The 144179-nt window shown below is 37.1% G+C and overlaps 1 pseudogene; it reads left to right on the top strand.

The window, feature by feature from the left end:
* The first annotated feature begins 143391 nt into the window (after positions 1-143391).
* LOC113925415 overlaps positions 143392-144179 on the top strand; it is a 3942-nt pseudogene continuing 3154 nt past the window's right edge.

Here is a 144179-nt window from a genome sequence, read left to right as displayed (position 1 = left end):
TTCATTGTTATTTATTATTCATTATTATGTTTCCCTTTACATACTGTAGAAAAATAGGAAGTGGATAGAGCAGGTGATGGTTTTTAATCCTGTGGGCACAGATTCCCATCTTGATCTTTAAATCTTCTCTTTTTTCTCCCAGTCTCTAAGCTAAATCCCAGGCTTGGGGCTTTTCAAGTTACTTGACGAATATTACACTTTCAGTGTATTTCAAAATTTTAGGGATTAACAAAGCAGCCCCATCAATATTAGTTAGAGCAAAGCAGTGAATTTCAGTTTGTCTACATCTGCCTGCCTTCTTACTTGCAAATCAACCTGTATCTTACAAAAAGTTCTGTGTTTTGCCACCATTACATTACCACCACACTGAGACAGTCTGTGAAGAAGAACCTGAATATTTGATAATCATGACTAGAAATGCAGGTGTTGTGGAGTGTTCACCATGTGTCAAACTCCATGGTAGTTCTTTGCATGTAATCTCATCTTAAAATGAAATCTTTCATGACATATAGCTCTGAAATTTCAAATTTTGCTATTTCAAAACCTCTTAAGGGTAGAGAATTTATATATAAAATTACAAATTTTATATTTTTCCAGGCTGAGCCATTGTCAGCCTGGAAAACTTGTCAGAAAAAATTAGAAATAGCTTCACAGACCAAATTAAGAATGGAATTTGGCAATATATTTTGGTTGCCTGCCCAATACTTAATATTACTTGAAAGAATGTCTGCTTTTAATGAAAAATAGATTTGTGAAACAAAAGAAAATTTGAATTTTCCCCTTGATCAAAATTAAAGATATAGATAAAGGATAAGGCTGCAGTTTGCATATATATTTTTTTCTCTGAAGTCAACACATTCTGTATCTTGAAAAGGAGTCCCCATATTTTACTCCTTTCCAGCCTATCCAAGACTGGCCCTGAGTGAAACTGTGAAGGCACTGAAGATTATTTTCAACTACTCTACTAAGGACATATAATGCCTCTAGAGTCAGGGAGAGCACTAAATAAATCTTTCTGAGCTCCAGCTCCTCATCTGTAAAATGCAGATAATATTACTTAGGTCCTAGGATTTTTGAGAAGTTTACATGAGATAATATATGCAAAATACCCAATATTGTGCTACTTACCGAGTGGTAGTTCAATAAATGACAGTTTTTATTGTGTTTAACATATTTATTAATAAATGCAAGTTCCCTTACCCCATTTCTTTCCGTTTAGTGTCCAAAAATGTAACTAGAAGAAAGAAGTGAAAGGAAAGGAAAAAGTTTAGGAATAAAGAGACTGGCTATTTAGCTTTAGACTGATGAAAAGGCAGAGGATCCTGGATCTGTGTCTCTGTTAAGCAATTTTCTGTTTCTACACAAAACAAAGCAAAAAACAGCAAACAAACCAACAAACAAAACTACACAGAAACAGCTTTGTAACATGGCAGAATATTTAATGATAGGGGCGCCTGGGTGGCTCAGTTGGTTAAGCCACTGCCTTCGGCTCAGGTCACGATCCTGGAGTCCCTGGATGGAGCCTCGCATCGGGCTCCCTGCTCGGCAGGGAGTCTGCTTCTCCCTCTGACCCTCCCCCCATCTCATGTGCTTTCAATCTCTCTCATTCTCTCTCTCTCAAATAAATAAATAAATAAAAATCTTTAAAAAAAAGAATATTTAATGATAATAACCAGTAACTTTGCATCATAGTCAACATGATAAAATAAATTTCCATGATTCAAAATGGAAAGGGCATCTCAATTTTAATTTTAGAAATTTTGATGACTAGATTTCTTTTTTTTGTTGTTGTTGTCATGGTGGTGGTGGATCTTTATCTATGTGGGGGGCTGAATGCACGCATCAGTTACAGGATGGTCTTTTTAATAGAACTGAACCATTTCCTGAGCACATGCCAGCATGAGGTGCAGGCTAAAGAAAGAGACCAGCTTTTATAAAACTAGTAATTAAATTTGGTTCATTGCATTCCACCCATTTTCTCCATTTTTTGGATTAGAGCTGTAGTTTGGATTGAGTTCAGAGGGAGAGGTTTTTCAGAAGTTGCATTGTTTATATGATTTCAGGAATTTGTGTAAACCCATGTGCTGTTTGCTGCAGCCTCCCTTTATTCACACTCCTTTTAAACTAAAGTCCAAGTCCTTTTAATGTGGCCCATCAGGCCTCTTCTCTGTTTGTAGCGGCATCTCTCACCATCTTCCCCCTTGAGCCATGTGACTTGGCACTTCTCAACTTCTTTCAGTTCTTTGAACCTGTCATATCTTCTTCTCCATCTAGGCCTTCACATGCTCTTCCCTCTGCTGGGAAAACACTTCTACATCCTCTTTGCTTTGCCCACTCATCTTTCTGGTCTCAGCTTACTAGTTCTTTCCTCCAGGAAGCTTTCTCTAACCTCAATCAGGATCTGGTCCCCTTCTCTGTGTGTACACATTTACATTATAAAACATAACAGACTGGGCTACTATTGGTTGTATGTAGTGAGCAAAATGGAATCTCTCATGTCAAATAGGAGCCTGTGTCAAGCAATGACGCAAACAGTTAAAGGTACTGCAGCTAGGAGATATCCCCAGGGACCAATGTGACCTGACACCCCAGAACTGATGAGAAGCAGAACCAGAGGAGGTCTGCGGGGACCAAAAACCAGTTAAATCCCTTCAAGATGGGAAGGATTCTGGCAGCAAACCATCAGACTCTTCAGACCTGATCCCTCTGTCTGACCACTTAGAAAAGGCAACTGTGATTAACTTTGCTTTATTTTTGAATAAAGCTGACATTGTGGAAAGACACAACTTGTGTGTGTGCGTGTGCTTTCATAGTGTGCTGATGGCATTGTAACATCCACTGTTCCTGTATCCCTATGTAAGTGGAAACCATGTTCATTTTTGTATCTTTGTTGCCAAAAAATAGCGCCTTATACGTAGGAGAAACTCAATAAAAGTTTTGTTAAATCAATGCACTTGATCCGTATCTTAATAAACAGGAAGAGTTTGTGAGGGTACTGCTGGCCCAATTATAGGTTTTATTTGCCCCTTAGCTATTCTTAGTCCTTTCTTCCCACACCTCTCGTACATCTTTTTCTGAAAGGTGGGTTTTAAGTGAAATGTTAAGGTCCTTCACAGACAGGTCTGTTTATTGGTATTGTTAGCTTAAATTTATAATGTATATAATGAGAAGGCAAAATAGCTTCAGTGTTAAGTGCCAGATTTGGAGGTGGGTGAAACTGTATTTAAATCTACACTTACAGGTGGTGATTCTCAATAGATTATGCAAGAATTTGTTTCATCGTCTATAAAGTCAGAATGATAATGCATAACTCATGGGATTTCATGACAATTTCATGAAATGCCTTATGTGTAATTGATTTATTGAACATAATAGGCTCAGTAGTGCATGAACACAAAGCCACTTAACTCCTCTTTTTCTTTCCAGCGTTCCTTTAAAATTTTTCTGTTGAGTCCTTCATTTCCCCTGGGTGAACTCTCAAGCAGATAACCACAGGTTTTCTGAGCATTCTTAAGTGTTAATACATACTCTTAGTATTCACGTAAAGTCCAGTCCATTTTAATTTCAAAACTTGCCTTTCTCATTTAATTCTGAGCTTTTTCCTGTGCCCAGCTTGAGGTTGCCTCAGGGTAGAAAACCATGGTCAGGAGGAGGTTCTGGTGAACTTGCTCAATATTGTCCCATGTTTCTCTTTTCCGCCCCTTCCCCTCATTGACCACACTGCTTCTGCTCTTTCAGGGTGGAGCCTGGGCAAGGGAAGACAGTGAAAGGAGAGTTCTTTCTTGCTAGCATGGTTTATCTGGTATTGGTGCCTTGCTGATGTGGCAGAAGAAAATACTGGCCATTTCTTTTTTGGGCTCTTTTGTTTGTTTGTTTGTTTGTTTTTTAGAGGATCTCTGTTCTGGGGATCTTCCATCTGCTATTCCCTGAGTCTTCATGGCTGGCTCTTTAGGAGCTCTCTCAGCCCATTTCTGTCTACTCCAAACACCTTTTTCTGCAGGCACCTTATCCCTCTAAGTCTACATTTGGACAGGATTCCATTTAAGTTAACTCCTGTCTGGGTCCTCCCCTTAGTGCCTACATTTTTCCTTGTCCTTGAAACTCTAGAAATTCTCAGAATGCAAGATGTTCTTTTTTTTTAATGTAATGTTAATCACCATACATTACATCATTAATTTTTGATGTAGTGTTCCATGATTCATTGTTTGTGTATAACTAACCCAGTGCTCCATGCAGAACATGCCCTCCTTAATACCCATCACCAGGCTAACCCATCCTCCCACTCCACTCCCCTCTAGAACCCTCAGTTTGTTTTTCAGAGTCCATCATCTCTCATGGTTCATCTCCCCCTCTGATTTCCCTCCTTAATTCTTCCCCTCCTGCTATCTTCTTCTTCTTCTTTTTTTTTTTTAGCATATAATGTATTATTTGTTTCAGAGGTACAGATCTGTGATTCAACAGTCTTGCACAATTCACAGCACTCACCATAGCACATACCCTCCCCAATGTCTATCACCCAGCCAAACCATCCCTCTCACCCCCCACCACTCCAGCAACCCTCAGTTTCTTTCCTGAGATTAAGAATTCCTCATATCAGTGAGGTCATATGATACGTGTCTTTCTCTGATTGACTTATTTCGCTCAGCATAACACTCTCCAGTTACAACCACGTCGTTGGAAATGGCAAGATTTCATTCCTTTTGATGGCTGCATAATATTCCATTGTATATACATACCACGACTTCCTTATCTATTCATCTGTCGTTGGACATCTTGGCTCTTTCCACAGTTTGGCTATTGTGGACATTTCTGCTATAAACATCGGGGTACCCCTTCAGATCCCTACATTTGTATCTTTGGGGTAAATACCCAGTAGCACAGTTGCTGGATCATAGGATAGCTCTATTTTCAACCTTTTGAGGAATCGCCATTCTGTTTTCCAGAGTGGCTGCACCAGCGTGCATTCCCACTGACAGTGTAGGAGGGTTCCCCTCTCTCTGCATCCCTGCCAACATCTGTCATTTCCTGACTTGTTAATTTTAGCCATTCTGACTGGTGTGAGGTGGTATTATCATTGAGGGCTTGATTTGGATTTCCCTGATGCCGAGCAATGTTGAGCACTTTTTCATGTGTCTTTTGGCCATTTGGATGTCTTCTTTGGAAAAATGTCTGTTCATGTCTTCAGAATGCAAGATGTTCTTAACATGACCTCATCTTTTCTCTGTCATGCCGTGCTTTTCCAAACAAATTCTAGCCCTCAGATTTTTTCGGGGGGTGGTGGATGTAAGTTAGATACCAGACCAATTCTCCCCCAAACTTTAGAGGATACATGTCAAGATTTCTGAAACCTAGTTTATTTAAATGGGGTAAGGGGAGGGAAAATATGGCATCTTGAGATGCTCTTGCTAAAGAAACATGTACTTTCCAGCATCTTCCCTTCAGTCATCAAGCATCCCTGGTTTTTTATGCCCCCTAGGTGGCTCAAGGTTAGCTGAGCCTGTTTGCTGGACCACCTGTTAGATCTTCTGATATCTCTCTTTAGAATTTAAGTACTCATCACCATCTGGTTTCAGGCTTCTGGCTCTAGCCCAAATTAACATGTTGGGAAAATATCCCATTTGATACCCTGTTGCACATGTAAAGTTTAAATGTAATATAGTTAATTAATAAGTGGTTGTAGTAATTATCTTGTTATTAAAGCAAATCAGATGTGTCAGCATCAGTCATACTGAGTCATTCTCCCTTTTAAGGGTAGTGGGAAGATTTAAAAGCTGGACATTAAATAAAATGAAAGATGAAAGAGAACTATGTCTACTATGCCATAAACACCAACCTAGTATCTTCCCACACTTGTTAGAAAAGGAAGTAGCAGGAAAGGATTTCAAAGTATTTCCATGTCCTTCAATATGTTGGGATTTAATTCCACATGCTATTTCTTTGGTCTGGGATCCCTTCCACCTATTTTTTTTTGTCCATTTGCCTAGGAAATTGCTATTTATTTTTTAAGCTATAGCAAATGTTTTGCCATATTTTGGAGCTTTTCCCATTCTACCTCCAGAGTTGGTCTTGCTTCCTACTCATAGTGCTCCATGCAGACCTTTATTTTGACACTTGGCAGGATGTATTATACATTTTTGTCTTTGTGAGATTCTTAAGAATAAGAACCATACCTTATTGTTTCTCAGGTATCTAGTATAGTCAAGAGGACCCAAGTTGGCTTTCAATTAATATTTATAGAATAAAATGTATCCCAACTAGTTTGCTTATGTCAGGTCTCTAAAATCAGAGTGTTAAATACAAGTTGGAATATACAATAGAGTTTTGACTAATGTAATATTGGTGGAAATTTCATGGTTAGACTGAAATCTACTATGAGAGATATTTATTTGGTGTCTCTGATATAACCATACTTTCTACTTTTCTTGTGAAGAAGCATTTAAGCCCATCCCAACCTTAGAAACCACTTCAGGCATGCCAGCAGTGCTTTTTAATAAGCAGAACCAGGATATGAAGACCTTGTTTTACACAACAGATAGCTTAGAGGGAGATATTTTCTACTTTTTTTTAAGTGCTTCCTCTTTTTTTAAAAGATTTTATTTATTCATTTGAGAGAGAGAGAGATAGCGAGAAAGAGCACAAGTGGGAAGGAGAGGGAGAAGCAGGCTCTCCGTGAGCAGTGAGCCCACTGTGGGGCTTGATCCCAGGACCCTGAGATCATGACCTGAGCCAAAGGCAGACGCTTAACCTACTGAGCCACTCAGGTGCTCCTATTTTCTACTTTTGATACAGTATTTGTAACATAGTTTATTTATATTATGACCTTCATTGTTATTTAGATCAATGTAAATAATAAACTTAACATTCACAAAAAATGCTGTTTACAAAAACACTATTATATTCATTACCTATCTTAGTTCTTTCTACTGTATAAGGTAGTGAATTTATCATCCACATTATGGGAAAATTGAAGCCCAGAGAGTTTAATTACTTGCCCAACATCATGTAAGTAACAAGTAATTCTTAGGTTCATTATTCAAATCAAGTTTACTGACTCAAGGTCTCATGTTCTTTTCATTTTCTAAGTCTCAATTTGTATGTTATCCAATTAATAACAATAGAAAGATGTACATGTGATTTAACTGGGACAGACTTACTGCATAAATCTATTTATAGGTACCCTTACCAGGCAACCAAATATCAATACAAGAATTGATGTTAAAATAATTTTTAGATGTCTAATCAAGTTTTCATATTTATATAGTGCTGAGTACTTTTTTACTGACTATATTTCCTATGCTGTACTTTTCATCTCTGTGACTTAGTTATCTTATAACTGGAAACACTTAGTATTTTTTAAAGTGCTTCAGTTTCTCAACTACTTCTCACAATAATCCAAGCTCTCAGGCTTAGTCTTCCTTCATTATTTAATTAACTCATAAATATTCTAAAAAGAGACATAAATTCAAGTATTTTGTGACATTTCATAATACAGAAAATTGATTACAAGGTTCTGAGATCTTGAAATCATAAATTACAATGCCATTTATAGCTTAGAAACAGAGACATTTTTGTGGTAAATCCATCCAATCATTCACTAATTAATTGTGCTTCTTCCATAGTTCAGGAACAGGCTCTAGACCTGCAGAAGACATGAAAATTGACAAAGCTTGTTTGCTTTCCAGTGTCTTATATTTGAGATTAAAATATATATGACATAAACATATATAATGCAAGTATTTAGTAGGAAAAGGTAAAAGACAAGAAGTATTGAAGTTCTGTGGAAAATTCATAATACCACCTCAGGGAATTAAGAAAGACTTTAGAGGAAAGAAGGCATTGGGATGGGACCCTGAATGATAGAGGCAGGTGAAAAGAAAGTGGAAGAATCTCCTACTCTCATTTAATAGTAACATCAAAAGCAAAATAGGAAAGCCCAGGCCGAATTCTGGAAATGATCGGTTGAATTATGGAATGTATTAAAAGGAGTAGAGGGAAATAGGTCTCACAAGGTATTTGAGGCCAGATAGTGAAAAGCCTTGAACATCAAGTAAGGAGGTAGATTTTATTCAGTGTACAGTGGGGAGCTACTGGAGAGTTTTGATTAGGAGAGCATCACAAGTTGGGAGCTGGAATTTGTAAATTTTTGATTTTTAAAATGTGGAAGAGGTATCAATCCAAGTGATCATAATTATAGTTCTGACAATGGCTCTTCTTATGTGTTTCAATGGTTTTCTATAATCTTTGGGAAAAAGTAAAGACTTCTTAGCATTCCTGGGATGATCCCATGTTCTTCGTCTTTGCTACCTTTTCACATGCCCTTCCCTTATTCCAAGATCCCCTGGCTCTCTCACTCAAGACACTTTCACATGCACTATTTTCTCTGCCAGGAAAATGCTTCCTCTGTTTCTTACTTGACCAATTTTAAGAATATGTGTAAACTTTATTACTTTAGGGAGATCTTTTTGTCCTCTGTTAAAATCCCTCTCATATATGTCCCTATAGCATCATGAACTTTTGCTCTGATGTTTACTGCATTTTATTATAATTAGTTGTTTCATTGTGTGTCTTTCCAGTTAGACTACAAGCTCTGTGGGAGCAGAAACTGTCTGTCTTTTTGAATCATGTACCCCTAGCATAGTGCTTGGTCCACAGAGGTTGCTTTAAAACTATTTGTGGAATAATGTGTGTATATATGTATACCACATATGAAAGGCTAAAGATGCTAACAACAACAACAACAACAAAAAAACATTTTACAAGTTACCTGGTATGTTCTTCTTTATATAGATTGAAATTACCAAGATTTTTCGTTGAGCAGAGTCAGAGCATATATTCTTCTGTCCATGGTGCTAAATATTAATATTTTACTCCTGAGAACTCTTATTTCTCTGGGAATTACAGGACAGGAAATGTGCTTTTCTCTTCTGCATGAATTTGCGTATATGTGCCTCCTTTCATCATCACCATCATTACTACCATCACCATCACTATATCATCACCATCATCATCACCACCACCATCATCACTGCTTTCATTTTCTAAGTACCTGCAATATTCCAATCTCTTTGCTAAAAATTTTGTCTCTCTTATTTCACTTAATTTGAACAATATGAGATAGTCTCTGTTTTAGGTAATGTTATAGATGAAAAAATGACACATTACAGAGATTAAGTAGCTTGCTCAAAATCACAGCTAAGTGGCAAAGCTGGAATTGAAACAGGTCCCAGAGATCCCTGAAACTGCTCTTAAACACTGGGTAATATGGCTTCCATCAATGCAGTCATTTATCAGCTCAACACCACAACTCTGCTATTCCTGGTCATTCTAGCTAAGAGCAATATCTTCCTATTCTGAATGCCCACGACATTCTTTACTATGTCTATCAAATTTTACAGTTTATAAATCACTTTCACATACTTGATTTCATGTAATAGCCAATGTGTAAAATTAGTGTGGTTGATGGCCTAATTCACATCTTACATATAAGAAAACAGTAGGTTAGAAGTTAGATGTCCAAGGTCACGCAGTAATTGATAGATAATCCAGATGCCCACATTTTTGGACAGATTTATTTTTTCCACTATGTATTCTACGTGTCTGTTTAAATTTGTTTGCATATAGTTTAATGGATACAAAAATTAGAGGGAGAAGCATGAACATTTTGCTTTTCACCCCACTAATACAACAAAACTGATTTATTTATCTTATATTTCCCTCAGTTTGTATATGAGGCAGCAGCTGCTAATTTCTGACCTAATACCAATTCTACCCTCACCTTTACTAATACAGTTCAGAGTTTTATTGGATGGGGGCAGCATGAAAGCTATAAAGTCCTATACCTAAGCCTCCCTTATAGACAGGGGTGGGCAGCACATGTGAGCTAGCAAATTGGGGGAAATATTGTTTTGTTTAATGTATCACATGGGCTGTGCCAAACAGTGATAATGGCTATTTTTTTTTATGACAAGCTGTATGTGAAATGATTGTTATCTGATTTTGAAATTGTTAAAATTAAGGCTCAGAGAGGTCAGAAGACTTGCTCTAAGGTCACATAGCTTGTAGGGAAACTAGGACTTAGATTATTAACCTTAAATCCATTCCAATTATATTTCCTCTCTTTTTCTGTCTCTCTGTCTATGTCTCCATCTCTTTTTGTCTCTCTGTTTCTGTCTCTCTCTTTACTCTCTTGGTACTTTTAAAGAAAGTTTTAAAATGACTTTGGTTTAGAATTTAATTTTCACAGGGTCTGTAGAATTATTTCTTCAGCACTATTTGTACTCAACTATATGTCTCTATGGACATATCTGTGTATACCAGTGGCTATTAGAAAATGATTTTGGGGGTGCCTGGGTGGCTCAGTCAGCTAAGCATCCAACTCTTGATTTTAGCTCAGGTCATGGTCTCAGGGTTGTGAGAATGGACCCCATGTCGGGCTCCATGCTCAGCATGGAGTCTGCTTGAGATTCTCTTTCACCCTCTGTCCTTCCCCCTGCTCTCCCTCTCTCAAAATGAATAAAAATCTTTAAAAAAGAAAGAAAATAGTTTTGTAATATATTTTCTTCTACAGAAAGATAGAAAAATTTAGTGTTTCCTCTGGCATGATTGATCAAAATTCATTTTTTGTAATTGGTAGTTTAGAAAAGTTCAAGTTAGCTATATAACTGATTATTGGCACAGCCACCTGTACAACTTCCTTCACATTTTCTTACTTAGAGGCAAACCCCGGCAGCACTTCAGCCTGCTTTTTTAAAAATTTATTTATTTTTATTTAAGTTCAATTAACATATAATGTATTGTTGGTTTCAGAGGTAGAGGTCAGTGATTCATCAGTTTTCTATACTACTCAATGTTCATTACATCATGTACCCTCCTTAATGCCCATTACCCAGTTACCCTATCCCCCCACCCTGCTCCCCTCCAGCAACCCAGCTTTTCTGTATCCCTGTGCATGATTCCTGCCACAGAAGCTGGGTTCACACTGTTCATGTCCCTTTCCCTTCCCTCTGCCTGTTTGAAGTCTGTTCTATTGTCAAGGTTCCTATCGATTCCTTCAACAATTCCTTTGAGGGGTAACATAGATGGACTGGTCACTTGGCTGATGTCTAACAGAGACAGCTTGTGGGTGGAAGTAGAGAGGATGTGGGATTGGCACTGGCCCCTGGGAACACTACCAGGGCACAGAGGGTGACCCCCAGCAGCCTTTGGTGCCAAGCTATGACTACTGCTTCCTCCCCATGTCCATGGAATAAAAGAAAGCAAGGCTTGGAAAGGGCTATGCAAGTGGGGCTTTTTTTTTTTTTTTTATCAACTTCAAGGGAAATCCATCTCTATAAGGAATCTAGAAGGGTGACATACTTCATTCTTGTTTAATGGCTCAATTTACCTTTCACAATCCATACAGAGGACATTTTGGACAGGGAATTGGTAGTGTTTCTCTATCCCATCATCTCCTTCCATCTCTTTCTCATTAACAGTTCACTCTTCTTTCCAGAGATGAAGCCGCTCGTGTATGGAATTGCCGTCGTCTTAAGCCACATGTTTCCTTTTATCATCATTCCCACCCGGGTCCAAATTGAGCCTCTTTTCTTCTTGACCTTAGGCCTTGGTGACCTCAGATCAATGAGGCTGGATAAGGATATAAAGAAAAATGATTCTCCTTGATCTGGGGCCAGAATCAAGCATCAGAACTCTTTAAAGTGTTTCTTTTCTCCTCTTTGACTTTTATAAAAACAATGTAAAATGGACAGAAGGTGAAGGTGTAAGTCCATGGATAGCTAGGACTTAGACTCTAGGTTGGCCGGGAGAGTGAGGGAGAACTCGAGTTCATAAGGTGATAGGGGCAGAACCTGGCAGGGACAAGAAAGGACCATGGTCCTCAAATAGGAAAGGGATGAATAGACAGGGATTGGAATAGGGACTTGCAGAGAAGGCTAAAACCAAAGCCTAATTAAGTGAACTGGAGCATGCAGTCATTGTAAATGGCCAGGGAACTGAGGATACTCTGGGAACCAGGGAGAGGCTGAGCTTTATGGTGGAAGGTAGGCATCTTGAGCAGTGAGAAACTGGGTCAACAGCAGAGAGTGAAATCAAGCAAAAGTACTACCTTCATTGAAATAAACTGTGTCTCTCTAACTCCTAATTTGAAATGTTTGGGAGCTTACATTAGATGCTAGATGCAGTGGCAGGGACATTTATGAATATTTTACTTTGTTAGATTCTCAGAACAATTACAGGTGATGCTATTGCCCCCATCCTTTCAGATTAAAAAAAGCACAATTTGGGATTCTTGATTTCAGCCAGAAAGTGCTATGTTAAAGTAATATGAGAAAATATGATGAAGCAGCAATTTCCCTTTTACCCTGATCATTTTAGTTAGGAACACTGTCACTATCTTTCTGAGATTTCATAAGAAACCAGGATTCTTAGAAGAAAAAAAAAATCCAGTCCAGTCACTATCTGATACCTGGAAGTAGTTTTTCCTTAACACCATGCCAAAGAAGATTTTTGTTCAATGAGCTGTTGCTATGCTAGCCTTAGCCCCAGGATCAAACACTTTACACGTGTTGGCCCTGGGAGGGTGCCCATACCCTCAAATGCTTGGTTTAGTAAAAGCTAGTGTTTGAACTCAATGATGGGGTCATCTGCTTGATCATAGTTAAGATTAACATAGGCTGGGGATGAGATCAAGAATTCACAGCTCTCCCTTACATTCTCTGTCTACCCTAAAAATTGAGTATTGAGAGATGAACCTAGGTTGTCCTTAGAATAAATCTATGCAGTGAGTAAAGTTTTTGGTTAGTCTATGGCCTGATCCCTTGTAAAATTATCAAAACTTGAATAACAGAATTGAAACATTTGGAAGACAAAGAAATTATGAAAATATTGAGGTTTCTCATCCATCTGGCTACTTCTTCATAATCATATTATCAGGGAATTGAAAGTCACAAATGTCAAAATTTTTTTTTCTGGGTAGATTTTTTTTTCTCTTGAGCAGAAAATCATTTTGTCAGGTTACCTAGCACTGTGTTGATGAACGCAAGTCGCTAGATTACAGTATACACCTCTATGCAACAAAGTGTATGGCAATATAAAGTTACTCATATAACAAAGGAAAAACTCAATGGAAAATTTGGAACACTAGTAGCTCTGTTCTCAAGCTCTATCAGAAGTTGTTTGCCTCCATCCAGTAATTTGGGGTGTTTAATAGTAAGCAACAAAGGAACTCAATCAGTACACTAACATGTCTTTATCCTTGGACTGTATTTTTCCCCTGCTTAGAAAAATAGCTCCCTCAAGATTAGGATAATGAACCAGAACCATGTGGTAATGTAAAAGGGTCATGGGGTAGGTTGGATCTTTAAAAAAATGTCTCTGAACTTCAAGACTTGGTTTTATAATTTCTAAACTTTGGAAGCAGTGTGTTCAACATATTATGCTATTCAGACCTCCCTGTGACAGATTTTTTTTTTTTTTTAATCTGGGGAGCTAAATGACTACTTTATAGCCAGGGAACATTTTCCCATCACAGTAATAATTATAAAATTATAATGATGTCAGAAGACAGTTGGTGTATATCTGAGATGAGAGAAAGAAGGGATTAGTAGAATGTTACATACATAAATCATCTTAATCTCAAGCTATTCTGGAAGCTTGTTATTGACCAGTGAAAGGAAAAGAAAAAAAAAAGATTAGGTAGAGAAAGGGCAGGGACATTTATAAGGTTACAGGAATGGCCTCTAAAGGTTATCCATCTTTTTCCAATGTAGAGTCAACACAGAATCATGACAAATATGTACTTTTATCCTGGCTGGAGTAGATATCCAAGGTGGCAAAATCTAACCTGAGATATATGACAATAAGACATTTATGGTATTAGTAATACTTTTATTTGGGTAGATGACAGCATTGGTTTCCAGGTACTTAGAAGGTTTGGAGTAGCATCAGAGAGAAGCTAAAAGTTTAGGAAGCAGGGGCCAACTTTCTGGAAAGAGGTACTCATAGGACAGCTTAGTAGAGAGTCTAAGCAATATTCAACCCAGCTGGATATGAAGATAGATCTCCAGGCTCAGCAGGGTTCTTCAGTACGAGGTAGGAATTTTAAAGCCAAAATCTAGTTAGATGCATTGAACCAGCATAGCAAGGAAATGAAAAAGCTTCCACAAGCTACGGAAACTATCCAGTATACTAGGCACACAATGAATTCTTGAATTTCCCTTGCTGCTGAGGCTGACTTTCTAAAAGACTCCTGGATCTGAAAGGAGTCTTGTTTCTGAAAGATTTTAGGACTTAAAATTACTGTTTTTCAAGATTTATTTTAAAGGTCTTGTACCACTGTCTCCTATCCACCTTCTCTTCCCCCTCCTCCCAAAATAAATAAAATAAATAAAAGGGCTTCTTCCCTATATTTTTCTGTAGAAGTTTTATAGTATTTTTTGTTTTATTTTTTTTGTTTTTTCATTTTATTATGTTATGTTAGTCACCATACATTCCATCATTAGTTTTTGATGTAGTGTTCCATGGTTCATTGTTTGTGTATAACACCCAGTGATCCATTCAATGCATACCCTTCTTAATATCCATGCCCCCATGCCCCCCCAAACCCTGTTTGTTTCTCAGAGTCCATAGTCTCTCATGGTTCATCACCCCCTCTGATTTCCCCCTCTTCATTTTTTCCTTCCTACTATCTTTTTTCTTTTAACATATAATGTATTATTTGTTTCAGAGGTACAGGTCTGTGATTCAACAGTCTTACACAATTCACAGCGCTCATCGTAGCACATACCCTCCCCAATGTCCATCACCCAGCCACCCCATCCCTCCCACCCCCCCACCACTCCAGCAACCCTCAGTTTGTTTTTTGAGATTAAGAATTCCTCATATCAGTGAGGTCATATGATACATGTATTTATCTGATTGACTTATTATACCACATCTTCTTTATCCATTCATCTGTTGATGAACATCTTGGCTCTTTCCATAGTTTGGCTATTGAGGACATTGCTCTTATAAACATCAGAGTGCACATACCCCTTCGGATCCCTACATTTGTATCTTTGGGATAAATACCTAGTAGCGCAATTGCTGGGTCATATGGTAGCTCTATTTTCAACTTTTTGAGGAACCTCCATACTGTTTTCCAGAGTGGCTGCACCAGCTTGCATTCCCACCAACAGTGTAGGAGGGTTCCCCTTTCTCCACATCCCCGTCAACATCTGTCGTTTCCCAACTTATTAATTTTAGCCATTCTGATTGGTGTGAGGTGGTATCTCATGGAGGTTTTGATTTGGATTTCCCTGATGCCGAGTGATGTTGAGCACTTTTTCATGGGTCTGCCGGCCATTTGAATGTCTTCTTTGGAAAAATGTCTGTTCGTGATTTCTGCCCATTTATTGATTGGATCACTTGTTCTTCGGGTGTTGAGTTTAATAAGTTTTTTATAGATTTTCGATACCAGCCCTTTATCTGATATGTCATTTGCAAATATCTTCTCCCATTCTTTTGGTTGTCTTTTGGTTTTGTTGACTGTTTCTTTTGCTGTGCAAAAGCTTTTATCTTGATGAAGTCCCAAGAGTTCATTTTTGCCCTTGCTTCCCTTGCCTTTGGCGATGTTTCTAGGGGGAAGTTGCTGTGGCTGAGGTTGAAGAAGTTTCTGCCTGTGTTCTTCTCTAGGATTTTGATGGATTCCTGTCTCACATTTAGGTCTTTCAACAATTTTGTCTATTTTTGTGTGTGGTGTAAGGAAATGGTCCAGTTTCATTATTCTGCATGTGGCTGTCCAATTTTCCCAACACCACATATTGAAGAGAATGTCTTTTTTCATTGGACATTCTTTCCTTCTTTGTCAAAGATGAATTGACCATAGACTTGAGGGTCCATTTCTGGACTTTCTATCCTGTTCCACTGTTCTATGTGTCTGTTTTTGTGCCAGTACCGTACTGTCTTGATGATGACAGCTTTGTAATAGAGCTTGAAGTCCAGAATTGTGATGCTGCCAGCTTTGCTTTTCTTTTTCAGCATTCCTCTAGCTATTCGGGGTCTTTTCTGTTTCCATACAAATTTTAGGATTATTTGTTCCATTTCTTTGAAAAAAGTGGTTGGTATTATGACAGGGATTGCTTTAAATGTGTAGATTGCTCTAGGTAGCGTGGAGCACTGGGTGTTATACGCAAATAATGAATCATGGAACACTGCATCAAAAAGTAATGATATAATGTATGATGATTAACATAACATAAAAAAAGAAGACAGTATGGTACTGGCACAAAAACAAACACCTAGATCAATGGAACAGAATAGAGAGCCCAGAAATGGACCCTCAACTCTATGGTCAACTAATCTTCAACAAAGCAGGAATGAATGTTTAATGGAAAAAATCAGTCTCTTCAACAAACGGTGTTGGGAAAATTGGACAGCCACATGCAGAAGAATGAAACTAGACCATTTCCTTACACCACACACAAAAATAGACTCCAAATGGTTGAAAGACCTAGATGTGAGACAGGAATCCATCAAAATCCTAGAGAAGAACACAGGCAGAAACTTCTTCGACCTCAGCCACAGCAACTTCTTCCTAGAAACATCGCCAAAGGCAAGGGAAGCAAGGGCAAAAATGAACTCTTGGGACTTCATCAAGATAAAAGCTTTTGCACAGCAAAAGAAACAGTCAATAAAACCAAAAGACAACTGACAGAATGGGAGAAGAAATTTGCAAATGACATATCAAATAAAGGGCTAGTATTCATAATCTATAAAGAACTTCTTAAACTCAACACCCAAAGAACAAATGATCCAATCAAGAAATGGGCAGAAGACATGAACAGACATTTTTCCAAAGAAGACAACCAAATGGCCAACAGACACATGAAAAAGTGCTCAACATCACTCGACATCAGCAAAATCCAAATCAAAACCTCAATGAGATTCCACCTCACACCAGTCAGAATGGCTAAAGTTAACAAGGTAGGAAACGACAGATGTTGGCGGGATTGCAGAGAAAGGGAACCGTCCTACACTATTGGTGGGAATGCAAGCTGGTGCAGCCACTCTGGAAAACAGTATGGAGGTTCCTCAAAAAGTTGAAAATAGAGCTACCATATGACCCAGCAATTGTGCTACTGGGTATTTACCCCAAAGATACAAATGTAGGGATCCGAAGGGGTACATGCACCCCGATGTTTATAAGAGCAATATCCACAATAGCCAAACTGTGGAAAGAGCCAAGATGTCCATTGACAGATGAATGGATAAAGAAGATATGATATATATATATATATATATATATATATATGTATATGTATGTGTATATATATATATATATATAATGGAATATTATGCAGCCATTAAAAAGAATGAAATCTTGCCATTTGCAATGACGTGGTTGGAACTGGAAGGTATTATGCTGAGTGAAATAAGTCAATCAGAGAAAGACATGTATCATATGACCTCACTGATATGAGGAATTCTTAATCTCAGGAAACAAACTGAGGGTTGCTGGAATGGTGGGGGGTGAAAGGGATGGGGTGGCTGGGTGATAGACATTGGGGAAGGTATGTGCTATGGTGAGTGCTGTGAATTGTGTAAGACTGTTGAATCACAGACCTGTACCTCTGAAACAAATAATACATTATATGTTAAAAGAAGAAGAAGAAGAAGGAGCAGGAGGAGGAGGAGGAGGAGGAGGAGGAGGAGGAGGAGGAGGAGGAGGAGGAGGAGGAGGAGGAGGAGGAGGAGGAGGAGGAGAAGAAGAAGAAGAAGAAGAAGAAGAAGAAGAAGAAGAAGAAGAAGAAGAAGAAGAAGAAGAAGAAGAAGAAGAAGAAGAAGAAGAAGAAGAAGAAGGAGAAGAAGAAGAAGAAGAAGAAGAGAGCAGGAGGGGAAGAATGAAGAGGGGGAAATTGGAGGGGCAGAAGACCCATGAGAGACTATGGACCCTGTGAAACTAACTGAGGGTTCTAGAGGGGAGTGGAGTGGGGGGATGGGTCATCCTGGTGATGAGTATTAAAGAGGGCACGTTCTGTATGGAGCACTGGGTGTTATACGCAAACAATGAATCATGGAACACTACATTAAAAACTAATGATGTAATGTATGGTGATTAACATAATATAATAATAATAATAATAATAATACTAAAAGAATCTGACGCACTGATTCTTTTGATTGGGGCATTTAGTCCATTTACATTCAGGGTAACTATGGAAAGATATGAATGTAGTGCCATTGTATTTCTTGTAAGGTGACTGTTAGTGTATATTGTCTGTATTCCTTTTTGATCTATGTTACTTTTAGACTCTGTCTTTGCTTAGAGGACCCTTTTCATTATTTCTTGTGGGGTTGGTTTGGTGTTTGCAAATTCTTTTTGTTTTTGTTTGTCCTGGAAGCTTTTTATCTCCCCTTCTATTTTCAATGACAGCCTAGCAGGATATAGTATTTTTGGCTGCATATTTTTCTCATTTAGTGCTCTGAATATATCATGCCAGTCCTTTTTGGCCTTCCAGGTCTCTGTGGATAGGTCTGCTGCCAATCTAATGTTTCTACCATTGTTGGTTACAGACCTCTTGTTCCGAGCTGCTTTCAGGATTTTCTCTTTGTCTCTGAGATTTGTGAGTTTTACTATTAGATGTAGGGGTATTGACCTGTTTTTATTGATTTTGAGGGTGGTTCTCTGTGCCTCCTGGATTTTGATGCTTGTTTCCTTCCCCACATTAGGGCAGTTCTCTGCTTTAATTTGCTCAAATATGCCTTCTGCCCCTCTCTTCTTCTTCTGGGATCCCAATTATTCTAATATTGTTTCATCTTATGGTATCACTTATCTCTCAAATTCCGCCCCCGTGATCCAGTAGTTGTTTATCTCTCTTTTTCTCAGCTTCTTTATTCTCCATCATTTGGTCTTCTGTATCACTAATTCTCTCTTCTGCCTCATTTATCCTAGCAGTTAGAGACTCCATTTTTGATTGCACCTCATTAATCGCCTTTTTGATTTCGACTTAGTTAGATTTTAGTTCTTTTATTTCTCCAGAAAGGGATTCTCTAGTATCTTCCATGCTTTTTTCAAGCCCAGCTAGTATCTTTATAATTGTCATTCTGTACTCTAGTTCTGACACGTTACTAATCCCCATATTGATTAGGTCCCTGGCAGTTGGTACTGCCTCTTGTTCTTTTTTTTGAGGTGAGTTTTTCCATCTTGTCATTTTGTCCAGAGGAGAATAGATGAATGAGAGAACAAAATGGTAACAGGGTAACAATGACACCAGAAAAATATACACTAAACAAATTAGAGGAGACCCAAAACCAGGGGGAAAAGAAAGGGAAAGAAAGAAAAAAAAAGAATATGATCAGGCTGGTGAATAAATCAGTGCCATACACTAGATTTGGGGCTTATTTTGGTCTGTTAGAAGAAAGTGCCACCCAAAATTTTTAAGAAATAAAAACTTATATATGTACAAAATATGGGTAAATAAATGAAGGGATGGAATATGAGTGTAAAGATGAAAATTATAAAATATTTTATTAAAAGGAATTGATAAGACAAGAAGTTGGTTGAAAAGAGAAAGAAGAGAAATTAAAAAAAAAAGGGAGAGAATGTGATCAGGTAGGATACTAAAACAAAGCCATACACTAGAGATTTAGGTTATATTTTGGTCTGTTAGAAGAAACTGTATCCCAAAATTTTAAAGAGAGAACAGATTATATATATGTGTATATATATTTACACAAGAAATAAGGTTAACTACAATGAAGGGATAGAATATGACCCTTCCAGAAAGAGGTCGCTTTTCTGTTCAGAGAGTTGCTGCTATTCTTTTCTTCAATCTCCTGTTGTGTTTCTAGGTGATCAGAATGGTTTGATACCTATCTAGCTGAATTCCTGGGACCAGAAGAAATTTAGGTCTCCTACTCCTTCACCATCTTGCTACTCCTCCAGTTTTATAGTTTTAAATTGTATGTTTAAGCTTAATCCATTTTGAGTTACTTTTTGTGTATGGAGTAAAATAAGACTTCATTTTCTTTCTACTGTGTGTCATTATCCAATTATCCCAACATCATTTGTTAAAGAGATTATCCTTTCACCATTGAGTAGTCTTGGCTCTTTTATCAAATATTAATTGACTGTATATATGTGAGGGTTCTACTTTGGGATCTTGAGTCTGTTAAATTGATTTGTCTTTTTTCTGTCAGTACCACACTATTTTGATTACTGTAGCTTTGTAGTATAGTTTGAAATCAGGAAGTATAACACCTCCAGCTTTGTACTTCTTTCTTAGGATTGCTTTGTTTATTTAGGCTCTTTTATGGTTCCATTGAAACTCTAGGATTGTTTTTCTATTGTTTTTAAAAAGTACCATTGGAATTTTGATAGGGATTTCTTTGAATCTATAGATGGCTTTGTGTGGTATGGACATGTCAAAAATATTAATTCTTCTGATCCATGAATAAGGGATACTTTTCCATTCATTTGTGTCTTCTTTAATTTTTTTCATCAAAGTCTTACAGTTTTTGGTGTACAGATCTTTCACCTCCTTGGTTATATTTATTCCTAATTATTTTATTGTTTTTGAAGTTATTGTGAATAGAGTTGTTTTCTTTATTTTTTAGATACTTTATTGTTAGTGTGTAGAAATGTAACTGATTTCTATATGTCAGTCTTGCATACTGCTAGTTTATTAACTACAATTTATTGTAGTTCTAACAGTTTTTTAGTTTTTTATGGAAACTTTAGGATTTTTCTATAAATAAGATTATCTACAAAGATGATTTTACTTCTTTCTTTATGATTTTGATGCCTTTTTATCTATTTTTCTTGACTAATTCCTTAGGTTAGTATTTCCAATACTATGTTGAACAGGCGTGATGATAGTGAACATCCTTGCCTTGTTCCTGATCTTAGAGAAAAAGCTTTCAACCTTTAATCATTGAGTATAATGTTAGCTATGGTCTTGTCATATACAGACTTTATTATATTGAGGTAGATCCTTCTATACTCAATTTGTTGAGAGGTTTTATCATGAAAAAATGTTGGACAAACTATTGTGAATCATATGATTTTCATCTTTCAATTAATATGATGTATCACATTGATTTGTGTATGGTGAATTATCTTTGCATTCCAGGGATAAATCCAGCCTGATCATGGTGTATGATCTCTTCAGTGTGCTATTAAATTCACTTTGCTAGTATTTTGTTAAAAATTTTTGCATTTATATTTATCAGGGTTATTGGCTTTTAGTTTTCCTTTTTTGTAGTGCCCTTATCTGGATTTGGTATCAAGGTAATGTTGGTCTCATAAGTAAGTTTGGGAGTATCCCTCCTTTTCAATTTTTGGAAGAGGTTGAGAAGGTTTATAGTTCTTTAAATATTTGGTACAATTCAAGGAAATTATCTGTTTCTGGGCTTTTCTTTGTTGCGAGATTTTTGATCACTGATTCAATCTCCTTTCTCATGATGCTTCTGTTTAGGTATTATCTTTCTTTCTGACTCAGTGTTGGTAGGTTATATGTTCTAGGAGTTTATCCATTCCTTCCTGGTTATCCAATTTGTTGGCATAAAATTGGTCTTCGTAGTCTCCTATGAGTCTTTGTTTTTCTGAGGTATTAGTCATAATGTCTTCTCTTTCATTTCTGATTTTGAGTCCTGTCTCTCTCTCTCTCAATTTCGTTAGTCTAGCTAAACATTGGCCTAGTTTGTTATTTCCCCCCACCAAAAACCCCCACAAAACACAAGCTCTTAGTTTTGTTGATGTTGCCTATTGTTTTTCTTATCTCTATTTCATTTATTTCTGCTCTGCTCTTTATTATTTCCTTTCTTCTGCTAACTTAGGGCAGTTCTTTTTTTCCCTTCCACTTCCTTGAGATATAAAGATAGGGTTTTTTGTTTGTTTGTTTATTTTTTAATTTTTTTATTTTCTTTCCCCCTTTTTTCTTTAAGTTTTTTTATTGTTATGTTAATCACCATACATTAAATCATTAGTTTGTGATGTAGTGTTCCATGATTCATTGTTTGTGCATAACACCCAGTGCTTTAGGCAGAACATGCCCTCTTTAATACGCATAACCAGGCTAACCCATACCCCCAACCCCCTCCCCTCTAGAACCCTCAGTTTGTTTTTCAGAGTCCATCGTCTCTCATGGCTCGTCTCCCCCTCCAATTTACCCCCCTTCATTCTTCCCCTCCTGCTATCTTCTTCTTTTTTATTTTCTTCCATATATTGCATTATTTGTTTCAGAGGTACAGATCTGTGATTCAACAGTCTTGCACAATTCACAGAGCTCACCATAGCACATACACTCCCCCATGTCTATCACCCAGCCACCCCATATCTCCCACCCCCCACCACTCCAGACACCCTCAGTTTGTTTCCTGAGATTAAGAATTCCTCATGTCAGTGAGGTCATATGATACATGTCTTTCTATGATTGACTTTTTTCACTCAGCATAACACCCTCCAGTTCCATCCATGTTTTTGCAAATGTCAAGATCTCATTCCTTTTGATGGCTGCATGATATTCCATTGTGTATATATACCACTTCTTCTTTATCCATTCATCTGTCAATGAACATCTTGGCTCTTCCCACAGTTTGGCTATTGTGGAAATTCCTGCTATAAACATTGGGGTGCACATACCCCTTCGGATCCCTACATTCGTATCTTTGTGGTAAATACCTAGTAGCACAATTGCTGGATCGTATGGTAGCTCTATTTTCAACTTTTTGAGGAACCTCCACACTGTTTTCCAGAGTGGTTGCACCAGCTTGCATTCCCAACAACAGTGTAGGAGGTTTTCCCTTTCTCCGCATCCCCGCCAAAATCTGTTGTTTCCTGACTTGTTAATTTTAGCCATTCTGACTGGTGTGAGGTGGAATCTCATTGAGGTTTTGATTTGGATTTTGCTGATGCCGAGCGATGTTGAGCACTTTTTCATGTGTCTGCTGGCCATTTGGAAGTCTTCTTTGGAAAAATGTCTGCTCATGTCTTCTGCCCATTTCTTGATTGGATTATTTGTTCTTTGGGTGTTGAGTTTGATAAGTTCTTTATAGATTTTGGATACTAGCCCTTTATCTGATATGCCATTTGCAAATATCTTCTCCCATGCTTTTGGTTGTCTTTTGGTTTTGTTGACTGTTTCCTTTGCTGTGCAAAAGCTTTTTATCTTGATGAAGTCCCAATAGATCATTTTTGCCCTTGCTTCCCTTGCCTTTGGCGATGTTTCTAGGAAAAAGTTCCTGCGGCTGAGGTTGAAGAGGTTGCTGCCTATGTTCTCCTTTAGGATTTTGATGGATGCCTGTCTCACGATTAGGTCTTTCAACCATTTGGAGTCTATTTTTGTGTGTGGTGTAAGGAAATGGTCCAGTTTCATTCTTCTGCATGTGGCTGTCCAATTTTCCCAACACCATTTGTTGAAGAGACTGTCTTTTTGCCATTGGACATTCTTTCCTGCTTTGTCAAAGATGAGTTGGCCATAGAGTTCAGGGTCCATTTCTGGGCTCTCTATTCTGTTCCATTGAACTATGTGTCTGTTTTTGTGCCAGTACCATACTGTCTTGATGATGACAGCTTTGTAAAAGAGCTGGAAGTCTGGAATTGTGATGCTGCCAGCTTTTCTTTTCTTTTACAACATCCCTCTGGCTACTCGGGGTCTTTTCTGGTTCCATACAAATTTTAGGATTCTTTGTTCCATTTCTTTGAAAAAAGTGGATGGTATTTTGATGGGAATTGCATTAAATGTGTAGATTGCTCTAGAGAGCATTGGCATTTTCACAATATTTGTTCTTCCAATCCATGAGCATGGAACGTTTTCCCATTTCTTTGTGTCTTCTTCAATTTCTTTCATGAGTATTTTATAGTTTTCTGAGTACAGATTCTTTGCCTCTTTGGTTAGATTTATTCCTAGGTATCTTATGGTTTTGGGTGCAATTGTAAATGGGATTGTCTCCTTAATTTCTCTTTCTTCTGTCTTGTTGGTGTATAGGAATGCCACTGATTTCTGTGCATTGATTTTTATATCCTGCCACTTTACTGAATTCCTTTGAGTTCTAGCAGTTTTGGGGTGGAGTCTTTTGGGTTTTCCACATAAAGTATCATATCATCTGCAAAGAGTGAGAGTTTGAATTCCTCTTTACCGGTGTGGATGCCTTTGATTTCTTTTTGTTGTCTGATTGCTGTGGCTAGGACTTCTAATACTATATTGAATAGCAGTGGTGATAGTGGTCATCCCTGACATGTTCCTGACCTTAAGGGGAAAGCTCTCAGTTTTTCCCCCATTGACAATAATACTCGCTGTAGGTTTTTCATAGATGGCTTTTATGATATTGAGGTATGTACCCTCTATCCCTATAGAGTTTTGATCATGAAAGGATGCTGTACTTTGTCAAATGCTTTTTCTGCATCTATTGAGAGGATCATAAGATTTTTGTTCTTTTGTTAATGTATTGTATCACGTTGATTGATTTGCGGATGTTGAACCAAACTTGCAGCCCAGGGGTGAATCCCACTTGGTCATGGTGAATAATCCTTTTAATGTACTGTTGGATCCTATTGGCTAGCATTTTGGTGAGAATTTTTGCGTCCATATTCACCAAGGATATTGGTCTGTAATTCTCCGTTTTGATGGGGTCTTGTCTGGTTTTGGGTTCAAGGTAATGGTGGCCTCATAAAATGAGTTTGGAAGTTTTCCTCCCATTTCTATTTTTTGCAACAGTTTCAGGAGAATAGGTATTAATTCTTCTTAAATGTTTGGTAGAATTCCCCTGGGAAGCCATCTGGCCCTGGGCTTTTGTTTGTTGGGAGAATTTTGATGACTGCTTCAATTTCCTTAGTGATTATAGGTCTGTTTAGGTTTTCTATTTCTTCCTGGTTCAATTTTGGTAGTTGATACATCTCTAGGAATGCATCCATTTCTTCCAGGTTATCTAATTTGCTGGCATATAGTTGCTCACAATATGTTCTTATAATTGTTTGTATGTCTTTGGTGTTGGTTGTGATCTCTCCTCTTTCATTCCTGATTTTGTTGACTTGGGTCCTTTCTCTTTTCTTTTTGATAAGTCTGGCCAGGGGTTTATCAATCTTGTTAATTCTTTCAAAGAACCAGCTCCTAGTTTCGTGGATCTGTTCTACTGCTCTTTTGGTTTCTATTTCATTGATTTCTGCTCTGATCTTTATTATTTCTCTTCTCCTGCTGGGTTTAGGCTTTATTTGCTGGTTTTTCTCCAGCTCCTTTAGGTGTAGGGTTAGTTTGTGTACTTGAGACCTTTCTTGTTTCTTGAGAAGGGCTTGTATTGCTATATACTTTCCTCTTAGGACTGCCTTTGCTGCATCCCAAGGATTTTGAACAGTTGTGTTTTCATTTTCATTGGTTCCCATGAATTTTTTTAATTCTTTTTTTTAATTTTATTAAAATTAAAAAAATTTAATTTTTTTAATTCTAATTTAATTCCTGGTTGACCCATTCATTCTTTAGTAGCATGCTCTTTAGCCTCCATGTATTTGAGTTCTTTCTGACTTTCCTCTTCTGATTGAGTTCTAGTATGAAAGCATTGTGGTCTGAAAATATGCAGGGAATGATCCCAAATTTTGGTACTGGTTGAGACCTGATTTGTGACCTAGGATGTGATCTATTCTGGAGAATGTTCCATGGGCACTTGAGAAGAATGTGTATTCTGTTGCTTTGGGATGGAATGTTCTGAATATGTTTGTGAAGACCATTTGGTCCAGTGTGTCATTTAAAGTCTTTATTTCCTTGTTGATCTTTTGCTTAGATGATCTGTCTATTTCAGTCAGGGGGTGTTAAAGTCCCCCACTATTATTGTATTTTTGGCAATGTGTTTCTTTGCTTGTTATTAATTGCCTTATATAATTGGCTGCTCCCATGTTAGGGGCATAGATATTTACAATTGTTAGATCTTCTTGTTGGATAGACCCTTTAAGTAGGATATAGTGTCCTTCCTCATCTCTTATTTCAGTCTTTGTTTTAAAATCTAATTTGTCTGATATAAGGATTGCCACCCTATCTTTCTTCTGGTATCCATTAGCATGGTAAATTGTTTTCCACCCCCTCACTTTCAATGTGGGGGTGTCTTTGGGTCTAAAATGAGTCTCTTGCAGACAGCATATCGATGGGTCTTGTTTTTTAATGCAGTCTGATAGCCTGTGTCTTTTGATTGGGGCATTTAGCCCATTTACTTTCAGGGTAAGTATTGAAAGATAGGAATTTAGTGCCATTGTATTGCCTGTAAGGTGACTGTTACTGTATATTGTCTGTATTCCTTTCTGGTCTATGCTGCTTTTAGGCTCTCTCTTTGCTTAGAGTTCCCCTTTCAATATTTCTTGTAGGGCTGGTTTTGTGTTTGCAAATTCCTTTAGTTTTTGTTTGTCCTGGAAGTTTTTTTATCTCTCATTCTATTTTCAATTATGGCCTAGCTGGATATAGTATTCTTGTCTGCATATTTTTCTCATTTAGTGCTCTGAAATATCATGCCCGTCCTTTCTGGCCTGTCAGGTCTCTGTGGATAGGTCTGTTGCCAATCTAATATTTCTACCATTATAGGTTACATATCTCTTCTCCGAGCTGCTTTCACAATTTTCTCTTTGTCTCTGAGACTCATAAGTTTTACTATTAGATGTTGGGGTGTTGACCTATTTTATTGATTTTGAGGGTGGTTCTCTGTGCCTCCTGGATTTTGATGCCTGTTTCCTTCCCCACATTAGGGAAGTTCTCTGCTATTATTTGCTCCAATATACCTTCTGCCCCTCTCTCTCTTTCTTCTTCTGGGATCCCAATTATTCTAATGTTATTTCATCTTATCATATTTCTTATCTCTCGAATTCTGCCTTCGTGATCCAGTAGTTTTTTATCTCTCTTTTTTCTCAGCTTCTTTATTTTCCATCATTTGGTCTTCTATATCGCTGATTCTCTCTTCTGCCTCATTTATCCTTGCAGTTAGTGCCCCTATTTTTGATTGTACCTCATTAATAGCCTTTTTGATTTCAACTTGGTTAGATTTTAGTTCTTTTATTTCTCCAGAAATGGTTTCTCTAATAACTTCCATGTTTTTTTCAAGCCCAGCTAGTATCTTTAAAATCATGATTCTGAACTCTAGGTCTGACATCGTACTAATGTCCATATTGAGTAGGTCCCTGGCAGATGGTACTACCTCTTGTTCTTTTCGTTGAGGTGATTTTTTTTCGTCTTGTCATTTTGTCCAGAGGAGAATAGATGAATGAGAGAACAAAATGCTAACAGGTTAACAACGTCCCCAGAAAATATACTCTAAACAATTCAGAAAAGACCTGAAACCATGGGAAAGGAAAGGGAAAGAACAAAAAAAGAGAAAAAAAAAAGAAAAAGAAAAATATAAAAACAAACAAAAACAGAACAAAACAAAAAAACAGAATATGATCAAATATGATCCGGCTGGTGCATAGATCAGTGCCACACACTAGATTTTGGGTGTATTTTGGTCTGTTAGGAGAAAGTGCCTCCTAAAATTTTAAAGAAACACTTAAGTATGTACAAAATAAGGGTTGATATGATGAAGGGATGGAATATGACTGTAAAGATGAAAATTATAAAAAATTTTAAAAAAGGAATTGATAAGAATGTGTCTGAAAAAAGAATGAAGAGGATTAAAAAATAAAAAGAAAGAAAGAAAAAAAGGGGGAGAGAATGTGATCAGGCAGGAGACTAGAACAAAGCCATACACTAGAGACTTAGGGTATATTTTGATATGTTAGAAGAAACTGTATCTCAAAATTTTAAAGAGAGAACAACTTATATATATTTATGCCAAAAATAAGGGTAACTACTATGAAGGAATACAATATGACTCTAAAAATGAAAAATAATTTTTTTTTAAAAAAAGGATTGATAAGATGTTGGTTGAAAAAGGGAAAAAAAATTAAAAAAAAAACAGTTAAAAAAATTAACTTTGAAAGACTAATGAATCATGGTAAAAAAGCCATGAATTCTATGTGCAGTATTCCTCTAGCGCTGGAGTTCTCCCATTCTCATTGATGGGTAAACTTGGTCTTGGCTGGCTGTTTGTGCTGATCTTCTGGGGGAGGGGCCTGTTGCTGTGGTTCCCAAATGTCTTTGCTGGAGGCGGAATTGCCCCGCCCTTGCTGGGCCGGGCTAAGCAATCTGCTCGGGTTTGCTCTCAGGAGCTTTTTTTCTCTGCAAGCTTTCCCTTACAGCTTTGTAGGATGAGAGTGAAAATGGCAGCCTCCCAATCTCTGCCTGGGAGGAGCTGAGAACTCGGGGACCCGCTCCTCAATGCACCCCCAGAGAAAAGCAGTCACTCCCATGTCCCCGGTCTCCGGCAGCACTCCACGCTCACTTGGCCTGTGACCCAGCGTCTCCATCTCTGGCACCCGACCCCGTGTGGAGTCTCCAGACCCAGCAGATCCCCAAGGCGAGCCCCCGCGCCGCTCCTCCCCCAGGGAGAAAGGGGAGTCTCCCGGGATCTGCCGCTTGTTGGGTCCCTGCTGGAGGAGCAGTGGCCCAACTCTCACTGATCACAGTTTTTGGCAACCCCGAGCTGAGAGCCCGCGCCTTGGCTCCGTCTCTGTAGCCGGCTTCCCTGCTCTGATACCCTGGAGCTCTGCCACATTCAGGCACCCCTGGTCTTTCTGTGACCCTGAGGGTCCTGAGACCACACTGTTCCGTGAGGGTTCCACCCCCTGCTTAGCCACTGGAGCGACGTCCCTCAGTGGAGCCGACTTCTAAAAGTCTGATTTTGTGCTCCGCAGCTCTATCACTTGTCAGAAGCGGCCAACGGAGGCCCCCCTCCCCCACCGTCTATCCTCCCGAATATCGCCTCGGATTCACTTCTCCGCATGTCCTACCTTCCAGTAAGTGGTCGCTTCTCTGTTCAGAGAGTTGTTGCTATTCTTTTCTTCGATCTCCTGTTGAGTTAGGTGTTCAGAATGGTTTGATCCCTATTCAGCTGAATTCCTGAGACCAGATGAAATCCAGGTCTCCTACTCCTCTGCCATCTTGCCTCTCTTCCCTACCTTTTTTCTTTTCTGAGTGTAGGCATCTACAGTTATCAACTTCCCTGTTAGAACTGTTTTGATTGCATCATATTTGTTCCGGAATGTTGTGTTCTGTTTTCATTTGTTTTGTAATATTTTTTGATTTTCCTTATGAAAATCTTTGTTGGCTCATTACTTATTCAGGAGTGTGCTTGTTAATCTCTACATATTTGTGAATTTTCCAGCTTTTCTCCTGTTATTCATTTTTAGTGTCATACTATTGTGATTGTAAAAGTTACTTGGCATGACTTCAATTTTCTTATATTTGTGAAGGCTTGTTTCATGAACTAACATATCATCTATCCTGGAGAAATGTGTGCTTAAGAGGAATGTATTCTGCTGCTGTTGAATGGAATGTTCTGCATATGTCTGTTAGTTCCATTTGGTCTAAAGTATAGTTTAAGATTTTCATTTCTATATTGATCTTTTGTCTGGAGGATATATACATTGTTGAAAAAGTGGGGTTTTGAAGTTTCCTACTCTTTTTATATTGTTTTCTATTTCTCCCTTCAGAACTGTTACTCTTTGCTTAATGTATTTAGGTCCTCTGATGTTGGATGTTTATATATTTATAATTGCTATATCTTCATGATGAATTAAACTCTTTATGTTATAATAACCTTCTTTGCTTCTTGTTAGAGTTTTTTTTTTTTACCTTAGTCTATTTTGTTTCATACAAGTATAGCTGCCCCTATTTTCTTTTTTGTTCTCTTTGCATGGAATATCTTTTTTCATTCCTTCCTTTTGAGCCTATGTGGACCCCAAAGCTGAAGTGGGTTCCTTGTGATCCTTGTATCCTTAGTATCTGTGTACTGAGGAAGGGGTTTTGTGTTCCAGCCTTTTTCAATGGCTGGGCGGGGTTGCTGACTTGTGTCTCTGCCTAGTAGGCTGTAAGACATGCTGTGCAGCTACCTACTGTCTCTGGTTAGGCTTCCTGGCTTGGCAACGCTGGAGGATATTACTCAGTATTGAGTGGAGCCAGTGATTTGCTTCCCTGTCCAGGTGGGGCTCTGGAATGGGTTATGTATGGCCAGGATGGCCTGTCAGCTAGAGACCCAAATTGAGCAGTACTAACAATCAAGCTCCATGGTCAGACAGAGCCACAGACTCAGGTCTGCACATGAGCAAAGCTGCTTTTGTGATCTTTATTCAAGTGCCGTTGCCGTTAAGGAACACAGTCTGCCAAGATGTGTGTGTTGGTTGCTGTGAGTCCCATCCCCCTCTCTATCTCTAACAGATTCCCCAGTGATCCCTATGATGCAATATCTATTTGGGCTACTTGTCTCAGAATGCTGGGGAAGCTGTGTATCCACCTTAATTCTCCTTTTCTCACTGGAGAAACTTTAGGCCCAGTGAGACTCCTTAGTGTGGTGCTGTACTGGTCTAGGGGAGGGGTGACATGGTCAAAGTGAATCTGTTCCTCTTTTCCTTCTTCATTTGTTTTCTTGGTTTTTGTGTTCCATGTTGGCATTGTGCCTCACCTCTGGGTTTTAGGATCTTCATAAAGGCAAATGTCTGTGGATAGTTGCTAGTTCTTCTTACTGTGAGGGGGACTGATGTTAGAACCATCTATTTTGCCATCTTGCTGAAGTCAACAATCTCTTGATCATTTTAAATAATTCCTCTAATTAATTATGTAAATTATCAATATTTTATGGATAGATAAAAATATAGAAATGTAAATCATTCAATATAAAACCCAAGGGAATAAATTGTACTTTGTATTAGTTTGTGACCCTCTAGACTGTCCCTCACTATCTGTCATTGGGCCAGAGGTCATACATAGTTTGAGAATCACTAGTAAGACTGTGCAAAGCAGGTGCTGATAGAGTCAGTTCTGCCACTTCCCAAATCAGGAACTTCTGTGGCTATTCTAGGATCCCATGGTGTTAATTAATTTAGAAATATCTTCAAATTTTAATGCAAGATTCTCATTATCAATACTCCCCATTTAATACTTACCTGTCAATACTTAAGATTTCTGTGATAATTATTTACCTTTTATCTCTTAATCCCAAATTTACCCTTCTGTAATACGCTCTTTTGATATTATTGTTGTTGCTGAAAATTACATTTCCTTTATTCCTTTTTTAGCTAACTTGTTACTTTCTGCCCATAAGACACAGCAGAGGAAGATGTTAAGTAGAACTAGGGAAAAGGGACTATCTCTCTATACTTCCGCTGTTCTCATGACTGTAGCCCTAGCAGCAGTACATCTACCCAGCAATAGGCCTGGGCTCCAACCTTCAGCATCTTTAGGAATTTCCAGAACAAGCATCAATGAAACTTTCCAGAGGCACCCACAGCTGTTTGACTGCACGCTTCCTAGTCCACTGATGTCAGGGCACCATCTCAGAGGACGCCTAAGTTCCCAGCTTCTTCCCTTTGTTTCCCCAGCCTTAGGAGTAGGAGTTTGTTCTTGAAGTTGTTATCGCTGTTGTAGTTTATGTTGTTTTGAAAAGGTTGATAAGTTACATTAGCATTTAGTTGACTTGTTTCTAACTACTTCTGGATTAGAGATTTAGGAAGTAAATTTTTGTCAACAAATTATCTCTAGTCCAGGGAGCTGTGGTTCCATGTACCTGGTTTTTACATTACTCTATTTCTCTGCTTTATATGTTTTACTGATTTTCACAAACATGTAACAAATTGTTAGCAACTGTCTCTATAGTAGCAATGTATCCAATTGTACTCAGACCCATGGTAGTTACCTGTAGGAAAAATCTTAGACTTATCTTGTAGCAGTGTTTCAGTGACAAATGAGTTCAGATAATTTACAGTCAGTTATTTCAGTTCTTCAGGAAATTATCCCCATGAATAAGTTCAAAACTCCATTCCATGACACAGTGGATCCTAGTCAGAGACTATGGTTCAGGTTAGGCTGGCCAAAATTCCTTGGAAGTGTTAATAAGGGTCTTTAATTTTAAAAAAGCATCTTTTTTTTCTTAGTTTTATTGAATAAATATGGAGCAAGGTAAACTTTGACGAGATGGACCAACTTGAATAAACTTCAAGAATGCTGTTTCCAACCACCATTAATATCCTGAATAACTAAGAAGCAACGACCACCTACAGAGTCATATAGCTCTGCCACATTCTCATTGCTTGGTTTTCTCTCTACCTGAATTTCCTAAAAATGAATTTCAAACTTCAAAAAGAGTTCTTTTTACCTACTTTGATTCCCTTATGTACTTTTAAAAAACAGCTTGATTGAGGTATAACTGATATCTAATAAACTACATTGTAATTTGACAAATTTCAACATGTTTATATACCCACAATACTATCACCACAGTTAATAAAAAAACCATTTCCATGAACTCCAAAAGAGTGCTCCTTCATAGTTCAACTCTTCCATCAACCCTATCCCCAAACATTCACCTACTTAACATCATTATATATTAACTGGCATTTTTAAGACTTTAACATAAATGGAACCATACATTATATACACTTTTATGGGGGAAAGGGATCTGGCTTCTGTCACTTAGCATAACCATTTGGAGAATTTCCCATGTTATATGTTTCAATTGTTGGCTTTCTTTTTTAAAAAATTACTAAATAATATTCTATTGTGTCATTTATACCATGGCTTATTAATTCACTTGTTGGCTGTCCTCTGGGTTGTTTTGTAGCCTTTAGCTTTTAATAAAAGATCTCAAACAAATAAATCTCCTAAGGACATTTGCAGATAAACAAGTCTTTGCATGGAAATAGGCTTTAATTCCTTAATTTTCCATGTCTCTAGAAATGGAAATGCTATATCATAGCATAGTTCTATGTTTAATTTTGTAAGTTTCTGCTAGACAATTTTACAAAATGGTTGTACTATTTTATGTTACCGCCAGCAGTTGTTCCACACCCTCACAAACTCTTGATATGGTGGGTGTTTTCAATTTTAGCAATTCAAATGGCTATTTTATGGTGGTTTAAATTTGCACCTCACTGTTGATTAATGGTGTTGAATATCTTTTGATATGTTTATTTGCTATCAGCAAATCTTCTTTGGTGAAGTGTCTGTTGAAATATTTTGTCTTTTTAAAAATTGTGATGTGTGCCTTCTTCTTATTATTATTTTAAGTTTTTATTTTAATTCCAGTTAGTTAACATACAGTGCTATATTAGTTTCAGGATCACAAGTGCACTCTCTAATCCCCATCATCTATTTAATGCAGCTCCCCATTCCCCTCCTCTCTGGTAACCATTAGTTTCTTCTCTATAGTTAAGAATCTGTTTCTTGGTTTGTCTCTCTCTCTCTTTTCCCTTTGCTTGTTTTTTTTTAATTTTGTTTCTTAAATTCCACATATAAGTGAAATCATATGGTACTTATCTTTCTCTGACTGACTTATTTCGTTTAGCATGATACTCCCTAGTTCCATCCATGTCATTGCAAATGGAAAGATTTCATTCTTTTTTATAGCTGAATAATATTCCATTGTATGTATACCACATCTTTCTCCATTAATCAATTGATGGACACTTAGGCTGCTTCCATATCTTCACTGTTGTAAATAATGCTGCAATAAACAGGGTGCATGTATCCCTTTTAATTAGTGTTTTTATATTCTTTGGATAAAGATCCAGTAGTATGATTGCTGGATCATAAGCTAATTCTATTTTTAACTTTTTGAGGAACTTCCATACTGTTTTCCACAGTGGCTGCACCAGTTTGTATTCTCACCAACAGTGCAAGAGGGTTCCTTTTTCTCCACATCCTTGCCAACACTGTTGTTTCTTGTGTTGCTGATTTTAACCATTCTGACTGGTGTAAGGTGATATCTCATTGTGGTTTTTGTTTTTTCATTGCAAGCATTTACTCAACTTTTCTTTTTTTTCTTTTTTTAATTTAAATTCAATTAGCCAACATAGAGTACATCATTAGTTTCAGATGTAGTGTTCAATAATGTATCAGTTGCATATAACACCCAGTGCTCATCACATCATGTGCCCTCCTTAATGCCCATCACTTAATTACCCCATCTGCCCCACCCACCTCTCCTCCAGCAACCCTCAGTTTGTTTCCTATAGTTAAAAGTCTCTTACAGTTTGCCTCCTTCTCTGTTTTATAATTGGTTTTGGTTTGCTAATATTTTGTTGAGGACTTTTGCAACATATTCATGAGAGATATTGGCCTGTTGTTCTCTTTTTCAGTGGTGTTTGTGTCTTGTTTTGGTATCAGGGTAATTCTGGCCTCATAGACTGAATTTAGGTTTTTCTTTCTTTTTTATTTTTTGGAATAGTTTAAATGTGTGGTAGAATTTGCCTGGGAAGCTCTCTGGTCCTGGACTTTTTTTGGGGGCGGGGTGGTATTTTGATTATGGATTCAATTTCTTTGCTGGTAGTTTGTTCAAATTTTCAATTTCTTCCTGTTTTAGTTGCAGAAGATTATATGTTTCTAGGAATTTATCCATTTCTTCTAGGTTGTCCAGTTTGTTGACATAGCTTTTCACAATATTCTGTTATAATTATTTGTATTTCTGTGATATTGGTTATTTCTCGTCTCTCATTTGTGATTTTATTTATTTGAATTTTTTTCTTTTTTTCTTGATAAGTCTGGCTATAGGTTTATCAATTTGATCGATTTTTTCAAAGAAGCAGCTCCTGGTTTAATTGATCTCTTCTATTGTTTTTGTTTTCGTTTCTATATAATTTATTTCTGCTCTAATCTTTATTATTTCCTTTCTTCTGCTGGTTTTAGGTTTTGTTTGTTGTTCTTTTTGTAGGTCCTCTAGGTGTATGGTTAAGTTGTTTATTTGAGATTTTTCTTGCTTCTTGAGGTACACCTATATTGCTATAAACTTCCCTCTTAGAACTGCTTTTGCTGCACCCCGAAGGTTTTAGACCATTGTATTTTCATTTTCATTTCTTTTTTATTTCCTCTTTGATATTTTGATTGACCCATTCATTGGTTAACAGCATGTTGTATAATCTCCATGTATTTGTTGTCTTTCCAGACTTTTTCTATCGGTTGACTTATAGTTTCATAGCATTGTGGTCAGAAAAGATGTGTGGTATGACTTTGATCTCTTTGAATTTGTTGAGACTTGTTTTGCGGACTAGTATATGATCTATTCTGGAGAATGTTCCATGTGTACTTGAAAAGAATGTGTATTCTGCTGTTTTAGGATGGAATGTTCTGAATATATCTGTTAAATCCATGTGGTCCAGTGTATCATTCAAAGCCATTATTTCCTTGTTGATTTTCTATTTAGATGATCTGTCCATTGCTGTAAGTGGGGTGTTAAAATCCCCTACTATTATTGTATTAATATTGGTCAGTTCCTTTATGGTTGTTATTAACTGTTTTATGTATTTGGATGCTCCTATATTGAGTGCATAAATATTTACAGTTGTGATATATTCTTGTTGCATTGCCCTCTTTATTATTATATAGTGCACTTCTTTGTCTCTTGTTACAGTCTTGTTTTAAAGTTGGATGTAAGTATTGTTACTCTGGCTTTTGTTTGACATCCATGTTAAATGAATCTACATCCCTCACTTCCAATCTGCATGTGTCTTTAAGTCTAAACTGAGTTTCTTGTAGGCAGCATATAAATGAGTTTTGTTTTTTTAATCTATTGGGTCACCCCTTATCTTTTGATTGGAGTGTTTATTTACATTCAAGGTGATTATTGATAGATATGTATTTATTGCCATTTTATTACTTGTTTTGTAGTTGTTTCTGAAGATTTTCTCTGATTCTTTCTTGTCTTTCTCTCTTTCATGGTTTGCTGGTTTACTTTAGTGATATATTTGGATTCTTTGCATATTTCTTAGTGATTTTTGATTTGTGGTTGATTTGTGTTACATACAAACCATTAGGTTTGTATGTAACATCTTCTGCATATAGCAGTCTATATTAAGTTGATGGTTATTTAAATTTAAACCCATTCTTTACACCTCTCCTCCCCATGTTTTAAGAATGTGGTGTCATATTTTACATCCTTTTATTTTGTGAGTTCTTTGGCTGATTTACAAAAATATTTATTTTTACTGCTTTTGTGTTATTTACCTTCATACTGTCATTTTTTGGTCTTTCCTTTCCACTCAAAGAGTCCCCTTTAATATTTCTTGCAGGGCTAGTTTAGGGGTCATGAACTCCTTTAGTTTTTGTTTGTCTGGGAAACTCTTTATCTCTCCTATTCTGAATGATAGACTAGCTAGATAGAATATTCTTGCCTGTGAGTATATCATGCCACTTCCTTCTGGCCTGGAAAGTTTCTGCTTAAAAATCCCCAGGTAGCCTTCTGGGTTTCCCTTGTATGTAATTGTCTTATTTAGTCTTGCTGCTTTTAAAAAGTTTTCTTTCTCATTATATTTTGCCATTCTAATTATAATATGTCTTGGTATGGATCTGCTTTTGTTGATTTTCTTGGGTGTTGTCTGTGCCTACTGGATCTGGATATCTGTTTCCTTCCCCAGATTAGGGAAGTTTTCAGCTATTATTCCTTCAAATAACTTTTCTGTCCCTTCTCCTCTCTCTTTTTTTTTCTGGGACCCCGTAATGTAAATGTTATTACGTTTGATGAAGTCACTGAGTTCCCTAAGTCTATTCTCATTTTGCATAATTCTTTTTTTCTCTCTTTTGTGCATTTTGATTACTTTCCATTACTCTGTTTTCTAGGTCATTAATTTGTTCCTCTGGTTTTTTCCAGCCCTCTGTTTATTCCATCAAGTGTGTTTCTTATTTCATTTATTGAGCCCTTTATCTCTGCTGGATTATTTCTTATCTCCATCTTAAAGGTCTCACCCATGTCTTCCACTCTTTTCTTAAGTCCAGTGAGTATCTTTATGATCATTATTTTAAATTCCCTATCAGGCATGTTACTTATATCTGTTTCACTTAGATCTCTGGCCTTGGCCTTTCCTGTTCTTTCATTTGGGACAAATTCTTCTGTCTTCTCATTTTGTCTAAGTCTTGTGCCTGCTTTTCTGTGTTAGGAAAGTTAGTTACTTGTGTTCTTGAGGGTAAAAGCCTTAAGAAGAAAAAGTCTGAGGTTGAGGGATGTGGTGTTGGCAGGGGTTTGGGCCAGTCTTCTGGGGGTGGGGGCCTGCTGCACTGGGACTGAGGCAACTAATTTATCCATAGTATTTCATATTTTAATTATTATTTGTATTTTAATAACATTAGTTTTGAAATTTAAATCGCCAGTTGTTTGTTATTAGTATATAGAAATAAATTAGGGTTTTAAAATGGCCTTATACCTTCCAACTTTGCTTTTTTTATGAATTTCTTATGCATTTCTACCTATGCAGTTATGCCATGTGCAAATAAAGATATTTTTACTTCTTCCTTTTTAAGTTGCATGATTTTATTTATTTTTCTTGACTTTTGCAGAATCTACAATGCTGTGATTAATAGAAATGTGAGAACAAATAGATATACTTGCCTTGTTCATGATCTTAGGAGGAAGCCATTCAAGTCTTACTGTGAAGTATCATCTTAATTGTAGATTTTTCAAAGTTCACTGCATCAGTTTGAGAGTTTTCTTCTATTTTTAGTTTAATGATCATTTTTATTATGGATAGATATTGAATTTGTTGAATGCTTTTTCTGCATTTACAGAGCCAGTTGTTTGGGTTTACTTATTCCATCTGTTAATGCGGTGAATTACATTGGTTGATTTTTGAATATTGAATTAGTCATGTATTCCTGGAATGTACCTCACTTGGTTGGGATGTATCATTCACTTTTATATATTATTGGATAAATTTGCTAATATTTGTTTTGAATTTTTGCAAATATTTTCATGTGGGTTATTGATTTGTAGTTTTTTCTCTTCTTTTTTTGTAATATCTGTCTTGTTTTGGCATTAGAGTAATTCTGGTCATAAAATGAGTTGAGAAATGTTCTTTTCCTTCATTTTCTGAGAGGTTGTGTACAATTGGCATTATATCTTTTAATTGTTTGTTAGAATTTGCCAGTGAAAACATTTGGCTCTATAGTTTTCTTACATGGAATTTAAAAAAAAGTTGTTTTATTTTTTATTTGATAGAGAGAGACACACAGTGAGAGAGGGAACACAAGCAGGGGGAGTGGGAGAGGGAGAAGCAGGCTTCCCGCTGAACAGGGAGCCTGATCTAGGGCTTGATCCCAGGACCCTGGGCTCATGACCTCAGCCAAAAGCGGACACTTAACGACTGAGCCACCCAGGTGTCCTACATGGAATGTTTTTAACTACACATGATTCACTGGTTTTAATAGACTTACTTGATAGATTCGTGGGCTAAGTTATCTATTCCTTCTTTAGTGAGATTTGGTAGTTTTTCGTTCAAGGAATTGATCCATTTCACTTATGTTTTAGAGTTTATGGCCATAGAGTTGTTAGTAAAATCCTTTATTATCTTTATAATATCTGTGGGATCAGTAATGATTTTTTTTCATTTCTTATATTAGTAATTCTTTTTTCTTTCTTTCTTTCTTTTTCTTTCTTTGTCAGTCTGATTAGAGGTTTAGCAATTTTGCTGATATTAAAAAAAAACAGCTCTTAGTTTCATGAATTTTCTTTGTTGTTTTTACCTTTACAGTTTTATTGATTTCTGCTTAATCTTTATTTCTTTCCTTCTGCTCGTACTGGGTTAATTTATTATTCTTTTTTTTTTTTCAAGGCTCATGATCAGAGCTGGCAGAAGTTTTATTAGAGATCATTTAACTCGGGATTCTCAAGGTGGGGAGGGGAAATAGGGTTTTTGGGGGAGGGGGCTTTTGCAAACTTTTATCATCACCCTCTCACTCAGAGTTACTGCTGTAGCAAACCCCACTACCACTGAAGAATGCATATCAGGCTACTAAAAAATGGAATAATCACTGACTCAGAGCTCAGTGTTTTTGTTCTTCAGGACAGGAAACTGAGACCCAGAGAGACTAAGACCAGGTCAAACCGCAAGTCGGAGAGAGAACCAGAGCTAAAACCAACCCGCTGACCCACCCATTTGTCCATGGCATACCTGTCTGGTGTTCCCTGAGGGCCCACAACACGCCGTACTCTGTTGCTGTACACGTGTAAGGGCGGAGTTACAATGAAGGAGACAGGTATGACTGATGTAGTTTCCAAATACATGACTTGATTTCAGTTCCCTCTCCTCGAACCTGGGCAAGTTCTCTGACCACCTTGACTGATACACCTGGGTTAATGGCAGCGACACAGCATGGCTTCTGGGGCTAAGTCATAAAGGCAATCTATCTTCTGCCCGGCTCTCTCCTTTGGGTCTCTTGCCCTTGGAATCCAGCCGCCATGTTGTGAGGAAGCCCAGTGTACATGGCAAGGCCATGGGTGCATGTTCTGGTGAGCAGCTCTGCTTTGACAGCTGGTGCCAACCACCAGACAAGTAAGTGAATGAAATGATTCCAGGCCCCTGCTTTTGAGTCCTCTGCCTGAAGTGGAGTCACTGCAGAACATTCTCCATAAGACACGTGCTGTCTGAGTATCTGAAAATCTCACACAGAAGCTGGGATTGGTAATAAATGGAGACTGCTGCTTTAAGCTGCTCAATTTTGATAACTTAGTATGCAGCAAGAGATAAGCAGTATGTCCAGTTCTAGAGTTTATAGCCTTCATTAGATTTCTCGATGCTCATCTCTACTACATGGCTTTCCATAGTTCAGAGTGAAAGTGAAAAGCCATCCGCTTTTTTTTTTTAGTATTTTTTTAAATTTTATTATTGTTATGTTAATCACCATATATTACATAATTTGTTTTGGTGTAGTGTTCCATGATTCATTGTTTGTTCATAACACCCAGTGCTCCATGCAGAATGTGCCCTCTTTAATACCCATCACCAGGCTAACCCATCCCCCTACCCTCCTCCCCTCTAGAAACCTCAGTTTGTTTTTCAGAGTCCATCATCTCTCCTGGTTCGTCTCCCCCTCTGACTTACTCCCCTTCATTCTTCCTCTCCTGCTATCTTCTTTTTCTTTTTTTTTTTTAAATATGTTGCGTTATTTGTTTCAGAAGTACAGATCTGTGATTCAACAGTCTTACACAATTCACAGCGCTCACCGTAGCACATAGCTTCCCCAATGTCTATCACCCAGCCACCCCATCCCTCCCACCCCCGACCACTCCAGCAACCCTCAGTTTGTTCCTGAGATTAAGAATTCCTCATATCAGTGAGGTCATATGATACATGTCTTTCTCTGATTGACTTATTTCACTCAGCATAACACCCTCCAGTTCCATCCACGTCGTTGCAAATGGCAAGATCTCATTCCTTTTGATGGCTGCATAATATTCCATTGTGTATATATACCACTTCTTCCTTATCAATTCATCTGTCGATGGACATCTTGGCTCTTTCCACAGTTTGGCTATTGTGGACATTGCTGCTATAAACATTGGGGTGCACGTATCCCTTCAGGTCCCTACATTTGTATCTTTGGGGTAAATACCCAGTAGTGCAATTGCTGGATCGAATGGTAGCTCTAATTTCAACTGTTTGAGGAACCTCCATACTGTTTTCCAGAGGGGTTGCACCAGCTTGCATTCCCACCAACAGTGTAGGAGGGTTCCCCTTTCTCCACATCCCCGCCAGCATCTGTCGTTCCCTGACTTGTTAATTTTAGCCATTCTGACGGGTGTGAGGTGGTATCTCATTGAGGTTTTGATTTGGATTTCCCTGATGCTGAGCGATGTTGAGCACTTTTTCATGTGTCTGTTGGCCATTTGGATGTCTTCTTTGGAAAAATGTCTGTTCGTGTCTTCTGCCCATTTCTTGATTGGATTATTTGTTCTTTGGGTGTTGAGTTTGATAAGTTCTTTATAGATTTTGGATACTAGCCCTTTATCTGTTATGTCATTTGCAAATATTTTCTCCCATTCTGTCGGTTGTCTTTTGGTTTTGTGGACTGTTTCTTTTAATGTGCAAAAGCTTTTTATCTTGATGAAATCCCAATAGTTCATTTTTGCCCTGGCTTCCTGTGCCTTTGGTGATGTTTCTAGGAAGAAGTTGCTGCGGCTGAGGTCGAAGAGGTTGCTACCTGTGTTCTCCTTTAGGATTTGGATGGACTCCTGTCTCACGTTTAGGTCTTTCAACCATTTGGAGTCTATTTTTGTGTGTGGTGTAAGGAAATGGTCCAGTTTCATTCTTCTGCATGTGGCTGTCCAATTTTCCCAACACCATTTGTTGAAGAGACTGTCTTTTTTCCACTGGACATTCTTTCCTGCTTTGTCAAAGATGAGTTGACCATAGAGTTGAGGGTCCATTTCTGGGCTCTCTCTTCTGTTCCATTGATCTATGTGTCTGTTTTTGTGCCAGTACCATACTGTCTTGATGATGACAGCTTTGTAATAGAGCTGGAAGTCCGGAATTGTGATGCCGCCAGCTTTGCTTTTCTTTTTCAATATTCCTCTGGCTATTCGGGGTCTCTTCTGGTTCCATACAAATTTTAGGATTATTTGTTCCATTTCTTTGAAAAAAGGGGATGGTATTTTGATGGGGATTGCATTGAATGTGTAGATTGCTCTAGGTAGCATTGACATCTTCACAATGTTGGTTCTTCCAATCCATGAGCATGGAACGTTTTTCCATTTCTTTGTGTCTTCTTCAATTTCTTTCATGAGTATTTTATAGTTTTCTGAGTATAGATCCTTTGCCTCTTTGGTTAAATTTATTCCTAGGTATCTTATGGTTTTGGGTGCAATTGTGAATGGGATCGACTCCTTGATTTGTCTCTCTTCTGTCTTGTTGTTGGTGTATAGGAATGCCACTGATTTCTGTGCATTGATTTTATAGCCTGCTACTTGACTGAATTCCTGTATGAGTTCTAGCAGTTTTGGGGTGGAGTCTTTTGGGTTTTCCACATAAAGTATCATATCATCTGCAAAGAGTGAGAGTTTGACTTCCTGTTTGCTGGTTTGGATGCCTTTGATTTCTTTTTGTTGTCTGATTGCTGTGGCTAGGACTTCAAATACTATGTTGAATAGCAGTGGTGAGAGTGGATATCCCTGCCGCGTTCCTGACCTTAGGGGAAAAGCTCTCAGCTTTTCCCCATTGAGAATGATATTGGCTGTAGGTTTTTCATAGATGGCTTTTATGATATTGAGGTATGTACCCTCTATCCCTATACTCTGAAGAGTTTTGATCAAGAAAGGATGCTGTACTTTGTCAAATGCTTTTTCTGCATCTATTGAGAGGATAATATGGTTCATGTTCTTTCTTTTATTAATGTATTGTATCACATTGATTGATTTGAAGCTGTTGAACCAACCTTGCAGCCCAGGGGGAATCCCACTTGGTCGTGGAGAATACTCCTTTTAATGTACTGTTGGATCCTATTGGCTAGTATTTTGGTGAGAATTTTTGCATCCATGTTCATCAAGGATATTGGTCTGTACATCTACTTTTTGATTTCTCTAGCTCCTTTAGGTGTAGGGTTAGGTTGTGTTTGAGATCTTTCTTGTTTCTTGAGAAAGGCTTGTATTGCTATATACTTTCCTCTTAGGACTGCCTTTGCTGTATACCAAAGATTTTGAACAGTTGTTTTCATGAATTTTTTAAATTCTTCTTTAATTTCCTGGTTGACCCATTCTTTCTTTAGTGGGATGCTCTTTAGCCTCCATGTATTTGAGTTCTTTCCGACTTTCCTCTGTCATTGGAAATTTGATCAGGATGGCATTGAAGGTATGGATTGCTCTGGGTAACATAGACATTTTAACAATGTTTATTCTTCTGATCCATGAGCATGGAATGTTTTTCCATTTTTTTGTGTCTTCAATTTCTTTCATGAGTGTTCTGTAGTTCCTAGAGTATAGATATTTTACCTCTTTGGTTAGGTTTATTCTGAGGTATCTCATGGTTTTTGGTGTTATTGTAAATGGAATAATTTCTCTAATTTCTCTTTCTACAGTTGCATTGTTAGTGTATAAGAAAGTAACTGATTTCTGTGCATTGATTTGTATCCTGCCACATTACTGAATTGCTGTATGAGTTCTAATAATTTGGGGGTGGAATCTTTTGGGTTTTCCACATAAAGTATCATGTCATCTGTGAAAAGAGAGAGTTTGACTTCTTTGCCAATTTGAATACCTTTTATTTATTTATTTTTGTTGTCTGATTGCTGTTGCTAGGACTTCTAGTACTATGTTGAACAACAGTGGTGAAAGTGGGCATCCTTGTCATGTTCCTGATCTTAAGGGAAAAGCTCTCAGCTTTTCCCCATTGAGGATTATATTCGCTGTGGGTTTTTCATAGATGGATTTTATGAACTTGTTGAATGTTCCCTCTATCCCTATACTCTGAAGGGTTTTAATCAGCAAAGGATGCTGTATTTTGTCAAATGCTTTTACTGCATCAATTGAGAGGACCATATCATTCTTCTCTCTCCTCTTATTAATATGTTCTATCGCAATGATTGATTTGCGAATGTTGAACCACCCTTGCATTCCAGGGATAAATCCCACTTTGTCATGCTGGATGATACCTTTAATGTATTCTTGGATCGTATTAGCTCGGATTTTGTTTTGGAATCCATATTCATCAGGGATATTGGTCTGAAATTCTCCTTTGTGATGGGGTCTTTGCCTGGTTTGGGGATTAAGGTAACGCTGGCCTCATAGAATGAGTCTGGAAGCTTTCCTTCTGTTTCTATTTTTTGAGACAGCTTCAGGAGAATAAGTATTATTTCTTCTTCGAATGTTTGGTAGAATTTCCCAGGGAATCCATCAGGACCTGGACTCTTGTTTTTTGGGAGGTTTTTGATCACTGCTTCAATCTTGTTTCTGGTTATTGGCCTATTCAGGTTGTCAATTTCTTCCTGTTTCAGTCTTGAGAGTTCATAGGTTTCCAGGAAGGCATCCATTTCATCCAGGTTGCTCAGCTTATTGGCAAATAGTTGTTAATAATAATTTCTAATAATTATTTCTATTTCCCTGGTGTTAGTCGTGATCTCTCCCCTTTCCTTCATAATTTTATTAATTTGGGTCCTTTCTCTTTTCTTTTGGATAACTCTGGCAAATGGTTTATCCATCTTATTAATTCTTTCAATTAGCCAGCTTCTAGTTTCGTTGATCAGATCTACTGTGTTTCTGGTTTCTAATTCATTGATCTCTGCTCTAATCTTAATTATTTCTCTTCTAATGCATGGCTTAGGCATTGTTTGTTGCTTTTTCTCTACTTCTTTAAGGTGTAGAGTTAGATGGTGAATTCGGGATTTTTCTATTTTTTTTGAATGATGTTTGGATGTATTTCCCTCTTAGGACCACCTTTGCAGTATCCCATAGGTTTTGGACTGATGTGTTTTCATTCTCATTGGTTTCCACGAATTGTTTAAGTTATTTGATTTCCTGGTTGACCCAAACATTCTTGAGCAGAGTGGTCTTTAGCTTCCAAGTGTTTGAATTTCTTCCAATTTTTTTCTTGTGATTGAGTTCCAGCTTTAAAGCATTATGGTCTGAGAATATGCTGGGAATAATCTCAATCTTTTGGTATTGGATGAGACCTGATTTGTGACCCAGTATGTGGTCTATTCTGGAGAAAGTTCCATGTGTGCTCGAGAAGAATGAGTATTCTGTTGTTCTGGGGTGGAATTTTCTGTATATATCTATGGGGTCCATCTGGTCCAGTGTGTCATTCAAAGCTCTTGTTTCTTTGTTGATTTACTCCTTAGATGATCTGTCTATTGCTGAGAGTGGAGTATTGAGGTGTCCTACAATTAACATATTGTTGTCAATATGACTCTTTATTTTGGTTAACATTTGGCTTATGTAGATGCCTGCTCCCATGTTGGGGGCATAGATATTTATAATTGTTAAATCTTCTTGTTGGATAGACCCTTTAAGAATGATATAGTGTCCTTCTGTGTCTCTAACTACAGTCTTTAGTTTAAAATCTAATTTGTCTGGTATAAGAATTGCTACCCCAGCTCTCTTTTGAGGTCCGTTGCATGGAAGATGCATCTCCATCCCTTCACTTTCAGTCTGGATGTATCTTTAGGTTCAAAATGAGTCTTTTGTAGACAGCATATGGATGGGTCCTGTCTTTTTATCCAGTCTGCAACCCTGTGCCATTTTATGGGAGCATTTAGGCCGTTCACGTTGAGAGTGATTATGGAAAGTTATGAATTAATTGTCATCATGTTCCTGTGAAGACCTTGTTTTTATAGATTGTCCCTATAAATTTCTTTTCTATATCACTCTTGGGGTCTTTCTCCTTTTATAGAATCCCCCCTTAATATTTCTTGCAGGGCTGGCTTAGTGGTCACATATTCTTTCAGTTTCTGCCAGTCTTGGAAGCTCTGCATCTCTCCATCCATTCTAAATGACAGTCTTGCTGGATAAAGTATTCTTAGCTGCATGTTTTTCTTGTTTAGTACCCTGAATATATCTTGCCAGGCCTTTCTGGCTTGCCAGGTCTCTGTGGATAGGTCTGATGTTATTCTGATGTTCCTCCCTCTGTAGGTAAGGAATCTCTTCCCCCTAACTGTCCTTAGGATGGTTTCCTTGGTTCTAAGATTTGTGAGTTTTACTATTACATGCCAGGGTGTTGGCCTGTTTTCCTTGATCTTGGGAGGGGTCCTCTCTGCCTCTTGGACACGAATGTTTGTTTCATTCCCCAGATTAAGGAATTTGTCAGCTATGATTTGCTCAAATATATCTTCTAGTCCTCTCTCTCTCTCCACCCCCTCAGGGATTCCAATAATTCTGGCACTGGAACGTTTCATGGTGTCACTTATTTTTCTGATTCTATTTTCATGGATTCTGAATTGTTTTCCCCTGGCCTCCTCTTTTCCCTTTTTATCTATTAATTGGTCTTCTAGGTCACTAATTTGTTCTTCTGCCTAGTTTACCCTAGCTGTTAGATTATCTAGATTAGATTGGATCTCTGTGATAGCATTTTTAAGTTGGCCAATTCAGCTTTTATTTCTGCCCTTAGGGACTCTATGTTGCCATTACTTGATTTCTCCATTCTAGCTATTGTCTTCACAACTGCTATCCTGAATCCATCTCTGACATCTTGGTTACATCTGAATCCATTTGTAAATCTGTGGCATAAGTCATAATCTCTGAGTCTTTCCTATTTTGAGGATTCCTCCTCCTAGTCATTCTGTTGAGGGGTGGTTGAGGGAATGTATAGAATCCAAATTATTGACCACAACTCAAGCAAGATGCACCTGTTTTCTAGGGACCTTAGGGTGGCTGGCCCCTTGTTTCCCCAGCCTCTCTTCTGGTGGAGGGGCCTGCAGTGCTGTTACTCAGGCAACCCTGTTTGGGCAGAGTTGCCCTGCCCCCTGTGGTGGGGGATGGGCTCAGTGAAAAACGGTTTTTGGGGCTTTTGTTCTCTGGGACTTTCCCTGGACACTTTCTGTGTCTCTTCCGAGAGTCAGAGCAGAAGAGACCATTTCCAACCCTCTGCCTCAGAGCAGAGAGATCACAGTCTGTTCTTCAGTGAGCTCTCCAGGCCATACTATCTCCATTTCTGTCTGTGCTGCTATAAACTGCAGCATCCTGGGTTTGTGCACCCCGGGTTTGTGTGCCCCTCAGCAGGGCTCCCAGTCCTCGTGTTCAGGTCAGGGTATGTCTCTGCCCTTTGTGCTTCTAAAACTGCCAGCCACCCCCAGTTTGCATGTGGGGCCCCTCCACTCCAGGTTTCCATCTGGGGGGCTGCCCTAAAGTCCTTTCCCGCCACTCCCTGTCTGCGAGTCTGTGCCCCGTCCCCAGTGCGGGAGTCTATCACTCACCCATGGTGTAGGATCCCCATGGCCACATTCCCTCCTGCTGCTGTTTATCCTCCTATATCTGCCTGCAGGATCACGGCTCCCCACTTTGTACCTCAAAACCAACTGCCTGCGATATTCTGCTTGTAGAGATCCAGATCTATCTTCTTACATCTCAGGCTGATTTCGTGGGTGTTCAGAGTGGTCTGGTAGATATCCAGCTCAATTCCAGGGACTGGTTGGAATAGGGTCTCCTACTCCTCTGCCATCTTTTCCCCCCTCAAGTGAATACATTTTTAAGATGCGTATTTCTTCTTGATTAAATGGTCCCTTTATCACTATGCAATAACCTGTAATTTTTTTCTCTGACCATAATTTAATATTAATGTAGTTACCTCTGTTCGTATGTGTATGTGTGTGTATATATGCATGGTATATTTTATATTTCTTACCTGTATGTGTTCTTACATTTAATGCCAGTTTCTTATAGATAGAATATAGTTTGGTCATCTATTTTCATCTAATTTAACTCTACCTTTTAGTTGGTATATTTATATCATTTGCAATTAATTTGATTGTTTATATGTGTGGGTTTAAATCTATCCTCTTGTTATTTGTTTTCCATTTGTTCTTTTTTGTTGTTGTTAAAATTTATTTATTTATTTGACAGAGAGAGACACAGCGAGAGAGGGAACACAAGCAGGGGGAGCAGGAGAGGGAGAAGCAGGCTTCCCATGGAGGAGGGAGCCCGATGCAGGGCTCAATCCCAGGACGCTGGGATCATGACCTAAGCCAAAAGCAGATGCTTAATGACTGAGCCACCCAGGCGTGCCTGTTCCATGTGTTCTTTAGTTTTTTGTTTTTCTCCTTTACTGCTTTCTTTTGGATCAATTGAAAAATTTTTTTCATGACTTGAGTTTTATTCCCTTTATTGTTTTCCTTGTCTAGGTTTTACATATATATATATACATATATATATATATATATTCTAACTTAGAATAGTCTACATTCTAATAATAGCATACCACTTCATGTATATTATAAGATAATATTTTGCTGGGTATAGAGTTTTGTATTAACTTTGTACTAGTTTTCTAGTATTTTAACAGTGTTGCCTTACTTATTTTGCTTACTTGTGTTTTTTACTTATGTTGTTTCTGCTTAGAAATCTGCCATCATTGTTACCCTTGTTTTTTGTGTGAAATGGGTCTTTTTTCTATGACTGCTTTTAAGATTTTCTTTCTATCATTGTTTGGAAACAATTGGGTTATGATGTGTCTTCTTGTGGTTTTCTTCATGTTTCTTTTGGTTGGGGTTTTTTGAGCTTTTGGAATCTATGGGATTAGAGTTTCCTTTAAATTTTGAAACTTCTAGCAATTATTTCTTCAACATTTTTTTTGTTCCATTCTTAGTACTTTTCTTCTAGGATTCTAATTATATATATATTTTACACTGTTTGGAATTGCCCATAGCTCACTGTTGCTCTGTTTATTTTTCAGTCTTTTTTTTTTTTTTTTTGGTGTTTGTGTTTTATTTTGGACAGCTTCTTCTGCTATGTCTCTAAGTTGTTTGTTTGTTTGTTTGTTTTTCCTTATGTAATATCTAGTTTATCATTCAGGACGCTTTTCATGTCAGAGTTTACATTTTAATTTTTAGAAGTTCAACTTGTGCCTTTTAAACATCTTCTATTAATCTTTTTATTATGCTCATGTTTTCTTCCACCTTCTTGAACAAATGAAGTTAGTAATTATAATAGCTATTTTAACAACCTTATTTACTAATTCTATCATGTGTTCTTTCTTGATCTGCCCCTCTTAACAGTCCTTGTTAATAGTGATTTTTTTTTTTTGCTTCTTTTCGTGACTAGCTAAGCATAATTATATTCCTCATATTGTAGATTTTATGTTCTTGGATTCTAGGTTTTCTTTTATTTCTTTCAATGTTTTTGACCTATATTCTGAGACATAGGTAAATTACCTAGAAGTTTTTTTTAAAGCTTTCATATGTGCATTAAGAACAGCTATTAGTTTAGGGCTAATTTTGTCCGACTACTAGGGCAATATGCTTTTGAGGATTCTACTCCAAAAGTTGGCAAACATTTTCTTCTCAAGGGCCAGATATAAATATTTTATACCACATGGAACAAATGGTCTTTGTTTCAAAAACTTAATTCTATCATTGTAGAATAGATAATATGCAATAGCCATAGATAATATGTAAATAAGTTAGCATGGCTGTGTGGCAATAAATTTTTACCAAAAAAACCCCACCAAAAAACCCAAAACCAGATGGCAGGCCAAATTTGGCTTGTGGCCATATTTTACTGGCTCCTGCTCTACTTAATGTTGTGTGTCAAGAAATCTTTCCATTATGGCTATTGAGAACACGAACTATTCCCATCATTTCATGAGCTCTACAGAACATTCTCCCTGCTCTGTTCTAGTGCTTTCCTCTCTAGCTCTAGCAGTTATTTTAAATGCATGCAAGATCAGTACTCAGCAAACAAGGCTTGAGGGAATACTACTGATGATCTGTGATGCTCTCTCCTCTCTTGTAGTCTGCCTCATGAATTTGAGAATGCATGAACTCCTTGAATTTGACCTCTGCCTCCTTAAACTCAGGCAGCTGCCAGGTTCTGCTTGGGCTTACCCATGTTATGCTGCAAAATTTTTCCAGGTGTAAGCTGAGGTAGTCAGAGTACTCTTTTAGTTTGGTTCAGTAGTTTGACTCTTCAGGAATCATTTTTATGATTTCACTTGTTGTCCAGTGTCTAAAAGGTGCTGTTTCCTATTTTTTGTCTGTTTTATAAGTCAAATGTATAAATCTGGTCCCTATTATTCCATCATAACTGGGAGCAAAAGTTGCTTCCTTAAGTACTTTTTACTTACAAAGTCTCAATAATATACATATTCTCTTTCTATCAGATTCCAAGGGAAAGGATTCTAACCTTTAAAAAATAGGTTCTGCTCCTTTTTGTACATTTTCTTACAAGCTGAAGTATGGGGAGTCATTATGCACTACAGCAAGCATTTTTTAAAGTTCTGAATCTTTCAACATTATTTTTTCTATGCTCATAAAAACTTTTAAATGTAAGTGGAAATTGCCTGTTTTCACTTGTCACTTTTTCTCAAAAGCATATCTTAAAGCTTATTCTGCTAAAACTACTCTTGATACCTACCCTTTTCTATTCATATTAATGGATTTTGATTGAGATCTATCCTGTTATATCCTCCCCGATTTTCACAAGGAGTAGTTTTATGTCAATTCTTAGCTTTAGGCTAAGAAGGGGGGATGTTGAGAGGGCTTTGGCACGGCTTAGACCTTGTAACATAACTTCAAAATTAAAATAAAAGAGTGACAATGGGTAGAAATTTAAGAGACAGACAAGAAGGCAAGCCAGGTTGACATTGTAGAGTGGAGTTGCACACAGGGATGAAAGTAATTAGAAAGTGTGGGCAGGTAAATATCAAGATGTCCTTGGCTGGACAGCAGAACAGAGTTGTGATTGGGCTGTCGGTTTCAATCTGATCCTATTTGTACTATATCTAGTAGGACGTTTATATTTGTAAATAAGGATTATACTCTTCTGATGTCCACAGTTCTGATGGTCTTGCCCTTATTTTTTCATCCCTTTAGTTATATTAGCCTGGATATGACTTGGAAGGAAGAGGGTGGGTAGGATCTGCACCTCAAGGGAAAAATAGAACTAGGAATTCTCAACCAATTCAAAACGTTATGGGGTTACATATTATGAGATATTTCAGCTGCTATATCAATTAAACACTCCATTCAGTCAGCCAATATGTACTGAGTACCTGTTAGTTGATAAACACTGCACTAAATTTTGAGAATATAGGGATGAATATTACATATGCACTATCTTTGTGAATGTCAGTTTCTCATTGGGAATATAAACATGTAAATAATTAAATACTTATTATCTCTAGTACTAGGGGTATATGTGAAATGCTCAGGAATCCAGAAGAGCAATTAACAATCCTTAGAGAGCACATTGGCTATAATACTAGAAGTCTTTATCACACAGTGTACCATAATACTCCTATTTTGATTGATTACTCATTATTTGCATTTTACTAACAGAAAATGACACAGTGTTACTTTCTTCCATGAGCTACTAATTTTCTTCCTTTTTAAAAAATATTATGGAGTAAATCATTATTTTGTTTTTCCTTGACTTTGATCTAAATACATTTGGAAGTAGCACTTTTTAAGTACAAATTTTAATATTCTACTTTTTGGGTAGCTAGAAAAAATATTTCCAGTTATACTTAGCCATGGAGGGCTGACTGTCATTTTTAGCACCTTTCTGGAGTAAGAGAGATTTCCCCTATTTAATTACTAGTCATCTAAAACAGACATATGTTGACTTAGTAGGAAAAGATCACCAGATAATTTCAGGACTAGTTTCAGTTTTTTTCTATTGTCAACTTATGAACTCGTATGAACCCTTTTTCTTCCCCTCCCCCTCAATTCTTTTTCTTCTTTTGGGCACATTAGATTAAGTTAGTCTGTCTTCTGAAGGCACAGTAATGAGAAAGCTAAATTGTATGAGTCTTATGATAGAATTTATATGAGAGCATTAGGATATTTGAGAATAGTTTCTTACAGAGAATAATACATCAAAAAGCTTGTGTTGCAGATGTCTTTGGAACTCTGTTATAGTATTATTTTGTGGGCAAAAGGATAAGCTCAGATTTCTTCTAGAGTTGTAGTTGTAGGGTGTAGAACAACAACATCTGAATTAAAAATCACTTAGATGGAGTCTGTTTTACCAAAAGAACATATGAATTGCAGTGATAAATCAGATTTCTCATTTATCCACCCTGACATTTGTTCTTTAATAACCTCCTGAAAAGCATCTAGTGGTGTCATTCCTCACAGCATGTTCAGATGGTATGCATGCTGGGGAGTGTACAGTCAGACCAATGAGAGAAGCAACAGACGAAACCATGCTGCTGGCACCACATAGGCAATCAGGAAATCCAGTGCTAAGTGGACAGGCATATTTTGCACAGTATCAGCAGGCACCCATTTTTGAGAAAGCTTAATCCAGGACTAGCATTAAAGTCCAGGGGACAGGGAGTATCTAAAGTCAGATGGTCTGCAACTGAAGGTATGAGGAGCAAGACCAGCCCTTCCGGGAGTCTTTCAAGGGAGTCAGAAAACCTAAAGCTAAATATCCAAGATTGGATCAGCCCAGTGTGGGCTAAGGATAGGGGAAGGCTCTTTTTGTATATATAGTAGGGCTGGGAGAAGGAAGGAATACACAAATATTAATAGAACTCCCCAAACATATTAGATATTATTTTATGAGAGTGAGACAACTTTCAGTGGCTACTGCTGATATATTCTCTTTCCATTCTGAGATAGGCTTAGAAACTAACCGGGGCTGGGCCTGCAAATGAGGAGGTGAGGCAGCCAGATGTTGACTCTTAGTGCTCATGCCAAAAGAAAAATACCCGATTTTGGTCATATTTATTATCCTCATTCCCTTTAAATCTTTATATTTCTGACTTTCTGCTTAGATTACATTCTGATGGCAACAATTTCTTGTGAAAAGTAAAACTTATCTATCTTCCAGAAGAGTTAAATTAATAAATATTAGCAAATGTCTTCTAGCTCTAAACATCTATGATCTGGGATCTCTCTCTCTCTGTATATGTACATCCCATAGACGCACGTATATGTACATATACCGAGAGGGTCAGAGGAGAGAGTCATACTGTATGTATGTGAGGGATATAGAGTTAGATATCTAGAGATATATAGAGAGGGATCTAGAGTTAAATACCTAGAACTAGGAGAGCTCTTACTGATCTATTGATATCTATTAATTTCATAAATATAAATTTCATATATATATAAAATTTATATATATCTTTATATGTAAATATATATATATGGAAAAATATATATGGAAAGAGAATGATAACATTTATATTATTTAAAAAACATATTTTAAGTCACTCTACTCAATAGTAGGTATTTATGCCAGCAAACACTAACATTGTCAATTGCTGTCTATCCTAGCCTGGCTGGTCAAAGTCATTCATTTATTTTTTCATTCAACAATACGACTAAGTATCTACTACATTTTCGGCACAGAACCAGGCTCTGTAATACAAAGAGAAATGAGATATGGCATGATTGAAGTCTTGCAACTAATAGGCACAAACGTTTGATTTGTCTCCGTGTCTAGACCAGATGGGCCTCCTTAATCTATAATTAAAGCATCTGCTGATGTTACCAGTGTTGCCAGATGACCAGCAGCCTTTGTTGCCTAATCCTGGGCTAGTTCCTTCAATGAGCCCAGTAGATGCTTATTCCAGATAAGATTCATGTTTGGTTGATTTGGGCAGATGATCTTTTCCTGGATGAGGACAATCCTTCTTTCCTATTCAATGTGTCCTGGTTTCACCTAACACTAGTCTCAGCTTGCTCTCTCCTTTTGGCTAGAAGCACCCACCATGCCATGTGGTTTTAACAAGAGCTATATTAATAAAAAAAAGATAAAATTTTATTTCTAGGCTATGAAAGGAGGAGGAACATGTCATTTTATAATAGTTAAACTCATTTGCATTCTATACATATATATGATTTCTTTTTTTGGTATTTGATTATCTTCCTCTTTTCAGATTGAAGAGTAAGGCACAATGTGTTGGTTGGGGTTCATTCAGAGAAGTAGAGCTATGAGTGCTAAAAAGTAAGAGATTTATTAATAAGATTTAAACCTTATGCAATGGTGGGAACTGGTGGGAAAGTTTTTACATTGCTGGTATGAGCCTCTGTTGATCTTGAAACCATTATGGTTCAACGAGACTGAAAGTTGGGTTGAAAATTTGGACATGTATAGGAGCAAGGTAAAAAAAAAAAAAAAAAAAAGGAGCAAGGAAAACTGGAACCAGAAAGGACGAACCCATCAGAACAAACTGAAGGCTGTTTGTCTCTCATTACCTGGAGCGGTTCCCAGGGATGACCTGCAGGGGATGCTGGCACCTGGTGCTCATGTTCTTGTTGCAAGTCTCAGAGCAACAGAAGATCTGGCAGGATTAAGAGTTGCTGTGGATCCGGGTGGTGCCACATACCAAAAAGGTGATCAATGACCGTGTATATCATTGATAATGTAAATGCACTGCAAGCAGTACTTGGCCTCTCACTGACCTTCAGAGAGTTGTCACAAAATGACTGTGGGTCCACTTCCACTTTCCAAATCTTATGCAGATATTGGCCAACTCTTGGTTAGAGCCATATAAAGAGAGAATTCTGGGAAAGGTAATTCTAGTTTAGCTAAGTTGACACAGAACAAAGCCACAACAGTCTACCACTTATCAAACTGGTACCCATATACACTTATTTGAACTATATTTAACTTTGAAATACAGTATCAAAGTCATGCTTTCATTTAATATGATGCAACTATCTCCTGTACAAATGGAAACACACTAATCCTGTCCCCAGGGTAGGATATAAAATTCTTTTCTCCATCTTTGATATTCAATCCTTTTCTGAGTTTTATTCCCCTTTTCATAGTCTATAGTTTTCATCCTAATGTATAGATTAACTACTTCTTTTATTATGTTAATCATGATACATTACATCATTAGTTTTTTAAAATTTTTTATTGTTATGTTAATTACCATATATTACATCATTATTTTTGATGTAGTGTTCCATGATTCATTGTGCATAACACCCAGTGCTCCATGCAGAACGTACCCATCACCAGGCTAACCCATCCCCCCACCGCCCTCCCCTCTAGAACCCTCACTTTGTTTCTCAGAGTCCATAGTCTCTCATTGTTCAACCCCCCCTCCAATTTCACCCCCTTCATTTTTCCCTTCCTGCTATCTTCTTCTTTATTTTTTTTAACATATAATGTATTATTTGTTTCAGAGGTACAGATCTGTGATTCAACAGTCTTGCACAATTCACAGCACTCACCATAGCACATACCCTCCCCAATGTCTATCACCCAACAAAACCATCCCTCCCACCCCCCACCCCTCCAGCAACCCTCAGTTTCTTTCCTGAGATTAAGAATTCCTCATATCAGTGAGGTCATATGCTTCATGTCTTTCTCTCATTGACTTATTTTTCTCAGCATAATATGCTCCAGTTCCATCCACGTCGTCACAAATGGCTAGATTACATTCCTTTTGATGGCTGCATAATATTCCAATGTATATATACACCACTTCTTCTTTATCCGTTCATCTGTCAATGGACATCTTTCTCTTTCCATAGTTTGGCTATTGTGGACATTTCTGGTATAAACTTCGGATCCCTACATTTGTATCTTTGGGGTAAATACCCAATAGTGCAATTGCTGGGTCATATGGTAGCTCTATTTTCAACTTTTTGAGGAACCTCCATATTGTTTTCCAGAGTGGCTGCACCAGCTTGCATTCCCACCAACAATGTAGGAGGGTTCCCCTTTCTCTGCATCCCCGCCAACATCTGTCATTTCCTGACTTGTTAATTTTAGACATTCTGACTGGTGTGAGGTGGTATCTCATTGAGGTTTTGATTTGGATTTCCCTGATGCTGAGCGATGTTGAGCACTTTTTCATGTGTCTGCTGACCATTTGGATGTCTTCTTTGGAAAAATGTCGTTCATGTCTTCTGCCCATTTCTTGATTGGATTATTTGTTCTTTGGGTGTTGAGTTTGATAAGTTCTTTATAGATTTTGGATACTAGCCCTTTATCTGATATGTCATTTGCAAATATTTTCTACCATTCTGTTGGTTGTCTTTTGGTTTTGTGGACTGTTTCTCTTGCTGTGCAAAAGCTTTTTATCTTGATGAAATCCCAATAGTTCATTTTTGCCCTTGCTTCCCTTGCCTTTGGCGATGTTTCTAGGACAAAGTTCCTGCGGCTGAGGTTGAAGAGGTTGCTGCCTGTGTTCTCCTTTAGGATTTTGATGGATGCCTGTCTCACATCTAGGCCTTTCAACAATTTGGAGTCTATTTATGTGTGTGCTGTAAGGAAATGGTCCAGTTTCATTCTTCTGCATGTGGCTGTCCAATTTTCCCAACACCATTTGTTGAAGAGACTGTCTTTTTGCCATTGCACATTCTTTCCTGCTTTGTCAAAGATGAGTTGACCATAGAGTTGAGGGTCCATTTCTGGGCTCTCTCTTCTGTTCCATTGATCTATGTGTTTGTTTTTGTGCCAGTACCATACTGTCTTGATGATGACAGCTTTATAATAGAGCTGGAAGTCCTGAATTTTGATGCCACCAGCTTTGCTTTTCTTTTTCAATATTCCTCTGGCTATTCGGGGTCTTTTCTGGTTCCATACCAATTTTAGGATTATTTGTTTCATTTCTTTGAAAAAAGTGGATAGTATTTTGATGGGGATTGCATTGAATGTGTAGATTGCTCTAGGTACCATTGACATCTTCACAATATTTGTCCTTCCAATCCATGAGCATGGAACGTTTTTCCATTTCTTTGTGTCTTCCTCCATTTCTTTCATGAGTATTTTATAGTTTTCTGAGTACAGATACTTTGCCTCTTTCTTTAGATTTATTCCTAAGTATGTTATGGTTTTGGGTGCAATTGTAAATGGGATTGTCTCCTTAATTTCTCTTTCTTCTGTCTTGTTGTTGGTGTATAGGAATGCCACTGATTTCTGTGCATTGATTTTATATCCTGCCACTTTACTGAATTCCTGTATGAATTCTAGCAGTTTTGGGTGGAATCTTTTGGGTTTTCCACATAAAGTATCATAACATCTGCAAAGAGTGAGAATTTGACTTCTTCTTTGCCAATTTGAATGCATTTTCTTTCTTTTTGTTGTCTGATTGCTGTGGCTAGGACTTCTAATACTATGTTGAATAGCAGTGGTGATAGTGGACATCCCTGATGTGTTCCTGACCTTAGGGGGAAAGCTCTCAGTTTTTCCCCATTGACAATGATATTTGCTGTGGGTTTCTCATAGATGGCTTTAATGATATTGAGGTACATACCCTCTGTCCCTATACTCTGAAGAGTTTTGATCAAGAAAGGATGCTGTACTTTGTCAAATGCTTTTTCTGCATCTATTGAGAGGATAATATGGTTCTTGTGTTTTCTTTTATTAATGTATTGTATCACGTTGATTGATTTGTGGATGTTGAACCAACCTTGCAGCCCAGGGATGAATGCCACTTGGTCGTGGTGAATAATCCTTTTAATGTACTGTTGGATCCTATTGGCTAGCATTTTGGTGAGAATTTTTGCATCCATGTTCATCAAGGATATTGGTCTGTAATTCTCTTTTTTGATGGGGTCTTTTCTGGTTTGGGGATCAAGGTAATGGTGGCCTCATAAAAGGAGTTTGGAAGTTTTCCTTCCATTTCTATTTTTTGGAAGAGTTTCAGAAGAATAGGTATTAATTCTTCTTTAAATGTTTGGTAGAATTCTGGAAAGTCATCTGGCCCTGGGCTTTTGTTTGTTGGGAGATTTTTGATGACTGCTTCAATTTCCTTAGTTGTTGTAGGTCTTTTCATGTTTTCTATTTCTTCCTAGTTCAGTTTTGGTAGTTGATACATCTCTAGGAATGCATCCATTTCTTCCAGATTATCTAATTTGCTGGCATAGAGTTGCTCATAATATGTTCTTATAATTGTATTTCTTTGGTGTTAGTTGTGATCTCTCCTTTTTCATTCATGATTTTGTTGATTTTGGTCATTTCTCTTTTCTTTTTGGGAAGTCTGGCCAGGGGTTTATCAATCTTGTTAATTCTTTCAAAGAACCAGCTCCTAGTTTCATTGATCTGTTCTACTGTTCTTTTGGTTTCTATTTCATTGATTTCTGCTCTGATCTTTATTATTTCTCTTCTCCTGCTGGGTTTAGGCTTTATTTGCTGTTTTTTCTCCAGCTCCTTTAGGTGTAGGGTTAGGTTGTGTATTTGAGACCTTTCTTGTTTCTTGAGAAGGGCTTGTATTGTTATATACTTTCCTCTTAGGACTGCCTTTGCTGCATCCCAAGGATTTTGAACAGTTGTGTTTTCATTTTCATTGGTTTCCATGAATTTTTTTAAATTTTTCTTTAATTTCCTGGTTGACCCATTCATTCTTTAGTAGGATGCTCTTTAGCCTCCATGTATTTGAGTTCTTTCCGACTTTCCTCTTGTGACTGAGTTCTAGTTTCAAAAGCATTGTGGTCTGAAAATATGCAGGGAATGATCCCAAACTTTTTGTACTGGTTGGGACCTGATTTGTGACCTAGAATGTGATCTATTCTGGAGAATGTTCCATGGGCACTTGAGAAGAATGTGTATTCTGTTGCTTTGTTATGGAATCTTCTGAATATGTCTGTGAAGTCCATTTGGTCCAGTGTGTCATTTAAAGTCTTTATTTCCTTGTTAATCTTTTGCTTAGATGATCTGTCCATATCAATGAGGCGGTGTTAAAGTCCCCCACAATTATTGTATTGCTGTTGATGTGTTTCTTTGCTTTTGCTCTTAATTAGTTTATATAATTGGCTGCTCCCATGTTAGGGGCATAGATATTTACAATTGTTAGATCAATCCTTTAAGTCGGATATAGTGTCTTTCCTTGTCCGTCCTCTTATTACTGTCTTTGGTTTAAAATCTAATTTGTCTGATATAAGGATTGCCACCCCTGCTTTCCTTTGGTGTCCATTAGCATGGTAAATTGTTTTCCACCCCCTCACTTTCAATGTGGGGTTGTCTTTGGGTCTAAAATGAGTGTCTTGCAGACAGCATATCGATGGGTCTTGTTTTTGAATCCAATCTGATAGCCTGTATCTTTTGATTGGGGCATTTAGCCCATTTACATTCCGGGTAACTATTGAAAGATAGGAATTTAGTGCCATTGTATTGCCTGTAAGGTAACTGTTACTGTGTATTGTCTATGTTCCTTTCTGATCTGTGTTACTTTTAGGCGCTCTTTTTGCTTAGAGGACACCTTTCAATATTTCTTGTAGGGCTGGTTTTGTGTTTGCAAATTCCTTTAGTTTTTGTTTGTCCTGGAAGATTTTTTATCTCTTCTTCTATTTTCAGTGATAGCCTAGGTGGATATAGTATTCTTGGCTGCATATTTTTCTCATTTAGTGCTCTGAATATATCATGCAGTCCTTCCTGGGCTTCTAGGTCTCTGTGGATAGGTCTGTTGCCAATGTAATGTTTCTACCATTGTAGGTTACATATCTCTTCTCCCAAGATGCTTTCAGGATTTTCTCTTTGTCTCTGAGACTCTTAAGTTTTACTATTAGATGTCAGGGTGTTGACCTATTTTTATTGATTTTGAGGGAGGTTCTCTGTGCCTCCTGGATTTTGATGCCTGTTTCATTCCCCAAGTTAGGGAAGTTCTCTGCTATAATTTGCTCCAATATACCTTCTGCCCCTCTCTTTCTTTTTTCTTCTTCTGGGATCCCAATTATTCTAATATTTTTTCATCTTATAGTATCACTTATCTCTTGAATTTTGCCCTCGTGATCCAGTAGTTGCTTATCTCTCTTTTTCTTAGCTTCTTGATTTTCCATCATTTGGTCTTCTATATCACTAATTCTCTCTTCTTCTTCATTTATCCTAGCAGTTAGAGCCTCCATTTTTGATTCCACCTCATTAATAGCCTTCTTGATTTTGACTTGGTTCGATTTTAGTTCTTTTGTTTCTCCAGAAAGGGTTTCTCTAATAATTTCCATGTTTTTTTCAAGCCCAGCTAGTATTTTTAAAATCATCATTCTGAACTCTAGTTCTGCCATCTTACTAATGTCCGTATTGATTAGGTCCCTGGCAGTCAGTATTGCCTCTTGTTCTTTTTTTTTGAGGTGATTTTTTTCTGTCTTGTCATTTTGTCCAGAGGAGAATAGATGAATGAGAGAACAAAATGCTAACAGGGTAACAATGTTCCCAGAAAATATACAATAAACAAATCAGAAAAGACGTTAAACCAGGGGAAAAGGAAGGGGAAAAAAAGAAAAAAGAAAAAAAAAGAAAAAGATAAAAACCAAGAAACAAAAACAAAACAAAACAAAACAAAAACAGAATATGATCAAATATGATCAGGCTGGTGCATAGATCAGTGCCACACACTAGATTTTGGGCATATTTTGGTCTGTTTGAAAAGTGTCTCCCAAAATTTTACAGAATGAAAAGCTTATATATGTACAAAAATAAGGGTAAATAAGATGAAGGGATGGAATATGATTGTAAAGATGAAAATTATAAAAGATTTTATAAAAGGAATTGATAAGATAAGAAGTTGGTTGAAAAAAGAAAGAAGAGGATTTTTTATAAAAAGGGAGAGAATGTGATCAGGCAGGAGACTAGAACAAAGCCGTACACTAGAGATTTAGGGTATATTTTGGTCTATTAGAAGTCACTGTATCCAGGTATGTGCTATGGTGAGCGCTGTGAATTGTGCAAGACTGTTGAATCACAGATCTGTACCTCTGAAACAAATAATGCAATATATGTTAAGAAAAAAAAAAAGAAGAAGATAGCAGGAGGGGAAGAATGAAGGGGAGTAAATCCGAGGGGGAGACGAACCATGAGAAATGATGGACTCTGAAAAACAAACTGAGGGTTCTAGAGGGGAGGGGCGTGGGGGGATGGGTTAGCCTGGTGATGGGTATTAAAGAGAGCACATTCTGCGTGGAGCACTGGGTTTTATGCACAAACAATGAATCATGGAACACTACATCAAAAACTAATGATGTAATGTATGGTGATTAACATAAAAAAAAAACAGAAGAAACTGTATCCCAAAATTTTAAAGAGAGAACTATATATATATATGCCAAAATAAGGTTAATTACTATTAAGGGATAGAATATGACTCTAAAAATGAAAAATAAAAAAGATTTTTTAAAAAAGGGATTGATAAGATGTTGGTTAAAAAGGGAAAAAGAAAAATTCAAAAAAAAAGAAAAAGAAAAGAAAAAGAAAGTTAAAAAAAAAAACTTTGAAAGACTAAAGAAGCATGGGAAAAAAGCCATGAATTCTATGTGCAGTATTCCCCTAGTGCTGGAAATTCTGCTGTTCTCATTGATTGGTAAACTTGGTCTTCTCTGGCTTTTCTTGCTGATCTTCTGGGGAAGCGGCCTGTTGCCATGGTTTCCAAATGTCTTTGCCAGAGGCAGAATTGCCCTGCCCTTGCTGGGTCCGGGCTAAGTAATCTGCTGGGGTTTGCTCTTGGGAGCTTTTCTTCCCTGCAATCTTTCTGTATGGCTTTGGAGGACGAGAGTAAAATGGCAGCCTCCCAATCTCCTCCTGGAGGAGCCGAGAACTTGGAGCCCCACTCCTCAGTGAGCCCCCAGAGAAAAGCAGTCTATCTCTCCTGTCTCCCTGGTCTTGGCCTCTCTCCATGCTCACCTGGCCTGTGACCATGCATTTCCATCTCTGGAACATGACCCCGTGTGGAGTCTCCAAACCCAACAGATTCCTGCAGTGTGCTCCCACGCCATTCCTCCCATGGGAGGAAGGGGAGTCTCCCCAGATCTACCCCTTGTTGGGTCCCTGCTGGAAGAGCAGTGGCCCGACTGTGCCTCGGATCATGGTTTATGGCAACCCCGAGCTGAGAGCCCCCTCCTTGGCTCCATATCTGTAGCCAGCTTCCCCGCTCTGATACCTGGGAGCTCTGCCATACTCAGGCACCCCTGGTCTTTCTGTGACCGTGAGGGTCCTGAGACCACACTGTCTCAGGGAGGGTTCCATTCCCCACTTAGCCACTGAAGCGACATCCCTTAGCGGAGCTGACTCCGAAAAGTTCTGATTTTGTGCTCCGCTGCTCTACCAGTTGCGGGTAGCAGCTGATGGAGGGCCCCTCCCCCGCCATCTATCTTCCCGAATATTGCCTTGGATTCACTTCACCGCACGTCCTACCTTCCAGAAAGTGGTCGCTTTTCTGTTCAGAGAGTTGCTGCTATTCTTTTCTTCGACCTCCTGTTGAGTTCATAGGTGTTCAGAATGGTTTGATCCCTATCTAGCTGAATTCCTGGGACCAGACAAAATTTAGGTCTCCTACTCCTCCGCCATCTTGCCTAGATTAACTACTATTTACATATCATATGTCAGATGGTAGGAAGTGGTGGAGAGGAAAAAAAAAGTATTGGTTATACAAACAATTATATTCACATGAAAATAAAAAAGAACTATTATTATTATTGCAGTCTTCATTTCTGCAATAGATCATGTAGTTATGGCTTGTATCCATAACTTTCTTTTTCTACTTGCTATTTTACTCTCAGCAGGAAACTCAATTGGTTGTAGTTCTTTACTGGTACAGTGATCCTAGCCTTTATTATTGAAGTGTCTGGGTCAGAAGTCTTGCCTCTATTAGATTGCTGCAGTTTCCACTGATTTTAATCATAACATGGGATTACAATCAAGTCATCCCAGGGGATCTCCTGTTTTACAAACATAATCCTCATTATTCCTGTTATGTTGTAGAGACTCAGTTTCCCCTTGAGTTAAAATAGATAACCCCAGCCAGTACTGTAACTTTCTCTGTCTGTCTACTCACTGGAATGAGGAGCACAAAGTGGCCAGGTGGGAAGTTTTGACTTTCTGTTTCATAGAATTATTGCTGTGTCTCCTGATGGAAGCACTCTTTCTATGGTAAAGAAGACCTCTAGTCCAGCAAAACTCAAAGTGTGTTATAAGGATGGGAAGCAAATATTTTGCTCATGTATGGGTCCTTAGAGGTAATAGTTTGAGAAGCCATGCTCATTTCCATCTCTTGACTTCCAGATCCATGAATGCTGGCAATAAAAATATAGCACCATACATTGGCCACTAATTTAGAGCACATATCCTGTTCTAGTGACATTACTCCAGCCCTACAGGTGTTGCCATCCAGCTAACACCATGACTAAGTTTTCAAAAGGCCATTCTACTATTCTATCAGATTTTCACAGTGATAGGAACATTGTAAGTCCAGGAAATTACATGTGTATGGGCCATTGCCACACTTTATTTACTATAAAATGATTTATTTGGTCAGAAGCTATGCTATCTAGAATATCATGACTGTGAATAAGGCATTTTATAAGTTCATGGGTGGTGGTTTTGGCAGAAGTGCTACAGACAGGAAGGCAAATCCATATTTAGAATAAGTGTCTGCTTTCTAGTGAGAACAAAGTGCTGCTCTTCTATGATGGAAGTGGTCCAATATAATCAGCCTAGTAGCTGGCTACCAGGTAGCTGGCTAATCCTTTCTGGGAATGCAATACTGGAGGATATTATTGGTCTTTGCTGTTCGCAGGTTGGTCACTGCCAGTAGATCAGCCATGGTGAGTGTATTACAGTTCTCCAGAGAAACACAACCAATAAGATATCTATTAGGAAGAGCTTTATTATAAGGAATTGGTCATACAGTGGAGATACTGAGAAATCCCACTGTCTGCCATCCACAAGTTGGAGATGCAGGAAAGCTAGCTGGTGGTGTAATTCAATTCTGAGTCTGAAGACCTGAGAGCCAGGAGGAAAGACAACAGGAGAAGGTTGATGTCTTAGCTTGGCAATCAGGTAGAAAGGGCCAAATTCTGTTTTCCTCCACCTTTTTTATTCTATTCATGCCCTCATTGAATCAAATGGTGCTCACCCACACTGGGGAGGGCCATCTACTTTACTCAGTCACCAGTTAAAATGTTAATTTCATCTGTGAGAAATACCCTCACAGACACACCCAGAAATAATGTTTATTAGAATATCTTGGCACTCTGTGATCCAGGCAAGTTGACACAAAATTAACTATTACAGTGCAGGGAGCAAGTCCATGTTGCTAAGCACATGCACAATCTACATCATGCTGCCTTAACTACTTTGTTTATCAGCCCCCTGGGCAAGGACGATGGTAGTTGGTGATTAGTGTCCATAAAAAAAAATAGTTTTATCCACCTCATTATTAAGGTCCTCCTCTGCTGAGGACATTCTTTGGTGAGCATTCATATAGGACAAAAATATATCTATACTCCTCCCATTTGGGGGGTGTTCTGTCCCTGTACCTCCTCCTAAGATCTCTATGGACAGTTTTCAAATCTTGTTCCATCAAAGTCCCTGATGGTTCAGCTAAGTCATTAGTCACTGTCCATGAATCAGATACCTCTGGCCATCTCTTCTTAGGACTTTAGGATTTGCTTAGATTTAGTCTTTTATGACACTTTCATTTGATTATGGAATGTCACTATGCAGTCCTAAATTTTTGGCTTTGTAGTTCAAACAACCCCAATAAAAGATGGGCAACTCAAGTCACATGGTAACTTAATGGCCCATGATTAGCATTCAGTCTCAACCAAGCTCCAGTAGTAAAGGCAGAAGTTGTTTCTAAAAAAAATAAATAAATAAAAAGAAAGAAAGAAAGAAAAGAAAAGAAAAGTTACTGATAGACAGTGGCATAACTGCTCCAAAATCCTAGAGATCTGCACTGTGATTCACCTAGAGATTCCTGCCAAAGGCTCCTTGCAGCATGACTATCTGCCTGAGACATTTAAAGCACTATCATATATGCTGGATCATAGAACCTGAATGACAGAAGAGCTTGTTTGACAGTGTGGACATATTGCACAGCCTTTTTAAAAAATTCTGTGTCCCATTCAGTATGCTGACAAATCTTCTGATTTAGGCTGATGGACAAAACTGGATTTTAAAAATTCAGCAGGTTATGGATACCCATGAAATCTTTAGAAAAATAACTAGTCAGCTTTTTCCTTGCCAATGACACACTCATCTTGCTTTTTCTGATCATTTTGAGAGGTTTATAAAAAAATTTTTCTGTTTTTTGAGTTTCCTATTGACTAAAATCCTTGGAGTGTTTTTAAGATGCATTTTTATAGAGCAGTTGGGTCTGTACAGTTCTCTTAAACCTTGGACATGTGGTCAATTCCATACATTTGTTGAATTAAACTTTGAACAAAGAAAGAGCCAATAAATGTAAATGGGACAAATGTGCATACTGTATAAAGAGGTAGAAGATGTGGACTACATACATATGGTAGTTTATATAACCACTGATACTCTTGGGTACCCAAAGAAATTATTCAGTTTTCCTTTAAATTATAATTTGTATTCCCTTATATAGAATGGATGTGGATATATATAACATTTTATATAATATACTATATTTATATTATATACGCCACATTATGTTTAATTATCATGTCTACTTAGGCTCCTCTTGGCTGTGATTGTTTCTCAGAGTTTGTTTTTAATGACCTTGAAAGTTTTGAGGTGTACTGCTTAGGTAATTGGTAGAATGTTCTGCAATTGGAACTTGTTCAATATCTTTCTTATGAGTATATTGGGGTTATTTTGGTGGAGGAGAAGACCATAGAAGTAAATGCCATTCTCATCACATTATCTCAAGGATACATACTATCAACATGACCTATCACCATCAAACATTAACCTTGATCACCTAACTGAGGTAATGTATGTCAATTTTCTCCATTATAAAGTTACCCTTCCACCCCCTTTCTATACTGTACTCTTGGGAAGGAAGTCACTATGCAAAGCCCACACTTAAGGTGTGGAGACTTATACGCCCTCCTTTAAGGGTAGAGTATTTATATAAATTGGAATTCTCTTGAATGGGAGTCTCATCTCTTCTCCCTCACTTATTATTTGTAGTATTTTATTGGAATTAGTAGGTGTTCATGATTATTAATTTTGTACTTTGGGTTATATCCAATAATATATTTTGTTGTTCATATTGTTTCATCTTTGGCCATTAGGTGTTCTTTCAGCTGGCCTCTTTGTTCCTTTGCCATACTATAATCATCATGGGTTTTCTGAGTACTTCCTTACTTTCTGCCTGCCACTACAAGAGGCTCCAGGATCATCTTGTGTATTTCCTGACTTGGTCCTGGACTCAGACATTTCTCCAAGGAGATTTGGTTCCTTTTACTGGTGAATGGTATTAGAAACCAAGATCTGGGTGCTAGGTGTACTCAGTACTTCTGTGGTGCCACTGTTTCTAAGCTCTCCCAATTGACAGAGCAAGAAAATAAATGTGTGTATAACTAAACTGTCTATATATGCATATTTGTAAGTATTTCTATATATAACCATCTGTATCTATATTAAGCTAAGTATGAGTTCATACTAATTACCACATGGATCATTTTAGCTTTCTCTTGCTTTTCTATAAACTCCCATTCCAAATATGAGAAATCTGACTTCTACTTGCTGTCATACATTTACTTAATTATTCTGTTCTAGCAAACATGTGTTATGGATTGAATGTTTTTGTTTCCCCCAAAATCACATATAGAGACTGTAATCCCCAATGTGACTGTATATGGAGGTAGGGCCTTTAAGGAGATAATTAAGAATAAGTGAAATCATAAGTGCCATATCCTAATCTGATAGAACTGGTGGCCTGGTAAGAAGAGGAAAAGACACAAGATTGTGCTCTGTCTCTGCACACATACAGAGAAGAAGCCAGGTGAGGGTACAATGTAGCCAGAGAGATCCCAACAGAAACCAACCCTGATGGCACTTTGACTTTGGACTTCCAGACTCCAGAACTGTGAAGAGACAACTTTCTGTTGTTGAAGCCACCCAGTCTGTGGTATTTTGTCATGGAAGCTGGAACAGACAAATACATGTATAGTGGGTTCGGAATTGTTAACCCATATTTCCACTGGGCCAACTTCATCAACCAAAGTGCAGTGCTTATATCCATTTTCCTTTGCTTTAGTCTTACAGTTGCTTAGGTCAGCACTTTTCTCTCCTACTCTTCAATGAAGGAAGGAGTTACTCCATACATTTGTAGTACAGTTAGATTCTTTTGTCATGGTCTGCATTCTATCTTAGGATTCCTCAACATGGTAAATGATTTTTACATATTTACATACATCAAGATTTACTCTTTGTGCTGTGAAGTTCAACGGATTTTGACAAGTGTGTAGTATCATGTATCAAAAATTGTATCAGAACGGTTTCATTGCCATGAAAAAAAATCTCCTGTTCTTCACCTATTTGTGAACTTCTGGTAACCACTGATCTGCTGTCTCTATAGCTTGCCTTTTCCAGAACACCAAATACATTGAATCACAGAGCCTTTTCAGACTGATTTCTTTCACTTAGCAATATGCATTTAAGAGTCATCCATGATTTTGCAGGGCTTCAGTGTAATAACCATGTTTCCTAGTTTCTGTTTTTGATGCTTGTACATTGTGGGGTCTTGCTGACCCTGGAGGGACTGCCCCTACCGGGGTTAGCTGAGTCCTAGAGATAGCAAATCACCTTTGAGCATAACTGTGAGCAAACTAACCAATCCAGAGCCCATACCACCAACCATCTTCGTCAGGCTCTCACATTTCAGTGAGAACTGTCTCCCTGCCCTAAAGACTTGGGGACAAGTACCAGACAATGAGGGACAACCTTTATACCTCAGAGCCCACTAAAATTATTCAAAGTAGCTAATCCTAAACCTGTTTGGCCTTCTTACTCTTCCTTGTTCATTCCTTCCTGTGAAAACCACAATAAAAGCTTTTGCCCACATTTTCCCCATGTTCCTTCTGCCTCTGATCCTGGTGATTTCCCATGTGGTCCCCCATAACGTGCCATGACCCCTCCTCTTGAGATCTGAATACCAAGCTATATTTTTAGTGGCAATCATCTCCTAATCTGTTGGCCTTGCCATACCTGAATAATAATAAAACATGCATTTTAAAACACATAGTTCACTCCATCTTATTATTGAATAGTATTCCATTATATAGATCCACTGCAGTTTATTTATTCATTCACCTACAGAAGAACATATTAGTTGTTTCTAGTTTGGGGCAATTATGAATAAAGATGCTATTAACATTCATGTGTAGGTTTTTGTGTGGGCATGTTTTTAAATCAGTTGGGTAAATATCTTTGAATGCAATTGCTGGATTATATGGTGAGACCATGTTTTGCTCTGTAAGAAACTACCAAACTGACTTCCAAATTGACTGTACCATTTGCCATTTTGCATTCCCACCAGCAATGAATGAGAGTTCCTGTTGCTCACATTTTGCCAGGATTGATATTTTTATTATTTTTAAAAACTTAGCCATTCTAATAAGTGTGTTGTTTTAATTTGCATTTCCTAATGAAAAATGACAGTCGGCATCTCTAATATACTTATTTGTCATTTGTATATTTTTTTTGGTGAGGTGACTGTTTATATCTTTTGTCCATTTTATAATTGTGTTGTTTATATTCTTATTGTTGCTTTTAACAGTTCTTTGCATACTTTGGCTACAAGTACTTTATCAGATTGCTGTTTTGAAAATATTTTTTCTCCCAGTTGGTGGTTTATCTTTTCATTCTCTTAAAATTGTATTTTACACAGCAGATGATTTTAATTTTAATTTTTTATTGTTATGTTAATCACCATATATTACATCATTTGTTTTGGTGTAGTGTTCCATGATTCATTGTTTGTTCATAACACCCAGTGCTCCATGCAGAATGTGCCCTCTTTAATACCCATCACCAGGCTAACCCATCCCCCTACCCTCCTCCCCTCTAGAAACCAAGTTTGTTTTTCAGTCCATCATCTCTCCTGGTTCGTCTCCCCCTCTGACTTACTCCCCTTCATTCTTCCTCTCCTGCTATCTTCTTCTTTTTCTTTTTTCTTAAAATATGTTGCGTTATTTGTTTCAGAAGTACAGATCTGTGATTCAACAGTCTTACACAATTCACAGCGCTCACCGTAGCACATACCCTCCCCAATGTCTACCACCCAGCCACCCCATCCCTGAAATAAGTCAATCAGAGAAAGACATGTATCATATGACCGCACTGATATGAGGAATTCTTAATCTCAGGAACAAACTGAGGGTTGCTGGAGTGGACAGCAGATGATTTTAATTTTGTTTAACTCCAGCCTATCAGTTTTTTCTTTCATGGATCATGTTTTCTTATTTTGTACCTAAAAATATCACCAAACTCAAGGTCACTTAGATTTTCTTCTAGACATTTTATAGTTTTAAATTTTACACTTAGGTCTATGATCCATTGGGGTTAATTTTGGGGGAAGTTCTAAGGTCTGTGTTTCTTTTCTCTTTTTTATCCCTTCCTCCCTCCCTCTCTCCATTCCTTCCTTCCTTCCTTCCTTCCTCCCTCCCTCCCTCCCTCCTTCTGTTCCTTCCTCTTTCTTTCTTTCTTCTTTCTTTCTTTTCCTTCCTTCCTTCCTTCCTTCCTTCTTTCTTTTTTCTTCTGTCCTTCCTCCCTCCCTCCCTCCCTCTTTCTTTCTTTCTTTCTTTCTTTCTTTCTTTCTTTCTTTTCTTTCTTTCTTCTTTCTTTTTTTTTCTTTTCTTTCTTTCTTTCTTTCTTTTCTTTCTTTCTTTCTTTTTTCTTTTTTTCTTTCTTCTTTTCTTTTTCTTCTTTTCTTTCTTCTTTCTTTTCTTTCTTTCTTTCCTTTTCTCTTCTTTTTTTACATATGGTTGTCCAAATATCCCATCAGCCTTTATTGAAAGGCCATCTTTTCTTCGTTTCACTGCCTTTGCTCCATTGCCCAAGATTATTTAACTATATCTATGTGAACATATTTCTGCTCTCTATATTCTATTCATTCATCTAGCTGTCCATTTTTTTTTTTTTTGCCAATATGACACTGTCTTTATTACTGTAGCATTGTGGTAACTTTTGAAATAGGGTCATGTATGTCTTTCACCTTTGTTCTTCTTCAGAATGGTGTTGGTTATTCTGTGTATCTTGCCTTCCCATATAGGCTTTAAAATCAGTCTATTGATATCCGAAATATAGTTTGCTAAGATTAGGATTGTGTTCAATCTATAGATCAAGTTGAGAAGAATTGACATCTTAATACTATTGAGTATGTCAGTCTATGAACTTGGGATATATCTCCATTTATTTAGATCTTCTTGGATATTCTATTCTTTTGTTGTTGTTCATTTCTTTCTCTTTACATTTCAATTTAGGAAGCTCCTAGTGACCTACCTTTAAGTCCAGTGATTCTTTTCTCTACTGTGTTCCATCTACCAGTAAGCTCATCAAAGTCATTCATTTAGGTAGTATTTTTGTGAAATCTAGTGTTTCCTTTGATTCTTTCTTAGAGTTTCCAACTCTCTATTGCCTATCAGTTCTTGTATGTTGTCCATTTATATCATAGTTATTTTAAATTGTCTGTCACATAGTTCCAAAATCTGAATTGTATCTGAATCTGAGTCCAATGCATGAATGTCTCTTCAAACTGTGTTTTTACTTGCTTCCATCATGCTTTTTAATTTTTTGTTGAAAGCCAGACAATTTATACAGTAATAGAAACTGAAGTAAGTTGGCCTCTGGTCTGATATGTTAATTTATGTAGGCATTGGGTTGTGTTTAATATTTTCTCTAGCTATTGGTGCCAGAGGCTTCAAATTCTTATAGCATCTTTGTTTATGTCTTCTTTGTTTTCTTTGGGTTTCTCAAAGAACTATTTTAAATAGAGTTTATCCCTCAGTGCTCTCTGAACTGTAATCCATTGCTATTTATAATAGATAACTATTGTGTAAGATATGGTGTTGTATAAAGTGTGGGGGAGAAGAAGCATTCTATAATCTTATAATTAATCTCAGTCTTTTAGTGGGCCTGTCTCCTTCAGCTGTGACCTTCACAACTGTTTCTTAGCTTCCTTTGCTTTAGGTTAGACAATAATTTTAGAGTGGGCGTGAGTCAGAGAAATGGCCTTACTCTATATGGGACAGGCTCCGATAAAGTCTTTTCTTCTGGATAGTAGGCTTTGCTATGGAGAAGACCCTAGGTGTATTTCACCATATTCTTTCTTGAACTCCAGCAGAGTGCTCTTTCTTGGATGTTCACAGTGAATAGGAACCTTGTGTGTTTTTTAAAAATAAAGCCCAGGAAAGTGTGGCACCCCTATAAGGCTGTAGCTTCCAAGAGTTTCTCTCTTTCATTCTAGTTTACATTTAGCTTCTAGGCATTTGTCAAAGTTGCCATTTCAGGGTTTATACCAGTTATTTATACCATGGCTCCAGAGGCTCCTGTTCAGGGTAAACAGATATCAGTCACAATTGTCTACAGTTGTCTGTGTCTCCAGATTTTGTGGTGGCAGTTCACTGAAACTTGTCTTATGCATCCAATAAAAGGCATTGGTTTTGTTTGTTCACCTTTTAACTGTTGTAAGGATGGGCATGACTTCCAAGCTCTTTACATGCCATCAGTGAAACCCGAAGTTGTGGTCATGTGGTTTAATTGCTCATGCTTTTATTTTTGAAATTACAAAGTATGCTGAATAACCATGTTTTTTATTCCTTAAGGAATGTATTCTTTCTCTAAGGAATTAGAGTCACTATATAGCACATATTTGTTTCTCTAGATGTTTTATTCAGTTTTCTGATTTTTAGTGAAAAGGATACTGCTTCCTTCCCAAATGTTATGCTTAGCCATTACCTTTCTTTGAACTGAAGTACTACTTATATCCAAGATGTCAAAAATCTTTATCCCTTAATATGCTTCTCTGGCTTGAATTATAGCTCTGGGAAGTGGCTACAAATTTTGGTAATGAAGTAAAGTGGTTTTTTCATAAAGTTTATTTTTTTTTGTTCTGTAAAAGTTAAATGTGCTGTAGGAATAAAGGAGAAAGAGGCCAGAAAAACTAAAATCTAAAAACTGATCAAAGTTATGATGGGAACACTTGACAGCTTTTTCTATGTGGCGAAGCATACATCTGTGTCATTATTAAATGGAAGTACTGTTCAGCAGATCATAAAATTACATGATATAATTTCCCCGTACTACAGAACTTCCTATGACTCACAGATATGAACTACCTTGTGTTTAACTAGTACTTTTTTTTCTAATGCAAACCAAGAGCCAAATTAGTTATTAAGCTTCCAGGAAAATGAACAAGATTGTCTTTGCTCTTATTCTGTCTCTTTAAAATCACAAATTTACTTGATGTTATTTTTTTTTCCAATAAGAATTCCTTGCCAATTTTGATAAAAATCCAAAGTAATTGGCAGGCATTGATATTTCATCCCTCCTCTGCATGTCTCGGGAAAATGACCCACCAATATGGCTCTATGTAATTTACTTCCCCATCTCTGGAAACACCATTAGTAACATTAGCACTGTTTTAACAAATAGCAGTTTTTACCTGCTTATCAGCTAGCTTAGCAACAGTAGACCTGAACAATATGTAGTATTCTTTCTGGTTATAAGAATTTTACTTTTATTGTATCCTTGCTTTGTAGAATATCAGACTTTCATGTGTACCTTTAGCAGTACAATAACAATGGTCCTAATTTATTACACAACTCTACCCTTCAGAAATTTACTTGTATAATTCCTCATTTAAATTTCACTTAATTTTATAAGTATTAACAGGGCTGAGATTCAGCAGGTCCACCTTACAAGGCTAGATGGATTGTTTTGAGCATCTCTATTCCATTTAAAGGATGAGAAAACTGTCTAGAGATGAATTATCTCTATTAATTTGAATAGCAAATAAAATACAATTTTTAAAAATACAAGACAGGAAAAGAGGAATAGATTACATTCATCTACCAGTATATCAAAAGAAGTGTAGCTAGTGATCAAAATCAGGGCAAGTTTCCATGACCAAGATTATGACTTTAGATTTCTTGGCTAATGAGAAATGTAAGCAACTTTCTTGCTCTCTGAAGTTTGCCATCGCCTCCCTCCCTTCTCCCTTCCTCCCGCCCTCCCTCCCTCCCTTCCTTTCTTCCTTCCTTCCTTTTTCTGTCTCTCTCTTTTTTTGGTCTCCTTTCCTTACTTGTGTTCATTCTCTTTCTTTTTTCTTTCTTTCTTTCTTTCTTTTTTTCTTCTTCTTCTTTTTTCTTTTTCTTCTTTCTTTCTTTCTTCCTTCTTCCTTCCTTCCTTCCTTCCTTCCTTCCTTCCTTCCTTCCTCCTTCTTCCTTCCTTCCTTCCTTCCTCTTTCTTCTTTCTTTTTTCTTCTTTCTTTCTTCTTTCTTTCTTCTTTCTTTTCTTTCTTTCTTTCTTCTTTCTTTCTTTCTTTCTTTCTTTTCTTTCTTTCTTCTTTCTTTCTTTCTTCTTTCTTTCTTTTCTTTCTCTTTCTTTCTCTTCTTTCTTTCTTCTCTTTCTTTCTTTCTTTCTTTCTTTCTTCTTTCTTCTTTCTTTTTCTTTCTTTCTTTCTTTCTTTCTTTCTTTCTTTCTTTCTTCTTTATTCCTTCTTTCTTTTTTCTTTCTCATTCCCTCTTCCCTTCTCACCCTTTATTTTTTACTTATGCTGAATACTTATACAATTTTACTTAGAACTAGCTCTAATTACATTATTGTAATATAAGCCTAATTTCTATATTATCAAAATTGGTCCCTATTAGCTGGTTGAGGTGTTTTTGGCTTTTGTTTTGTTTGTTTGTTTTTTGCAGGAAGTGGCAATCTGTTGACCCAACCCAAACAGGTTTGGTGTACCATATATTTCTCTTGGGGTGGGCATGGGGGAATGATGACCACAAATACCATTATGGTATTCCATCTTCTACCTCTTCCACCCCAATTTACTAGTTTGTATCTTATGGAATTGTCATGTAAAAATCAATAACATTGAAATTCAAAAACAGTTTCATGAGATGCAACCTGATATATTCATGTGACATCAAAGAAAATTTATATCCAGGATTGAAAATTTCTAAGAAACTCTTGTGGAATGAAAAGAGGCTGAGTAATTCCTTATCTCAGCGTGTTGTTGGGGGAGTGGGTTGCAAATCAGACACTGAACTCTCTTACTGCCAGTAGGTGGAAACACTTTTTTTACTACTTTCTATTTTCGTCTTGAGCCATAGGTCCCTGCAACATCTATCATGTGTACCTATTCTTCAGAAGCCCAGTGGATCAGAATAAATGCTTTTATTTATATGGTTATGATGTGCTATTACAATGGCAGCTGTATAGTCAAACATATGTATGGGTGTTCATATCTTTAATCATCTCCTAAATTAAGGATGGAACATGTCCAGATTCATTGGACTTAATTCCCACACAATTTCCTGACCAAATGCCAAGGATCTCATATTGACTTCTTATCTAAAATTAGAGGCAATTGAAACGAATTATAAGGTGTTTCATAAGATTCTTTTAAAAATAATTCTTACCTCTGTTTGTAATGCCTCATAACATCCTTTCCCCTTCATCTCTACTCTGTGTGGGGTGATTTGTAACTGCAGATTTTCTCATATATTCATTTTTTTCTTCTTTAGTTTTTCATTAATTCTGGGCTACTGCTTCTAGTTTAAATTGTGGTTTTACTTTCTCCTGGTTAAAAAATAGAACAACAAAATTATCCATACAGATGACTCAATGTTTACAGATCTTTTGGTGGAGAGAAAAAAATGCCTGGCCTGTTGGCATGGAAGACAGGGCTAGGGGCAGTGTGAACCTTGAGAGCAAAAAAGAGAATTTCTAAATTATTTTATGCTAGGGACTTCTAAGGAGAATCAATATGGTTAGACTTACACAAAACCTATCTCTGAAGCTTTGCTCCTCACAACCCAGACGTGGCTTATAAGAACCAGATTTCTCAGTCAAGTTAGAGAAATAAGCAGCTCTGAGCACTAGGTTAACTATAGGTAATTTAGCTTTCCCTATTAGACTCAAGTGACAGTTAATTGCCTTCTTGTGTCCAAGGTTAGATTGCTACCACAGGTGTTTATGCTTATGATTAAAGTTCATGGAAGAGATTATTGGTCATTTTACCTAAAATGTATTATTTAACTGGAAAGCAAATATACTGACTCCTATTGATTATTTATCTTTCTAACACTATTGTTTAAAACATAATAGACATTCCAGGTATGCATTTTAGCACTGTGTATTAAGCAGATGATACTAAATAGGATACTGCCTTAGCAGGGTGTGGAGTCCTCAGTAAATCTTGGTATTTTCTTTTTTTCACCCTTAAGTAGGCCTGAAATAGTAGATAAAAACAAGTGTTAAGGTCAGTCTAAGTGAAGAAAAGAGGTCATAGAGAGTAGGCTCTCTGAAAGGACAGGGTGGTGAGGAATTCCAGCTCCAACTTTTAAAAATCTAAGTGATGTGTTAACTTATCAAAAGCAAAATGCACAGTGTATAAGCTGGTTGGACACTAAAGATTGGCTTGGCAGCTTTGCCAGTCAACCTGACCTCTGACTGTCAATCTGAGAAAAAAATCCAACCACTACAGAAGTAGACAAGAAAAGAACTTTATAGAAGAAATTGAAAATGGCCAAGAAGTGTGTGGGGTCCAGAAATTTTTGATTTTTTTTCCAAAACATTAAATAATACATAATGTCCATGCTATTTAATCTGTTTATTTTACCAAATCATCTATAATACAGATACCTTTCAGCATAAGTAAGTTGTATATATGAAGAGAAATGCAGGTGAAATTCACTAATGAATATACAGTCAATGTTTCATAGTAAGTACCAGAATTAACTGGTGCACAGATTACTGAGAGTAAAGGTGGAAAGGGCCTGGAATCCATTCCCCTCCTCAGTGGTGCTTGGTGAACAGTGGCAGCTGGAGAAGGGATTTTTTTTTCCTTTGGTAGGGGGAACAACCAGTGCAAATGCTAAAGATGTGTGAAGATGGCTTGCTTGTGGGTTGGTAAGGAGCTGTGGAAGTGGAGAGTAAGGAGAGCAGAAGGGGAAGTTAGACAAATGACAGGCAACCAGAACTCAGGGGCCTTTGCGCAACTCAAGTGTGATGTCAGGACCAGCAACATCAGGATCCACTGACAGCATGCTAGAAATGCAAAATCTGAGGTCTCACCTTGACCTAGTGAGTTATAATCTGCATTTTAACAAGGTCCCCAGGCAATTTTTAGACATGTTAAAGTTTAAGAAGCACTGTCCAATGTAAGACTCTGGCTTTTACTCAGGCACAATGATTGGTTGCACCTTGGTAGAATGTGGGGCGGGGGCTTTAAAAAATAATGATGTCTTAATCCCATAACAAGAGATTCTAATTTAATTGGTTGAGGGTAAGAGCTGAACATTGGAATTTCTAAATGCTCCTAGTGATTCTTTTTTTATTTTATTATGTTATGTTAATCACCATACATTACATCATTATTTTTTGATGTAGTGTTCCATGATTCATTGTTTGCGTATAACACCCAGTGTTCCATTCAGTACGTGCCCTCTTTAACACCCATCACCAGGCTCACCCATCCCCTCACCCCCCTTCCCTCTAGAACCCTCAATTTGTTTCTCAGAGTCCATAGTCTCTCATGGTTCATCTCCCCCTCCGATTTCCACCTCCTTCATTTCTCCCTTCCTACTATCTTCTTTTTTTTTTTTTTTAACATATTATTTGTTTCAGAGGTACAAGTCTGTGATTCAACAGTCTTACACAATTCACAGTGCTCACCATAGCACATACCCTCTCCAATGTCTATCACCCAGCCACCCCATTCCTCCCACCCCCCACCACTCCAGCAACCCTCGGTTTGTGTGGGAAGGGTTGAGTATCGCTGCTCCAAGTAACATAATATGATTTTCCATTACAAAAGATCATTCTTGCTGCTGTGTTAAGAAAAGAATGTAGGATTTGCAACGACGTGGATGGAACTGGAGGGTGTTATGCTGAGTGAAATAAGTCAATCAGAGAAAGACATGTATCACATGACCTCACTGCTATGAGGAATTCTTAATCTCAGGAAAGAAACTGAGTGTTACTGGAGTTTTTGGGGGTGGGAGGGATGGGGTGGCTGGGTGATAGACATTGGGGAGGGTATGTGCTACGGTAAGCGCTGTGAATTGTGCAAGACTGTTGAACCACAGATCTGTACTTCTGAAACAAATAACGCAACATATTTTAAGAAAAAAGAAAAAGAAGAAGATAACAGGAGAGGAAGAAAAGGGGAGTATGTCAGAGGGGGAGACGAACCATGAAAGATGATGGACTCTGAAAAACAAACTGAGGGTTCTAGAGGGGAGGGGGGTAGGGGGATGGGTTAGCCTGGTGATGGGTATTGAGGAGGGCACGTTCTGCATGGAGCACTGGGTGTTATGAACAAACAATGAATCATGGAACACTGCACCAAAAACTAATGATGTAATATATGGTGATTAACATAACAATAAAAAATTAAAAAAAAAAAAAGAAAAAAGAAAAGAATGTAGGACAAAATTTTTAAGTTGGTTATGAATTATATGAATACATTAATAAAGATTTGGAAAAAAATAGGATGGAGAGTCATCTTATCCACTTAGGCAAGTTCAGATTGTAAAGATGTCTATTCTATTCTCAGTGATATATTCACTTAATGCACTGATATATTCATTTAATTCCATTTTCATAAAGCGTCCATAAGATTTTGTTGAAACTTGGTAAAATGCTTCTAATACTCATCTAGAAACTTAATAAGTATGAAAATAGGGACTTACATTTTGATAAAGAATGAAATAGAGAAAGTAGTTTGAGATGTTTTAAAACCTGCTATCAACCTTCAGTAGTTATTTCAACAAATGTATCAGTGGAGATACAGTAGAAAGTTGAGGAACAGACATAAGTATATATAAGAATTGAGTATTTTAGAAAAGTGATATATATATGAAAAGTGATATTTTATATATATAATATATAAATATATTTATATTTTATTTAGTGATATTTTAAAATGATATTTTAAATTAATGCTTGGATGGTCCCTTTGGGATTACCCTTTGGGAGATTGTCTTTTTTCCATTGGTCAGTCTTTCCTGCTTTGTTGAATATTAATTGACCTATAGTTGTGGGTCCATTTCTGTGTTTTCTATTCTGTGCCATTGATCTATGTGTCTGTTTTTGTGCCAGGAACATATTGTCTTTTTTATTTGTTATTTTTTTAAATTATTTTTTTAATTTAATTTAATTTTATTATGTTATGTTAGTCACCATACAGTACATCATTAGTTTTTTTTTAAGATTTTATTTATTTATTCATGAGAGAGAGAGAGAGAGAGAGAGAGAGAGAGGCAGGCTCCCCACTGAGCAGGGAGCCCGATGCAGGACTCGATCCCAGGACTCTGGGATCATGACCTGAGCCGAAGGCAGACGCTTAACCATCTGAGCCACCCAGGCGCCCAGTACATCATTAGTTTTTGATGTAGTGTTCCATGATTCATTGTTTTCATATAATACCCAGTGCTCCATACAGTACATGCCCTCCTTAATACCTATCACTGGCCTAACCCATCTTCTCACCCCCCTCCCCTCTAAAACCCTTAGTTTGTTTCTCAGAGTCCATAGTCTCTCATCGTTTGTCTCCCCCTCCAATTTCCCCCCCTTCAGTTTTCCCTTCCTTCTCATAATGTCCTTCATGTTATTCCTTATGTTACACAAATAAGTGAAACCATATGATAATTGACTTTCTCTGCTTGACTTATTTCACTTAGCATAATCTCCTCCAGTCCCATCCATGTTGATGTAAAAAGTTGGGTATTCATCCTTTCTGATGGCTGAGTAATATCCCATTGTATATATGGACCACATCTTCTTTATCCATTCATTTGTGGAAGGGCATCTTGGCTCTTTCCACAGTTTGGCTATTGCAGACAATGCTGCTATGAACATTGGCGTGCATATGGCCCTTCTTTTCACTACATCTGTGTCTTTGCGGTAAATACCCAGGAGTGCAATTGCTGGGTCATAAGGTAGCTCTATTTTTAGTTTTTTGAGGAACCTCCACACTGTTTTCCAAAGTGGCTGTAGCAACTTGCATTCCCACCAACAGTGTAAGAGGGTTCCCCTTTCTCCACGACCTCTCCAACATTTGTTGTTTCTTGCCTTGTCAATTTTTGCCATGCTAACTGGTGTAAGGTGGTATCTCAGTGTGGTTTTGATTTGAGTTTCCCTGATGGCTAAAGATGATGAACATTTTTTCATGTGTCTGTTAGCCATTTGTATGTCTTCTTTGGAGAAGTGTCTCTTCATGTCTTCTGCCCACTTTTTGACTGGATTATTTGTTTTTTGGATGTTGAGTTTGAGAAGTTCTTTATAGATCTTGGACATCAGCCCTTTGTCTGTAATGTCATTTGCAAATATCTTCTCCCATTCTGTGGGTTGCCTCTTTGTTTTCCTTTGCTGTGCAGAAGCTTTTTAACTTGATGAAGTCCCAAAGGTTCATTTTTGCTTTTGTTTCACTTGCCTTTGCATTCCATGCTCATGGATTGGAAGAATAAACATTGTTAAAATGTCTATGCTGCCCAGAGAACCATATTGTCTTGATGATTACAGCTTTGTAATATAGCTCGAAGTCTGGAATTGTGATGCCTCCAGCTTTGCTTTTCTTTTTCAGGATTGCTTTCGCTATTCAGGGTTGGGATTACCCTTTTGGATGTCTATCCCTTATACACTGGGATAAGTTCCAGATGGAAGAATTAAAGATGTATATGTAAAAAAATTCCCACAGAATATAACCAAAAGAATTATGCATATGTATGTGTAAATGTGTTTGTGATGTGGGTTAGTATTTTGTCAAGTATGATATAGGCAGAAAACATAAAAGAGAAAATAAATTTGCTTAGACAAAAGCAGCCGTAGTAAATGAAAATGCAAATAAGATTTTGTGGGAAATATTTGTTACATATGTTTTAGATAAAGGGTTAATATAATTACATACATATAAATATATATTATAACATATTGTACAAATTAATAATAAAAATGATAAACACTTTAATAATACAATGTGAAAAAGTTAACCCAAAAAATTTAAAAGAGAAAATGCAAATGGATAGTAAACACACTGACACATATCGAACATCACTATATTTCAAGAAATTTATGTTAAAAGCATGATTTATCATTTTTGCCTGTTGAATTGAATTAAAAATATTATAAAATTATCTCATATTAAAATAGTGATACTTGATATAGCAAAATGGGCATTCTCACATACTTTTTTTAAAAGATTTTATTTATTTATTTGATAGAGAGAGAGAGAGAGAGAGAGAGTGACAGAGATAGCAAGGAGGAGCACAAGCAGGGGGAGAGGCAAAGGGAGAGGGAGAAGCAGGCTCCCTGTGGAGCAGGGAACTGGGCGGGGCTTGATCCCAGGACCCTGGGATCATGACCTGAGCTGAAGGCAGATGCTTAACGACTGAGCCACCCAGGCACCCCTCTCACATTCTTCTTTTTGAAATGGGTAAACCATTAAGTCAAAGACAATTTTATGGAAATTTTTATTAAGATAATAATCATGGCTGGGCGCCTGGGTGGCTCAGTTGGTTAAGCAACTGCCTTTGGCTCAGGTCATGATCCTGGAGTCCCAGGATCGAGTCCCACATCGGGCTCCCTGCTCCGCGGGGGTCCGCTTCTCCCTCTGAGCGTCTTCCCTCTCATGCTCTCTCTCATTCTCTCTCTCTCAAATAAATAAAATCTTTAAAAAAAAAGATAATAATCATGGCTGTAAACAAAAATTTGGCCCCTAATATATTTTTGCAGCATATTTTTTAAATAATAAAAAACAACATAAAAATTCTACAATTATTTAATGTTCCAATAATTTAAGATAGACATTAAGATTCAACATTAAGATTCCATATGATGGAATGAATGTTGAAAGGACAAATATTCTATATTGATATTTGACATACAAATATACTACTACGTACATTCAATAAAAAACATACATGAGGATAACATATGTGGCATAAATTAAAGATAGCTCTTTATAGAAAATATCTAGAAGTACCAATATTTTAATTATTTGAGTTATTACTTCTTCATATTTCTGCTTATCTTTAATTTCTATAATAAATATGTAATTTTTTGGAAAAAGTTTTAGTTTGGAATAATTAGATTTACAAAAAATTGCAAAGGTAGTAGAGTTCCCATATACTGTTCACATAGTTTCTCTTGATGTTAACATATTATGTAACTATGGTGCATTTGTTAAAACAAAATGTTAACATTAGTGCATGACTATTAAATAAACTACAGATGCTTTTTGGATTTCATGAGTTTATGAACTAATGTTTTTATTCTATTCCAGGATTTAAGCCAGGATACCACATTGCATTTAGTGTATTACTTTTTTAAAAAGAAAAAAGCTCCCAAAACTCATTGAAAAATAATAATAACAACGCAAATTGAAGAACAACATAATTGAGGAACAACAACATAATTGAGGAAAACTATGGCATTTGAGCATAAAACGAGATTTTTCTAGATTTCTATTGGCCAAGAAAAAGAGGGAAAGATGATAGGGAACATAATGATTCACCATCTGGTACTGTGTTCTCCCTTCATCCTTGAGGCAGGTAACAGATGGTGGTAAAGGAGTTGAAGGAAGATATCCACACCACTTTTCCAAGGATTCCAATAGAAAGATGTTATTTCCCTATGTGAAGGGTATCCATAGCAACAGATCTTTACTCTGGTTTAAATTATATCAACTAAATATACTTTAATTCAGCTCAGAAGCTCTGATTGGTTGTCATATCTTATCCACAAGGAATTGAAAACTGGTTATTAAATGCAACTTGGTAGATTCCTGTGTTCTGTGGGGGAAAATAAGAAAAGAGATTTGGTAGTAGTCAAATATTTAGGACTGCTTGTGACCTAAAGAAGTATTTTGGCCAAGTCTTGTCTAAAGGTAATTGAATTGTGCTGGTCCATTCCATTTTTCTTGTTGGCTGCTCTGAGAGACAAGAGGCATATCTTTGTAAGGTAGCCAGTACAGGACTCTTAAGAGTAAAGTTTTAAGGGTGATTCAGGTTTTACATGTCTAAGAACTATGTTATTAATGCATGTGGTACCCAAGAAATTCACTCCTGCAGACTTTCACTGAATTTATTCAATAAAAAATATTACATGTATTAGTTCATCTCTTGTTGCCCAACTCTAGTGCTCTATGCTTTGGGATAATGCCACTAGTCTCCTCTATCTCAGGATCTATCTGACTTCATGAAATAGAGAGAGGATTCAACTGGAAAAATCTAGTCAGCTTCATTACTTAGAAAGGTTTTTTTTTTTTTTTTTTAAACCAGGATTCTTTCAATTAGTGAGGACCATAGGAAATTGTCTTTTGGAATCAGGCTAAGTGGTTGAATGTCAAATGTGTTTATTGGACTCTCTGGTGCCTGCACAAATCACTTGTACAAATCACTATGTGGATTTCTCTGGTGTCTCATCCCTTGTGATTATATCTAAGCTTTTTTATATCTAGGCAGTATAATTCTGGATAGAACATAGATAGTAAACAATAGACTTCGGAACCTAGGAATGAGTAAGCACTATTGAGGCAAAGGCATAGCTGTAAAACCCATCTTGGTGAGGAGACCTCACTGTGTAATGGACCCAGCACTGGCTTGGAATAAGGTAGAGCTGGGTTCAATCTGGCTCTGTCACTTGCTGTGAGATTTCAGGCTTGTTCCTCACCCTAACTCATCTTCCATTTCCTTGTTTATAACATGGGGATCCTAATATTCTTCTTAGAAAGTTGTGAAGAGTAAATGAAATCATATATATAAAAATTTGATACATAACAGTCATTCAAAATGGATCCTTTATTCTCCTATTTGGTCCTGCTTACTCCCCGAAAATCATGCCACCATGATCCAAAAGATACAATTCTTATGCAATTGTTTTGTTTTGAAGATAGGAAAGGGTAAAAAACCAAAATCAAAAACCCCTCAGTGTTTTCCAATACAGTCAAGTGAAATGGGAGTTTTGGATGTCAATATAAAGACATACCCTTTTGAATCATGGAATCTCATAAAGATAGGGTAAAATTATACCGTGGCTTGTGCTCCCATCAAACTGAATTTCCAGAACCAGTCACTCTATAGATGCTTAGTGCCATGATTCACTTTCTAGATTCATTTGATCAGTTCTCCCAATAAGCCAGAACTAAATGAATCCCAAATGACTTTCAGCTATTTTAGGACAAGTGTCATTTTCCTTAAAGCCAGTCATTACATCTCTTCCCCTGATGTGTATTTCACATTTTCCTGCCAAACAATTTCTGTAATAAAGATTACAAAAAATGAAAAAAAAGTTTATTTTCAAAATACTTCAAGCTATTTTAATTGAAAGAAGATGAGATATAAAAATATCTGATCTAAGCACATACTAACATTAATATGATGTAGTTAAAAGCTCTAAAATGATGTAAAAATAATTTGTTTAATTGCATTTTATTAGAGGTAAGAGAATAACTTTGTGCTACAAGTGCGCTTTTGGGGAAGGTATATGCTATGGTGAGTGCTGTGAATTGTGTGAGACTATTGAATCTCAGACCTGTACCTCTGAAACAAATAATACATTATATGTTAAAAAAAAAAAGAAGATAGTAGGAAGGGAAAAATGAAGGGGGAGAAATCAGAGGGGGAGACGAACCATGAGGGACTATGGACTCAGAAACAAACTGAGGGTTCTAGAAGGGAAGGGGGTTGGGGGATCAGTTAGCCTGGTGATGGGTGTTAAAGAGGGCATGTACTGAATGGAGCGCTGGGTGTTATACACAAACAATGAATCATGGAACACAACATCAATAACTAATGATGTAACGTATGGTGATTAACATAACATAATAAAATTAAAAAAATAAGAAAAAAACAAAAACGAATTCACTAATTCTTAATCACTTGTATGTCTAACAAATAAGTTGCTTAATTTAAAATGTGAATTCTTAGGTTTCACTAACAAAGATTTTGAATCAGTGGTGCTGGGATGGTATCCCTGCAATATGCCTCAAGCAAGCATGCAAGTGAATCTCAGGCAGATTTTCCTTCTACAATATTTTGTGAAACAATTGAAGAATGGAATTTTATTGGTATGGAGGTATTTGATAAATCTAGTTCCACTTGCTTACAATTCTGAATTGTTTCAATCATCATTACTTTAGCCTTCCATAATTCCCATATTCCAAAGGAGTTCAAGATGCTGTGAACATAAGATTGAAGCTAAGGTAATTTTAAAATTCTAGAAGTACTAAATATCCTTATTTAAGGTGTATGGGAATGTTTCAGTTATTTTAAAAATACTGCGTACAAGACTATAGAGAATCCTCAGAACTAGCAGAATGAGTACATGAGACAAGTATTTGACCAAAATTACCTAGAAGTGCAGCTGATACTAGATAATGGCATCTTGCATATTGAATCTAAAGGTACTTTACTTAAATTTTCAACCTAGAGACTGGTGGTATAGACCAGCACTTCTCAAAGTGTGTTCTGTGGACTGATGCCATCCTTGAACTGTTTTTGTTATCATTTAGTGAAATATAGAAGTTAAGAGTAAGCTTTCAGAAACTTTTATGGCATTTTGAAAGAGTAAATATATGTTTGTTGTATCTAATAAGTAAAATAAAATGGGCTTATATTTTGTATGTCTTTTCCTCAAATTTCACCTTTCTAGTGATTCATTTTGACTGTATTTTACAAGGATATTAGACCTAGATGAATTGGAAATTTTAAATAACATTACACTTTCACAGGTGAATATATAGTGAAGGTAGTGAGTGGATTAGCAACATAAAACTAGTATGAAGGTTAAAGGGCAAACTAATAAATTAACTATAGTCAAAATAATTAGTTAAGGGATACACACATAAAAATATGTAAAATATAACATTTAAAACATAAAATGGGGGAGCAAAATACAGAGTTTTTTGAATGGCTTTCAAATTTAGTTGCTATCAACTTAAAAATAAATAAATATATATATATATATATATATATATCTTAAAAAATCCTATATATGGTGTTATATGTGAACTTCATGGTAACCACAAAGAAAAACCAGTAGTAGATCCACAAAAGATAGGAAGAAAGACATCTAAATATAACCCTAAAGAAGGCTATCAAACCACAAGAGAAAAGAGAAACACAAGAATAAAGGAACTCCTGAGGAACTCCTCAAAGCAGCAAGAAAACAATTAACAAAATGGCAAAAAGTACATACTTATCAACAATTACTTTAAATGTAAATGAACTAAATCCTCTAATAAAAAGACATAGAGTGGCTGAATGGATAAAAAATGCAACATTCATCTGTATGTTGCCTACAAGAGACTCACTTCAGATCTAAGGATACACACAGACTGAAAGTGAAGAGATGGAAAGAGATATTCCATACAAATGGAAAGAAAAAGAAAGCTGGTGTAGTTATATCAGATGAAATAGACTTTTAAACAAACACTAGCAAAGGACAAGAACATTACATAATGTTAAAGGAATCCAACAAAAAGATATAACATTTGTAAATATTTATGCACTTAATATAAGAGTACCTAACATGTAAAGCAAATATTAACAGACATAGGGGGAGAAATTGGCAGCAATATAAGGTAGGGATCTTTAATATGCCACTTACATCAGTGGCTAGATCACCCAGATAGAAAATTAATAAGGAAACATCAGCCTTAAATAACATAAAAGACCTGATGGATTTAATAGATACAAAACATTCCATCCAAAAACATCAGAACACATATTCTTCTCAAGTGAATATGTAAAATTCCCCAGGATAGATCATATGTTAGGCCATAAAACAAGTCTTGCTAAATTTAAGAAGTTTGGAGTCATATCAAGTATCTTCTCCAACCACAATGGTAAAAAAACTAAAACTCAGTTAAAAGAAGGAAACTGGAAAAATTACAAGTATATGGACATTAAACATGTTACTGACAACCAGTGGGTCAGTAAAGAAATCAAGGGGAAATCAAAAATTAACTGGAGACAAATTAAAATGAAAATACAACAATCTAAAACCTTGGGATGCAGCAAAGGCAGTTCTAAGAGGAAGGTTTGTAAAGATACAGGCCTACCTTAAGAAACAAGAAAAATATCAAATAAACAACCTAACTTTACATCTAAAGGAACTAGAAGAAGAAGAAGTGATACCCCAAGTTAATAGAAGGAAGGAAATAATAAAGATGAGAAGAAATAAATGAAATAAAGACTAAAAAAAAATGAAAAGATCTATGAAACTAAGAGCTGTTCTTTGAAAAGATAAACAAAATTAACAAACCTTAGCCAGACTTATCAAGAATAAAAGAGAGAGGACTCAAATAAAATAAAAAACAATATAGAAGAAGTTATAACTGATGACACAGAAATGCAGAAGACTATAAGAGACTACTATGAACAATTGTTTTCCAACAAATTAGGAAACATGTAAGAAATGGATAATTTCCTACAGACTTAAATCTTTCATGACTGAATCATGAAGAAATGGAAAAACTGAACAGACTAATTACTAGTAAGGGCATTGAATCAGCAATCAAAAACCTCCTAACAAACAAAAGTCGAGGGCCAGAGAACTTCACTGTCAAATTCTACCAAACATTCAAAGATTTAATACCTATCCTTCTCAAACTCTTTCAAAAAAACTGAAGAAGAATATTTCCAAATCTATTTTATAAGGCTAGCATTACCCTGATACCAAAACCAGCCAAGGACACCACACACACACACACACACACACACACACACACACACACACACACACACACAATCATAGGTCAATATCTCTGGCGAATATAGATGAAAACATTCCCCACAAAATATTAGAAAAAACAAATTGAACAACACATTAAAAAGTTCATACACTACTATTAAGTGGGATTTAGTTCAGGAATGGAAGGATGGTTCAACATCTGCAAAATCAATCAGAGTGATACACCATCTTAACCAAATGTAATATAAAAATTATATGATCATCTCAATAGATGCAGAAAAAGCATTAGACAAAATTCAATAAACATTTATGATAAAACTCTCAACGAAGTGGGTGCTTGAGGAAGTATACCTTGGCATAATAAAGGCCTTATATGACAACTCCACTGTTAACATCATACTCAATGGCAAAAATCTGACAGGTTTTCCTCTAACATAAGGAACAAGACAAGGATGCCCATGCTTGCCACTTTTATTCAGCATAGTATTGGAAGTCTTAGCCACAACAGTTAGGCAGGGAATAAAAAGGCATCCAAATTAGAAAGGAAGACGTAAAATTACAAAATCTATTTGTAGATGAAATGATACTATGTATAAAAAAATCCTGAAGACTCCATCAAAAAACTGTTAGAACTAATAAATGAATTCAGTGAAACTGCAGGATACAATATCAACTTACAGAAAAATGTTGTGATTCTATACTAGTGGAAAGAGAACTATTAGAGAAATTAAGAAAAAAATACCATTTATAATCGCATCAAAAATGCTTAGAAATAGATTTAACCAAGGGAGTGAAAAACCTGTACACTGAAAACTATGACATTCATGAAAGAAACTGAAGAAGACCCCCCCAAAAAAATGAGATTGAGAAGACACAAATACATGGAAAGATATTCTGTGTTCATGATTTGGAAGAATTAAATATTGTTAAAATGTCCATACTACCCAGAGCAATCTACAGATTCAATGTAATCTGTATCAAAATCTAATGGCATTTTTCATAGAACCAGAACAAATAATTTTAAAATTTGTGTGGAACCCCAAAAGACCCTGAATAGTCAAAGCAATCTTGAAAAAGAACAAAGTTGGAAGTATCATACTTCCTGATTTCAAACTGTGTTACAAAGGTATTGTAATCAGAACAGTATGCTATTGGCATAAAAACAGAGAAATAGATCAATAGAACAGAATAGAGAACCCAGAAATAAACTCATTGCATACACAGTCAATTAATTTATGACAAAAGAGACAAGAATATACAATGGGAAAGGATAGTCTCTTTAATCAATGGCGTTGGGTAAACTAGACAGTAACATGCAAAAGAATGAACCTGGACCACCATCTTAAACCATACACAAAAATAAATTCAAAATGGATTAAAGCCTTGAAAATAAGACCTGAAACCATAAAACTCCTAGAAGAAAACATAATTAGTAAGCTTCTTGACATCAGTCTTGATGTTGAAATTTGGATCTAACTCCAAAAGCTAAGGCAACAAAAGCAGAAAAAAAAAAAAAAAAAGCAGGACTACATCAAGTTAAAAAGCTTCTGCACAGCAAAGGGAACCATCAATAAAATAGAAAGGCATCCTACTGATTAGAAGAAAATATTTGCAAATGACATATCTTATAAAGGATTAATATCCAAAATATAAAGAACGCAAACAACTCAGTAGCAAAGAACAAATAATCCAATTAAAAATGTGTGGAAGATCTGAAAAACAGACATTTTTCCAAAGAAACATACAGATGGCCAAAAGGCACATAAAAAGATGTTCAGCATCACTAATTATCAGGGAAATGCAAATTAAAACCACAATGAGCTTTCATTTCACACCGGTTAGAATGGTTATTATCCAAAAAAGACAAGAGGGGCACCTAGGTGGCTCAGTTGGTTGAATGTCCCACTCTTGGTTTAGGCTCAGGTCATGGTCTCATGGCTCCTGAGATGGAGCCCCAAGTCAGGCTCTGCTCTAAGCAGGGAATCTGCTTGGAGATTCTCTCTTTCTGCCCCTTCTCCCCTCTAAAATAAACAAGTAAATCTTAAAAAAAAAAAAAAAAAGACAAGAAATAAGTGTTAAAGAGGGTGTGGAGAAAAGGGAACACTTATAAACTGTTGATGGGAATGTAAATTGGTGCAGCTGGCTATGGAAAACTCTATGGAGGCTCCTCAAAAAAATAAAAATAGAATTACCATATGATTCAGCTATCCCACTTCTGGGTATTTATCCAAAGACAACAAAAATACTAATTATATGCACTCTTATGTTTATTGCAGCATTATTATAATAGCCAAGATATGGGAACAACCAAAGTGTCCACCAAGGGATGAATGGATAGAGAAGATGTGTTCTGTATATACTCAATTAAATGCTTTTCAGTCACAGAAAAGAAGGAAATCTTGCTAATTGCAACAACCTGGATAGAACTTGAGGATATTACGCTATGTGAAATAAGTCAGACAGAGAAAGAAATACTGTATGATTTCACTTATATGCGGAATCTACAAAACAAAACAAATCAACAAAAGACAAAAAAATCAGAACTCATAGATACAGAGAACAGATTGGTCATTATCAGTGGGGAGGGTGTTGGGGGATGGGAGAAAAGGGTGAATTGTATGGTTACGGGAGGTAACTGGACTGGTGGCAATCCTGTGTTTACTAATATTGAAGTATTATGTTGTATTCCTGAAACCAATATAATGTCATATAACAATTTATCTCAGTAAAAAAAAATTGTTCTTTAGCCACAGGTAGTTTGAGAAGCAGTGGTTAGGATCCTCTTTATTTACAGTTTTCCTGGAGATGGTGATTTAACAATGCTCAGAATATGACCACTTCTCTCATTCCTGACTCACACCATATCTGTGCCCAAGCCTGTTTATAACTAGACAGGAAAGATAAGGGGAGCTATTGATTATATTTATTTCTATATATCCACTTTGTTCCAGAAAGGATTTAGGGAGGCTGGCTCAGGAACTAAGAATGTTGATATGGAGTGAGTCTCTCTGAATTTGGAAGACATTTTCTGTTTTTAAAAAAAGGTTCCATGAGAGATGATGGACTCTGAAAAACAAACTGAGGGTTCTAGAGGGGAGGGGGGTAGGGGGATGGGTTAGCCTGGTGATGGGTATTGAGGAGGGCACGTTCTGCATGGAGCACTGGGTGTTATGAACAAACAATGAATCATGGAACACTGCACCAAAAACTAATGATGTAATATATGGTGATTAACATAACAATAAAAAATTTAAAAAAAAAAAAAGGTTCTAATGGTATTTGGATGAGGGGCCTCCTTTCTTTTCTCCCACTGTCTGCAGATGATTAGCAGATGGGAGCTGGTCTTGCTTGTCTCATGTTTGGGTCCATGTGGGTCTCAATTCTTGTGGGTTCTTGTTTTGATCATATATAAGTCCATTTGTCAGCTGGGACACAGGAAAAGCTACCTGAAGATTTAAGTGTGAATCTCATTATGTATTATTTACTAGTTGACCTGGCCTGTTTGCAATTTATAACTCTAAGATATTAAATTTTGGGAAGAGAAACTTTACCTATTAATACTGATGAGAAAGCACATATTCATTATGTCTGAATGTTGTTCCTCATCTAGCAGCTATCCCATGTAGATGAAGTAGGTGGTGGTAGGGAGTCCAAGGTCAAGACCAGTATTTTCAGCATTCATTCAATGCTTCTCATTAACCTGCAGTGGTTGGACAGATAGATTTAAGTCCTAATTCTTCAAGAGATGCTTCCACATAACACTGCAAATACTGTACTTTTCTATAGCACTATAGTAGTTCTTGTTATTGAAACAAATTACCACAGATTTACTGGCTTAAAACAAATATATTTATTATCTGTAATCTGAAATGAGTCTTATTAGGCTAAAATTAAGTTGTCAGCAAGGCTGTTTTCTTCTGGAGCCTCCAGGAATTTTATCTTTGCTTTTTCCAGATTTGGTGGCTGCCTCATTCCTTGCCTTGTGGCTGCAACATTCCAATTTCTGTTTCCATCATTACATTGCCCTCTCTTCTGTAGTAGTATCTCCCTCTACTCTCTTTTAAGGACATGTGTATGCACGTGTGTGTGTGTGTGTGACTTTATTGCCTACAAATTTAATACTGAGGCAGAAAAGTGGTTAAGACTACACACTCTAGAATTAGACCATGTGGTTTAAAATCCTAAGTATTTATGGGGTTCCTGGGTGGCTCAGTCAGGTAAGTGTCTGACTCTTGATTTTGGCTCCATCATGATATCAGAGTCATGAGACCAAGCCCCATGATGGGCTCCATGCTGGGTTTGGAGCTTGCTTAAGATTCCCTTTCTCCCTCTGCCCCCCCACCCCAACAACCGCTTATCTGTTTAACAGTGAAATGAACCTCTTTGCATCTTATTTACCTCATTTGTAAAATGGATAATGATTGTACCTACTTCATAGGCTTATTATGAAGATTAAATGAATTATTTTATACAAATAAGATATTATCTAAAAACACAGTAAGTACTCAAAAAACATTAGCCATATCTTATTATTATTAAGTAAATGTCTCTTGGTTCACCTTGGGTCAGGCACTGTGTGAGATCCTGGGGATTTTTTTCACATGAATCATACTAGTTCATACTCATAAAAGTTGTGGTGAATATCGAGGATTGGCTTCTTCAACTTCTATTCTACCTACTACTTCTAATGTGTCTGTTTAGGTCAAGCTCCTCAACGAACAGATTCTGAGGTGAATACTTGTCTGCAGGAAGTCTGTATTGACCATGAGATCAATAATTGAAGGGCATAGGATTGAGCCGAGAAAGGGGTTGAAATGTAATGCAGTCACAGTGAAGGACTCAGTCAATTCCATAAGGATCTCTGACATTGAGATGACCTTCAGAGGTACCCTGCCTTAAGGCAAAACTTCCGGTTTTTCATACTCTCACGTGGATCAGCAATTAAATTTAGTGTGCCCTGGGGAGTGAGCCTGGTTTTGAGTGATGTAGCTCTCTTTAATGGATGGTAATTCTGAGACAAAACTTAGCCGAGAGATATCAACCACCAATAATCTCAGCTCAACACAACTCAGCAGCTGGAGTAACATGGTGCCAGTCCTGAAGGGGCATCTGGTTAACCCACCCAGACAATATTGTCAACAGTGCCCTTCCAAGCTAGACATGCCAGAAGTCCAAACTTCAGGGTTTTACACTCCCTTGCTGTTAGAGAGCTGCATGTGATTTTGGTTCTAGCAATAGAGGTACCCCTGTGGGATTTTGATTCAGAACTGAATTAAGCAGGGGAAAGAGTAGACAGTAAACATTCATTTGCTGAATAGGGGTGTGGCACAGGCATGGTGGTTTTTTCAGTCAGTGGCTTCCTAATGTGGCACCTTCTTGCCCTAGTAGGGACAGCTCTCCTGCCATCATGGTGAAGGCAACATGATGCTAGGGACTGGGAAGTGTTCCAGGAAGTCAGCCTAGAGCTGACTCTTCCAGCTTTTCTATTGTTTTGTAAGCCACTTAATACCTGATAATAAATTATTTCTTCTTAATTTAGCCAGGGGCTAAATATTTTGCAACTGTATCCCCAAACAATTATAATAATTTTATTATCTTTTGCTTTATAGATAAGGAGTGTCATAGAGATGGAGTGATATACATAGGATCATACAACTTTTAAGTGGCAGAGCCCAGATTCAGATTTAGATACACTGGCTTCAAATGCTGCGCTCCTCACCTACAACAAGGTTAGAAAATATACATTTTGTGTAACACTACTCAACTCTCTTCCTGTATCCAGAAATGGGCTTACAATCCTTAGCACAAAGCTCTAGAAAGCCACTGTGAATTGGTAGGAATTAGCATATAGATAACATCTATTTTTAATTTGGCTCTATAGCACACAGACTATAGCTACAGAGAAGTAGGAATATTTGTTTCATGGTTCTCCTACCTTTCTTTCCTCCTCTCTTTGAATATATTTTATGACTTCTTCCCAATCTTATGCTGTCAGATGTCAGCAGTTCTTCTCCATTGGGAAGACGTTGTCAATCTAATATTTTATTCTCAGATCAATGATTTTGACACATAAAGGAGGACCTTCAGAAGAAAGAAGGCAGTGCCTAACCCTAAAGAAGGAACTAATAATAATAATAATTTTATATTAATACTAATTATTAATAACTACTAATAATTTTATAATTATTTAATAATAAAGGAAGTTTAGACTACTTTGAGATGTTTCAGTAATTTCTGGGGATTGGCACTTCCCCTAATACAGCACTTTGCATCATTTTGCTCAATAAATATTTTTTGATTGGAGTTTTTCTAATTCATCTACTAATGGCTGTGTGGGCAAAGGCAGAAGTCTTGGATTCAAAACAAAGAGCACTATTAGGGTTAAAATGATTTCTTCCAGGGACAGCTCCCAGGGTAATATTCTAGAGCATAAATTTAGCTTGGCTGATCTTTTGTGAAGGAAGTAGAGGAGTCTTTATTTATTTTGAAATGCAATAGCCAAGGATTCAGCCTTTGATTTCTCTCCAGATATGGCTGGAAGTCCTGAAAAGGTCTTCTGGGTGCCTTGATCTTGCTGCCCCAATGCGAATCTTCTTGGTGTCTCTCCTGGGTAGCTATAATCTGCCTTTGATCTTTCTCCCTATTTCTGGGTGTGTGTATGTTGACATTTATAGTTGTAGATTTGTTTGCTTCCTTCTGTTTGCCCAGTTGATTCATTTTTCAGCTAAGGGATCAATAACCCAAAGCTATGACATTTGGTGGCAGTGCCACCCACTCCATTCTGTAAGTGAACACGTGTGTATTAAATAAACAGGACAGCATTACCCTCACTGGGGAATTTTTGCCAAAGCTATATGTTTATTCAGATGTATTAAATGAAATGTTCCTTAACTACATTGATGGTTTAACAAGGATTTAACCTAAAAGCAACCATACTTAGGCCTCATCTAGTAAGAAATGAGTAAAAGAGCTAACATTTATTGAACTTTAATTATGCTAGACATTGTGGTAGGTAGGCATTTGAAATAAGCACATTTCACTCAATCCTCCCAATGTTTTGTGAGATAATTGTTCTGAGAAGTGGGGCAATTTAAGGGAGGACACAGAGATTTGGATCCACTTGTGACTGACTTCTCAAAACATTATTTTGCCTCTTGGGGGTCTAGGTGACTCTAGATGGAAGTTCACCAGCTAGAGGAGAACTGTAGAGGTCTGCTGACCAGGGATTGTCTAGATTTTACCTTCACTCTATTCTTTTATTTATGCCCATGTAAGTGCAGTAAAAAACTGAACTGGGAGTGAGAAACTATGAATTTTTGTCCTAATATGGTCATTACTTTGCTGCATGATGTTGGTAAAATATTTCACTTGTTTGGGTCTCTTTACTCATCTGTAAAGGAGCGATTTGGGCTCATTATTGACCAGTTCTCCCATATAGCTCTCCCAGGCTGCCTGGAAGTAGTTGGAGAATGCTTTATGGATGTTTCGCTTGGCCTGAGTTTTTATGTAAGTATAAGAGTTTACCAACAAAGAAGGAGAATAATGACTTTGCTGGACAGAAAATAGAATATTAGCTTCTGTGTGAACACTGTGATAGATGTGCTTGGAGAATGGTAAGAAGCTAAGTATGTGGGTCAAGTGTACACTGAGATGTGGAGAGACATGACGCTCCAGAAGTAGTTTGGGGGCAAGTTGTAAAGTGCCTTGGATGCCAATTTAAGGAGTTTGAATTTAATCCTGCATGTAGGAGATCCATGAGTTCTTTAATTTGTGGAAGCCATCACCAGAACTGTTTTTCGGAAAGATCACTCTGATAGGAATACTGATGTTGGATTGGAGGGGGGAGAAGTGAGATGGTAAAAACAAGAGATTTTGCATAGTAATAGCCCAGGCAAAAGATGATGAGGGCTTAAATTAAGATTTCAGCAGAAGGACAGAAGGGAGAAATGAATTTCTCAAGAGATATCTGAGGGACAATATTTTCTCTATCATACTGATCTAAACTCTTCTGTATACTTCATAGATTCTAATTGCATATTTAGAAGGTTTAAAAATCATTTTTGAAATTGGGATTCATCTTACTCTTGGTTTATCCAGATTTAATTGGCATAGTATTTCCTTTTTTTTCTAAATACATGGAAATAATAGTGAGTGAATAATCTATGTTCTCTTACATATAATTAAATAATTGTTCAATTATTCCATGTACACCTTTTAAGTTTTTCTGGTCAGTGAGATTAAAAACACAAAACAGAGCAAGGAACAGCAGAAAAAGCATTTCATTTTCTTTGTTAAGTGGAGCAAAGTAAAAAAAAAATATATCCATTTGGTTCTCCTTAGTACATGATCACTTGGTTGTTTGCTTAACATAAATCCACTATCTATTATAGCTTTTTGTTTTTAGGTGAAGTCAGTTCTCTTCATTAAATGAAAACAGTCAAATGATCAGATCCCTGTTGAAGAGAAGGTCTATGAGGAAAAAAAATGTCAAAAGCTCTAATTTTGAGTCCCGCATTTGGGGGCACTAATTCTGTGACCTTAGGCAAGTCATTTAAACACTCAAGCAAGTCAGTTGCCTCACTAGTAAAACAGCGTTATAAGATCAGTCTCATAACATTGTTGGAGAACTCAAATCAGAAAATATATTCACAAATATATATAAGACTTTCTTTTGGTGATCTGTTATCTTACATGAGTACTTGGTAAGCTTTAAATTGCTCAGCAGAACTTAGGTATTATTTGCTGGTCATATTTGAATGCCCTGATGGATGCTCACAGCCTATCTACCTATACCTAGTATCTCAGACCTCCAGAAAGTCGTCCTGTCTAACCTGTTTTGTGATTTGGCTCAGAAAGCACATTTCGGTGGCGGATGTGGTATTACGAATGTTCTAGAGGGGAGAGTCGTTTGCCAGGAAGCATTGCCAATTGAAAGCAAAGTGAAAATTCAGAATTACGGAGGTTTAATTTCCTGCTGAATAATTCTCCACAAGCTGTGTAAACTTCTCTTCACTGAACAAATACTCATAATAAAATACCTTAGATGCTCTTTTCCTTTTTAATAAGAAAATGCTCATATTATTTGAGAATGGCGCCGAGGGAAGAAGAGGGTCTGGTCCTCCTGAGTTAGGTTTGTAGAAGGTGTCAAGAAGCCTGCTATACCTTTGACCTGTGGAGCTTGAAAGTTTGGGTGAAAAGGGCTTGTTATCTAAGGGTTTTTTCCAGCAAGAACCCTACAGATTGTCCGTTGGCTAGTTTCTTGCAGTCTATTTAACTTCATAATTCTGGAATGGACTAACCATTCATAGATGATGCTTTAAAATAGTGCTTGTGCACCTATGATGTGCCAGCCCTGGGGTTAAGTGAATAGCAAAATAGATATGGTCCCTGACTTGCTAGAACATAGGAGAGGAGTCTCTCAACAAGTGTTCATATAAATAAATATAAAGGTAAAAACTGTGATAAATGTTGGTTTACATCAGTGCATCAGAGAAAAACTCTTTAAGAAAGGATGTTTGAACTGGAACCTAAAGTGTAAGTAGGCATTGGCTAGCTGTCAAATGCATAGATGGGTGTTTCAGTCAGTGTTAGTCTTATATGCAAAATCTTTGAAGTGGGGAAACAACTTGGTGTGTTTGAGAAGCTGAAAGGAGGCCAGTATGGCAGGGCATAGTGAATATGAGGTACAAAATGATAAGAAATAGTCTGTTTCCAGATATTCCCAGATATTATAGCCCTCATGGACCTAAGTATAGTGGAAACTCAGAAACATTCAGTCAAGGGAATAACCTGATTATGTTTAGGAAAATCACTTTGCTTGCTGTGTGAAAATCCCCTGAAGAGCAAATCATACAAGCAAAGAGATTAGTTAGAAATCTCTTATATTTGAGATGGAATAATTTGGTGACTGAGCATGTACAATTCTGAGATGTACTTTATTTTTTTAATTTTTTAAGATTTTATTTTTTTATTTCACACACACACACACACACACACACACACAGAGCGAGAGAGCAGGCCGAGTAGCAGGCAGAGGGAGAGGGAGAAGCAGAATCCCTGCTGAGCAAGGAGCCCAGTGTGGGGCTGGATCCCAGAACCTTGGAATCATGACCTGAAAGAAAGTCACTTAAACAACTGAGCCACCCAGGTACCACTGGAGATGTATTTTAAAAGTCAGGAGTGCATGACTTGGTTCTGAATTGAATGTGAGGAGTGAGGGAGGGGAAGTGGTCAAGGTTGAGTCTCAGGTTTCCAGATTGAACACTAGCTGGGTTTATGGTGAATCATTTGCCAACTCAGTTAACAGTGAAGGAGGCAGGTTTGAGCAAAGAGCTACGGCTTGGCTTTAGCCACCTTGAATTTGAACTTCCAAGGCTTCCAAGTGGAGTGCATATTACATACATTTGGGGGTTCAGCAGAATTCAAGGTTGGATTTATAAATTCGAGCATAGATAGATATTCTTCAGAATATAAATAGTCTTGAAAGCCATAGAATGATGGTATTCCAGAGCACTGTCACTAGAAGAAGTGTGGACAGGTGTTTCCTTCTGAGCAAGTATGTAAAGATTAGTAGATGAAATCACGTTACTGGGACATAGGTTGTGATCAAGTTCAGATTGATCACTAAGCAATGAGAGCAATTAGAAGTAAGGCACAGTCTCCTGTTTCTTGTGTTTTTGTTTGTTTTAAGCAGCTCTCTGATATAAAAGGGATGATAAAATTCTGATTAAGCATGAACTGTGTAACAAGCATTGTACAGGGCATTTTATAAAAATTTTCTTATTTCAACTTTTTAAAAAAAGTTTGTATTTTTGTAAAAATTAGATAGGCATATGCCTTGCAGAGTTGATTCTACAAAGATTATTATAAAAACAACAGTTTCCTCTGCTCTACCTCTTTCCATCTCCCATTCCTCATAGACAACAGCTTTAAATTGTTAGTTTTTTCCCTTGATATTAACATATATGTCTTAAATAGCATGTTTATAATGTTAATTATTAATTTAATTTAATTTTTTTTGTTTCAGGCATTGTATTTGACTTTTCACTATAAAAGATGAAAATTTAGCCTTTTTCATCAAGCCCCTTCCCCAAGAGAGGCACTGAGAACTCATACTCAGGAGTTTTATACGGTATAGAGTAGAATGCATTTTAAAAGCCTTCCCGGTGGAATTTGAATTGTACCTGAGTCTTTAAGGAAGAGACATGGCTTGATGGAAAGTGAGGACATGGCAGAAACATCTCACCTGGAGAGGAGTGGTGAAAGCCAGACATAAGAGCAATGGCCATAGCACCTTACATTTCAAAGTGTTTATCTCCTCACAGGACATTTCCACACTGAGTCTCTAAAGGTTGCCTGATATTCCAGTGAAGCAGTAGGGTAGATATTATTCAGAGTTTTGCACCTCAGAGAAGAAATTGAGGTTTAGAAAATTTGGGTAATTTGAAGTCAAAATGAGTGGCCATTAAGGTCACAGTAATGAGAGGAATAATTTGTAGATAAATATATGTACATCAAATACTAAATGAGTGCATGGGTAATGTTTATGTTTCCAGTAATCAAGAAATATAAATTATATATGTATATGTGCATATATAATTTTGCATCTAAATTATATAGGTATATAATTTCATTCATTCTTAAAATACCCTGTGTGTGTATGTGCATGTTGGTATATGTATATATGTGGCATAATTTGGTGCAAACCTGGAAAATGATATGAAAAAGTAAAGCAACTTAATTGGGAAGATCAGACTGTGAATGATGCCTAAAAACTGATTTTCCCCACTGTATTATAGTTATCTTTTCAAAACAAATTAAGAAGTGGTGGGACTTAGTAAGAATTGAGATTAACTTCTAAGAGTTTGGATTTAACATTAGAAATACTATAGGCTGTTGTTTAGAAATCCACATGAATAAAATTGTTTCAAAGAAATTACAAGTGAGCACAATTATTGTATAAGAAACAGTAAGGTCTTTCTTCATTTGCCAGTACATCCTCTCCAATCCCTATTTCCCTCCATATTTTGAAATTGTAATTTGGGGGGAGTATGTTAGCCAGCAAATCATGATTATCCATGGATCAGCCGTGTAAACTCATGGAAGGATTTACCATTGTCCTCTCCAACATACACAGCCACATGCACATGTCTTTTGTCACGGTGCCCTTCTGGAGGGCAGTCATGATAATGCTGGTTGGGAAAAAGAAAGTCTGAAAGCAGAGAGAGATCTTTTGCTGTGAATTCATCATGGCAGTGATAACTATTTGAATAAGGGCAAAGGCAAGAATTTAAAGATATATATTTTCCCCAAAGTTGATTGGAAAGATCAATATTCTGAAAATTGCTTAATATATGATGATTTCTATAAATCTGGGGCAGTATAACAGGGATGCCATTAGAAAACAATCAGCAGTTGGAAGTAGAGTTGAAAACACTAACCCCCTCTGTGTGCGTGTTGTGTCCATGAAAAATGCAAAGATGCTTTTTTTGGATTTAAACATAAACTGTCTAATCCAAAATCTTTTGTGAGAACATAATGCCTATAAATGTAAAAAAAAGTCATGGAAGGCTAAATTGCAATTTACTAACATGGTTAATAGGAGAGTGAATTGAGGAAGAAATGAAACCATCCTGACTGGTTCCAAAATGCATTCAAATGGCAACCCACACTCTGGGTCGCATAGGCATAACTGATGCTCTTAATCCCAAGTAAATAGCTCCTTCTACTTTGTTCCCTGTGATATACTTATCTCTTGCTGATAAATGCGTCATTTATCTTTGTAATGCTATATGATTACATAAAATGAATTTTTTTCCCTCTAAATAAGAGTACTAACCTATGTACTCTATTTTCCCCCCATGTGAAAATTTGATTTGGTGGGAAAGTTGCTTTAAAAATATCTGAATGAAAAAATAAGCTAAAAGCTTAGAGTGATCAAGGAATTTTGCACTTTATTAATCTCTCTCTGTTGCCTTAGAGATAAATTTTCATCTACTTTCAATTAGAAGCTCTATGTCTTCTTGATAAACACTTTGCACCTTAATATAAAGGTGGTGATGTAAAATATGCATGTCTTTCTTCCCTACATTAGAGATCACTAATAAACACTTGTCAGGAACCATCAGATCAAGGGCATTTCTCTATGGAGTTGTCTGTCCTCTTTCCCAGCTGTGCCCATGCCTTTTCAAGGTTTCCATGTCACAAGTCATTTGCCTGCAGTAAAGTAGGTAAAGGGAAGAATGAGAGCACCATGCTGAATAAAATGGGCATAGAGAACTGTTAAGAATGGAATCAGTCACAGGCTCCCTGGACCAGACCCTAAGACCTCCTGAGCTAGAACTGAGGGATGGTTTAAGTTTCTATGTCACTGGATTAGGGAGAATAGTGGTATTGCCCACAGAACAGTAGACCAGGAAATCTGCTTATGTTCACAACTGAACAACCCAAGAGGTCTTTATGAAAATCTGAACTATAGAATTAGGTGGAAGGTGTTCCTCATTAGACCTATGGAAGGATAATAGATTAAGGCCACTGTATGTTCAGTAGCATGACTTTTATTGGGGATGAACTTTGCACAGGCTCCCTCCACAATGAGTAAGCCTTTCTCTCTTTGTTGTGGGTGTTAAAATCATGGCAAAAGTCAAATGATCGAGGAGAATTAAAATGTTCTCAGCACTTTTTTCTCAACAGCTTCTTCCAGTCCTCCATTTGTCCAGCCAGTACTATTTTCAGGGCAACATGTGTTTGTGCTTTTTTTGGGTTTAATATCCACAATCTGGCCTATTTCCCTGGCTATTAGCCCCTTCCTTCTTTGCTCTTCCAGCAGAAACAGAGCTGCTTTTCACCTCTCTGTGACTTCCTAGGGACAAGTGCCCAGCCACACTCTCACAGTCTATATTGCTCCACTATAGGAAAATTAAGATTTAATACACATGCACACATGCCCACACACATGTACATCTAACTCCTCGTTGCTTATGGTTGCAGATCAGGATTCAAGTTCAATTTTTTAAAAATTTTCTAAGCAACTCTTAGAAAAGATAATGACTCATTACTCAAAGCATCCATTTTCTCAGTCGTCTACATATGGCAAAATGCCTCTGTGTGTGTGTGTGTGTGTGTGTGTGTGTGTGTGTGTGTGTGTGTATTTAAAGTTGATGAGTATGCATCTAGTATTCGTACTAAGGATGTCTTCACACACCCTTCTCTTTTCCCCAATGAAACTTCTTCCTACTTACCTACAAGGAAATACCTTCCTTCCCCTGGCGCCACACAGACCTGGGCAGAAGCTACTCAATTTGGATTTGACAATGTTTATAGATGCTGCAGGCTGTGGCTTATTACACACCAATTAAAATGTCACAATGAACAACTTATTTTAGAATCTAAAATCAATTAAAAATAGTAGGAGAGGAGTTTCTGGGTGGGAGAGGACATGGAAATTTGGGGAGAGTGGCACACCCAGAGAGAGTACAGAATCTCTGCATCCTCTCCCACATATCTAGCCCTACCCATCTCTTCCATCTGGCTGTTCCTGAATTATGTATTTTTATAATAAACCAGTAATCCAGGAAAAAAAAAACAGGTATGAACACATGAGTAACTCTAGTAGGACTATTTTCTGTGGAACCTAGGCAAACCTGAACCATTTAAAAATGGTTCAGTATTTGGCCTTTGCCTTGGGAGAATTCGGCTTCATGCTATTCTTAAGAGCACACAGGGAGGTTGAGGGAAGAAATAAAAACAAAACTGACAATCTCACATAGGAGGCTGAAGTTTGAGCAGTGTCCTCTCAGTCCAATTTTTTTCTTAAAAATCTAAATTATTTAGGGGTACCTGAGTGGTTCTGTCGGTTGAGCCTCTGACTCTTGGTTTCTGCTCAGGTCATCATCTCATGTAGGGCTCCGTGCTGAGTGGGGAGTCTGCTTGAAGATTCTTTCCCTCTGCCCCAACCCCCCAATCACTCACACACCCTCTTTTAGATAAATCTTTTTAAAAAGTCTGAATTATTTATATTTATGACCCTCTTTTTAAATATATCTAATCTTGATTTCAAAATTAAAACACATGGGCACCTGGGTGGCTTAGTTGGTTTAGTGTCTTACTCTTGGTTTCAGCTCAGGTCATCATCTCAGGGTCGTGAGACTGAGTCCTGAGTTGGGCTCCACACTCAGTGTGGAGTCTGCTTGAGGATTCTCTCTCTCCCTCTCCCTCTGCCTCTCCCCCAATCCCTGTTCCTGCTCTCTTTCTCTCACTCTCTCAAATAAAGGAATAAATCTTTAAAAAAAAAAGTAAAACACATTTACTTTAGAACATTTGGAAAATATAGCAAAACATTAAGAAGAAAATAAAAGTCATTTGTTGCCCCAATTTTAGAAACAATCACTGTTATTTTGATATATGTATTTCTGGTATATGTTCACTATATGAAACAATGTTTATATGCATAATTGTATTTGATTATATTGATATATATAGGTGTGTGCTTGTATGTGTGTACATCCATATATATATGTTGTATTTGGTGCCATGTTTTTTCACATTTTCATTCTTTTTGTTGGTGGTTTTTCTGTTTAAAATGTCTCCCAAGTGTAGTGCTGCAATGCTGTCTAGTGTTTGAAGTACAGGAAGGCTGTTCTGTGCCTTATAAAGAAATAAAGAAAACGTGTGGTAGATTAGCTTCCTTCAGGTATGAATTATAGTGCCGTTGGCTTTGAGTTCAATGTTAAACAATGATAAACATTAAAATTGTTACATATAGAATTATCTCATATATATATGAGATAAAATATATTTAAACACAGATACACATTTAAAAAGTTATGTATTGATTAGTTGATGAAATGTGACCAGAGTCTTGCAGGAATTTGACCCTATATTTCCCCTAAGAACAGTGGTTCAGAATTCACTAGTTTAGTGTTTGGGGCAATTTTACAGAAAATAATTACTACAAATAATGAGAATTGACTGCACATCTTCCAGAGGCATTGATCTTTGGACCACTGAACATATCCTCTCTTTCTACCATTTTCTTTCATTTTTCTTTTTACCATTTTCTTTCTTTCTTTCTCTCTCGCTCTCTCTCTTTTTTTTTTTTTTTACCTTTTGGTCTGTTCTATGATACTTTTGAAAATTTGGCTCCACACCATTGGTTCAATTTTTCTACAGCATTAAATCTGCTTTTTATTGCTTCCTATGAGGATTATTACTCCTCTGTGTTGTTATTGCTGTGCTTTTTCATCCGTGTGCATCTTTCTGGCTCTTAGTATGAAGACTCAGAAGTCTTACCAGAGCTTACTAAAGAGATGCCATTTTGAATTTGAAATCTGCAGATTATTTTGATTTTGTTTTTAGTTGTTTGATGTGTCATGAGGCATAGCATACCATAGTGATGTACAGACACAAAGATGTTGTCGTCATTCAACTTGTTTAATGATAAAAAAGAGATTACCCAGAATATATCCAGCAAGAAAAAGTGTGATTTTTCTCCTAAAACAGACTTACTTATACATCCTCCACTATGGTCCTACTTTTAGAAAATGAAAGCCAATAATTATCCTTGAAATTAATCAATCCACAGCAACATTGCCCCTCTTTGAGTATGGGGTAAGGTGGAGGTGGGGCAAGAAAGACAACCATGAGATGAGTTTACCAAAAAGAGCTCACCTTTATTAATCATTGTTAGGCATTTAAAAACTATTATCTTAATAATTACACAAACCAATAGTATAGTCATTTAGATAGTGAAGTAGAGTAGTTAGGAGCTGGGGTTTGGAGGAGACTGCTTATATTTTAACCCCGGCTCTGTTACTTAAAAGAATAATAATGGGATCTACCTTATGAGGTTATTATGGAATTATATGAATTAATCCACACAAAGCTCCTAAAAGAGCTCCCAGCACATAATACATAGGATATAAATATATCAAGTAATTTTTTGAAGGTCACACAGGAAATAAATGGGAGCTCTAAGACTGTCTTTAGATTCCTTATGTGTCTTGTGTCAATTACTATTCCTCAAGATAAATACTACAAACCTATATTCGTATTACAACTGCATGGGCTGCAGGATTTCAAGAGGCAATGAACAATGTATTCTTCGAAATGGTCACTTATTTCTTAATGATAAAAATGACAAATGACCGTGCATTTTAAAGGATTACTGGTATTATGTGGATATGTATATCTGAAATTATGTACTTTTTGCTAATTCCCCCCTTCACCATTTTGCCTGTCGCCTATTGACCTTGCCATGTTGCAAGGATCTGCCATTCCTTCTGGCAGTTGAGATCTCTGTGACCTTTTCAGCTGGAGGGATGCACTGAGGCATAATCCTGATGGAGTTTTCTGTGCCATGACACTGTGTTCCCCAGTGTAATTAATGAAACCCATTTTGAAATCACTTGTGACCCAAACACAGACATTTCCTGTCACCCCTTACACGTATTGTAAAACAAATCTACTTGTGTGTATCTTGAAAAATTGTTCCCAGATCCTAAGGTCTGTCTCAGTGCTTAAATTAACCTTCTCTCCAGCCTTCTGACTTGATGGCAGAGGTATAAGATATCCAGAAGATTGTGGTCTTTGAGCCATCAAAACCATGATTCTGGCCACTCAATAACTATGTGACCTTAGCATATTATTTAATTTCTTTGACATACAAACTTATCATCTTCACACGAGCACAATGATGCTAATAATGATATAGAACAGTTGCAGGATTTTAATGGGATAATACCTATAAAGCACACAGGTCTGTGTCTATATGGTAAAAGTACTCTTCCCTGTGTCCTTCCATTATGACTGTCACTCTCACATCTGTGTGCAGAGCATATTCTCAAAATGTTTCATTTCTCAGAAGGTCTAAGATGAAGCTGCAGCCTTCAAATGGGGTCAAGAAAACAGGATCCAGGAAAGAATTAACAGGTGTTATTCCAAGCTAGAAGACTCTAAGTTTTGAGAAATTTTCCCTGAATCTGACCATTGATTTGTGACCCTGTTTTTCTCATCTGGGGAAGGAAGTTCTTCCCTGTTGTTCTGGGAGCATTGTTGTAACAGAGAAAGGGTGCAGATGTGCTGTGTTTCCCATCATGTGTTTAGGCTGATATAAGAGGCCTGTGTGTGTACATATGGGATAACTCATCAGTGATCAATGAAGCCACCTCAATGAAAATAAAAGTCAGATGAGTTTTTGGCATCATATAAACACTTTATCTTTGAAAAAAACAATTATTATAGCTTATTTTTGAAAGAGAGATGTGATCCCAAAATAACTAGATGACAGATGAAAACAACCATCCTTTAAGGTAGTGTCCTACATCAGGAGTATGGGAAAGAATCATGTGTAGAAACCTAAAAATGTATTCATGCCTGACATCAGACCTCAGAGGTTCTTATTTGATAGGTGTGGGTGGGGCATCAGTATCTGTATTTTGTTGTATAGATACTATGTTGATAAAATTTACAGACTATAGTAGCTACCAAGTGGATTCTAGCATGCATGTATGCATAGCTATAGCTTTAGGCCACATATTTATAACTTTTGTTATTTCCCCTGATTTTAAAGGTAATGCTATACTGGATACTTTTCTTTTGCTCATCCATTTTTGATATCCACTCTTTCTATACTAAACTATGATGGAAGAAGCTGATCTTTAGGATATTTATTCCATCACTCCCTCCCTGCCAAGGGTTGCAGCCCTTGAGCAAACTTCTATACTCTGTGGGATGTGCTAAGGACTTCCTCTTCCAGACCTAGAGTTTGTAGCTTTTGGTTATTGATAGCCCAGGATAGGGATACTGTTTTTAGCCTCAGGCATTTGGTTTTCTCAAACTCAGTCAATCCCTTGTGTGATGGTTAATCTTTTGTGCCAACTTGAGCAGGCTATGGAGTGCCCAGACATTTGGTCAAAGCATTATTCTGGGTACATCTGTGAGGATATTTCTGGATGAGATTAACATTTGATTTAGTAGATTGAGTAAAGCAGATTGCTCCCTCTAATGTGGGTGGGCCTCATCTGATCAGTTGAAGGCCTGCGTTGAACGAAATGCCTGAGTGAGAGGGGACTTCTCCTGCATGACTACTTGATCTGGGACATCAGTGCTTTGTGGCCTTCAGACTCATACTGAAACAGCAGCTCTTCTTGAGTTCCCTTTGGCCTTCAGACAGAAACTTACACCATTTGCTCTACCAGGTCTTGGGATTTTTGATTGGAACTGGAAGTACACATTGACTCTCCTGGGTCTCCATCTTGCTGACTACAGATCTTGAGAGTTCTTAGCCTCCATAACTGCATGAACCAAATCCTTTGAATAAATTTCTTTTTTCCTCCCTTCTCTCTCTGTACGTACACATCCTATTGGTTCTGTTTCTTTGGAGAACCCTAACTAATGTATGATGTATGTTGTAAGTTACCCCTTTATTAAACTCTCCTCAATTACCATTTTTGGTGAGCCAGGACCTGGCCTGATACTTATATCTAATCCAGTGAGCTATGATGACTAATCAGTTATCCCATAACTGTTATTTTGACTTTTATTTTATGAAAAATTTTTCTGTAAACCTGTATGAATTGATATCATTGGTATTACAAAATTACTGTGTTTCTCTACCAAAAAAAATCTATGAGGGGTTTTATAGAGGGATAGATTTCCTTGAAGAGAAATGTAAGACTTTTAAAGATAAAAATTAGCTCTTTTTTGAAAGAATTTTGCCATTTTCATAAGTTCCAAATGTAGAAGTAAATTTGCTTTGTCATCATTCATTTTGATTTGTTTTTTGTCAGCTCTTCCAGTGCACTGTTATGTGTGGGTCTTAGTGAAAATAGTTTAATTCCCAATAGAAAGACTGTCCAATTGTTTTAATGTCCTGTATCACAGCTGTTAAGCAACTCTTTCATCTTTGTAGTGGATCAACTTTTGTTGCATTTGAAATCCTTCAGAATGAAATTTAGTCAATTCATGAGGAGAATATTGACCTTGGAACACATGGGCACCGATTAAATGTGCAGGGTCATGTAGGGAGAAAGGCGGGGCACTCTAGCAAGGGCTCTAGTGACTGCAGTTGTTGATCTACTTGGAAAAAACCTTGACTGTCATCTGGGACTTTTACTGAATAATTAATTCATTATTCTCTTTGATTGAACTCTGGTTGGGTAAATTCTGTCCAGTATGAATCCCCATTTATTTTCCTCATTCTCTTCCAGGACTGGCAGGATTGTTTCAAGCGGTGAAGGTGAATGTGATTCTCTAATAAGCCTGAGGGAGACCGACCACTAAGAATGGTTCTCCACTGACCATCTGTGTGATTGAGCAGTTATTTTGTGTCTGTGCACTTATTTTCTCCAATGTAAAACATAACTTCTCTACTTGGAAGAGGTATATGCAAAGATAGGTATAGACTCAAGATATTAGAGAAGCAAGTTTAAATAAAAACTTGAAATAAAAAAAAAGAAAAAAGAAAATATTTGAAGGCCAAATAATAATAATAATAATAATTAATAATAATAAAAGTTTGATTTGAAAAAAAAGAAGGAACTTAGTTATTATCTAATTTAAAGCTTCTCATCTTGGAAGCCATGGATGGACATTTAGGATTTGTGAACCCTCGAAATTAAAAGTAAAATTTTATAATGTGTGTCTTGTTGGGGGAGGCAGTGAAAAAGACTGGTTGGTTGCTTTTTCTCATGAGTAGCTCTCTTTGAATCTCCATCTTCCACATAGGAATTCAGGGATCTCCTGGAGAGCAGAAGGGCAGATTTTGGTCTCATTCTCAATCTCTCTCTCTCACACACATGCACAGACACAGACACACACACACTTAAAGACTAAGTCTTTCATTCATGTTCAAATGATGTAGTCTAATCCATACAGAATCCAAAGAGTGGGGAGAAATTGGTCAGTCTGTTTCTTATCTGTAAAGAAAAAGCCTCTCTTTCAGATATTTGGGGAAGCACGTATGGACACATCTCTGCCAATAGTGATCGTCTTACTTGTGTTCCATTGCCCCTTTCACACAGTCATTCAGCCCTTTAACCACTGCTCTTTCTGCAAAGTTCTTGCCTCCTTGTGTGTTTCAGCATTTCACCTGCTAGAGAGGACGGGGCAGACTCCAGGTGCTGTGTGTAGAGAAGTGTGAAAGGGAAGACATCAGGAGGCCTGGTCTTTGGGTAAAATATCTAAAAACGCCAGCTGATAAGTTTCCTTATCAGCCAGAGATTAAATTAGAAAATATATATATATTATTGTTAGTTTGGTCTTAGAAGGTGCCAAATGAAAAACAGAAGATGTGAGAAGACAAACATCTGTCCAGCTCCGAGCATTATTCTGTTAAGGAGGTTTTATCTATCACTTTAATACAATTATCAAAAGAATATATGACAGGGCGCCTGGGTGGCTCAGTTGGTTGGGTGACTGCCTTCGGCTCAGGTCATGTGATCCTGGAGTTCTGGGATCGAGTCCCGCATCTGGCTCCCTGTTCGGCAGGGAGTCTGCTTCTCCCTTGGACACTTCCCCCTCTCATGCTCACTCTATCTCATTCTGTCTCTCAAATAAATAAATAAAATCTTAAAAAAAGAATATATGACATAAAAGGATTTAAGAGTCGCTTTTAAATGGAAATTTATCATTTTACTGATAAGAAAACTGATGTTGAGGAAAATGGAAGGGGTTGCCCAAACTCATATAGGTAGAGGCAGAGGGGTGGAGCATAGCCATTAATCCACATTTTCAGTCTCTGTCTCTCACTTCGATGATTTTTCTAAGATACACTACAGAGCCTAATGTCACATATTAAAAGGAGGTTCTATAAAATTTTCCTCAAGGCAAGTATATAAATTCAAGTTAGGGTTCTGGTTACCAAACTAGTACTATTCCTGATAAGGCCTAAATCAGAACCTCCAGTTAAGGAATACAGTTTTAGAAGTGGTTTGTTTTTTAGGTATGATAATTATGAATGACAGCTACAAGTGACCAGCTTCCCAGTATCTCCTCTAATCTATCATGGGCAAGCAGAAGTGCTTTGTCCTGAGCTGGGGCCAAACAATCCTTTGTAGGTGGCAGGGAGAGAGGAGAAATTCACTTCCTTTTTCTGGCTTTAATCACCAAGGAAACAATTTGAAAATGATAAAATGTTCATTTCTTTTCCCTCCTTGACCCATATTTTTATGTTTTAATCCATATATATTAAAATTCACACATATAATCATGGACCTGTAATTGTTAAATTTCCTTAATAGCATCCCTTAATAATTCATGGATCTCTGACGGATCATGTATCTGGAATGCTTCCTAAGGTTAGCCTTAGGCACCTGTAACTACTTTTAGTGCACTCCATTCTACAGCAAGGATCACTTTTTTCCTGGATCATAACTTAGTTTCCTTCTATTGTAAACTCTCTTTGTGTGCATTAGAATCACTAAAAACTGTTTGCTTGCTTCCCTGATCCTTTTTATTTGGGAACCCGTTGGTTGAAGCATATTTAGAAGTTTATCATAATACCTTACTTTTGTGTATCGGGGCACAAAACATGTGTGCAGAATGTGATTAGATACTGTTCCCATGCATATGGTTGGATAAAATGGTTGAGGGCCAAGAGATACACGCTGGTCCCACTAAGCAAACTTATTCTGGGTAGACTTGAATGGTCTATATATTACCACTGCACCAGTGTCCAAAACTACTTTGATTGTTCCAGTTGCTTCCAGAAATTACATGCTCACCACAGTGTACCACAATTATGTAGAACACAGAGGGCCATCAAAACATGAGCTAGATATCATTTACAGAATGACTGAAATAAGAAAGTTATTTACATGCTTCATATGTCTCTTCCTCTTTACATATTTATACCTTTTTCTGTAGTCTCTTTAGCATGGGGAGAGAGGCGTAGGCCATAGCCTACAACTTTGGTAGGAGGATGCTGGGCAAGAAGCTTGGGAGGGAACCATTGCTGTTCAGAGCATTGCTGGCTGACATATTGTGTTCCAGGGTGATTTTATGATATCCCTAGGACCTCTACAGATTTTATTTTTAGTGTTTGTACTAGAGATTATAATATACATCTTAATCTATCACTACCTTGAATTAATAACATTCTTTCACTTATAATGTGAGTTTTACAATGATATTTTTTCATTTATAGCCCTCCCATCTTTTGTGCTAGTCATATATTTTACTACTATTTGTTATAAACCCTATAATATATTGTTATTACTTTTTGCTTCAAAAAGTCAGTTTCCTTTTAAAAATTTTAAGAAGAAATAAAACTAGTCTTTTATGTTTTTCCACATACTCACCATTTCTACACCTTTTTATTCCTTCTTACAAATTTAAATTTCCATCTGATATTGTGTCACCTTTGTTAAAAAACTCCCGCTAGCATTTTTACAATGTAGAGTTGTAGAAGATAAAATTTTGAAGCTTTTGTTTATCTGAAAATAACTATTTTGTCTTCATTTTTGAGATAATTGTCACCTGGATATAGGATTCTAGGTTGACAGTCCTCTTGTTCAAGAACTTTAAAGATATCGTTCCACTGTTTAATGGTTTCCATAGATTCTGAGGAGAAGTCAGCTCAATGCTGTCATTGTTTTACTGTATGTAATGTGCCTCTTTCCCTCAGGAAAACTTTTTTTTAAAAAGCTTTTCTTAAGATTTTATTTATTTATTTATTTATTATTTATTTATTTTTAAGATTTTATTTATATTTGACAGAGAGATAAAGAGAGAGCACAAGTAGGCAGAGCAGCAGGCAGAGGGAGAGGGAGAAGCAGGCTCCCCGCTGAGCAGGGGGAGTCCAATGCTGGACTCGATCCCAGGACCCTGGGATCATGACCTGAGCTGAAGGCAGATGCTTAACCAACCGAGCCACCCAGGTGTCCCTCCCTCAGGAAACCTTTAAGATATTCCCTTTATTTTTGTATTTTAGATGTTTGTGATGTACCTAAGTGTGAATTCTTATGTGTGTGTGTTTATCCTGCTTATTTTTATATCTGTGTGATGCTGTTTTTGATCAGTTTAGGAAAAATTTCAGCCAACATGTCCTCATATATTTTTTATTCTCCATTACCTTTCCCCTCTCCTGAGATTACAGTTACATATATATTAGACAATTTAACTCTGTCAATTTGTCATTGACATATATGCTCTTTGTTCTTAAAAAAAAATTACTGTGCTTTAATTTGTATTCTCTATTGACTTGTTTTCAAGGTCACTGGTATTCTCTTCTGTTGTGTCCAATTTGCTATTACTACTGTCCAATAAATATTTCATTTTAGTTATTATATTTTTTAGTGTTAGGATTTCCATTGGTTCTTATTTATAGTTTCAGTGTATGAAATGTAGTGTCAATACATGAAATTCTTTCTATATCTCCCCAGAATTCCCCACTTTTTGCCATTAAACCCATTTTTCCTACAAATTCCATAACATATTTATCACTGTTACTTTAAAGTTCTTGTGTGTTTATTCAGTCTGAGGTATTTGGATATTTGCAGTTTTTGTTTCTATTAACTATTTTTTCTTCATTATAGGTCATATTTTTAAGCTTTTTTGCAAATCTAAAAATAATTTATTTTATCTAAAGTTTGTAAATTATATTAGATTCTGTAGAACACTATAGAGAATTTAGATTCTGTTATCATTCTGAGGGGTGTTGAGCCTTATACTAGGCTCCTTGGAGTCTCATGCATGTATTGTTTAGGAATCAGCAAAGAATTTGAGAGAAGTGTATATACAAATTTTGTAGCTCCCCTCCTGTGATTTCTTTCTTTCTGGGATTTCCTCCATTGATTTCCAGTCATTCTGGCAACTCCAAATTTTATCTGCTGAATCCCAAGGCCAATAAAGTCAGATATGACTTTCTGTTTGAGTTCCATTCTTTGAGTGCAGTGCAGACAAGGAATGCCTTCAGCACAGTCAGGACAAGGGTAAGCCAAGAGAAGCAACTTGGAAACAATATTAGAGGAGGCTTTCACTCTCAGGGTCATGCAAATGCAGGGTTGTGACTTGGGAGCAAGTGACTCCTTAACATTTTTTATCCCAGGCACTTCTCTTTCTCTCTCTCTTTTTAAGATTTTATTTATTTATTTGAGAAGGGAAGTGAGTGAGAGAGAGCATGAGAAGGGAGAGGAGCAGAGGGAGAGAGAGAGAGAAGCAGACTCCCTGCTGAGCTCGATGCTGGGCTTGGGCTCAATGCGGAGTTTGATCCCAGGACTCCAGAATCATGACCTGAGCCAAAGGCAGACACTAAACTGACTGAGCCACTCACGTGCCCCAGGTACCTCTCTTTCTCATTCCACTCCTTGACCTACCTGACCTTCAGGAAAAATGCTTTAAATTTATAATTTAAAAATATTTTAAAAAATGGAAATATTTTTTAAATATTAGATATTTAATATTTAAATATTAAATAAATAGAGAAAATAATACTCTATCACTACAAAGTAAGATAAAGGAGAGAGAAAGAAATCAAAGAAACATCTCCATTCTGTAATAAAAACCTGCTTTAAGAAACCTATTATATATACATATGAATTTAAATATATTATATATATATAATATGTTTATATATAAAATCTCCATAAAGAAAAAGAGCTGAGGGAGAGACTGTGGGCCAGAGATGTCAGCATATTTGCAACAAAGGAAAGCAGCTGGATGGGTGGGATCTGTTCAGCATATTGGAAACAGCTGAAACCTGAAGGCTTGTAGAAGAAATGCAAATGAGAAGCAAGGTTATCTGAATCACAGAATCTTAGAAAAGCAGTAAGTTACCTGGACAGGAAGGAACCAGGGACGTACCTAAAATGAGGGAGTTGGAAGTCTGTATGAAGATTAGTTAAACCGTAGCAGCCCCCACTGCCCTAAAAAACTACTTGCCCACCTTCCCCAACACTTCAGAGGACAGGAGGTTATTTCCATGGAGAAGTTAGAATACCATGTCTTAAGCTAGGGGTTAGGCATTGTATAAAAAGCAGTTGAGGAGAGTGTATTTCAAGAGAAAATAGATGTCTGGTGGGAATATTCTTGGATCTCTTTTGATACTCTTTAGCTAGCAGGCTGGCAGCTAGCCTTATATCTCTCTTGGCAAAGGACTGGAAGATTCTTCTCCGGAGAAACTGACCCAAGAGAAAAACCTACAGAAACTAACATTTTAGAGTCCACCAATAAAATGGCCATGACCTGGCCAGATTTATAACAACGATGTGAGACTTAAACCCACTTATCTCAGAAGCTTATGAACCAAATAGAAAAAAAGAGAGAGTGAGAGAGATTTGAATTATGTAAGAAACAACTTTGATACATGAAATGTTGTACCTAATAAATTGGAAAGTAGCAAAAATGGACTATTAATAAAATGTGACTCTCTATTAGGCCCTGAGGAAAAAAACCTCCATAAATTTACATAAGGCAGAAATTTTATGGACATTTTATAGCTCTAAAATAGGAAAATCATAAATCACCAGTAAAAAGTACTTCTTGGTTGGAATCAACAGGACTTATTGTAGTTCCTTTAAGTGGCAAAGAAACCTGTTAGAAGGATAATAGGGAACCTATAGAATTGCCTACAAGCAGGAGAACCAGGCAAGATGCCATCTTGTGAACTGATTTTTTTGCTGCCCCTGGAATCTTGCTGCTACACTTATCCCTGAAGTCTCCTTTGAGACTTTCACCCAATGGAAGCTTACTGATAAATTGGAGGGGGTTGCTGAATGCTAGGTAGCACAAAACAACAGGTGTCTCCTGTTGGGGATAACAACAACAAAGGAAAATAAAAAGAAATGCTTCCTAGTATTCACATTAAAATTTTCTCAAAAATTCTTTAAAATAATTCAAATTAAAGAAGAAACCAGGGGAACCTGGGTACCTCAGTTGGTTAACGGTCTGCCTTCAGCTCAGGTTATGATCTGGGGTCCTGGGATCGAGCCCCATGTCTGGCTCCCTGCTCAGAGGGGAGCCTGCTTCTTTCTCTGCCTCTGTCCCTCCCCCCACCCATGCTCTCTCCCTCTCTCAAATAAATAAATAAAATCTTAAAAAAGACGAAGAAGAAATCAATGTAGAAAGAATAATCTATTTGGGAAGGAGTGAAAATGTGAGCAAAACATCAAAATTGCCAAGGTAATAGACTCAAGCTTTTAACAATGTATATATTAGGAAAAAATTGAGGATAAAGCATTTCATTCAATAAGGTAGCAAAATAACCACTGTTTCAATAAGGACAAAAACCTGAAGTTATTATAATCAGAGGAAAACAGAAAACATAACCCTTAATAAACAATGGAATATTACTCAGCCATCAAAAAGAATGGAATCTTGTCAATTGCAACAACGTGGATGGCATTGGAGGGTATTATGCTAAGCAAAATAAGTCAGTCAGAGAAAGACAAATACCATATGATTTCACTCATATGTGAAATTTAAGAAACAACAGATGAACTTAGGGAAAGGAAAAGAAAAATAAAACAAAAACAGAGAGGGAGGCAAACCATAAGAGACTCTTAATTATGGGGACCAGACTGAGGGTTGCTGAAGGGGAGGTTGGTGGGGTAACTGGGTGATGGGCATTAAGGAGGGCACTTGAAGTAATGAGTACTGGGAGTTGTATGCAACTGATGAATCACTAAATTCTACCTCTGAAACTAATAATACAGTATATGTTAATTAAATTGAATTTAAAGAAAAAAGAAAAAAAAAAGGAAAAAAGCAACAGGCCTCCATTCTTAAAAAGAATCTTACCTAATTTGGAAGCAATAGGTAATTCTATTTGAACTGTTCAAATTTAAAAGATGAGAAGTTCGTTTTATGTGGCTACAGAAAGTAACTGGACAAGAGCAGCATAAAGAAAACTATAGATCAATTTCACTTATGAGCATTAATGCAAAAAATATGAGTAGAGTATAGTATTTTCAAATTAAATACAGTAATGGAATAACAGAATAACCACATTCCACGCATTGTTTATCCCAAGATTGCAGGAATGATTCAAGGGTCTACTACTCTAAATTAACATATTAATTGGAAAAACAAACACATTATATTATCTTCTCAATAGATGCCACAAAGAGTTTTGATAACATTCAACAGTCTTTCCTAATTTTAAAAGGCCTCATTAAACTAAGAATAGAAAATAATTTCCTCACACTAATAAAATGCTCTATAAAAAAATTGCTGTATACAACCTAACAATTTTTGAAACATTAGATGCATCCCCTAGAAAGTCAGTGTGGCAGACACTGTTGGTTGTTTACTTATTATCCATTCCTCCTTTCTTCTTTGTTAACAAAACATCAGTATCCTTTCTGGAGACCAAGATGCCCAGTTATATACTTATTTTCTAAGCTCCTTTTGCTGTTGGAGATTGTCAAAGGATTGAGTGTTGTCCACTCATTTGCACCTAGAAGTTCCTGTATATGCCACAAAGCTTCTTTTGCTTTCTTGATAGAAGGAGGCACCAAACTGTCCCTACTTGCCTCTTATTATATATATATATATACATATATATATATATTTTTTTTGACTGTGGGAAGGAGCCATTTTGCAACCTAACTAAAACCCAACATACTAAGGAGGATGCAGAGAAAAACATAAAGAACCTGATTCAGTGTTGGCACTTTTCTTGAGCAGTTGTACCATATCAGCAACCTGTGAACTCTTAACTATTGAGGGAGAGAGAAATGTTAGTTGAATTATTCATGACTGACCAAATTTCTTGATGAAGCAGCCAAAGACAAGAATGCCCACTATAACCAGTATTATTTAGTTGTGTATTGGAGCTTATAGCCAATGTAGGAAGATGAGCGTAATTAAATAAAAACTATAGACAATGGCAGTAAGACAATTTTTTTTACCATTAGCAGGCAACATACTTGTCTAGGAAAATCAAGAAAGTCAAATTAAAAACTATTAGAATCAAAGAGAATAATAAAATGGCTGGTTACAATAGCAACATATGATCAATAGCTTTCCTAATCAACATTCACAATCTATTGGAAAATATAATGGAGTAAACAGTTCCATTCACAATAGTAACAAAATCCTAAAATACTTAACAGGAAAAGTACAGGATCTATATGAAGACAACAGTAAAACTATACTGAAGGACAAAATGAAGACAGAGAGCCTAACCATGTTCTTGGATAGAATGACTTAATATTGTAAAGATACCAATTATTGCAAAATTGTTTTGAAAATTCAATGGAACATCAAGTTCCACAAAAAGCAAAATGGACAGAAAAGGAAAGTATATTTGAAAATAACCTCCAAATATGAATGAATATACACTACCAAATGGCGGCATATTTTAAAACTATAATAATAATGAAAGCAATATGGAATTGTCACAGTAATGAATCAACCAACAAACTGAATAGAGTTAGGAAATGGACTTACGTTTGTAACAAAGTTGTGTTTGTGTGTGTGTGCACATATGCATGTGTGGTAGCCTCTTCTATGTCTGGAATCAAGGACAATGTGACACTTTGGAGAAGATTTTTTTATTTTATTAATGGAAACATCATTTAGGTGAACTACATTAATTATGTAAATATAAGTGACCCATTGCTCTGGTGGAAAGGTACTGGTGAGAATATTGTTAATATATAGGAGGAAAGTTTAGACCTCTGACCCCTTCCTTTTTGTAGTTCCATGTTGTTATAACCTGTCTGATAACTTGAGATTGTGCCACTCAAATCTACTGGAATCAATATACACCAAGAACCTTAGAGGATGCTCACCAGTAAGGAGGTTATTTTTGTTGGGGAGTGGGGATGAGAAGGTGGGAGGATGGGCAAGGTGGTGCTCTGAATTGGCTACTAGATCTCCATAGCACAGCCTGGATTACCAAAGGATTTGGGGAACTCTTTCTCACGCCAGTTGAGGCTGGGTCTGAAACCCCGTCAAGACGTAACTCTCTGATGAAGTGCTGTGATTTGGGAATTAGAGATGAGCATGTTAGTGGGTGCTAACAGATTGGCAAGCTTGGAAATAAGACATCTGCCCTACAGCCTTCAAGACATCTGAATCAGTGAGGGCACAAATATGGCAATGGAACAATGGTCACCAGACTCTGAAGGGGTTGATGTCCAAGAGCAATGTCCAGGGCAGGGACAAAAGCGATGGTACTGGTGAATTGATCAGCCTTTCCAGTGCTCTTACTCAGCCTCTTATTTGGAAGTAGGCTTGAGGAAGACCAACCCTCCCCACCAATCCCCCAGGTTTTGTTACAGAATTTAAAGTTAGGAAGGTGAGATACTTTCCAGGAACATACTGGATTTTTTACTAGTAGGACATTTGAGGTATGATGATAAGAGAAATAAATCAGATATGACTATATATGTTTCCCTAATTAATGAAGATATGTACAATGATGCAATGGATGAAATCTATATTTTCTCCTTAAAATTTCAAATGGAATTACAGTATACATGTATTGTTATAAAATTTGATTTCACTCTCTATATGTTAGACTTTTTCTATATCAGTACACACAGATATATAATCTATTCTTTTTTTAATATTTTATTTATTTATTCCAGAGAGAGAGAGAGCAGAGGGAGAGGGACAAGCAGACTCTGCCCTAAGGGCAGAGCCCCATACTGGGCTCGATCTCAGAACCCTGAGATCATGCCCTGAGCCAAAACCAAGAGTTAGGTGCTTAACTGATTGAGCCACCCAAGTGCCCCTAATCTATTCTTTTTTTTTTTTTAAGACTTTATTTATTTTTGTGAGAGAGAGAGCACAAATGGGGTTGGGGGGGGGAAGGGGCAGAGGGGAAAAGCCGACTCCCTGCTAAGCGGGGAGCCTGATGCGGGACTCCATCCCAGGACCCTGGGATCATGCCTGAGCCAAAGGCAGATGCTTAACCAACTGAGCCACCCAGGCACCCCTAATCTATTCTTTCAAAGTGTTTTCTAAGATCTTATTATAGGGATATGCAAAAATGTATCTTTTGGCCCACTGTTGATTAACATGAAATTTTTTGTAGATTTTTGCTCTTACAAAAATGCAGCAAAGAAAATCCTTTCATATGTATCTTTGTGCCATTGCATAATTTTATCTGCAGGATGAATTCCTAGAATTAAAACTGCTAGATCCAAGTGTACATAAAAAAAAAATATTTGAAGCTACTGTCAAATTGCAAATTTTGTTTCACTTTATAGTCACCAGAACAATGTTTGAGTGGACCTGTTTCCCTAATGTCAAACATTGAGTAGTCTCAATCACATCTTGCCAGTCTGATATATAGAAAGCTCCACCTCTGTCACTTTATTTTGAGTTTCTTAAAACGTGAGAGGCTGAGAATATTTTCAAATTTCTTGGTCATTTGTATAAAGAAAGATTGCCTGAAGTATTCTTTGAGCTGAATATTGAGCTAGTGTTAATATTACCTTTCAAAATATCTTTTTATTTCATTTCACTGATACATTTTCCCCCATTTTATTTTTAACTTTTTTGTGTCATTCCATTTTATGTATTTCTTTTGGAAATAATGAACTAGTTAACCTAATATAGTCTTTATTTTTAATAGATAAATTGAATTTAATCATATTTATTGTAACTTCTGATCTGCTTGGTCCTTTTGAGGGCATATTATGTCATTCTACTTTATTTTACTTCTGTATGTTGAAATTTTTAAATTTAATGTCCTCTCCCACCCCCCTTTTATAATTACTAAGTTAGATTTTTTTTTCTTTGTTCCTTAAGTGGTTTAGGAACTATATATCTCATGTATTATATTCTAGTACTAGTTATACTTAATTTTAAACAGATCCATTTAAATTATCTATCAAAATACAGAATTGTTGTATTCATTGCCTTTCTCTTTTGAACAAGATATGATTTTAGCTTGTTTTAACTTCCTTTCTTTGCTTATCACCTACTCTTTTCTCAAAAAATACGGGTTTTGCTGAAATAATCTGAAATTTTAGCTTCAGGTTGCTATTTATTATTATTATTATTAACTGTGTTTTATATGCCCCACTTCTATTTGTATATATATATATTTTGAATAAGAGCAGTTAATTTTGCAGATATCATCAACATTTGTTTAGATTTACTCTAAGTTTTGCCTGTTTATAACTTATCACTATTTCTGCTATGGCATGTTTTCTCTCTTCTTGGAGTATTGCTCAGATTCAATTTTGCTTGTTTGGTACACTTCTTCAAGGATTTTTCCCAGAAATGTATTTACATAATGTTCTTTTGAGTTTTTATATATCTAAAAATATCTTTATTTTTCCCTCACATGGCAAAAGAATCAAATTTTCCTGTTTATAGCTTTTAAATGTCACAATCCTTGCACTGAGTGTTGAGGAACAGTTTGAATTCCAGTCTCAAAGTCAATGGAGAGAGAAGGGGACATTCCAGACAGAGGAAATGGCATTTGGAGAAATTTTAGGACACTAATTTTCATTAGTTTTGTCTTTGGATATGAAGCATGAAGAAAAGAGATATATTGAAAATAAGGATGTAGTTAAGGAAGAAAACAAATGGAGTGGTTCGGGAAGTGGACGAAAAACCATAAATGTAATATTTTATGATATTATTTTACAGTAGAGGAAATTGGTAGAAGCAGTAAGATCATATAATAACAAGCCAACAGGACACCTGGATGGTTCAGTTAGTTAGTCAGTTAAGCATCTGCCTTCAGCTCAGGTCATGATCCAAGGGTCCTGGAATTGAATACCACATTGGGCTCCCTGCTCAGCTGGGAGCCTGCTTCTCCCTCTGTCTGCGGCTTGCCCTGCTTGTGCTCTCTCTCCCTCTCTCTCTCTCTGATAAATAAATAAATAAATAAATAAATAAATAAATAAATAAATAAAATCTTAAAATAATAATAATAACAAGCCAAAATTATATAAATAAGAAGCCAGGATCAAAGAGAAGCACAAAAAGTTCAAGAGATCAAAGAAAGAGTAAGAAAGATTTAAACTTATAAAGATAGATGAATAGATGATAGAAGATAGATAAACAATTGAATTTGGCTAGCAAGAATTAATTGGTGGCTCAAAGAAGACAGTGAACATGAAAGCTGTAGAATGTTTATCTGAGGAACTTGGTTTAAGGGGAAGAGAGGTCTAGGCTAGCAGATGAATATTAACCTTCACACAGAAATGGAGAAATGGCTGTGATTGTCCTTTTCCCCTCAATATATAGATGATGAGTCTGGGAATATGAAGAGGTCTAACATTGTACTCTATTTACTTTTCCAAGCCATTGTTCTTTCTCTTGACCTAAACTTAAAATATGATTTTATTTTATGTTTATCTGGTGATTTTCTGTGTTTTCCACATATAAATTCTACTATTTGGGAAATATTCTTGACTGGAGCACCGGTTACAGTGGTAACATAGGACTGACCACTGACACAGGCCTCCTTTGCTCTTTCTACAGGCCACATGCATTTATTTCTAGAGTAAAATAATTACTGAAAATGGAGGACTCTTCTCAATAAATTTCCTGTGACATTCTTCATGCGACCTCGGTTTACCTCCAAGTGAGAAATTTCAAGTAAGAATTCCACAGAGACTGGGTTTAACATAGCTCAGATTATCTGTCCTTGGTAGTGGAAAATATTTTCTCTCTATTTGGATGCTTGGATTCAGCCCCATGGGTTTTCTCTTAGATGAAGCAAGGACATCAGGCTTAGTTACAGCTGGGGTCTCCCCAGCTGCTGGCTTAGCTTATCTAAAATTGCTCAGGGATAGAGTAAATGTCATTGAGATGGTAAAAGCCAAGAGGTCCATCAGTAACACTATGAGTGTTCTATTTGGTTTTATGTACCAGGATTACAAAACGATTAAGCTATCTTAAGTAACTTTTTTTTTTCTCCATTTGCAAAGAAGAACCAAATAAAGCTAATAATTCCAAGAACAGGTATTCCAATTTTGAGGTTTACTCCATGAGACAGAGTTTTGATGTAACCTCTTCTTCCCCCACCACCTCCTACTCCCCTGGCACAAATAGCCTGTAACTGACCAAACAGGGAGGTGATCTTGGAAACACTCTCTCTTCTGTCCTAGGGTAAAATTTGTCAGTGGGTAGATATCCCTCTCATCTCCCCATCTCCACCCCCCTTTTTAAAGCAGTATAAATGCAAATGGGTTGAGTGATTTACAGCTGCCCTCACCCATAAAGCTGGAGAAAATTGCTTTTATACAGAGATGATTCCTGCTAGTGCACTTAGATACTTTTTTGATTTTTCTGTAAGCAGGCAGTGCTGACCAGGGAGCGGGGGGGCGGGTGTAATCCTTCATTAACTTGACAGGAGAAAAACACTTGACAATGTCACAGAGTCCCAACTCTGGGCAGTGTGTGAAAGGTGACCCTGTCTCATTTCAGAACAGGGAATAGAAGAAGGTGTCTTTTTTCCCGAACAAAAGCTGGAAGGAAAGGAAACATTTATTTCTCTCTTACTCTCTATCAGTAACTATATTTTATTTGTCATTAGTTATTTGATGCTCTATAAAGTAGGTGATTATATTCTCAATTTTATAGATGAAGAAACTGAGGCTCAAGAAATTTAAGATACAGTTCTTTCTAAGGCCACATGGCAGTACTCTTTGCCTATAGCAACAACCTAGTCCTGCAGAATAGTGAACCTGATCATCTAACTGCTTGACTCCTTTGGAAGGAGGAAGTGCTGAACTCATTCAGACCAGGTGATGATAATGTTCACTTGTTCCAAAAATGATTCCAGATAAGTTTTAAGCCTCTCCCACTTTATAAAGCACAGGGTAAACATTCCTATAGGCCAATGGGCTTCAGATGTTTTATAGAAACACGTTTTATATTGTAACTGTTACTACACGCATGCATACAGTTTTTCAGAATTGTTTATTTCATTAGAAAATGCTGGTTGGTTGATTTCATGATCACTTATATGATGCTTTGCCGTCCAAAAAGAATTACTCCTTAAACCACAAAAATGAAAAAAAAAAAAGGTCAACCCCTATTCTCATCCAATATTTTAAATTATTCTCCAACTTTCTCTAACCTACCAATACTTCTCATTTCAAGATCTAACTGCTCAATCTACTTTTTCCTTCAGACTACTCTGCTCATTGGAGAGCTCTGAACATCAAAGGTATATTTGGTAGAAGTTAAGTCTTGGACTTCCCTAAAGAAAGACTTGTACTTGACCTCTCAGAGCCATATATTAAATCTTTTTTTAAAAAAATTTTTATTGTTACGTTAATCACCATATATTACATCATTTGTTTTGGTGTAGTGTTCCATGATTCATTGTTTGTTCATAACACCCAGTGCTCCACGCAGAATGTGCCCTCTTTAATACCCATCACCAGGCTAACCCATCCCCCTACCCTCCTCCCCTCTAGAACCCTCAGTTTGTTTTTCAGAGTCCATCATTTCTCCTGGTTCGTCTCCCCCTCTGACTTACTCCCCTTCATTCTTCCTCTCCTGCTATCTTCTTCTTTTTCTTTTTTCTTAAAATATGTTGCATTATTTGTTTCAGAAGTACAGATCTGTGATTCAACAGTCTTGCACAATTCACAGCGCTCACCGTAGCACATACCCTCCCCAATGTCTATCACCCAGCCACCCCATCCCTCCCACCCCCAACCACTCCAGTAACACTCAGTTTGTTTCCTGAGATTAAGAATTCCTCATATATTAAATCTTAATAAAAAGTATTGACAGGGCACCTGGGTGGCTCATTCAGTTAAGCATCCATTTGACTCTTGGTTTCAGGTCAAGTCATAGGCTCAGGGTCCAGGGATTGAGCCCTGCTTTGGGGTCTGCATTGAGGCTCCATGCTTAGTGCAGAGTCTGCTTGAGATTCTTTCTCCCTCTGCCCCCCTCCCCCTGCTCAAATAAATAAATAAATAAAATCTTAAAAAAAAACAAGTATAGGCAATTGATTTGTTTTAACTTTGTGGATTCCTCATCTCAGGGTCTTAAACCACATAGCACACTCTGATCTTTGCTTGAGGATGTCATGGAATTTAAACTGGACAACACCTGATGAATGCTCTGCATTGGTGGACAGGCCTGAAAGTGGAACAGAAACTAGTAACTTGCTTCATAGTAGTCTTTGGCACTGGCCTCACTATTCTGTTTCTTTAGTTTGCAGGTAAATATCATAATTAAGTATAGAGGTGAACTCTATAAGACAGAAATTGTCTTGTATAAATGTTAGTATAAATATGTGTCATTCTTTGCTCAACTTGTGTCTCAGACCAAGTTCTAGAACCAAAGAAATTTAAAGGCTTGCTGGTGGTGGTGGTGGCTTCAGGGGTCCCTGGGGCTACTCATTAGTGGCATATCTTTGGAAAGCCAGCAAAAGGAAGCAGAGATGCTATATGCCTCAGTGGTGAGGGTCTTATCAGGCTCCAGTATGCATCTTTTTGCTTCTTTTCGTGGAATTCCATGCATATTATGAGTTCTACAAATAAATATGTATTTATAAATATATTGAGGATTTAGCTTTTAGATGCAGAAGAAAGAGAAGGGTCTTAATTCTAATTAATATTTAATAAGAAAAGGTGAGGTGTGAGTTGAGATTTGCTTTCCTTAGGTTTCTGCCTAAAATAAATGTCTGAAAAAGCTCACTAATACTTTTTTTCTTTTTTTTTCTGTGGTTCTCAAGATTTCCTGAGCTGCCATCCCCTCAGTCCATCCAAGTACTTATGAATCCATTGATTAATTTTATTCACCTAATACTTTTGGATACTAGATATTATGTAGATGCTGCCTAGAAAAGATGCTTTGAATACAGTGTCTTCCTATAAGTAATGTAAAGTCTAGGAGATATGAAAATAACTTTATTATTCAAAGTAGTACTTGAATAAGCAAAAATCTATAAGAAAAAATATAGGGAAAGGAGGACCCAGCAAACTTCCCAGAGATTTGCTACCTGTATGGGGACACATCTTCAGCAGAGCTGTCAAACAGGTAATGTTTATCTGCCTGCACAATTTCTAGGCCTGTAGAGTGCAGGTATAGGATAAATCCAAGCTGTTGTTAGTCTTCCAAGACTGGGACAATTGGAGGAGTTTAATCACTAAAACTAATCAGGGAGAATTCAAGGCAAATAGCCCTGTGCTTTCAAGTGTAATGCAGACCCAAACTAAGGGACTTTTATTATCACACAATCATGCAGGCTATTTCAAAAGCTATCAGTTGTCTTGTTGTGGAAAACTTCTTCCTAAAACACAGCAATTCATAGAATAAATAGATCTTTCAATCTTTCATCTCCATTTTTACCTGGACCAGAGAAATATACTCAGACTTGAATGTCTTCTTCCTCAATTGGTTTCTTACACACTCCAAACCTTAATTTCTTAAACAGTAATCTATAAAATCATGGATTTCTACTGCAATCTATCTTGCTTTGTTGCCTTGGAAGTAGATTAATTTCTCATGTAGGTGAAAGTTTTCTTAAAACTAATTTCTCTTTTTGAATCGATAGAGATAAATAGGTTGGAAAACTAAAATGCTATATGAGGCATTTTCAAGAATTTATTGAATTTTACTCAAAATTTCATTGAATATGAGCCCACCAAGGATGCCCTGCTCATTGATATATCTCAAACATCTAGAACCTTGACTGACATAGAATAGATGTTCAATAAATTCTGTTAATAGACAATAAAAGATAAATTCTTGAATCTTCAGAAATCTACTTTGATCTTCTTCAGGGGCATGACAAATTGTAATCTAGATTTATAATTGAAGTTATTCATACAGTGGGAATTTATGGAGCACCTTATATGTGTGCATTCCACATTATATAAAAAAAAGAATGTAGCAAGGAAAAGCATCGAGATGGTCCTTGGGTAAAAAATATAGAATAAAAAAATTTCACATCTCTTAGATTACTTTCTTCTACTTTTTTACAGAATAAATGCCCTGCTGCTCATTACCCTTTCTCTAGCTCTCCTTGCCTTGTTTTTCCTCATTTAAAGAAGATATAGCTCAGTTATTCACATCACAGTTTGAAATTAAGTAAAAAGGATAATGAATGGGAATGTCGACCTAAGTAGATCTAAATAAGTATGTGTTTCTTTAGGGCAAAATTTCTCAGCTTTGGCACTACTGACATTTTAGACCTGATAAATATGTTGTGGGGTCTGTCCTACACATAGTAGGATATTTAGATCCATCTCTGGCCTTTACCTACTAGACACCAGCAGCACTTCTATGCTCCCCATGCCTTCTTACCCTGTTGTGACATTTCAAAATGTCTCTAGACATTACAAAGGTCTCCTGGGGAAAGGAAGCAAAATATCCTCCTAGCTGAAGACCACTGATTTAGAGAAATGTTTGGTTTCTCCAAGGACATTCAAGGTGTTTCCTGCTAAAGGAATTTCAAGAACCTGCAGTAGATATCGTAGGCAGGCACTACTGTTAGGAGCTCCTCTGGAATGCTTTTAAGGTGACTGTTGAATTTACCTTTTAGAACAGCTCTAGTTCAGACTCTTGTGCTCTTTGGCCTGGGGTGGAAGTTGAGTAAATCAAGCCTCTATGGGCTAAGGACTCTCTTTTTTATTAATTAATTAATTAATTTATTTATTTATTATGTTCATTTAGCCACCATATAGTACATCATTAATTTTTGATGTAGTGTTCAATGATTCAATAGTTGTATATAACACCCAGTGCTCCTTACAACACGTGCTCTCCTTAATATCCATCACCTGGTTACCCCATCCTCCCAACTCCCTCACCTCTGAAACCCTCAGTTTGTTTCCCGGAGTCCATACTCTCTCATTGTTTGTCTCCCTCTCTGATTTCCCCCCTTCAGTTTTCCCTCCCTTTCCCTATGGTCTTCTGTGCTATTCCTTATGTTCCACATATGAGTGAAACCATATGAAAATTGTCTTTCTCTGCTTGACTTATTTCACTTAGCATAATCCCCTCCAGTTCCATCCATGCCAATGCAAATGGTGGGTATTCATCTTTTCTGATGACAGTAATATTTCATTGTGTGTGTATATATATATATATATATATATATATATATATATATATATATATACCATTTCTTCTGTATCCATTCATCTGTTGAAGGGTATCTCAACTCCTTCCACAGTTTGGCTATTGTGGACATTGTTGCTATGAACATTGGGGTGCATGTGCCCCTTCTTTTCACTACATCTGTATCCTTGGGGTAAATACCTAGTAGTGCAATTGCTGGGTCTTAGGGTAGCTCTACTTTTAACTTTTAGAGGAACCTCCATACTGTTTTCCAATGTGGTTGTACCAGCTTTCATTCCCACAAAGAGTGTAAGAGGGTTCCCCTTTCTCTACATCCTCACCAACATTTGTTGTTTCCTGCCTTGTTAATTTTTGCCATTCTAACTGGTGTAGGGTGGTATCTCAGTGTGGTTTTGATTTGAATTTCCCTGATGGCTAATGATGATGAACATTTTTTCATGTGTCTGTTAGCCATTTGTATGTCTTCTTTGGAGAAGTGTCTGTTCATGTCTTTTGCCCATTTTTTGACTGGATTATTTGTGGGGTTTTTTGGGTGTTGAGTTTGAGAAGTACTTTATAGATCTTGGATACCAGCCCTTTATCTGTAGTGTCATTTGCAAATACCTTCCCCTATTCCATGGGTTGCCTCTTAGTTTTGTTGACTGTTTTCCTTTGCTATGCAAAAGCTTTTTATCTTGATGAAGTCCCAAAAGTTCATTTTTGCTTTTGTTTCCCTTGCCTTTGGAGATGTGACTTGAAAGAAGTTGCTGTGGCTGATGTCAGAGAGGTTATTGCCTATGTTCTCCTCTAGGATTTTGTTGGATTCCTGTCTCACATTGAGGTCTTCCATCCATTTTGAGTTTATCTTTGTGTATGGTGTAAGAGAATGGTCCAATTTCATTCTTCTGCATGTGACTGTCCAATTTTCCCAGCACTATTTATTGAAGAGACTATCTTTATTCCATTGCATATTCTTTCCTGCTTTGTTGAAGATTATTTGACCATGGAGTTGAGGGTCCATATCTGGGCTCTCTATTCTGTTACACTGGTCTATATGTCTGTTTTTGTGCCAGTACCATGCTGTCTTGGTGATCACTGCTTTGTAATATAGCTTGAAATCAGGCAACATGATGTCCCCAGCTTTGTTTTTCTTTTTCAACATTCACTTGGAGATTTGGGGTCTTCTGGTTCCATACAAATTTTAGGATTGTTTGTTCCAGCTCTTTGAAAAATGCCAATGGTATTTTAATAGGGATGGCATTGAAAGTGTAGATTGCTCTAGGCAACATAGACATTTTAACAATATTTGTTCTTCCAATCCATGAGCATGGAATATTTTTCCATCTTTTTGTTTCTTCCTTAATTTCTTTCATAAGTGTTCTGTAGTTTCTAGAGTATAAATCCTTTACCTTTTTGGTTAGGTTTATTCCTAGGTATCTTATGGTTTTTGGTGCTATTATAAATGAAATTGATTCCTTAATTTCTTTTTCTACAGTTACATTGTTAGTGTATAGAAAAGCAACTGATTTCTGTGCATTGATTTTGTATCCTGTCATATTGCTGAATTGCTGTATGAGTTCTAGTAATTTGGGGGTGGGGTTTTCTAGGTTTTCCACATAAAGTATCATGCTAAGGACTCTTTTTGATTGGATATATGGCACTATACCTGGCCCCAACCACATCCTCAATGTCCTTGCTCCATTTTTAGAATTATTGGGACATAAACTTTTCCTATACTTAATAATGACATGATGGTCTGGTTATGATATCATGATAATTACAATAATAGCAACTACATTAATGAGTGCTTTATGTGTGCAGGCACTGTGTAAGTGCTTTATATAAATAACATACTTAATCCTTTTAGCAACCTTCTGTGATGGATGAGGATAACTCTGTAGCAGGCAGGGAAGATTTTTTAATACCTGATAGTCATCATTTATTAATACCTAATTGCAGAAAAAAAATCTTCCTGAACAGTTGATATGGGCACAATACTCTGGGAAATGAAAGGAATTATATCACATGCTGGCTGTCTTTAGATAGTTGTTGAAATGGTTTATTGTGTCATTCATCCTCTTGCATTGTAACTCTTTGTATATATGCCTGTCTCTTTCCACTAGACTCTTAAACCACTTGTGAAGGTCTGACTTCTTGCTTTTGGTATCCCTAGCACTTACCACATAACAAGTACTTCAATGTGTATTGAATGCATACAGGAATGGGTAAGTGGGTAGAGGGGGTACTGTGTTAAAGACAACAACACAAGTGAAGGATGTTCTGCTGGCTTGCCATTTCCAAATTATTTGGTTCAGACCTCAGACTCTTAAAAAGTACTCTCTTCCATACCTCTGTGGGAATAGAAAGTTCTTAAAGGCTATTCTATAGTTCCATCCTTGTGGGTCAGAGAGAAAGAAAGAGTGGCATTTCTGCATTGCCCATTATGTGTTATGCACATTCTCAGATGTTATCTCATTTTGTCTTCGCATGGACCCAGATAGGTGGGCATTAATTCCATTGGTTTGAAGATTAAACAACTAGGCTCAAAGAAGCTATTACATTTCTTTTGTTTCAGATTGATCAGTCACTTTACAGGGGATATCAGTTGGACTGAATTCTTTATTTATGGTCCAAGATGCACATTCATCTGAACTTCACCCTCCCCTTGGAAAACTCTGTCATATAAAATGACTGTGCACTCCAATGTGAGGACAAGATTTCATTATTGCCTTTTCTTTGACATATTGTGGGATTCTTGTGTCTCATTTTTCTTGTCCTTAAAACATGAACATTGCTCATTTCTGCCATCAGACCATGTCAGTGAGTACTTTGAAATCCTTAAATGAAAGACCCTACATAAACAACAAAGATGGTATTCCAGTGACAGTAAACAATAGAAAGCGAGTAACTTGGGGCTAAAGTGTCAAGTTTAATTCTTTGAATTCTTTTATCTCCAAGCAGAGGCAGAGTGGGTACATCTTTCCTAAAACTTCCCGAGAACCACACAGTAAAGAGTTGGGAATTCTGTTTAGTTCTGCTAAAGATAAAGAGTTAACTGAATCACACCAGTATTCCAGCCCATGGCTCCAAGGAGTCTAGGTACATCAAACCAGATGTTCAGACCACTGAGCCATGCCCTACAGCTGTCCCAGGGAAACATTTTTTAGACTAAGAATGAACATCTTACTTGTCATCATTGAGCCGCATGTAGCTTCCAGCAAAGTGAAGGCTGGTACTACTTTTAATTTGTTTTGCTATTGTTAAACTGTGTTCATTCTTGTGGTCTATTTCATTTGTGTGTGAGAAAGGCTTAAACAAAACCCCACATATTTGCACTCTATCCTTCTTTTGGTATTTTCTTGGGGACAGTCTTAATTGAGGACAATTGGAGATTTGCCCATTGGTCAGTCGAGTCATGAGACTGTTGTCTTGTTTTCCAGTAGGAGGATAAGGCTCAGCAACTGCTTCCTTCTGACAACTGCCAATATGTAGAAATTTCTGGCCTCAGCTTTTAGGTGTTATCTTCAATTTTGTAGAGAATATTATTTTGGCCCTTTAATATTCTGGAACACTTCTACCTTCTGCTTTTTCATCCTATGTGCTGATTGGGACTTTACCAGTATGAAGATGGAACAGCTGGAGTGCAGCATTTATAGAAGCAGGAAAAACATCTGGGTTAATTTATCTTTTGGACATCTGCCTCTTCCCTTGTGTCTAATCCAGCATGCACGAGTTCTGGGTACCAGGTTAGAGAATAGAATGTCCTAGGACATTGGTGTCTAAGATATTTTCCTTCATGATATCAGGAAAGATGAAATCATTTGAGAAGCATTTTTTTCCTTCTTTCAACTAGCAACTGTGCAATAGAAATTAGGTTAGTTTCCAAACCAGTAATAGTAAAGCTGATGCCCAACAAAATAAATGGGGTAAGTAGTATTCCTTCCCCACCCCCTTTGATGGCAGTTTTGACAATGGAAACATTGTTACCTTAGAAATATGCACCATTGCGTAAAAGGCTTTTTATCTTGGGACCAAAATAAATGCTTTCGTGGTTATAAATACACTAAAAGAAACCTCAAGAAAACCTGGAGCAAATTAGTCAATTGATGTCAAAATGACAGAGGCTGGTGTATTTGTCTTCTTACCACCACAGACTGGCTACAGCCTTCCGAGTTCCTTTCTAATGGTTTCCTTCCATTTAATTTACAATATTCGCTATATTTTTATTTCTGGATGTTAGGTATTGTTTACTTTTATGCTGGAAGACTGGCTGGTTACTTGGACAGAGATGATTTTTGCCCCAAAATGTTGTAAAGAGAGGAAATATACCACTGTACTTTAAGTCCTCTCCAAAGGAGAATGCAGTTTTAATAATATGCACTGAAAAACTGTCACAACCTCTGCTTATAAATCTATGTTTTGTATTATGTTGCATCTTTTGATATCCCTCATCTGATACCAGTTCACAGAAGGCACAGTTTTGCTTGTATTCAAGATCCAGGAAACCACCTTCCATTTTGAAATTGGGTGACACTGAAATACTTTCCCCTTGCTTGCTCATCTGAAATTAAAGCTTTAGAAGTCACTGATGGCCTGACAGTGCCCATGTGGGGCAGTTAATAACTGAAGACAAATATCTCTAGGGAATGCATTCCCAAAACAACTTGATTTAAGCCAAACTTTTTGAGAGATGGCATGGGTACTGCTATGCCACATGAGTCCACCATCATATTTTCCTGGTCTTTTGCCTGAATACGTGTCTCACTCTGCCTCCCACTGTTCTTATATTCTTTATCCAGACTATCCTGAAACATGTGGCCTTTCTGTAAGTCTTATGATTTGGAAATGTACAAATACCAGAAACTTTAGAAGTAATCAATTATGGGCAATGATAAATTTCAATAAAATAAACATGAGCGCTTAATAAACAAATTTCACTCCTGACTTCATTTTTTTACCTCTTCTCTCTTTCTTTAAACATTTATTGTTTCTACATTTTGTGTGTGTTTGTGGTGTTGGGGGGGTATCGATGCTTACAAGAATCTGAAATATGCCATTATTTTAGTATGGGTATTCAGAGTGAAAGAATGACGATAACTTGTTGGGGGTGTATGATTTTTCAATAGTGTCATTAACTGGCATTTGTATTCATTAGGGCTTTAGCAATAAGCTTACCCCTTAGGTTTCCTTATAAGTATTAATAAAATCTTTATTATAGTCTTACCTGAGGTATTATGGTATGTAAGGAGCAATTTAATAAGACCCATCACTGTTATATGAGCTTATGCTCACAGATGTACTTCAGCATGATCTGATGGAGATAGAAGTTGAATTAGGAGTTACAGCTCAATTCTTTTTGCCTCTATCCACACATTCAAAAAATGTTTAATGAAAAGACCGCCCTCTGTGGCAGTATCTTAGAGAAAGTTATTATGTATACTGAAGAATCATGGAGAAACTATCAAGTCTCTAAGTCTTGCATGACCTGTGGGATGTGCAAAAAAAATGCAAACAAACAAAACTAGGAGAGGGTGACATGAGATTCAAAATATTAACAATCTTTCTGTCAGGTGTTTCTGAATGAATTTGGGGAGATAGAAAAGAAAAACATAATTATAAAAGAAAATATAGGGGAAAAATTCTAGAATTCTTTGTATATCATGGAATTACATTGTTGATCAAAAGTAATTAAGAGATCAAGGTCCTGATCATAGGTCTGATGATCTACCTATCCACTGAAAGGCAAAAAGTTTTAAGAGACTTTAATCTCTGAATGTGAAGAAGGTTTAGACACAAGCTTTTGGACATGGAAAGAAAAATAGTTCTATTAATTTATATGAATTTGTGTTTGTTATTGCTGGTCTCAAATATGTCTGTATTTAATATAGTCTTTCTTCTCTCCAAAAAGTTGTCCTTTAAATTGAGGGTACATTTTAAAAATAAATATTTTATGTAAATTCTGAGATATAATAATGACCAAAGTGCTTGTTGTCATGAATTTAATCTTCTCATCAGAAAAGACAAGAAAAAAAAAAGTTTTGTCTTCATTAAGCTTATTTTATGAGCTTAGTAAGTAATAAAAAAAATCCAGAAATGAAATGATTTTATTTGGTAAGGCATGCTGTGGAAAAAATCAACTTGGCTGTCAAGTAAATTCTTTTATCTCCCTGAGCTTCAGCCTCCTCCTCTATAGAAATGAAAGTGTTGATTTACCTGTTCTTTAAGTGCACTTCCAGCTGTGACAGAATCTGTTGGATATGTGTATCAGTAAAATACATAACCACATATAAATTAAGAGAGGTATACAATCATCATTAATATACTAGGTGTAGGTAAAGGGGCAGAAGATGGACAGTCACTGAAATGTGCTTGTGGGTTGATAACCAGCACCACTTCTGCTCCCTAGGTTTGAGGAGATACTGGGAACTCAGAGATGGTTAGCATAGCTGGCCAAAGTTTGACAGGTTGATAGAAAGAGACCAGATGTTATAGAATGAATGTGTGTGCCCCCCCATTCATATATAAAGCCCTATCCCCCCCATGTGATGATATTTGGGGGTAAGGTCTTTGAGAGGTAATTAAGTTTAGATGAGGTCATGAGAGTGGGACCTTCATGATAGGATTCCTGGCTTTAAGAGAAAAGGAAGAAAGAATAGAGCTCTGTCTCTCCACTTGCAGGTGGAGGAAAGGCCATGTAAGCACATGAGAAGGTGGTTGTCTACAAGCCAGAAAGCCCACCCTCAGCAAGAATGGGAATCTATCAGCACCTTGATCTTGGGCCTCCCAGACTCCAGAACTGTGAGAAATAATTGTTTGTTTAAGCCACCTGTCTGTAGTATTTTGTTAAAACAGCCCAAATAGACTAAGACAGCAGGTAACCATGTCAAACAGGCCAAACAACTAAACAGGAGGGTTAGAGGCAGCAGGAGTGTGGAAGAGTGAGGACCAGACTCAGAGGACCCCAAACCCAGCCCTTCACCCTCCAGTTGTGTAACTTTAGAATAGTAACTTGACTTCTGCAGGCCACAGCCTCTTCATTTATTAAATGAAGATAGTATTATCTAATTTACAACATTGTTGTAGGATTTGAGATATGTATATAAATAGATGGAAGCATGAAACACACAATTTTTCTTCTTTTTTAGGTAACAACTTACTGAAAGACAATAGTCACTATGATTCATCAGCAGAGATCAGAGGCAGAGTGGTGTAATGAAAAGAACACTAGTTTAGTGGTCAGGTTTTGCTTTGAATCTTGATTCTTTCTTTCTAGCTCTCTATAAACCTGGGTATATCACTTCTCTGAATCTCAGTTTCTTCTCATGCAAATAGCTTTTTCCTTCCTTCCTTCCTTCCTTCCTTCCTTCCTTCCTTCCTTCCTTCCTTCCTTCCTTCCTTCCTTTCTTCCTTCCTTCCTTCCTTCTTTCCTTCCCCCTGATTCCCTCCCTTCTTCCCTCCCTCCTTCCCTTCCTTTCAGTTTATGAAGCATTAACATCTTTTGATAAGTTGAAATGACTTCAGGGTTGTCTTTAGGTAACACCACTTTCACTCAAGAGAATTCTGACATGTCTCCTTGAGTTAAGTCATAAGCACACCCCAGAAAGTACACATAACCATAGGCAGAGCTCTGGAGCTAGGGAAGCCATGTGCCTATTGTGTCTCCCAGGATGGAGTCTCAGCTGGTGATGGCAAGCAGGTAATAAACATTCTCTGCTGTCCATTGTTATGGATCCCAAAACACAAACATAATAAACAAGACATGGTTGCTGCCCTCAAGAAGCTTACAGATTAGTGAAGGAAATTAATAAAATAACAACTAAGTAGAGTGTAATCTAATAGAAGGCACAAGTGAAAACAAGTCCCATGAAAGATTAGAGAGCCGGAGGGATGCTGGAAAGACTTCTCAGAAGAAAATACATTTAAATGGACCTTAAAGAGAACTGCTAACTAATGTACATAGCTATAATGTACAAATTCTACTATCCTAATATTTTAATATGATAATGACTCTATTCCAAGCACTGTTCTAATTAATTCTACTAACTAAAGTGATGCTTCTATCTCCATTTTATAGATGAGGCAATAAGAGGTTAAAAACTTGTCCAAGGTCACTAGCTAATAATTTGTAAAGTTGGGCTAGAATTTCTGTGGTCTGGCCCCAGAGCCCTTGTGCTCGAACACTTTAATGCACTGGCCCCATTGGGAGGGTAAGAAGAACATTTCTAAGCAGAGAGAGCAGCATAAGCAAAATCACCGCTGGGTGAAAATTCCTGGTGTATTTAGTGAATAGATGGGGGAAAAAAAGGACAAAGGGAAAATGGGAGAGGGATATAGGTAAGAAGCTGGTTTAAAGAGAGTTTTGGCAGTTTTATATGCCATGATAAGGAGTATTAATTTATCTTGTAGATTTTAAGCAGACAATGGGTTCAAGCAAACAGTGAAGGGAACAAAAAGAGAACTCTGAGAGAAGCTCAACCCAAAATGCAAACCATTCAAATAAAGTGGCCTCACAATAAAACCAGGCATAGTGATTTTCTTCTGCAAAAGGAATTAATGATAAGAAATATGAGAAGGCCACTATTAGGTATGGGACATTATTATGCTCTTTCATTTAATTCAAATGTTTTATCTAGGTTACAGTCTGTATTTTAGTATGCTCAACCCTGGTCCACTGGTGTGAAAAAAGAAAATATCATAACTGAACTTCTTATTAATGTTTTATTTTTAAATTAAGAAATCAAGCTTTTTAAATATTGATTGTACAAAGAGATGTAGTGTATGCATACTTTATGAATACATAGACATATTGGAGTGTATACTCAAATTCTTTTTTATTGAGGGTTATGTGAAAATAAAGTTTGGAGATAGGATTGCTCTAGGTAAGTTGTTCTTACCCTATTTAAGATCATTGACCCATTTTAGAATCTTATGTCTCTAAATCCTTTGCCAAAATATTGCACATTTTATGCATTTTTATATGTTTGAAATAAATTAGAAAGAGAGAAAGCATACACATTTAAATATAGTTTATGAAATTTCAGGAAGTTTATAGATGATCTGAAGCCAAAATAATGAATGTTAGATTTGTAGTAAAAGGTGTTGGGGGTGGAGAAAATAAAGACATTAAAGAAATACTTAGAACATAACCAGAGATTTGGTAATAATTGGATTTTATCAGTGACAAAAAGAAATAGTTGTAGTTGCAAACTGAGTGTTACTGGAGTGGTTGGGGGTGGGAGGGATGGGGTGGCTGGGTGATAGACATTGGGGAGGGTATGTGCTACGGTGAGCGCTGTGAATTGTGCAAGACTGTTGAATCACAGATCTGTACTTCTGAAACAAATAATGCAACATATGTTAAGAAAAAAGAAAAAGAAGAAAATAACAGGAGAGGAAGAAAAGGGGAGTATGTCAGAGGGGGAGATGAACCATGAGAGATGATGGACTCTGAAAAACAAACTGAGGGTTCTAGAGGGGAGGGGGGTAAGGGGATGGGTTAGCCTGGTGATGGGTATTGAGGAGGGCACGTTCTGCATGGAGCACTGGGTGTTATGAACAAACAATGAATCATGGAACACTGCATCAAAAACTAATGATGTAATATATGGTGATTAACATAACAATAAAAAATTAAAAAAAAAAGAAATAGTTGTAGTTGCTCTCAAGCTTCTCCTTTGAGCATATGTGGAGATGAAAGATCATATTATTATATTACAAAAGAGAAACAATGAATTGAGTTTGGGACATTTTGACCTTCAGCTTTATTGTAGAGCATGAGTGAGAATGAAGGAAACCAGTAGGAGTGAGAGTTCTGAGATTCTGTAAAACCGTGAATTTGGAGCTACATATTTGAAAGCGATTGTATATATATGACAAAACTTTAGACAAGGATGGGATTCCCCAAGAGCATGTATAAAGTGAGAAATGATATTCTGGAAAATAACTTAATGACAACCCATATTTAAGGGTATGTCAGGAAGGAGGAGCCAGTGTAAAAGACAGAAGGACACTGCAGAGAAGCAAGAAGAGAATTGAAGAAATAATATCAGGAATGATAAGTCAGTGGGGTACACCTGCTGAGCTATGAAGGTCAGCATCATCATTTTCAAAACTTGGTAAGTCAATTTGTAATGACTCCAGAATGAAAAAAGTAGAGCCGGAAAATGTCTTCAAAAGATGCATGGTAAAAGGAAGGAAGGAATTAGGTTAGCACCTGGACAGAGAGGAAAACCAGGGAAGGTTTGTGTGTTACATTAAAGAATTGAACAAATCGATCAGTAGTTCTTAACTGCGACTCTCTACACACGCTGATGACATGTTCTCCTTACTCCCACAGTTTTACTTGGTTCACTCAACTCATCCCTCAGGTCTCAGATAAAGGTCATTCTTCCCAGGAAAGCTTCTCTGGACTCATGGACTAAGTCAGAAATCTGGAACGTTTTTCTAGAGGTTCTCCTCGAGAGCAGCTTCCAGTTCATCTTTCATGGAACCCATTATACTGGCACATAGTAAGTTTTCAATAGGCTACAGTTATTATGTTGAATATGAAGTGTCCTTGAAACTCCTAACCAGAGGTATCAAGAGGACATTGGATATACATGCCTGGACTGCAAGAGAGACAGTGAATTGGAGATAGAATTTGTGAGACAAACGGGCGAAGGGGTAAATGAAGCCATTGGTTCTAGTAGGACATCCAAGGAGAGAATAAGATACAAGGAAGTCTAGGATTGAGGCTCAGAGACTACAACATTCAGTGACCCTATAAAGGGAGATGATTGTAAAAAGGAAGGAAGGAGAAGCCTGTGAGGAAACATGAGGTGTTCCAAGAAGGAGGGTGTTGTCAACCATGGCAAATAGTGCTGAGGTGTCCAGGAAGAACTGAGCAACATCCTCTAGATTCAGTGACCCTGCGGTCATTGTTGACCTTGTTGAGGCCTGTTTTGGCAGAGTGATAAGGGAGGAACCAGTTTGAATTGGGTGGCAGAAAGAGTGAATGGAATATGAATGTTAAATGTGAGTTTTTTATGCCTTTCAGGGGGCTGTTGTGAAGAACATTCAGAGATGTACTTTTTTTTTATAGAGGCTTTATTTTTTTTTAGATCAATTTTAGGTTCACAACAAAATTGAGAGGAAGGTACAGAGATTTCCCATATTCCTTCTGTCTGCAGACATGCACAGCCTCCCGCCTCCCCTACTATCAACATCCCCCACCAGAGGGGCACATTTGTTATGAAGGATGAACCTACACTGACACATCATAATCACCCGAGGTCCATAGTTTATATAAGGGTTCACTCTTGATGATGTACTTTCTATGGGTTTGGACAAACATATAATGACATATATCTATCATTAGAATATCATATATATTTTCACTGCCCTAAAGACCCTCTGCATCCTGCCTATTCATCCTCCGCTCCTGCTTAGAAACCACTGACCTTTTTACTGTCTCCATAGTTTTGCCCTTTCCAGAACACCATATAGTTGGAAACATATAGTGTGTAGTCCTTTAGATTGGCCTCTTTGACTTAACAATATGCATTTAAGGTTTCTGTATGTCTTTTCATGGCTTGTTACCTCATTTATCTTTTTGGCACGGAATAATATTCTGTTGTCTGGATGTATCAAAGTTTATTTATCCAATCACCTACCAAAGGGCATCTTGGTTGCTTCCAGATTTTGGCAATTATGAATAAAGCTGCTATAAATATGCATGTGTAAGTTTTTGTGTGGACATAAGTTTTCAACTCCTTTGGATGAATACCAAGGAGCATGATTTCTGAATCAGTGAACTCTTTTTCAACTAGAACCTAAATTACTATGTTACAAATCTCCACAAGTAGTCTTTACTTAAGCATTTAAATTTAGCTTATAAATCTTATTTTGCAACTTATTTTGTCTATTTTTTGGTACTTTTTTGTTGTGGTTCATGTAACATGAAATCTACCCTTTCAAAGTATTCTTAAGCATGCACTGCTGACTATATGTTCTTTGTTATACAGCAGATCTCTAAAAATTTTTCATCTCATATGACTGAAACTTTATACTCATTGAACAGCAGCTCCCCACCTTCCCTTCCTCCCAGCCCCTAGCATCCCCCATTCTACTTTCTGCTTCCATGAGTTTGGCTACTTTAGGTACCTCATATAAGTGGAATCACAGAGTATTTGTCCTCCTGTAACTGGATTATTTCACTAACATAATGTTCACAAGTTTCATGTACATTGTAGAATACAATATTATCTTCTTTTTAAAGACTGATTGATATTCCAAATATGTGTGTACCACATTTTCTTTATCTATTCATCCCTTGCTGGACACTTAGGTTATTTCCACCTTTTAGAAATTGTGAAAAATGCTGCAAAGAACACAATAGCATGAATATCTCCTTGAGAGCTTACTTTCAATACTTTTGGATAAATCCCTATAAGTGGGATTGCCTGCATTTTGGGGGTCATAGTCAAGAAATCATTGCCAAGACTAATGTTATAAAGCTTTTCATCTGGGTGCATGGGTGGCTTCGGCTCAGGTCATGATCTCAGGGTCCTAGGATCAAGTCCCACATCAGGCTCCTTGCTCAGCAGGGAGCCTGCTTCTCCCCTGCCTGCTGCTCCCCCTGCTTGTGCTTGCTTTCTCTCACTCTCTCTCTCTCTCTCAGATAAATAAAATGAAAAAAAAAACTTTTCATCTATGTCTTCCTATAGGAGTTTTATGAATTCAGTTCACTTGTGATGGTATTCTTTCTATGGGCTTGGACAAACATATAATGACATATATCTATCATTAGAATATCAGTTTTTGCATTTAAGTTTTAAATCAATTTTGAGTTGATTTTTGTGTTGGTATAAATTAAGGGTCCAATTTCATTTTTTGCATGTGAATATCCAGTTTCCCCAAAACCATTTTTTTAAAGCAGGTCCAATGGTGACATACTTCCTTAGCTTTTGTTTATCCATGAAAGTTTTTATTTCTCCTTCATTTCTGAAGGACAGTTTTGCCAAGTATTGTAATCTTGGTTGGCAGTTTTTTTCTCTCAACATTTTAAATATATCATCTTACTCCCTTCTGGCCTGCAAGGTTTTTGCTGAGAAATCTGCCGCTAATCTTATGGAAGGTCCTGTGTATGTGCCAAGTTGATTTTTGTTTGATTCTTTTTTATGTTACCTCTTTGTTTACATTTTTATTTTGTTTATGCATTGTTTTCCTGAGCTTGTTGAGCATCTTTACAAAAGTTATTTTGAAATATCTGTCAGATTATTCATATACCTCAGTTTTTTTAAAATTAGTTTTTGGTTTTATATATTTTCCCTTTGAATGAGCCATGTTTCTCTGTTTCTTCATGTGTCATGTGTTAGGATCAGCATATTTGAAAAAAAAATACCACCTCTCAATCTGTGGACTGGCTTCATATAGGGAAAGACCTTCACCAATCAGCTTGGCTAGAGATTATGGGGACCCCTTGAACGTTTTCTGTGAATGCACCTTTGGATGTGCGTGTGTGTGTGTGTGTGTGTGTGTGTGTGTGTGTGTGTGTAAATTGCCAATTTGAAGAATTTGCTGGGCCTTCTTTCAAGCACTTGTAATCTTTCCCTCCCCCTCATGTCTGCATGTTCTCTGGAGCTGCTGAAAACTTACCTGTTGTTTTTCTCTTAGCAGCCCCCAGGCTTCAAAAGTTTGCCAGTTTCTGTCACTGCTACAAATTTGTGGGACAGAAACTAGTCCCTCAGGCAGCCCTCTGAAAAGCCAGAATGTTGGACCTATGCTACAACTTTTTCTCACTCCAGAGAGAAGTTGGGAGTTAGGGGTTTTCTCTTGCTTATTCTGAATTGAATCAGGAGGGGGTACTGTGGTGAATGAGTGTGTGCTAACCCAGAATGCCACCTTTGTTTTCAGTAACCCCCAACTTGGAACCCTTTCCTTTCAGCACTATGATTTGGGAACATAGAAGTCAGTCTCTGAGGCAGCCCTTCAAAATATGTGAACATAGAATGTACAGACCTGTGATCTTTTTTCCTCCTCAGGGAGAAGCCAGGAGCTGGGAATTTCCTCTCAACCTCACTGCAAGGTGCTGGTGTGAGAGACTGTGATAAGCAAATGTCATGAATTTTCCTACCAGCTTTTATGTGACTGGTTTCACACTCACCTGGGGAGCAAATGCCTCTTACCCTGTTGTTGCATTTCTCACAAAGGGAACTGGGCCAGGTATTATTGTTCAGTTGGTGTCTCCGTGGCGGAAAGAGGGTCTGGGGCTTCCTATTCCACTAGATGGCATCACCTCTTCTTTTGCTTAATTTATAAGCAAAAGATTAGCAAGTTTTAGGAATCACTTTTTAAGAAGCATTTGATTAATACTTGGCACCACATGTAAACTTGGTTAAAATTTTTAAAAATATTCTGAACTGCTTTTATCATTTTAATATATTTTAAGTACTTCAATTTTCTGACAAGCCTTCCCAAATTCTTAAGAAAATTTTCTAACAATAAATTAATTTTCTCTAAAGATTTCAAGTTGTAATTGCATATTAACTTTATAAGATTTTAAAACTTAAAATATCAGTTTTTAAATTATATATTGTGAATTTGGAATCTTAAGACTGATCAGTCATATTTTCTCTATAATGCATCTAGATACCAAATACCTATTTTTTAGAATCCCAAATTCATAATTCTACTGACAATTAAGGGATGGAAACTGATTATGTGCAACTATTTCAAGCAGTTGTTCTCAGATTTTCTCAGATATATTTTCCTCACCCAACTCAGATTGAAACCAATTATTTTATGGAATTGAACATAACTTAGCCTGACTTAACCTTAGTGAAATATGCTGTTTCCTAATAAGCAATTTGTTCGTTATCTAGAGATTGGATTTTTTCTTGATTGTGTTTCACACTTTGTGGGTTCATATTCTTTTTTTTAAAGTTTTTATTTATTTATTTAAATAATCTCCACACCCAATGTGGGGCTCAAACTCACAACCCCAAGATCAAGAGTCACGTGCTCTTCTGACTAAGTCAGCCAGGTTCCCCTACATTTTGTGGCTTCAAAATTAAGCTCCTCTGGTTTCAGATTCTTAAGCTTCTTTATTCTGTTGGCCAGCATCAGGTACACAAATTGGGGAGATTTGTTTTTATAATTGGCAGTGTATTGATGATTGAGAGCTATCCCTCAACTTGATCTCTTTCATCTGATCTCAGTAGGATAGTATTGATAGTTTTGAGGTTTTCAAGAGCAGGGCTTATTATCTTTTTGGTTCTTTCTAGCACAAAAATATTCTGAAAGTGTAGTCTCATGCCCCTTCTTCCCTTCCAGTGGTAGATGGACCTCAACTCCTTCTCCAGATTAATGTAGGCAGAAAAATATCTCCAGCATGCTTATCTTTCTCCTGTGTCTTTTTGAAAATAGCTTTTCATTAATGTCCCCTATAGTGCATCACTGTTTAATTAATATTTCCTTTTTTCTTTCTTTTTAGAATTTTCCTTCCATTATCATAATGTCTTGGTTGAAATTATCACTTTTCCTCAAAATTGTTTACCCTCTGTGATGGTTAATTTTATGTGTCAGTTTGACTGGGCTAATGGATGTCCAGAAAACTGGTAAAACATTATTTCTGGGTGTGTTAGTGAAGGTGTTTTTAGAAGAGATTAGCATTTAAATCAGTAGACTGCAGAAAGATCTCCTCACCAAAGTAGGTGGGCACCATCCAATTTGTTGAGAACCTGAATAGAACAAAAAGGCCTAACAAGGGAGAATTTGCTCATTGCTTGAGCCCTAAACATCCATCTTTCTTGCCCTCAGACACCATCACTCCTGGTTTTCATGCCTCCAGACTCTGACTGGGATTTTCACCATAGATTCCCATGATCCTCAGGCCTTTGATTTTGACTGAATTACCCTACTGTTTTGCCTGATTCTCCAGCTTGCTGATGGTAAATCATAGTGATGCAGGCAGGCTGGGTCTGAGGATACAGTGTGGGTTCCTGCAGGCCCAGCCAAGAGGGTACTTGGCTTCATGCAAGATAGAAATCAAACCTGAACTGAGAGGAAGTAATAGCAGAGTTTATTAAAGACATAGAGTGTAGATACAGACAGAGCATCCAGGAGACTTAGAAAGGAAAGTAGAGTGAGTCTCATCTTTGTTTGTAGGCTGGGTATTTTTTAGATCAATGGTTTGGTGCACATGTCTTCTCAACAATCCAGGAACAAAGACCTATGTTTAGGTGTCCTCCATAAGTCACTTATGCTCTGGAGCCAGGGGTCTTGATGAGTCAGTGGTCTTGGAAAATGTTCATGATGACCGCACCTGGTCACTCATTAGATGTTATCTATCGTGCTGGAAGAATCCAAAGAAATCATTAAATCCTTGAGCTTTACAAGGAGGACATATATCGTCTGTTCTATAAGGTGTGTGTAAGGTATGGGTGTGGATCCTAGCAAAAATAGAAGCAGGAAAAGGAGTGAAAAAAGCAGTTTTCATGGGGTCCCTTTAGTTTTCCTGTTTCAGTGGGACTTCTTGTCCTTCATTATTATGTGAACCAATTCCTGTTATATAAATACACATATGGTGTGTGTATATACACAATTGTATACACAATTGGTTCTGTTTTCTCTGGAGGACCGCAGTTAATATAGATTTTGGTATTGAGAGTGGTGCTAGAGAAACAGAATTATAAGAGTAAGTTTTCTAGATTGGTTTTGGGGTTTCTGGAGTTGGTTTTCTAATCTGATTAGGTTTAAAGATGCTGATGATTTTATTTCTAGTAGTAAAGAGAGAACTGATAGTCTATGCATGAATTGTTTGTAGAAATATATAAAACATCTTCCTTGGATACTTCTCATCAACGATTTGTAGGAAGCAAAGAGGTAAGTGACTCTGTATATGAGACTCAAACATTTTCGGAAAACGCAAAACAATGTAATGACATTGATTTGTTGTTTCTAATATTGATGGACAAAGTGATGGAAGAAAAATATAAGCTCAGGGATTCTAATTTCTAGCTCAAGTGCCCCATAGATGACCTAAGAATTTCTTTGTGTGCCCTGAAGGAGAGATTTGTGTCATGTCGCCGAAGGGTTAAAATTGCTGTATATCAAATGCAGAATATCATCATGTGATTGGTTGAATTACAAATCAAGTTGAACTTCCATTCTCACAGAGTGATTGCTGTTAAAGTGGATATTTACCGAGAAAGACTGGAATCTGCGAATTGGGGGATGTGTGGGGATGTGTGGGAAGATCCTGATGAAGCTGGGGACATTGAAACTTTTAATTCTGATGAGTCTTTGTCAGAAGTCTCTCTACACCCAGGGAAATTACACTGTCCACCCACAGTAATATCAGCCTTTTTACTTCTGTCTGATGGGATTAACTCTGCATTGCTCGAGGTCTCCCCTGAGGCAGTTACCATGCAAAAAAAATGCCTATTCTTCTCAAGACCTACCACCATCACCCCTCTTTGCTACTAGACTCAAATCCCAGCAGGCCCCTAAAGGTGAGGTATAAAGTTTGACCCATGAGGAAGTGTGCTACACTCCAAAACAACTACTTGAATTTTCTAATGTATATAAACAGAAGACCAGGGAACTTGTATGGGAATAGATAATAAGTTTGGGATAATGGTGGAAAGGGATATTAAGTTGAATCAGGCAGGATTTACTCATATGGACTCACTAAGCAGAGCTTCTGCATTTAATATTGAAGCTCAGGGAGTTAGAAAGGATTCTAACATTTTCGTTCATTGGCTGAACCATGGGCCCTTTGAGGAAGTTGAGAAATGCCTAGCCTCCCCTGGTTTAATGCATAGGAAGGGATTCAAAAGCTTAGAGGGATTGGAATGTTGGAGTGAATTTGTCATTTAAGACATACCACCTTAAGATGGTCCAGAAGACATGTTTTACTAATACTTGGAGAAATAAATTTGTGAGGGGAGTACCAATATCCTTGAAAAGCTTTATGATCACTCTTCTCTGTAAGCCAGACTTTACAGCAGGAGCAAAGCCGCTAGACTGGCAAACCTAAATGTAATGGGAGTAGATGGGCCCAGGTCTATGTTGGCAGAGGGGAAGTTGGGGCACTCAACCACCAAAGGTAAAGTGGGTACAGTTACAGTATTGGACAGTAGAGTCAAAGAACAATTGGAAGAGTCAGACATCCACAGACCTATGGCTTTGGCTATTTAATCATGGTTTTCCTAGAAATGAAATAGATGGGAAGCCTACTAAATTCTTACTTTCCCTGTGTAAGCAGAAAATTCTAGGTCAGTGAACAAAAATCTAACTTGAATTATAAAAACAGTTATGACTCTTCAGTCAATTCCCAAATTAGCCAGTTTACATACCCAGAACCCCTTGAATGAAGGGCAGGCCAGGTCCCCTTGAGGAAGAACCCTGGTATAATGCCAAAAATTTATAATGTTAATCATTCTCTCAGCTTTCCCTAAAGGACCCATGTTCCTTTATCAAGGTATACTGTACATTGGGGAAGAGGAAATAGACCAACTGGACACTGACTCTGAACTGACACTGATTCTAGGAGACCCAAATTGTCACCATGGTCCTCTGGTCAAAGTAGGGGCTCATGAGTAGGGTCCTTGAACCTATCCTGTGATTATTCCAGTTCCAGAATGCATAATTGGAATAGACCTACTGAGTAGGTGGCAGAATCCCCACATTGGTTTCCTAGCCTGTGAAGTGAGGAATATCATGGTGGGAAAAGCCAAGTAGAAGCCACTAGAACTGCGTCTACCTAGGAAAATAGTAAATCAAAAGCAATACTTCATGGAGGGATTACAGAAATTAGTACCACCTAAAGGACTTGAAAGATGCAGGGGTCCCAATTCCCACCATATCCCCATTTGACTGTCTTTTTTGGCCTGTGAAGAAGTGAGCTGGGTCTTGGAGAATTAAAGTGGATTATTGTAAGCTTCACCAGGTGGTGCCTACAATTGCAGTTGCTGTACCGGATGTGTTTTTCTTTCTTTAGCAAATCAATACATCCTCTCATACCTGGTATGTAGCTATTGATCTGGCAAAGGTCTTTTTCTCCATATCTGCCCATAAGGCCCAACAGAAACAGTTTTCTCTGAGGGAAAGGCCAGGAATGCACCTTCACTGTACTACCTCAGGAATATATCAACTCTAACCTATGTCAGAATTTAGTTTGCAGGGATCTTTGTCACCTTGTTCTTCTACAAGATGTTACACTGGTCTACGACATTGATGACATTATGTTGATT

The sequence above is a fragment of the Zalophus californianus genome, chromosome 2 (genome assembly GCF_009762305.2).
Source record: "Zalophus californianus isolate mZalCal1 chromosome 2, mZalCal1.pri.v2, whole genome shotgun sequence".
Classification (NCBI taxonomy): Eukaryota; Metazoa; Chordata; class Mammalia; order Carnivora; family Otariidae; genus Zalophus; species Zalophus californianus.
The sequence above is the reverse complement of the archived record's forward strand: the minus strand, read 5'-3'. Positions and strand labels throughout refer to the sequence as shown.